Raw genomic sequence first — 144179 nt, 5'->3', positions numbered from 1 at the left:
CATAGGAATGCATTGGCCAGCCTTCGGCCAATCAGCGCTGGCTCTGCCGGAGGAGGCGGAGTCTAAGGTCGGACCTGAATGGAGACTGGTGTGGAGCGATCTTAGACTCCGCCTCCTTCAGCAGAGCCAGCGCTGATTGGCCGAATTCCGTACTCTGGCCAATCAGCACTGGCTAATGCATTGTATTGGCTTGATGAAGCAGTGCTGAATGTGTGTGCTTAGCACACACATTCAGCTCTACTTCATCGGGCTAATAGAATGCATTGGCCAATCAGCGCTGGCCAATGCATTCTATTAGCGTGAACTGAGTTTGCACAGGGGTTCTAGTGCACCCTCGGCTCTGCTACATCAGATTGCTACATCTGATGTAGCAGTGCCGAGTGTGCATCAGATGTGTAGTTGAGCAAAACTGACTCAGCACTGCTAAGTCTGCATTCGCATAGGAATGCATTGGCCAGCCTTCGGCCAATCAGCGCTGGCTCTGCTGGAGGAGGCGGAGTCTAAGGTCGGACCTGAATGGAGACTGGTGTGGAGCGATCTTAGACTCCGCCTCCTTCAGCAGAGCCAGCGCTGATTGGCCGAATTCCGTACTCTGGCCAATCAGCACTGGCTAATGCATTGTATTGGCTTGATGAAGCAGTGCTGAATGTGTGTGCTTAGCACACACATTCAGCTCTACTTCATCGGGCTAATAGAATGCATTGGCCAGCGCTGATTGGCCGAATTCCGTACTCTGGCCAATCAGCACTGGCTAATGCATTGTATTGGCTTGATGAAGCAGTGCTGAATGTGTGTGCTTAGCACACACATTCAGCTCTACTTCATCGGGCTAATAGAATGCATTGGCCAATCAGCGCTGGCCAATGCATTCTATTAGCGTGAACTGAGTTTGCACAGGGGTTCTAGTGCACCCTCGGCTCTGCTACATCAGATTGCTACATCTGATGTAGCAGTGCCGAGTGTGCATCAGATGTGTAGTTGAGCAAAACTGACTCAGCACTGCTAAGTCTGCATTCGCATAGGAATGCATTGGCCAGCCTTCGGCCAATCAGCGCTGGCTCTGCCGGAGGAGGCGGAGTCTAAGGTCGGACCTGAATGGAGACTGGTGTGGAGCTATCTTAGACTCCGCCTCCTCCAGCAGAGCCAGCACTGATTGGTCGAGTTCCGTACTCTGGCCAATCAGCACTGGCCAATGCATTTCTATGGGGAAAAGTTAGCTTGCGAAAATCGCAAACTGACAGGGATTTCCATGAAATAAAGTGACTTTTATGCCCCCAGACATGCTTCCCCTGCTGTCCCAGTGTCATTCCAGGGTGTTGGTATCATTTCCTGGGGTGTCATAGTGGACTTGGTGACCCTCCAGACACGAATTTGGGTTTCCCCCTTAACGAGTTTATGTTCCCCATAGACTATAATGGGGTTCGAAACCCATTCGAACACTCGAACAGTGAGCGGCTGTTCGAATCGAATTTCGAACCTCGAACATTTTAGTGTTCGCTCATCTCTAGTCAGTAACAAAATTTCATCTCAATACTTTGTTATACACTCACCGGCCACTTTATTAGGTACACCTGTCCAACTGCTCGTTAACACTTAATTTCTAATCAGCCAATCACATGGCGGCAATTCAGTGCATTTAGGCATGTAGACATGGTCAAGACAATCTCCTGCAGTTCAAACCGAGCATCAGTATGGGGAAGAAAGGTGATTTGAGTCCCTTTGAACGTGGCATGGTTGTTGGTGCCAGAAGGGCTGGTCTGAGTATTTCAGAAACTGCTGATCTACTGGGATTTTCACGCACAACCATCTCTAGGGTTTACAGAGAATGGTCCGAAAAAGAAAAAACATCCAGTGAGCGGCAGTTCTGTGGGCGGAAATGCGTTGTTGATGCCAGAGGTCAGAGGAGAATGGCCAGACTGGTTTGAGCTGATAGAAAGGCAACAGTGACTCAAATAGCCACCCGTTACAACCAAGGTAGCCAGAAGAGCATCTCTGAACGCACAGTACGTCGAACTTTGAGGCAGATGGGCTACAGCAGCAGAAGACCACACCGGGTGCCACTCCTTTCAGCTAAGAACAGGAAACTGAGGCTACAATTTGCACAAGCTCATCGAAATTGGACAATTGAAGATTGGAAAAACGTTGCCTGGTCTGATGAGTCTCGATTTCTGCTGCGACATTCGGATGGTAGGGTCAGAATTTGGGGTCAACAACATGAAAGCATGGATCCATCCTGCCTTGTATCAACGGTTCAGGCTGGTGGTGGTGGTGTCATGGTGTGGGGAATATTTTCTTGGCACTCTTTGGGCCCCTTGGTACCAATTGAGCATCGTTGCAACGCCAAAGCCTACCTGAGTATTGTTGCTGACCATGTCCATCCCTTTATGACCACAATGTACCCAACATCTGATGGCTACTTTCAGCAGGATAATGCGCCATGTCATAAAGCTGGAATCATCTCAGACTGGTTTCTTGAACATGACAATGAGTTCACTGTACTCCAATGGCCTCCACAGTCACCAGATCTCAATCCAATAGAGCATCTTTGGGATGTGGTGGAACGGGAGATTCGCATCATGGATGTGCAGCCGACAAATCTGCGGCAACTGTGTGATGCCATCATGTCAATATGGACCAAAATCTCTGAGGAATGCTTCCAGCACCTTGTTGAATCTATGCCACGAAGAATTGAGGCAGTTCTGAAGGCAAAAGGGGGTCCAACCCGTTACTAACATGGTGTACCTAATAAAGTGGCCGGTGAGTGTATATCCTTTGTTGGCAATGACAGAGGTCAAACGTTTTCTGTAAGTCTTCACAAGGTTGGCACACACTGTTGTTGGTATGTTGGCCCATTCCTCCATGCAGATCTCCTCTAGAGCAGTGATGTTTTGGGGCTGTCGCTTGGCAACACGGACTTTCAACTCCCTCCAAAGGTTTTCTATAGGGTTGAGATCTGGAGACTGGCTAGGCCACTCCAGGACCTTGAAATGCTTCTTACAAAGCCACTCCTTTGTTGCCCTGGTGGTGTGCTTTGGATCATTGTCATGTTGAAAGACCCAGCCACGTTTCATCTTCAATGCCCTTGCTGATGGAAGGAGGTTTGCACTCAAAATCTCACGATACATGGCCCCATTCATTCTTTCATGTACCCGGATCAGTCGTCCTGGTCCCTTTGCAGAGAAACAGCCCCAAAGCATGATGTTTCCACCCCCATGCTTTACAGTAGGTATGGTGTTTGATGGATGCAACTCAGTATTCTTTTTCCTCCAAACACGAAAAGTTTTGTTTCTACCAAACAGTTCCAGTTTGGTTTCATCAGACCATAGGACATTCTCCCAATACTCTTCTGGATCATCCAAATGCTCTCTAGCAAACTTCAGACGGGCCCGGACATGTACTGGCTTAAGCAGTGGGACACGTCTGGCACTGCAGGATCTGAGTCCCTGGCGGCGTAGTGTGTTACTGATGGTAAGCTTTGTTACATTGGTCCCAGCTCTCTGCAGTTCATTCACTAGGTCCCCCCGCGTGGTTCTGGGATTTTTGCTCACCGTTCTTTTGATCATTTTGACCCCACGGGGTGAGATTTTGCGTGGAGCCCCAGATCGAGGGAGATTATCAGTGGTCTTGTATGTCTTCCATTTTCTAATTATTGCTCCCACAGTTGATTTCTTCAATCCAAGCTGGTTGCCTATTGCAGATTCAGTCTTCCCAGCCTGGTGCAGGGCTACAATTTTGTTTCTGATGTCCTTTGACAGCTCTTTGGTCTTCATCATAGTGGAGTTTGGAGTCTGACTGTTTGAGGGTGTGCACAGGTGTCTTTTTATACTGATAACAAGTTTAAACAGGTGCCATTACTACAGGTAATGAGTGGAGGAAAGAGGAGACTCTTAAAGAAGAAGTTACAGGTCTGTGAGAGCCAGAAATCTTGATTGTTTGTAGGTGACCAAATACTTATTTTCCACCATAATTTGCAAATAAATTCTTACAAAAACAGACAATGTGATTTTCTGGATTTGTTTTCTCATTTTGTCTCTCATAGTTGAGGTCTACCTATGATGTAAATTACAGACACCTCATCTTTTTAAGTGGTGGAACTTGCACTATTGGTGACTGACTAAATACTTTTTTGCCCCACTGTATATCCACATCCATCAGTGTCAAACTATTAGCGCTGCTTTTTTTTCTCTTCTCGGCCCAAGCATCTTTAAGAGTCACATTAACATGGCAAAAACTGGTCTTCAGAAAAATTCCCCAAGGAGTCAGCAGTCCTTAGCTTGCAGTAGTCTTTTTACATAGCCTGACTACTGTAGAAAGAAGAACGTTGTAATACCAGTGGTCTCTTAGCAGGCATGTATGTCAAGGTTCTTTCTTCACAAGCTGTCCATTCCCTATCCCATACCTCCCAACTTTTGAAGAACCGAAAGAGGGACAAAATGTGTGGCGTGCGTAGCGCACCGGGGCAAATTTAGCCCCGCCCACTTTTGTGTTGACTCCGCCCACTCGTTAATTTTTCATGTGCCCGCACACAGTATAATCCTCCTACAGTCACCCGTAAATTATATGTCCCCCCTCTATCTCTCCCCCAGTTTCATATACACCCTTCATCTGCCCCCAGTTTCATGTCCCTCCATCTCTGCCCCCAGATTCATGTCCTCTCCATCTCTGCCCCCAGATTCATGTCCCCACATCTCTGCCCCCAGATTCATGTCCCCCCCATCTCTGACCCCAGATTCATGTCCCCCCCATCTCTGCCCCCAGATTCATATCCCCATCTCTGCCCCAGATTCATGTCCCTCCATCTCTGACCCCAGATTCATGTCCCCCCCATCTCTGCCCCCAGATTCATATCCCCATCTCTGCCCCCAGATTCATGTCCCCCCATCTCTGCCCCCAGATTCATGTCCCTCCATCTCTGCCCCCAGATTCATGTCCCTCCATCTCTGCCCCCAGATTCATGTCCCCCCATCTCTGCCCCCAGATTCATGTCCCCCCCATCTTTGACCCCAGATTCATGTCCCTCCATCTCTGCCCCCAGATTCATGTCCCTCATCTCTGCTCCCAGATTCATGTCCCCACATCTCTGCCCCCAGATTCATGTCCCTCCATCTCTGCCCCAGATTCATGTCCCCACATCTCTGCCCCCAGTGTCATGCCGTCCTCTCCTTCATCTGCCCCCAGTGTCATGCCGTCCTCTCCTTCATCTGCCCCCAGTGTCATGCCGTCCTCTCCTTCATCTGCCCCCAGTGTCATGCCGTCCTCTCCTTCATCTGCCCCCAGTGTCATGCCGTCCTCTCCTTCATCTGCCCCCAGTGTCATGCCGTCCTCTCCTTCATCTGCCCCCAGTGTCATGCCGTCCTCTCCTTCATCTGCCCCCAGATTCACGTTCCACCTCCACATTAAACTTACCTTCTCCTCCGCTCCCTCGCCGCTCTCTGCCCACCTCTCTCCCTGACACATGCGGCTGAAGCTGCTCGCGTGCTCGCTTCGCCGCTGCGTCTCTCTCTCGCTGACACATGCGGCTGAAGCGAGGAGCTGACCTGTGTCAGCTCCTCGCTTCGCTGCTGCCGCCGGCTCCTGGCTTGTAGACGCGATGTACAAGCCAGGAGCCGGCGGCAGCGGCGAAGCGAGGAGCTGACACAGGTCAGCTCCTCGCTTCAGCCGCATGTGTCAGCGAGAGAGAGACGCAGCAGCGAAGCGAGCAGCTTCAGCCGCATGTGTCAGGGAGAGAGGCGGGCAGTGGCGAAGCGAGGAGCTGACCTGTGTCAGCTCCTTGCTTCAGCCGCATATGTGTTCAACTCAGATCTGCGTCCTCTGGACGCAGATCTGAGTTGAAATCGGGACATACCTCCCTCCAACCGGGACCGCGGGACATGTCACCCAAATCGTGACTGTCCCGCGGAAATCGGGACAGTTGGGAGGTATGCTATCCTTCCATGCACACCCATGTCAATGCCCTCTCTTCACGACAATTAAAGTGCCAGTGTGTATGACAGTAAACATTCTCCAAACCATCACTGACAGTCTGCAGCTAGAAGTCTGCTTCCCCTGTTAAACCCTGCCTGAGCAATCAGGTTCACAGCTTGCTAGAATCCAGCTAAAGTATTTATGTACTCCTTGATTTACAGAGTTTGACCTCAACAGGTTCACACTTGTGCCTGCTGTCCGCCCTGTGTCATTCCGCCGGGTTTATGTCCTCGGCCCCGAGAATCTGGACAGGGAACGGCTTCCTGGCAGTCAGCTTTAAAACCCATTCATTTGAGTGGGTTTTTAAAGGTGACCACCAGTGTCTGATCGTGGCATCCTGGTGGGGAAACCATTGTTTTCACCCTGCCATAAAGTCCGGCCGGAAAAAAAAAGGTTCCCTGTGGAGGGGCAGCAGGTGGACACTGCCTATAGCTTTAAAACCCATTCATTTGAATGGGTTTTTAAAGGTTGGCCGCTGGGAAGCCGTCCCCTGTCCAGTTTCTTGGGCTGAGGATGGAAACTCAGCAGAGCGACAAAGGGCAGAGACTGGGTGCAAGTGTGAACGCCCCCTAACTTATTCTGTACCTTCTGATTACCTCTTGCAATTTTCAGTCTGTGCTGGCAGTCCCAACCTTCTGTCTTTACTTTCTCACCTGTTTACAATCAGCCCTGACTTTGGCCTCTATTCAATCTCTTGTATTAAGGAGGGGGGAAGGGGGTCAAACAAAAGCAAAAAAAAAAAAAAAAAAAAAAAAAAACCTTCAGCACTGGGACGACTCTTAGAGGGAGTGACCTGGTTGTATCTTAAGCTAACTGAAATTTTTTACCCAATAAATAACTTTAACCATTTGCAACATACAATGACATCTTCCTCCTCAAGGTTTACAGCTGGTTACCTAGGCGCTGACCACCTCTGATCAGAATGAAGACTCCCTGCTCCCCGTGATCTAAACTCTTCTCTCCCTCTCTCTGCATATTGCTTTCAGTTGCTGATCCATGTTAACTGCTAGAACATATTTTTGAGCAGAGCCTCTTATCTCTGTATGTAAATCCAGAGATAAATGTAGGTTACAACAAGCACAAGCAGGCTGCTGGACTGAGCTGGAAACCAAGAATTGGAAGGGAGAGGAGACAAGAGTGTAGCTGAAATTCTGAAATGGTTAAATAAAAAAAAAAAAAAAAGCGCCTATAATTTCACCTAAGATTATCTCCATTATGCATTTTGCATATACAATTGACTCTCCACATCCATCTGCCTATATATACACAGACATATGAAAAGCTTTTCACTTCATGCATTTGGCAGCAGGGAGTAGTACACGGCTACCGAACGTTTTAAGGGCAGGGGCAAAATCCAGTCACCATGGCAACCAGGTTTTGTCCAGTTCAGCCTTGAACACACAAAAACACTCAACTCCTCAAAACATAAGGAAAGGCTCACATCTCTCTAAGGAAAGGCTCACATCTCTCTAAGGAAAGGCTCACATCTCTCTAAGGAAAGGCTCACATCTCTCTAAGGAAAGGCTCACATCTCTCTAAGGAAAGGCTCACATCTCTCTAAGGAAAGGCTCACATCTCTCTAAGGAAAGGCTCACATCTCTCTAAGGAAAGGCTCACATCTCTCTAAGGAAAGGATCAGGCATAGCGAGTGCCTTCTACACTTCCACTTTAGTAATACTTTGGTTGTACTGTATATAGAAAAAAAAACAAAAAAAAAAACACACAAACCAAAGAAAAATCATTCTAAAATCATTCTAATGATTTTTTAATTTGCATATCTGTTGCAACATGGATAGTTTGGAGAAGCGAATCGTGTTAGCCACTGAAACAGACATGTATATTGGCATTGTAAGGTCTTTTAGATTAACTTGTCTGGTATTAATAACAATGCAAAGAGTGCAAGGAAGAAATCGGAGGACTGAAAGCCGTGTCTGAAGTTCACTGTCCCTGTCCATCATTTTGTTTCCATAGCAACTGCTAAGCAGAGAAGAGGGGAAAAAAAATATAGGAACAAGACAAAACACTCCTTGGAGACTTCTCTGAATTTACAAAGAGTACACACAATTATCACGAGTGATAGAGGTAGTCATACAGGTGAATAAACCTATATTTCTAGGAATACGTGTACATTAACTATGAGGAAGAACGTATAATACTAGCAGGTAACAATCAGCTAAACGGATGGCGTTGCAAAGAAAACCAAAAAAAAAAAAAAAGTGGAGGTGATACAACAATACCAAACTCCACTACTAGCCGTTACTGGGTCCACGCTGATCTCAGCTTCCTGGTCTTGCCTCTATACACAAATGGCTGGAGAAGTCACCTCTCTGTAGTCACTGACTGGATATGCAGAATTTCCTGTGGGGCTCAAGATGGAGACACTAGCAGGCACCCGCTAAGCATCGAAACAGAAGCAGCACAGGGATCAGTAAGGTATCACTTTTCTCTATGTACACCAGGTACATATACACATTATCCGAGTGTATCCATATATATATATATATATATATATATATATATATATATATATATATATATATATATATATATACACATATATATATACACACACACACACACACACACACACACACACACTAAAATTGCAACACCAGGGAGGAAAAAGTAAAAGAGATATGGAAATCACACAACTGATAGACATGTTAAGTGATATGCAAAAGGATATTAAATAAATTTATTCAGTATAGAGTATGCATGCCGCATGTAGAAAAACAAGCACTTGCACTGCACACCACCAGTGAGGTTATTAATGGGGGTCTGCAGAAGGTTACACCATTCTGAATTGCACTTCGGCCCACAAATCATCAAGATTGGTAGTGGGCAGTTTCCTTTACAATCGCCGGCCAAAGATGTCCCACAAGTAGGGTTGAGCGATCGTGTTCGGGGGGGGGAAAAAAAAAAAAAAAAAAAAAAAAAAAAAAAAAAAAAAATTTAAAAAAACGGATTCCGATCAGCGATCAAGAAAATTTCACAATCGAAATTCCGAACACAATCTTTTTAGGTGGGATCAAGATCGGTAGTATTTCCCACAATGCCTTCACACTGAGTATATAGTGTATACTCCGTGTGAAGGCTCCACTGCGGTTCCATAAGAATGAATGGAGCAGCCGGCACACAGCCTTAACCCCCTGCATCTCTAGTAGCTACTTACCTCCAGAGATGGCTGCTCCGCTGCTGTTCGCCTCGCTGCCGCTCCAGCTGTAGTCGTCTTCTTCGCCTCGCTGCTCCCTCCCTGCCAGGTTAGGAGAGTGTGGGCGGGTACAGGGCGATCTCCGATTAATAAAAAAAATCCCATTGACTTGCATTGGGATCGAGATCGGGTTCGAATGAAAAATGATCGGAAATCGGATTTTAAAAATCGATCCTGAAAAGTCAAGATCAGCTCAACCCTACCCACAAGTGCTTGATGGGAAACAAGTCCAGAGAGGTTGGAAACACATTTAGGCCATGAAAGTTACTCTCAATAGCACAAGAAACACGGAGCCTGATGTCCCAAGGGCTGCATTTGGTCAGGACACTTTGGAGAAATGGCTGTAACTCCGGCTTCACAACTAAATCAATATAGTGCCGTTCAGTTAGTGCACCTAAAAAGGAGGACTAGAAGGGTCCAGCTACCATACATTATGCCACCCCACAGTCCTGTGCACCATCAGCTTTGAGGAAGATGTGAGGTCAATGGAACACACGTAGCTGGATGTCTAGCTCATAGTCCTATATCATGCAATTTCCTTCTGATGGTTTGTATCAAGACTTGCCTCCTAGGCTAGGAATAAAACATCCAATATCACTTGTACCAAGAATAAATAAGCATCATTTCTTTAATTAGATAAGCTACTCGATTTTAGTGTCACCTGACACTTCCTCGATTTCCATAACCTTACAGCTGATTATGTATTCATGTAAGCAGGACACTTTTAGAAACCAATTAAATTAATGGAAAAAAGTCCTGCATAGGTTTCAGCCCCAGATGTGGGTCCTGAGGCTTATTACTGGGCCATAAATGGTTTCAGAGCCTGCACTTCAGGGCAGATTCAGAAAGTGAGGAGGTGGCTGGGTCTGTCCTGTAACCCTGAGTCCAGTGAGACCAATTTGTGCTGGTTTTGTGTGTGTCTGGTAGTGAGCCACATGTATAGTTAGGTTATTACTTCTGTTTAGTTAGTCACTCGGACAAGCAGGATTTTGTTTTATTTCTGCCTGAAGTTAAGGCTGTATTTTGTTTTGCTCTTTTGTGCCTGAAGTGAAGATTTCTTTATATTCCAGTTTATCTAAATAAACCGGTTTGCTACATATATTGTGTCCCTGTCTTGACTGTACACATATACGGTATATTACATACACACACACACGTCTGATTATAAAGAAATTTCCCAACAGCATGATATCTGCCTTGGGAATAATTCTGCCCACAATACAATTTGCTGAACAGTCCTGCCAATACTATGCTATACACAAACATGTGACATATACGGCTTGTCAGATCCAGCATTTCAATTAAGTGGTGATGTGGGATTTCTTCTCACATATTTGACAAGAACTGAATATCACCACTACATTTCTGCTTGCAATAACAGCTGAACATTGTGCTTCAGAGTTCTCATGGTTACTGGGTGATGCAAATCAGGAAGGGCTAATCTAATGTGTGTATGATAGCCGAGGCCGGTATTTTATCTGTGGCTCTGCCAGGGCTTCACTCCAGTCATCTTTGCAATTTGTGAACTTTCATAAGATAGACTGTCAGGAACATGAAACTTTGTGTGACGTTGTTGCAGAAATTCTGTATTCCAAAACCTCCGCATTTTTGCCAGCCGAGGGAATAGATTCAGCAGGATTAAGCGCAAACTTTAAGCCTTCCTGCACCCCCCCCCCTTCAAAACACCCCAAGAAAACACTTTTTTGGTACAATTTATAATTCCCTCTGCGGACTCTGTTCTCCGCAGCAGCCTCATGGAGGACATAACAGTACTAGACAGTTCAGCTGTGTAACCAGCAGTTAAAGGGAGTTATCCTGTAACTGAAAACATTGTTTCTTTCAAAGAGCTCCACTATCTTAGGCAGTAACATCATGTTCATTGGTCACAGGGCCATGCTACAGCTCAGTCCTATTCAAACGAACACAACAAAGGTACACCACAGCCATGACACCAGATGTGATGTCACCAACAGATGTGAGGTCACTGCTTGAGAAAAGGAAGTGGAGCAGCGTCTGAAAGGAAGTAGCCATGTTTTCTAATTTTTTCCCCCTCAAAATAATTACTAGCCTGTATCTGCTTGTGTACACACATATATAATCTCTTTTTCTCACAAATCCTTTACACCCCTTTGCAAAGACTTCTGTGGTCTGCAGCAATAACCTGATCTTTCAGTAAACTACTAAAATCTTTAAAACTGAAAAACAAAAAGTGGGAATACACATGGCAAGGGGTCCAATACTTTTTTTTAATTAATGCACTTAGTCCACTACCAATATCTTCTGACAACCACAAAAACGGTTGGAGCTCAGCTAAAATAAGAAGGTACAGCCCCTACACAAATCTACAGTGCAGTACGTTGGTATACAGTGAAGTAGCTGCAGTGCTCATACACTGCAAACAGCTGATCTTTGGACTTTCCATGTGCACTTCCCCAGTGATCCAAAGTTGATAACTTTATCTTAGTATATATCAATATTCAACCAGTCATCGCGTTTCTGCTGCCCATACTAACAAAGTCCACAGAAGCTTCGAACCACCCTGTTAAAGTTAACAGACAAGTTGATCCCTGTTCGATTTAATAGGCAGATCTCTCCCTATACGCAGTGCTCCCATCAATAACATTTCTATAAATAAGTTCTGTTCGTGTGGCTGGAAGTAAGCCATACGTATAGTTAGGTTCTCCGTTCTGTTTAGCTAGTGGCTCAGACGAGTATGTATTTATTTTGTTTTTGCTGAAATCAAGGACTGATTCACATCTGCGTTTGGCATTTCACTTAGAGACCCCCTATCCTGAATGGAATACCGAACGCATTAAAAAGCGGTGAGCAATGAAAGCACACAAACCCCACAGAATATAATGGGGTCCGTGTGTTTACCACACAGTGTCCACACGAATCATGCAGAGAGAAAAGTAGTGCTTGAAGTACTTTCCTCTCCGCACGAGACTCGTGCAGAAAACACACGGACCCCATTATAGTCTATGGGATTTGTGTGCTTTTATTGCTCATTGCTTGTTAATGCGTGCAGTATTCCATTTGGGGGTCCCCATGCGGACTCCCTGAACGGAATACCAAATGCAGATGAGAACCAGGCCTTAAGCTGTATTTTGCCTTGTTTATTTCATGCCTGAAGTCAAGGTTTTATTTATTTTCCTGGTATATTTTTTTTCCTGAATAAACCAGTTTGCTGCACAGTATGAAAATAAATTTCAAACTGTGGTTCATTCTGGCATCTGACAAATATGAACTGAGATTTAAGATACAGAATTAAATAGTTTAGCTGTCTCTTTCATATGGCACACAGGGCTGCTGCCTCTGTTGCTTTACTGGTTGTCATGACAGGTCAAATGATGGCTGGCCCTTTGTCTTTAATTAGGCTCGGTGCCATTCCAAATGTGACGAATGTCACATTATCAGCAGTCCCAATTACATATATATACATATATACATATACACACACACACACACACACACACACACACAGTATATATGGTAAAAAAGGAACCTGTGAGATGGTTCTTCCACTCTAAACTCGTCCCACTGTGTACAGCATCACATAATGACCTCTTATGGTGCACCTCAGTAATATTTCTGTTGTTGAAAAGCCACCCTATACTGGCCCTGAGGTTCCCCTTTAACATTAAGCCAGCATAAGAAGATACACAATACTACAAGAATATATATGGTCATTAAATTAAAGTGTATTCTCTATTCACAGGATAGAAGATACATTTCTTACCAACCCTAAAAACAGCAGGTGTTATCCTCCCACTGCAGCCCATTCACTTTAATGGTAGCTGAACTAAGGCACTTGGCCATCTATAATGTTCATATTTAAAGAGGACCTTTCACCACTTTTGGGCACAGGCAGTGTTATATACTGCTGGAAAGCTGACAGTGCGCTGAATTCAGCGCACTGTCGGCTTTCCCGATCCGTGCCCGGTGTAAAGAGCTTACGGTGCCGGTACCGTAGTGCTCTATGGTCAGAAGGGCGTTTCTGACCATTAGCCAGGAATGTCCTTCTGCCTCACGGCGCCTATCGCGCTGTGCTGTGGAGCCGGGAGGAACGCCCCCCTCCCTCTGCTCACACAGCTCGTCCATAGACGAGTACTATCAGGAGCGGGAGGGGGCGTTCCTCCCCGCTCCACAGCACAGCGCGATAGGAGCTGCTGTGGAGAAGGATGTTCCTGGCTAATGGTCAGAAACGCCCTTCTGACCATAGAGCACTACGGTACCGGCACCGTAAGCTCTTTACACCGGGCACGGATCAGGAAAGCCGACAGTGCGCTGAATTCAGCGCACTGTCAGCTTTCCAGCAGTATATAACACTGCATGTGCCCAAAAGTGGTGAAAGGTCCTCTTTAAGCGAATGAGCACATAGGTTTATCCATACACCAAAAAAAACGCTTACAGTCAGTCTGGTTGTGGTTCGCCTGAATACACAATGGGGGATTGAAAAGGATTCTGCAGTCATCCACCACTGTTGTCTTGTTGGAGTTCCTGAGCATCCTAGGCTGCTCTTTTATAACCAGAATGTACCAGACTATGGATTTGGCCGCTCCTAACATTTCTGCTCACTCTATGATTGATTTCTTCTTTTTCATCCTTGTTTCACTTCTATTGAGAGCTCCTTTGACTACATGTTGTCAGGTCACAGTAATGGCTTCCAAATGCAAATGCCACTCCTGCAATTAATGCCAGACCTTTAACTGCTTAATTTATGACAAATTAACAACAACATAGCCTATTAGCTTAATTGAGATAGTTGTCCAATTACCTTTGGTCTCCTGAAAAAGAGGCAGACGTATATTACAGAGCTGTAATTCTTAAATTCTCCCTCCAATTAGATGCCAGTATTCTCAAATTAAAGCTGACTGATTATATAAATGTCTCTTGAGTTTTTGTAAACCGCTAAAATGCCAAAATACTAGCCAAATATTTCTGGACCTGTAAGGTTTCATTTATCACAAATGGTTCAATTGAATGAGGCAACACTAAATATAATCTCAATAAACAGATATAGATATCTATATTCTCTCTCTTTTATATATACACACATGCAGACAAGCAAAAGGGTAACAATGTTATCTCACCATCCTCAACTTAGTTTAACTTTTTAGCATTTTATAGACAATCATCTTGGCCATCTCATACACAAATTTGACTGCGCAGGCGGCAGAGCTGACGAAGAAGGAAGACGACAGAGAAGGGGAGGATGCAGCTGAAGTAGAAGGCATCGCTGGAGTGGGTTCTCGGGCAGCAGTGGGGACGCCCCCCATCGCCGTTTGAGCACTGAGGCCCGCCCTTATTGCTGCAGAGAACTCATTAGCAAACTGGTAAAACCGGTATTTCTAAGGAACAGAGCGGCAGAGACCAAGTCTAAAGGTAAGAGACGAATAACCTTTCTAAAGGCTATTCCGACGTCTAAAGCACAAAAACAAACAAAAAAAAAACAAAAAAAAAAACAGCGTTTTCGTGGTAGAATCCCTATAAATGCCATCGCACCTGTACCAGAAAACGATCATTTCAGGCGCCACTATACGAGGTCATTTCTTTCGGTTATCAACTTAGGTAGTGAACCCATTTGTTCAGATGTTTTTTGAGATTGAAAATGGGATAATAAAATCTACAATACCAGAACTGAGCCCAAGGACACATATTACGACATTCCAATTCACCCGTCCTACTAAAAATATTTGAGGTTTGCGGTTAAGATACACTGTCATCCACTACTACCAGTTCTGCTGCCTTCCCTTTGGGATTTAATCGGCTCCCAGAGCCTTTATTAAAAGGTGGTAGTGGAGATCATAGTAGACGTTATGAGGATTCTGGACCGCATGGCCATACAATCAGTCCCCTGGTCTCAGTTCCATTCAAGGATGTTACAAAAACACCTTCTGGCAAACACTGATGGCAGTCAATTCTTAGAACAAAAGAAATCAAACTTCTGGCTGGGTGAAGACATCATCTCTGGTGATTCGACTGGGGGGGGGAGACGCAAAGTACTTTGGATCCAGACACTTCAGATGGTCATTACAGATGCAAGCAGTAGAGATTGGGGGTGCAACAATAGGAGATACATCTTCTCAGATTCAAAATCTCTCCTCAAACTACGGAGATCTAAGCGGTTTTAGAAACTGTGAGAAGAAGGGTGCCTAAACAAAGAAGAGTTTTTCCACTAAATACATAATTTTTCTATTATCATCTTTCAGTACAAACTGGATTAGTTGAACTGAGAAATGGCATATGCTAGCTCAATCACCATATGTTCGATTGGGTTGAGGTCTGGGGACTGTGGGGGATCAATCCAGCACTTCTAATTCATGGTAACTAAAGAATAAATCACATATAGCTCAGTATTGAGACCACCATTGACCGTCAAATATCCCATGCCTTTAGCTGTGTATGAACCCATATCATCAAGCTTCCTCCAAACTTGACAGTTCCTTCAATTTCTGGATCAATTAGCCCTTTTTTTCCCCCCTTGTTTCTTCCAGACACATTTGGAGACATTAGAGCCTAGTCCATTGATTTTAATCTCATCGGTCGAAGTCACCCGTTTCCAATCTTCACTGTCCACTTTTTGTATTTTATTTTTTTGCAAATTCAGGTCGATGCCTCTTAGGACTATATGGAAGTCGAGGCTTCTTCACTTTTTCAGGCTACCATTCCAGACTTGTGTAACATGTATCAAATGGTGCTTGCATGGACTTCTCTGATTTCACTATTATGAAGCATATGAGCCACCTCCACTCCAATGTTTGTCACACTGGAACAGATAGACCTTGTAATGAGCCATCTTGTAGACTGATATTTTGCCTGGACATCCACCTCTTGGCTTTTGAATGGAAAGAGACTTCATTTTGTCTTCTTCCAACTGCCATGGCAGTCACAGGATGTAGTTTGGCAAATTTCTTGGCTGAGACACCACTATCAATGAACTGGATGATGCCATTTCTCTTTTCTCGGGATATCTTCATGGCTGAGCCTAAATTTGGACCAGTGAAGCGAGCTAGGGAAATCAATCCAATAAACATACTGAGCCATTAGGGGATGGAAAACAGGTTGTGATTTGTAGTATACAAGAATAAAACAATTTTCCCACCACCAGGAGCAAAACAGTAACAATGTAGTTACATAATAAGAATCTGCACAACTAATAATATGCTAAATAGTCAAAAGTGAGATATATGTATGAGATAGCCAAGATTATAGTCTAGAAAACGATGGTAGCCTCACGTTCAGAGTGGATGGTGAGATATGTAGCCTAAAAGTCAATACACTTACCTTTTTGAAATTTCCCCACTGTGGGACTATTAAAGGATTATTTTAGGATTATCTTTTGCTCGATACACACACATACATACATAATACACACTAAAGAGGAAAAGTAAACCCTCAAATAGAGATGACAGACCCATTATAAACAGGGAATATATTTAAGATTAAGTTGTGATTGACTCTTCAATCTTGACATCAGGGAGAAGGGACTGAGGTATGGGTCAGCAGTTTGCTGTGCTTTGTTCACTATACAGGTGTTCTCTCTGCACTTTTTTGGGAGGAGGGAGATTTACAGATGTGGTCACATTCAGTAATCTAACTACAAATTAAATAGTCAGTACCTTTCAAGCATTCTTTTCATAAATCAGTATAAAAACAAAATATAACAGATCTGGTCTTCCTCCTCAATACTCCTAAAAAACTGATTTCCACTCTGAAATGTGTCGAATTCTATCTTGCTAGAGCAGAAGATCACAAAACACAGTTACAAAAAAAAACATCTAGAAAGAGTAGAAGGGGAAGTGAGGAGGAACCGAATAAGACTAGAGAAGCATAAGAGATTGCAAGCAAGTAAATATGAAGCTTATCTTATCCCAAGTCTTTAACCCCTTCCCGCCAATGCCACTTTCTGACTTCCTGACCAAGCAGCTCAAGTTTTCAAAACTTACGTGTCACTTTATGTGGCAATAACTTTGGAATGCTTTAACTTACCAAAGTGATTTTGAGATTGTTTTTTCGTAACACATTGTACTTCATGTTAGTAGTAAATTTTGGTTGATATGTTGTGTGTTTAATTATGAAAAAATATGCATTTTATAAAGTTTGAAATGATGTGCATTGCATGCAGATAGTCAGACCGCCAAAACTATATCATAAATCTAATGTACCAGATCTCTGCTTTATGTCAGCATCAAACTTTAGTCACCCTTTTATTTATTTTTTTTCGGACATTAGAAGGTTTACAAGTGAAACAACAATATTCAAAATTTTCAAGAATTTCCAAAACCCATTTTTTAAAGGGACTAATCTAGTTATGAAGGGGTTTAGAAAGACCCCTGTATTAAAACCCACCATAAATCACCCCATTTTCAAAACTGCACCCCTTAAATAAGCCAAAACAACATATCCCTAGTATTTCAACCCTATAAGTGTTTAACAGGAATTAAGACAAAATGGAGGTGAAATTTTCAAGTTTGATTTTATTTTACTAATACTTTCGTTTCGCCCTAGAATTTGCACATTCACAAGGGGTTAAAGGAGAAAACGCATTCCTCAATTTATTATACAAGTTCTCCCGACTACCATAGTACCCCACTTGTGGGTGTGAACTAATATATGGACGCACAGCGAGACACAGGAGGGAAGGCGCGCCAAAGAGCTTTTAGAGGGCAGATCTGGCTGTGAGCAGTTTCAGGAACCATGTCGCATTTACAAAGCCCTTGAGGAGTCAAAACAGTGGAAACCTCTAGAAAGTGACCCCATTTTGAAACCCGCACCCCTCAAAGAATTTATCAAGTGATGTAGTGAGCATTAGTAACCCAGAAGTGAATATGTAAGCTGTGCGGAGTAAATTGGGTACACCAAATCCCTTTCTATTTTCCCACTAGCTCCTATGAGGGGCATTTTGGGGCATTCTGGGGGGAGGGGGGGGAATCAGCGCTGGTGTACTCATAAGCTCCAAATATGGGGTGTCCCCTGAAACCGCTCGCACAGCTTATACATTTCCTTCTAGTCGCAGCCACTTATGTCCTAATGATTTGGCGACTTTTAGGGTTTTTGTCTTCACTTTGTAAAAGCTATATTTTTTTTTTTCTGGCAATGTGGCCATATGAGGGCTTGGTGTTTGCGGTATGAAATGTACCTTTCAATGCCACCATTTTGGGGCCTGTAACTTATTGACTAAATTTTATTAACTCTTTTGGGTGGGATGTAAAAGAAAAAAATCAATGCTGGCATTACTTTTTAGCATTTTTTTTCTTTTCCCGTGCAGTGTACAGCATAAGTAACATGTTACCTTTGTTCTGCAGGTCGGTACGGTTACGGCAATACCTCATTTATATTATTTTAATTAATGTGTTGCTATTTGTGCAGCATAAAATTCAATTCAGGGGGAAAAAAAAAAATCAATTATTTTTGCATCGCCATCTTCTGAAAGGCATAACATTTTTATTTGTCGGTAGACAGAGCTGGTTGAGGGCTTATTTTTTGCAGGATGACCTCTGCTTTTTATTGGTACCATTTTGGTTTTCATCTGACCATTTGATTACTTTTTATTGAACATTTTGTAAGGTAAAGGTGGTGAATAATCATTATTTTGGGTGGTTTTCTGCGGTTTTTTGGGTTTTTTTTAATGTCGTTCGCCGTTTGGGTTAAAGAATGTTTTAATTTTATTGTTCAGGTTTTTACAGACACGGTGATACCAAATATGTATTTTTTTTCTATTTTTCTTTATTTTACATAAAACATTTTATATGGGATTTTTGGGGCTTTATTTCAAATTTATTTTAAAACTTAAACTTTTTTTTCTTTACTTTTTTTTTTTTATAAAAAAAATTTTCTGTCCCCATGGGGTATTGAAGCAGTGATCTGCTGATCGCTGCTTAACTAGATGTACGCTGCAATACACGTGTTACACGTGTATTGCAGTGTACAGGAAGCTGTCAGCCTGTAGACGCACGGGCTGACAGCTTCCATTTTGGCAGGATCAACCAGGTACGTGGAGGGGGAAGTGATGGGGCAGATCCAGGGTCACTGATCAAACCCCGGGCTGCCCATTAGCAACACCGGCACCCCCCTAAACTGTCGTGGGGGGTGCCGATCGAGGCCACAAACATACCGAAACCGGTTCCGACCATGGGTGTTACAGGGCAGAGTCAGCCGTAGGTGACGGCTGGCATCCGCAGTGCATGGTGCGCACACAGGTTCTGTGTGCGCACCATGCAGCCGCCGTAGTACTACAGCGGTTTGCAGGAAGCCCTTCCCGGCAGCGTCGTACTATTACGGCGGATGTCGGAAAGGGGTTAAACTAAAGCACCACATTACAGAAAAGCAGTATTAAATTTTATTTTATTTATTTAGCCAAAGCCAGAAAGGAGAAGTGCATAAGTGCATTCCCAACATCCAAAAGAAAAAAAAAAATTAGTTTTATACCACACACACACATATTATATATATATATATATATATATATATATATATATATATATATATATATATATAAAATATATAAATAGGCTAAACTTTTTTTTACTGTAGCAGGAAGAGATATACATTATACATATAAAATATATATATATATATTTTTATTTTTTTTTAATTATATTTATATGTATAATATATATCTCTTCCTGCTAAAGTAAAAAAAAGGTTTAGCCTTTTCAACCAGCAAGACGGCCAAGAGGTATTAAAATTTTGGAAACCATTTCATAAGAAAAATTCAAGATTGTATGAATGCCTGAAACTAGATCCAGTCTTGCATAATAGGAGCTTTTCCAAATACCCAGTTATTTTTCTGCAGCGTGGAACCTTATCCTAAAATGTTTTCAGCAAGTTTGTTTGATTTTCAGCAGCAAATAGGAGCAGTGCTTCTTCTGGCTCTGTACACTATATAGCTTGGAGCTGCACATTCTCCACAGTTCTGAAATTGGGGACTTAGAATAAATCCAAAAGTACAGGGCTGTGCATCCAGTTGCATAGAAGGGTGATTACTGAGCTGCCACTGAATATCATTTTTTTTTTCTTTAAAGCCTCATGTGGTTTTCATGCTCAAAGGGATCCTCTAGATGAAAATAAGGATATAAAAAAAAAAAAAAAAAAAAAAAAAATTTTCTAAAACCCCCCTTTTAAAATCCTACTAATATTATAAAAAGTATGTGTGTTTGGATGTTTGTTCCTCAATCACGCAAAAACCGCTCCACCGATTTGGCTCAAGTTTTCCACAAACATAGTTCCTAGGCAGGATTGACCGATAGGCTACTTTTCGTCACAATCGCAGACATACGTTTTTGCCAGGACCCCCACAAAACCACAACTCATACCACCAGCACTGCAATCCCACACACTTTTTAGCATAGCAAGCCACAAACTCCCTATTGCCCTCTGGAGCCTAGCTCCTAACCCCAGGCAGGGGAGGAGGCCGAGGCTAGGGTTGCGGGGGTGGGTGCAAATGGGTCAGAGGGGAAGGGGGGTTGGAAAGGGGACGCAATGACACCTAGACGGGCGAAAGGATTTAGCTGAAATTGCGCACACACATACCTTGGGTCCCGGATTGAACGATAGGCTACATGGAATTCCCGTACACCACCGCAATTCACTCCCGTGACCGGTGCTTATCACTTTTGAATTCGCTGCAGGACCTGGGACGCTGTAGGACCTGGGATGACGTCATTCCAGCCCCATCAGCAGATCACCTGGATGGGTGCCGCTTTTCTATGTGGGCGGAGCTATCGGCCGGCCGGCATCCACAAGAACATGGCGGCTCTCAGAGGTCCAGAGCGTCCGGAACTAGCGCCCGTACTCTGGGGCAGCGAGAAGTGCGTACGCTGCCCCGCCTGTGTGGGCTTACCACAGAACCGCAGTGCTCTGCCGCAGCCGGACAGGGGGTTGCCTGCACCGCGGTCTGGAACGCCACTTCCGCCTGCTGTCCCGTGGCGGCTGTGGCCTCTGGACTCTGCATGTCCATCGGGGTTGTCGCCGATGTCTGCTCAGGGCTATCTACAGTGTCATTCGGCCGCAGGAGAAGGGTTGTGACGACAGGCAAGTTAGGGGACTTTGAGAAGGGAGAGGGGTGGGGTGTTGGGAGTGAAAAGGTTGCCAGTCCAGTGAGGGACACAGGAATTGGGGGGCCTGGGCAGGTAAACCCGGGGGCCCCTGGAAGGGGGACGGGGACAGGGCTGCCACAGCGGGGGGGGGGGGGGGAGGGGTCACGGGGTAGGTAACACAGGAGAAGGGGGATAGGAGAAAGAAGCGAGCACATGAGGGAGTGGGTAGGAAAAAAAGTGGGTTGGCGGGTGCCAGGGGGGAGATGAGGAAAAGGGAGCCGCTGTGGACACAAGGCAAAGGAAGAAGCCTGCACGGCGCTACAAGTGGGTCGCGCAGGGGGTCAGGGTTCCGCGGACGAAGTCGCGGGTACTGCTAGTCTTTTATAAGTCCCACTAGGAGACTTATACAAGAGATCGCAGGTGCAATACCCTGCAATATTTCTGGGGATGGGGTGGTCTCAAGACATAAATTACAAAAGCAGCTTAAATTAACCAGTCACCCAAAAGTCTGTTCCAATGATTAAATAAGGATACAACTCGTAACTTTGTAGCCAAATCACTGGCGATCGCACTGTTGTGTTGACAGGAGAATCCTGGAGAATGAAGGATAGCGACTGCGGTAGAGCAACAGGGAAGTGATAAGGCAAGTTTTAGGGTGCATTCACACTACTGATACGCTGCCTGATTCTGAATGTTAAAACACGTTCAGAATCAGCGCGTATAAAGCAGTTCCCATTCATTTCAATGGGAACCAGCATACGAGCGCTCCCCATTGAAATGAATGGGCTGCTTTTTTCACTACGAGCGCTCCCATTGAAGTGAATGGGAAGTGCTCGCGTGTACGGCTCGGAATGAGCTGAGCTAGCCGTACACACGAGAACTTCCCATTCACTTCAATGGGAGCGCTCGTAGTGAAAAAAGCAGCCCATTCATTTCAATGGGTAGCGCTCGTATGCCGGCTCCCATTGAAATGAATGGGATCTGCTTTATATGAGCTGATTCTGAACGTGTTTTAACGTTCAGAATCAGGCAGCGTATCAGTAGTGTGAATGCACCCTTAGTGTGCTCTTGACCTAGGGGGGGGGGAGAAAAAAAAAAAAAAAATCACAGGCATAGTAGAAAGCTATTTAGGCTCGTGATTTGGTACGTAGACGCCGCGGGAGCTTTTGCGTATACGCTCCCATTGTTTTCAATAGGAGCCGGTACCGTATACGCGGCGCCATTTTGCGGCCGTGATTTTGCGTATACGGTATCGGCTCCCATTGAAAACAATGGGAGCGTATACGGCCCGCAAAAGCTCCCGCGGAGTCTATGTACCAAATCACGAGCCTAAATACTCCGTGTGAACCCGGCCTTACTTTGGCATTTTCAACTCACAAAATGCACTGACAGAAAGACAACGTCAGACGTAATCGCTGTTTGAAATATATGAATATTGTTAATGTTCAGTTTCCATCATGGCAAAAATGCTAAACCAGATACAACTCAAATCTGTATAGTGCATGTGCAGCCTTGCAAAAGTGAAAATCTCCAAAAACGGAAATCCAAATACCACCACAAAAAAGGTTACAACTTTAAGAGGTGGGGAAGTTAGGAAGCAACAGAGCTAGGAGACAATACTATAAGGTAGAGTGGGGGGACACCAAACACTGTCAACACATTAAACAGCCAAGAGTCTATGACAAAATGATCAACTATCAAAAGAATTCATACATATATAAGAATGCAGCCCACCATGTGTCATATCACTTTGTGTCCTTAGTTTTTTTTTTTTAAGATTCTATCCATGTTGCTAGAAAGGTTAAGTCAAGACAATATGCAATATAATTGCAATACAGTGGGACGCCGCAGTCCTTACATTACACAGGTTTGGAAAAAAGAAGAGACAAAATAAACCAAACACACACAAATTCTGCCAGGAATGACAACAGACTTGCAGTAAACCCAATGTTATCTTTGTAGTTTGCTGATAAAGGCTCAGACAGTGTGTTTATCTCTCTATGTAAAAAAACAAATGGTTGTCCTAATCGCCTGGATAGAAGAGGAAGAGATAACAGCTTTGAAAGCAAGCATAACCTAGAGAACGCCAAAGAACAGCGAATCACATCATCCCTCTTAAGGCTTGTTCACACAGGGCCAGTTGGGCGGAATTTGGACGTGGAAACCATCTCCAAATATGCCTCCATACAATAGTGGTCTATGTAGACCACCAGGGTTTGTTTTTCCGTTCGCGGTTTTTTGGCAAAAACCGTCTCAAAAAACCTCCAGGCGTTTTATCAAGGTCCAGTCCCTGTGCAGGAGGGAAAAACTGCCTGGTGTTTGAGGCGTTTTTAAAAAAAAAAAAAAAAAAAAAAAAAAAGCCTCTCACTTCTACCAAGTCAGTTCTGTCCAACCAGACCGAAACAGCCATCCGTAGCTGAGAAACGGTCTTGGTATAAAACCGACATTATGCAGTAAAGGCTTCTGGGAAAGTCGGGCATGATGTTGAGGGTGCTTCCTATAGAGGACAGCATAACAGAGGCACTGTCTCACTATTTACATCTTGGGAGACAGATTCGCATATTCCTCCCATAACCCCTTGCAGTGGAGCAACTATGGCTGTATAAGTCTCCACACACCTAATAGGTGGTCTCTCCATAAGGATGGACATTATTCCCACAATCTAGACTTTCTATGGTCAAATACAGGACAAATTTTCAGCCTTCCTTAATAATTGAACTAACCCTGCCTGAAAACACTATTAAAATAAACTGATGGTTATTGACAATACACAAATCAATGGACACAGGCCAACTCAGGCTTGTAACAAATTAGCCACACAGTCATGACATCGTTTGGGGTGTCTGAAGAGTACTTTGCCCAGCGTATGCCGATAATAGGAACCAGCAGATTCACAACCACCGACTAAAAAAGGTGCTAGACTGAAGGTCACTGTGATACTCAGCACTGAAATTCTGTATTGAAACTTTATAGAAAGGTCACATATATATATATATATATATATATATATATATATATATATATATATATATATATATATATATATATATGTGTGTGTGCGCGCGTGTGAATAGATTACACACGCAAAACACAGTACAGAGTTAAATATGTACCAACACAAAAAAAATTTGCCAGTTAATTTCGTTTTCTTGTGCTGATATAATGACTGCTCTGCATGACCCACCCTCACTAGCGCTTTGTTTCTAGAAGATATTACTGTAAACATGGCAACGGCTTGAGGCATACAAGGAAAACCCGAGTAACCAACAATCTCATTCACTTAGCGCTTAAAACTGACCACACCTTTCAATGGTCCGAGGGCGGTTTGTGTGCAGAGCCAGAGCTATATTACAATGTGCTCATATAAAAAAAAAACAAAAAAAAAAACACTGGATATCTCTGGACTACTTGCTAGTGGTGTAGTATTGTTCACATCTACATTTAGGATTTTACTTGGAAATATAAAAAGTTTAAATTTCTGCTTTCAATCCGCAGAACGCACAAATTACAATTTTTTACTAATTCTTTCGTTACAATAGGAGACGTTATGAGATATGGACTGTAAATCTCTACTGTTATAGTAACATTTCAACAATTTATAAAGCCATATAATATGGGACTTCATTATGGATTTACAGAGAATGTCAGCTTACCAATCCATCGCAGTTGCTTATAGCAACTGAGGCATTAGGTATATCTGTTATATCCCCAATATATAAGCAATCTCTGTGTAGTGGTTCTATTTCAGTCACATTGGAATCTTCCTCCCATTCTACTGTTGCTCCCGGTGCAATAAGTCTTGAGTTCGCCTTTAACCTCAGATGAAATTCTGTGCCAAAAATAGTAACATTATAATAAATTTTATGCTCCGCAGATTCCTTATTGACCTCCGTAGTATCTCTCTGAAACCGCGCCTTTTGTCTCTTTGACACTGCATGTGATAGAAAATTCCCTTCTGCATCTGTACTGATCGGAGTTACAAGGCTGTATTCTTCAATCTTCTGCAAGAGAGAATCTAAAAATTAAAAGAAATGGTTTATTTTATTTTTTTTAAAGTAGCCAATTTTCACAGAAATGACAAAAACTGTATAATAGACAAGACAGTTTAGTGTTACGAGAACGTTCTCAGTAACACAGACCGGTGACGGCCCATTTTCATGTTGCTGTAATGTTTATGCATACTTATCATATTACAGCACTAATTGCCAACATCTGTTTTATTCCTTTCTTTCCTACAGTTGCATAACATATTAAGCTTAATCCTTGCATTGACCAGTCCATTTTCCATATGTATTCCTATTAGACGGATGCCTATGTTGTGAACACATGCACACTTGCATAACTCCTTTACTAAATTTTGAAAAACACCCATTTTTTTTAAATATAGTGCGAGTGGCCTCATGCACATGGCTGAAAATTTCCTGACTAGCAGTCAAAGGCACTGATAGACTCTTCTGTAGGCCTGTAATATAATACCAGGGATGCTCAATAAGGGTCCATTCACACAGAGAAAAATGGCACTTTATTTAGCATTGAATTTTTCACGCTGGAAAAAAAAAAAAAAAAAAAAAGCTAGCGGCACCCATTGAAGTCAATGGGAGGCTTTTTTTTTTTCAGTGTGGAAAATTCAGCGCCATTTCCCTCTGTGTGAATGGACCCTAAGGTCTGGTTCACATCTGCGTTCGGTATTCCGTTCAGGAAATCAACTTGGGGAACCCCCAAACAGAATACCAAACACAATAAAAAGCAGTGAGCAATGAATGTACATGGACCCCATAGACTATAAAGGAGTCCGTGTGGTTTCCGCATGAATCATGCAGAGAGAAAAAGTCCTGCTTGAAGTACCTCTCTGCATGATTCATGCGGACACCACACGAACTCCATTATAGTCTATGGGGTCTGTGTGGTTTCATTGCACACCGCTTTTTAATGCGTTTGGCATTCCGTTCTGCAGGGGGATCCTCAAGCGGACTCCCTGAACGCAGATGTGAACGAGGCCTCAGTTATTTACCTCAGTGGGTTCTTTCAGTGTTACAAGGCTGCGTCTGTCTGTGCAGGATGAAATATGTCTGTCTAGAAATACAACACACAGTAGCAGCTCAGTCTGATGAAAGTACTAGAAGGGACAGGATGGCAAGTACAGTACAGTGCGGCTCTACAAAAATGAAGGGATCTGAACAGTTGTTCCTTGATTAAATTCCTTACAAAAGGAAGAAAAGAAGCCTAAATAATATTGTTGTAAATTGGGAATGATGCACCTTCTACTACCAAATAAAGTTTTGGGCCAAGAGATTAAATGGGGTAGGGAATCAAATGAAGATGACCCCTGTTCAGGGCGACCTATCAAAGTATCTTTGGAGGAAATGTGGAACCGTGCCATAAATTGGAGGAATCGTTGGGTAAAAGTCAGTGTTATAGCTTGTGAATTAGGCATTTCTGTTTGCATGGTTACCAGTACAATTCATGATGTCCAAGGTCAGGTCCTGGTGGGTGCCATGAATTTTGATGCATGAAAACACACACGCATACACACACACGCATACACACACACACACACACACACACACACACACACGTGTGGAGACACCTAGGCTTCAACAATGAAGGCATTACATGAGGCAATCTAAGAAAAACAGTGGGGGAAGTTGGCAGATTTGTTGCTTCTTAACAATGCATCAGCTCAGAATGTCTTGCATATCACAGCTGCTATCAGGGAATGCAACTTCATGGAGCTTAAAGGGGTTGTCTGGGATAAAATGATGCTTATACATTAAACTAAACACCCTCCCCCTGCCTAACTACTCATTTTTTATTTTTTTTGTAAAAATACGTATATTACAGAGATCACCAGGGAGATTTTCCGTTGACGTTCTGATTCTGGAAATGGAACGTCACCAATACTAACCCCCAACTCCATCATACTTCCCTGTCTTCCTGCCAGAACCTTCTGGCATGGGAGATCATTTCCTTCTGTGGGTCTTCTGCTGACAGAAAACAGAAATCTGCATAATGGAGATCGGGCGCTGGTGTGAACCCACCCTTAAGTATTCTAGGGAAAGGAGAGATTTAGAATTTTTTTTTTTTTTAAGTTTTTTTCCCCCATTATTTTATTAGTTCCCCCCCCCCCCCCAGGGAACTTGAACCTGCAATCATTTAATTGCAAGTCCCGTAACTCTTACAGCATTAGCTCCGGCCAGGAACACAGATACACCCCGGGTGCGGGCCTGAGCTTACGTGACCACGTCACCCAGCTTGTGATGGAGCGGTGGTGGTGGTGGGGGGTCTGGAGAGCAAGGGAGCAGAGGCTGCATTCTAGGCCTGCTAGCAGAAGTACCATAAGTACTTCTGCAGTTTGAAATTCCTGATGATAGTTATCAGATTAATTCACTATCACTGTAGTAAGAAGGTGGGATATAAAGTGTAACACCTTGAATCGAGTATAAGCCGATGCGGACTTTTCAGCACAAAAACTGTGCTGAAAAACTCAGCTTTTACTTGAGTATATACGGTACTTAGAAATTCCAATCATTACAAAAAAACCTATTAAATATAAATAAATATTTCTCTATACAGGTCTATATGAAGATACATGACTACATGAAGACTGTGCTGTCATCAAATTGTATGGTTTTACATATCAGGACATAAGAAACATAGGTAGTCTTAAAATTAGGTAAAATATGTCAGATGAGTCACAACAGATTCCACCATTTTATAGAGTGTAATAAATTTTCTGCAGCAGCACAAATACAGATCCAAAAGACAGAGCCCATCCCCTTAGACAATAATAGGGGTCTGCCCAGTGTCCATTGGGTTTCTGTCTGTTTTATACTGAAACCTGCAGAGAGAAAAAAGTCCTCCTTGAATGACTTTTCTGTACTCCGATTTTAGACAGAATCTGTAGCGGAGACTCCAACACAGATGTGAACCTAGCCTTAGAAACAAAGCCAATGTACATAAAATAAGAACTGGAAAACTAAAACAGATCATACTTCCATGTTGAAGGTCTTTCTCAGTGAATATGAAGCCCTGGTTGATAGCTTCAGTGCATTTTGCAAAACTGAGAATGATTTGGAAGGCAGAGTTTATGAGATTGAGAAGAGCACCAAAACCCAAACAAAATGTAGTAATTTTAGTCGAATGCAATTTACTGTCGCATGTGTGAGTAAAGTCGCATGCAATGTAAAGATGAACATGATTGGATCTTGTGTGACCGTTGCATCGCAATAGGTCACGTGTGTGTGTGTGGGGGGGGGGGGGGAAACCCTGACATTGAATAAGTTTAGGACAATTCTCCTACTGCTCCAAACTTATTCTCATTGCAAAATGGCAAGTCACAGTGGCTCATCAATGAGGCTCACTGGAAGGGACTTCCAGCCTCTGAAATTTATAACAAATCATATGCAAAGAAATAGTCTTAGCAACGCAAGTATTCTATCCATCACCCCTGCACTCATACGGAACACCAGTGACTGTCTTTCTGCTGACTCTAATATCATGTCCTCGCTCTATCTGAAACTATATCTCTCTAAGACTGAACTACTACTGTTTCCACCATCTAACAGATCTGTCGCTGATATATCCATTGCAGTCTCAGGCCTTACTATAACTCCTCATGTTTGACTCAGACCTCTCCTTCACCCCTCATATTGAATCACTTGTATGTTCATGTCACTTCCACCTCAAAAACATCTCCAGAATACGCCCTTTCCTTACCAGAGATACACTTATTGTCTCTCTGACTCATTCTCGCGTTGACTATTGTAACTCCTTACTAATTGGTCTTCCCCTCACTAAACTCTCCCCTCTACAATCTATTCTGAATGCAGCGGCCAGGCTCATCTATCAGGCTAGACGCTACAGCGATGCCTCTGGTCTGTGCCAGTCACTACACTGGCTGCCCATTCATTATAGAATAAAATATAAAGTTATCACTCTCATCCACAAGGCTCTCCATAATGCCGCACCTCCCTACATTTCCTCCCTCATCTCTGTCTACCGCCCAACCCATGCTCTCCGCTCACTCAATGACCTAACACTTACATCCTCTATTATCAGAACCTCCCACGCTCGTATACAAGACTTCTCCCGAGCTGCACCACTTCTCTGGAATGCTCTACCCCGGACAATCAGATTAACTCCCAATTTATACAGTTTCAAACGCAAACTAAAGACACATCTTTTCAGACAGACCTATCACAATTTCTAACGTAACTATAATTAGAATCCCCAAAATTTAACCCTCCTCTGTCCGCTCTCCCACATTTCCCCACATGATATGATGCCATTTCAGACTAACTTTATAGGTTCAAGCTCCAGCCACATTAAAGGACACCACTAGTGACGACTCAAAGTTTTAGGTTTGTGTAATGGCAGTCACCTCTATTACAAAAGTGTCTGACCTCTGTATAAGCAATGCCGCCCCTGCTACCTCGTGTCACCCCCTCTACCTCATAGATTGTAAGCGCTTGCGAGCAGGGCCCTCAGTCCCATTGTGTGAAATGACTTTCTTTGTAATGCATCTTTCTGTCTGTATTTAAACCCTACAAATTGTACAGCGCTGCAGAATATGTTGGCGCTATATAAATAAAAAATTATTATTATATTATCCATACATTTAAAAAGTAAAGTGAATATTTTTGTTTTCAGTGTTGAAATTTGAGGCTTTCCAAAAGTAGATAACTTTCACTTCTTCAGGTCAGATAATCTGCAGATTCTTGTAAAGTGTTATCTGTGTGTTTATATAGAGATAACAGACTTAGATTTATCAGATAACTGCAATTATCTGAACAGATTGCCCTGCCTGCAAGAGCAGTGAGGGAGTGACATCACTTGTCCTGTAGATCCATGGTTATAGAAACAATGGGAGGAATAAATTCACATAAAAGGCAAACAAAGAATTTCTAAAGCAATAAATTTAAGAAAAGGCTTCAATTTACATAAGCTACCAGTACAGATAGGATCCTTGAGATGAGACAACCCCTTTAATTCAATCCTAACTACATCTATGCACAAAAGTCCTTTGCAATATACTTGCCCTGTGGGCTGATTGCAGCTAAAGCTTCCTGAGGATGTGAATTTCTATTGCAATACTTAATTTTAAGCTGAAGAAGTAAAAAATTAGGCGCTTAATAACACTAAGCTCATAGAGCTGGCTAGCCATTCCCTTTCATTTGCCAAGGTTTTTTTTTTCTTCTTTTTCATAGGAATCCAAAACTATCTGGACACTACTTTTATTTGATAGTGTTCGGTCCTATTCACATCTGCATTCGGGTTTCCGTTTGGAAATCTACATGCAAAAAAAAAACCAAAAAAAAAAAACCAAAAAAAAAAACTCAATTACCTGGAGTACCCATAGACTAATGGGGCCCATGTGGTTTCCGCAGCACTTTTCTCCCCCCCCATGTTTCGTGGAGAAACGGAGCCGAAACTACATGGACCCCAATGTAGTCTATGGGTTCCACAAGTTTCCTTAGGCAACTGCTTTCTTTTTTTAAGCGTATAGGTTTGCAGTTGGGGGGGGGGTCCCCAAGCAGACTCCCAAGGCGGATGTAAATAGGGTCCAAGTTTTCAACATCAAGTTAGCCCCAAATTGGTGGCTATAAACACTTGCTCTTTAGGGGATGTGCCATACCATTATCCTCTAGAAAAAAAACAAAAAACCCACACACATTCTGGAGTGTTCTCCATTCACTTACCAAACCCATCACACTTCCATATTATGAAACGTAGCCAAAGCCCACTTTACATCACTTGATGCCTGACACTGAACATTGTGATCTTCGGCTTGTGTGTGGCTACTTGCCGATTAAAACCAATTTCAAGAAGGTCCCAATGCTGTTCTTGTGCTGATGGCTCTTGGAAAGGCCATTTGGAACCCTTGAGGGAGGTTACATAGGAAGTCCTCCAGCACCTTGCAATCCCACTCCGTGAGATTGCATGGTCTCCTGCCTAATGGTTGGGCCGTTAGTCTTATATGCTTCTACCAGTTGGTCAGGATAGATCTAGTAGATCAGAAATTTCACAAAATGACTAAGGAGGTAACATCCCATCACTGAGCTCTTCATTATCACTCATACTCCTACTACTACCACCAGTATTTGTTAGCCAGCCTCGACTTCTGCTGTGAAGAATGCATTCTGCCTGCCATGATCTTGCAGTCTTCGGACCAGCCTGGGTCAGTAATCACCTACAATGAGATTACGCCTTGCAGTAGCAACCTGATGGCTCCCTGCAATGAAGACTCAGATCCCTGTATAAGGATGAAGAGAGTGAATGCCAGACACCACCCTCAGGACTAGCCCAAAGATAAACTAGTAGGTCTACACCTGCTGCATGTTCCACAAAGCCTTTTTCTGAGCCTGTATCATGCTGGAAACACATCACAAGTTAAAAAGCATCTCACATGGTGACACGCCATACACTTGCTAGATTTTTCTCCTTGGTCAACCCATTGTGAAAAACAGCTACTACTGAGAAAACCCCAGACACACATTACTATATCATTCTATCATTACTATATCCATCTTCTGGAACGAGGTATTCACTGCGTCTTCTTGACGCGGTGTAGACCTCGTTCCAGAAGAAGATGGAGGCGGCGCTGGAGAGGTCTCTGACCGCATTGGGGATGCCCCCAGTGTTGTTTGAGCGCTGATGCTCGCCCCCAGTGCTGCAAGAGAACTCATTTACATATTGGAGAAGACAATGAAAGGTAGGAGAAGAATAGCCTTTCTTAAGGCTGTTCCGACGTGTGTGTTAGTGTTAGAGGGATCCTATCTTTCAAACCCCCTTTTTTTTTTTTCTAACAAGGCCATCTACACACCGTCACCTCCATACATCTGTGACCTTCTCCTGCTACTTCCCCAGTCTCTGGTCCTCACAAGATCTCAGGGCTATGGAGTCAGCAGGCCTACCCACTGACTCAACTTTTCCCTCAAACTGACTGCTGCTCCAATTCCTTCACAAACGTCTGACAGGAATGGTCAGTCAGAAGCAGCAAAGAGCTGTAAATACAACAACAAGCTATGAATTAAATGGTTATATCATATATTAGAGATATACATGATATCTTATACAATTTTTAATTTCTGTTTTCTGAAGTCTATTGTCAGTTCTTTAGGCATAGCCAAACGACTGGATCAATCTGAACCAAAAATTTGGCACTTCGATAAAACATGGGCTTGCAAAGATTTTAGACCAGGCTTCAGTTTTTAAGACATAACATTCTCCACATATGCACAAGGGCAAATATAGCAACACTGCCTTCGATATGAAGGATCTTCCTCCATATCGCATGTATTAGCCAATAGAAGCTCACAGATCTTTTACTTTTAATAGCCTCGCTGATATACTGCATTATCAGAGGACTGCACCACTCACTCACTATTGTTCTCAGCTATTATCAGAGGACAGCACTCACATAACCCATATACACTTGCCCACTTTTATCAGTCAGAGGATTATAGCCAGAGGAGATATATGGATAGGGATACTTCAATCATTACACCAAATTATTTGTAGCCATAATACTGCCACAAACATGGCCTGAGTTATAACAGTCGAAAATCAGCCTGTCTGCCAGTTGTAATAAGGCACCCCCTGAAAATAAGACAGGTCCTATATTTAGAGTGACAATTTAATATTATTTTCGGGGAAACACGGTATGTCCCTCACCTCTGCAAAAACATTTCTGCCTGTTATATCTACATGCTGTGACCCCCTCCTCATGTCCTCCAACCACATTCGGCTGTATTATTAACATCACTCCGCACAGAGAACTAAATGATCCTGCAGTGTGTCTGTTTCTCTTTAGTTGCTATGATTCCTAGGATTTCTCTATCTGCCATGAGCTTCTATGTGTTTCTCTCTTGTTATATACTACTGTACCATCTATGAAACTGTATCACTGAAATTTCTCCATTTGTGGGACTATTAAAGGATTATCTTATCTTATATCCTCCACATAGATGCCTCCAAGATTTCTCCAGTGCATCCTCTATAAAAGACCTGGGCAAAGCCCAGCCCTCTGACTGATTCAGACCAGCCCGCACAGCTTGACTAGGGAGGTGTGTCTAGGGGGCGTGTCTTAGTGCCGGCAGAAGATGGAGACATGTGGAGTGTGTCATAAGATGCTGAGAGATGTAAGGTGAGATGCAGGGTGGAGAGTGTGTGTGTCTGTGTGTGTGCCTCAGTAACCTAGGGGCAGAGATGGAAGGGGGAATGTTATACTAGGGCAGAGATGGCAGACGGAGGGGGGGGGGGACCATGAAACTGGGAGTGTTATGTCAGTCCAGGTAGCTGCAATGGGGCTAAGGAATAGCAGTAGGAAATCTCGCCCTGCACTACTCCCACTAGCTATCCCGGTCCCTGCCTCACGGGTGTGGGTCGGCTGTTCTCAGGCTAAGCCTGACCCCGACAGCTCCTCTCTCACTGATACCGTAGGCCTAGAGGGAAGTGGGAGAAGGAATGCCCTATAAGAACTCTAGGGACTGGAGACTAAAGGGGTCACCCCTAACAAGTGAAGTTGCTACTGACAGGGACTGACAAGGGTGTGCGCTGACTAACACCACAAGCAGCACACAGGAAAAATGTGGGAAAGGATTCCCCCAAACCAATATGGGAAGGAACCTTACACTAGGAAACAAACACAGGGAAACTGAGTAGAAATCAAAGGATAAGGCAATTCACTCACACAGTCAATAACACACAGAGGTAGGATTGGTGAACACAGAAGGGAAAACACACAAACCAACTTGTTCACCCAAACCTCCCAAAAACCAACCACGGAACTTCCTCTATCCCAGATAACCACCTACTCCTCCTGCTAAGGCCTAGCTCTGTAAAAGCGACACTCAGCACAGAACCATGGGAGGCCTGGGTTTAAATACAGAGTAGAGACCACTCCTCCCAGGTGCAAATGGGAGGACAGACTAATCAACCAGGAAATAAAGCTGCCTACCATCAGTGCGCGCGTGCAAGTCAGAAGGTGTGCACCAATACCCACGACAGGACAACCCCGCAGCGCCAGGATGCCACCCCAGACACTGCGCAGCCAAAAACTCCCCAGGTAAAAAAAATAGAAAGCAATGAACCTAAATACTCCTAACAGGGAGAGAGATGGAGGGGGGACTTGAAATGGGGAAAATAAAGGGGGATAAGAAACTGAGGGAGAAATGGAGGGGGGGGGGGGGGACATGAAACTTGGTGTAGATGAAGAGGACACTTAAACCAGGGGGACATTAAACTGGGGACAACTGGAGGGGGCATTAAACTGTGGAGGAAGCTGTAGGGGGACCTGTCTGCCTCTAGTTGCCCCCAGTTTAATGTCACCCTCCAGCTACCCCTACGGTTTAATGTCTACTTCCAGCTTCCCGATTTTAATGTCCCCCTCTAGTTGCCCCCAGTTTCATGTCCCGCTCCAGCTGTCAATTTATTGCCCCCCTCCAACTACCCCCACTGTTTAATGTCCCCCTCCAGCTGCTCCAGTTTCATGTCCCCTCTAGTTTCCACCAGTTTATACTGGGGCACCAGGAGAGGGACGTAATACTGTTGGGCAGTTGGAAGGGAACATTATAATGTGGGGGCATATAATGTACGGGTGACTGTAGGAGGATTATACTTTGTGGGGGGACATGGAAAGATGATTGGGAATGGGCGGAGTCAACATAGAAGTGGGTGGAGCTAAGTTTGCTGTGGCGCGGCCCTCTAGCTTAGTTTCAATTTCTTATGCGGCCCCATGGGAAAATTAATTGCCTACCCCTGCTCTATACTGTGGTACTCGCCACCATGTTAAACAACATGTTAATCCAAAAGTCACAATCTTAAAAACTAATCTGAAACCTCCAATGCCCTGCCACCACCACATGTACGGTAAACAGCTTGTTCCTTCCACGTTCCCTTGTAGGATTTAAGCCCTCATGGGCAGGGACATCTCCCATTGTGCCAGATGGTCACTAAATTAATTGTTAATGTGTTAGATTACAGAGGTTGACACTACTATAAACACCAAAAAAGCTTTCTTCTCTATGCCGCTAACCTCTCCTGATGTTGATATTTTTTTTTGTTAGCCATTAAAAAAATAAATAAAGTGACAGATTACAAGATTTCGGGACTGCTAGGTCCCTTCATCAGGCATGGTATATCAATACAATATCTTAAGGCAAGCGCATTTATACAAGTGTTTGGTGCACAATTGATGGAAAGCAGTACAAGCAAAGAGATAATTTTTTTAATTTAATTTATATCAGTTCACAGGAAGGCTGAGTTTTTATGGTCCCTTTGATTAGTGATCAAGGGGGGGGGGGGCTAAACCTGTCACATGGTTTTATGTCCTTTTACAACAACTAGACACCACGTTATAATCAAAGTAACCATAAAAACTCAAACTTAGTCTGCAGGTTGTTGGAGTGGTTGATCCGCCAATATTCAGCAAATTGCTGCAGTCAATGGTTTGGCTGCTCTGGGGTTTTGGCAGCTTTCAAGCTGGCCTGTTGCTGAATTCGTTCCTCGTGCTGTACTTGTGATTGTTCCAGCAGCTCGCTGGGAAGCCATATAATGAGCATGTTGTTGGCGATGATGATCTGCCTGCTCCGGGGTTACGGCAGCTCACAAGCTGGACTGGCACTGAAGTTGTTCTTCGTACCATGCCTGTAATTGTTCCGGCATCTCAGCAGCTCGCTGTAACGACATATAATGCATGTGTTGTTGGCATCGATGATCCCCTCAGCTCGGCTTGAGGAGAACTCTGTTGACGTCTGGCTTCCTTCATAGCTCACGTTCTTTGCAGCAAATTAGATTTTCTTGTTCCAGGCATGAAAATTGGCAAACTGCCAATTTGGATTGAAGGAGTTTGCCCATGTCAGATTATCTGCAGTGCCTGGACCAGATCATATAATATGCAAATGTGTGAACACTGGGGGTCAGTGTGTGTTTACACAGAGAGATAACAGCCCTGGATTTCTCAGAAGCTGAGATAAGAGCAGTGTAATATAGTATCTGAACATAAATTCATAACATTCACAAAGCCATGTCATTTACCGGGATAAAAAAGTAGCCTATATGTTAATTGAGGTTACAATCCATGTGCAGAGTTTCATTCAAGTCCGTTCAGCCGTTTTTGCTTGATTGAGTAACAAACATCCAAAGTTTGGGGCCACACGGTGGCTCAGTGGTCAGCACTGCAGCCTTGCAGCGCTGGAGTCCTGGTGTTCAAATCCCGCCAACGGCAAAAAAAAAAAAAAAACCCATCTGCAAGGAGTTTGTATGTTCTCCCCAATGCTTGTGTGGATTTCCATCCCATATTCCAAAGACATACTGGTAGGGAAAATGTACATTGTGAGCTCTATGTGGGGCTCACAATCTACATAAAAAAAAAAAAAAAAAATCCAAAAGTTTAATATTAGTAGGAATATATATATATATATATATATATATATATATATATATATATATATATATATTTTACACATATAATATATATGTGGGGTGTGCCCTTAACTTCAGGGAACAATAAAACAAAACCTGCTCACTTGAGCTACTAACTAAACACAGGAACGCTGACTATACATGTAGCTTGCTCCAGCCACACGAAACACCCCCCCCCCCTGCAGAAAAAACAAAACAGGCTGTGTTCACACAGGACTCTCACCAGAGGTCAGGTTGTTGTGACAGGACCCGACACCTCCTCTCTCACCCAGGAACTGCCCATGACTGAGGTTTTGACAGGGTTTTATAGGGCCTTGATGGGCCCCACATCCCACCTGTGCATGAGAGCTCCTTCCTGCAGTAGGACAAGAAGTGGTTAAGCACACAGTTGAGGTTTTGCTACAGCCCTGTGTAAGGGAGCCTGCACATGGAGTTTACGCTCCCTCATTCTGAACGTAAGAGTGAGTGGCGTAAAAAACAGATCCCATTGACTTGAATGGGTGCCGACATATGTGCGCTCTCCATTGAAATCAATGGGAGGCTTTTTCACCTATTGCTTTCAATGTGATATGCGTGTGTGTGTGTGTGTGTGTGTGTGTGTGTGTGTGTGTGTGTGTGTATGTATATATATATTTTAACTTTTCCTCACCATCTTCCTCTGTGTGAATGGACCCTAAAGGTCCATCCACATGGAGTTTTTTGGCGAGGATTTTGGCGCTGAAAATTCACGTGGAAAAAAAAAAGCCTCCGATTGACTTCAATGAATTCCTTTTTCCGCAAGCAGAAAAAGGAACCCATTGAAGTCAATGGGAGCCTTTTTTTCCAGTGCTGAATTTGATGCAGGTTCCACACCAAATTTAGTGCTATTTTCCTTCGTGTGAATGCACCCTTATGCCTGGTTCACATATGCTGATGTGTTCCGTCCGTAAGAGTCCGCATGAGGACCCCTTACAGACGGAACACAAGCGCAACTGCAAGCGCTGTGCAGTTCAAGCGCACGGGCCCCATAATAGGGTCTGTGCACTTGCCACACACGAATCATTATAGTCTATAGGGCCCGTGTGCTTGAACTGCACAGCGCTTGCAGTTGATCTTGTGTTCCATCCGTAGGGGTCCTCGTGCAAACTCTTACGGATGGAACACATCAGAATATGTGAACCAAGCCTTAGATAGCAGCTGCTGAGTCCCAAGAAAGTTTACAAGCAACCATTAGCATATGCAGCCGATGATGGGGTCCTCTGGATATTTATTCCTCAGAAGAGGGAAAGCATGCCACTGGCAGGGGGCTCCTTTGTGTTTTGGCATTTTTTTGGCTTGCAGCACTGGGGTCCTGGGTTTAAATCTGACAAAACACAGCATGTGCATGGAATATATGTTCTCCTCGTGTTTCCTTTGTGTATTTTAATTTCTTCCCATTGTCCAAAGACATACTGATTGAGTAACTGCAATGTCTATAAAGCATTGCAGAAAGTTAGCTCCAGATAAGAAATAAATAGTCAACATTTACAAATCCTTAAAATAAACAAACTGAGCTTTAATGGACTTCTTTCTGCCTGGGGCCCCCTACTTTACAGAACTGGTCTTCTGATGTCCCTGAATACCCCCTGATGGCCCATGTGAGTGGATCTGGTCATTTTGTAGCAGAGTTTCCCAGAGACAACCTTTCATGCTTTCAGCCCTTTATTTGCTTGAGATGAGAGGGGTTCATGGGTTCTTCCTGCTATTTCCAGAACAAAGCAGAGTAGACAGCGAAGCGGCTGGAGAGACTTCCTGGAGTTGACTGACAGACTTCCCAAAATTGAGCTCAGTGATAACACAGATTTTAAAGGAGTTGTCAGATTTAAACATTACATGCAGTCAGGTATGCACTTATACTTGCCTACAGTCTACTCTCTGTTACTGTACTAGGCTGGTCATCACCTCTGCTACTCTGTTTGTATACAGAATGCATATAGTGAGATATCATGTCGAGGGAAGCCTTTCAGCTAAGCACTGCTCTCAGCTGTATATTGCTGAGAAAGGCGAATGGCTGCAGAATTACCATTCAAAGTGATGTTACTGTTCCAGCCAGAATAGCAGTGGTGATGGCCAACACAACACGAGAGCAGAGAGGAGAATGAACGTCAGTTACCTGTAGTCAATTAATATATATTTTTTTTTTTTTTTTTTTAATTCCAGACAGTCCCTTAAAGTAATTCTCCCATTTTAAAAACTTATCCCTTATTCATAAGATCGCTGGTAGTCTGACTGCTGGGATTCCAGAGGATCAGGAGAGAAATGGTCTGCAACTGCTGTCAAATGTCCCATGTGGTCTCACTTCAATGAGATCTCCAGCAATTTCATACAACGTAAATGGAGTGGTGGCCACAAATTTGCACCTGTGAGATAAACCCAAGGAGAACTTTGCTAAAGGTGTCCAGCAAAGATCTAGAAGCCAAATACTTAACTCCAAGGGACGGCCACTAAGGTTGCACTTTTGAAAGTATTAAAGGGGTATTCCCATGTCACATACTCAACAGTCTTCACTGCTGTAAAATCTTCTTTCTTCCTGGTTTCTTGCATCATTTGGTGGGCGGGGTTTCACATTGAATATGACGTTTAGCTCCACCCCAAATTACTGTGTAGCTCCGCCCACCCATAATGGACTATGAAGTACAGGCAACAGCAACTCCATTCTGTGTTACATACAGAGACTGCCGGTCTCAGCCATAATGAACACAAATGAATTAGCTAGCCTGATAACTGGGAGAACAGAAGAAATGAAAGCAGCTCCTCTCCCTTATCTGAAAGCAGGATCTAGGTCACTTGGTGTAGACACAGGAATAGCTAGATACACAGGCTCGCTCCCTGCACTTAGCCCCTCCTCCCTCCCCCGAGAGCAGCAGATACATCACTTGACTCATGAGCAGATAAGTCAGGGCTGTGGCCACAATGAATTGAATAAAGTAAGATAGTGGACAAACAAAGCAGCTTTGCTGAAGCAGTGTATTTAGGAAAAGTCTTACACCCACATTAACAAGCAGTATAGATAGGATCCTTGTGATGGGACAACCCCTTTAAAGACTTAATTCCTAGACAAAGTCTAGGAAACAGTCCATGTGTCAGCCATATTTACTGGCTTGAACTTGAACTTCGTGCTGGTAGCAGGAATCCTAGCAGTATAGTTAACTATGATGCTAGGAGTCCCTACCTGCCAGTGACATACGGTCCCGTACTGTAATTGATAGGGGACAGTATGTTGATAGGAGTCCCACTCCCAGCATGAAGTTCAAGCTGGTAAATCTGGCTGACATGGACAGAGTTTCAAACAAAATGATTTCCAAAGCAGATGCAAATGTGACAGTCGCTGACTAAACAGCTACGAGTTTCAGGCAGTCAGATGGAATATACAAATAAATTCCCCTTGATGGAAAAAGTAAAACTATCTAGAGTGAGCACGGTCTACAAGGTGACATCTCCCTATTGAGACATACAAGTCCATCTCAAATTATCAAAGTGTTCATTTCTGTTAAAGTTATGATTATGGCTTACAGCCAAGGAAAACCCCAAAGTCATTGTCTCAGAAAATTAGAATATTATACAAGATCAACTGTAAAAATATATTTAACAGAAATGTTGGCCAAATGAAGTCTGGCCAGTAAATGTCCTCAATACTTGGTTGGGGCTCCTTTTACATGAATGACTGCGGCAATGTGGCATGGAAGGATCCGCCTGTGGCACTGCAGAGGAGTTATGGAAGCCCAGGTTGTATGATAGCAGCCTTCAGCTCATCTGCATTGTTGCGTCTGGGGTCTCATCTTCCTCTGTCTCAATACCCATAGATTCTCTATGGGGTTAAGGTCAGGCGAGTTTGCTGGCCAATCAAGCACAGGTATACTGTGGTTATTAAACCAGGTCTTGGTACTTTTGGCAGCGCCAAGTCCCGTTGGAAAATGAAAATTCCATCTCCAAAAAAAAAACAAAACAAAACAAAAAAAAAAAAAAACACACAACATTTCAGAGTGCAGCTAGGTGAACCAGGCTTTTTTGGACCAGAAAAGAAGGCAAGACGTGTATAACCAGCATCTGGAGATGAGCGAACAGTGTTCTATCGAACTCATGTTCGATCGGATATTAGGCTGTTCGGCATGTTCGAATCGAATCGAACACCGCGTGGTAAAGTGCGCCATTACTCGATTCCCCTCCCACCTTCCCTGGCGCCTTTTTTGCTCCAATAACAGCGCAGGGTAGGTGGGACAGGAACTACGACACCGGTGACGTTGAAAAAAGTAGGCAAAACCCATTGGCTGCCGAAAACATGTGACCTCTAATTTAAAAGAACAGCGCCGCCCAGGTTCGCGTCATTCTGAGCTTGCAATTCACCGAGGACGGAGGTTTCCGTCCAGCTAGCTAGGGCTTAGATTCTGGGTAGGCAGGGACAGGCTAGGATAGGAAGGAGAAGACAACCAACAGCTCTTGTAAGAGCTAAATTCCAGGGAGAAGCTTGTCAGTGTAACGTGGCACTGACGGGCTCAATCGCCGCAACCCAGCTTTCCCAGGATCCTGAATGGAATACACTGTCAGTGTATTCCCGTATACCCGATATATACCCCGATACCCGTTCCAACGGTGTGCCCCCCCACCTTCACCCCAGAAATACCCTGCAAGTCCCCTAGCAATAGAATTGGGGCTATATACACCCACAATTTTTACTACTGGTATACAGTGCCATTGTCTGACTGGGAATTCAAAGAATATATTGGGAATACAAATACCCTCATTTCTTGCTACTGCCATATAGTGCCAGTGTCTGACTGGGAATTCAAAGAATATATTGGGGTTACGTGCACCCACAATTTTTACTACTGGTATACAGTGCCATTGTCTGACTGGGAATTCAAAGAATATATTGGGAATACAAATACCCTCATTTCTTGCTACTGCCATATAGTGCCAGTGTCTGACTGGTAATTCAAAGAATATATTGGGGTTACGTGCACCCACAATTTTTACTACTGGTATACAGTGCCATTGTCTGACTGGGAATTCAAAGAATATATTGGGAATACAAATACCCTCATTTCTTGCTACTGCCATATAGTGCCAGTGTCTGACTGGGAATTCAAAGAATATATTGGGGTTACGTGCACCCACAATTTTTACTACTGGTATACAGTGCCATTGTCTGACTGGGAATTCAAAGAATATATTGGGGTTATAAATACCCTCATTTCTTGCTACTGCCATATAGTGCCAGTTTCTGACTGGTAATTCAAAGAATATATTGGGGTTACGTGCACCCACAATTTTTACTACTGGTATACAGTGCCATTGTCTGACTGGGAATTCAAAGAGTATATTGGGAATACAAATACCCTCATTTCTTGCTACTGCCATATAGTGCCAGTTTCTGACTGGTAATTCAAAGAATATATTGGGGTTACGTGCACCCACAATTTTTACTACTGGTATACAGTTCCATTGTCTGACTGGGAATTCAAAGAATATATTGGGGTTATAAATACCCTCATTTCTTGCTACTGCCATATAGTGCCAGTTTCTGACTGGTAATTCAAAGAATATATTGGGGTTACGTGCACCCACAATTTTTACTACTGGTATACAGTGCCATTGTCTGACTGGGAATTCAAAGAATATATTGGGGTTATAAATACCCTCATTTCTTGCTACTGCCATATAGTGCCAGTTTCTGACTGGTAATTCAAAGAATATATTGGGGTTACGTGCACCCACAATTTTTACTACTGGTATACAGTGCCATTGTCTGACTGGGAATTCAAAGAGTATATTGGGAATACAAATACCCTCATTTCTTGCTACTGCCATATAGTGCCAGTTTCTGACTGGTAATTCAAAGAATATATTGGGGTTACGTGCACCCACAATTTTTACTACTGGTATACAGTGCCATTGTTTGACTGGGAATTCAAAGAGTATATTGGGAATACAAATACCCTCATTTCTTGCTACTGCCATATAGTGCCAGTTTCTGACTGGGAATTCAAAGAATATATTGGGGTTACGTGCACCCACAATTTTTACTACTGGTATACAGTGCCATTGTCTGACTGGGAATTCAAAGAATATATTGGGGTTATAAATACCCTCATTTCTTGCTACTGCCATATAGTGCCAGTTTCTGACTGGTAATTCAAAGAATATATTGGGGTTACGTGCACCCACAATTTTTACTACTGGTATACAGTGCCATTGTCTGACTGGGAATTCAAAGAGTATATTGGGAATACAAATACCCTCATTTCTTGCTACTGCCATATAGTGCCAGTTTCTGACTGGGAATTCAAAGAATATATTGGGGTTACGTGCACCCACAATTTTTACTACTGGTATACAGTGCCATTGTCTGACTGGGAATTCAAAGAATATATTGGGGTTATAAATACCCTCATTTCTTGCTACTGCCATATAGTGCCAGTTTCTGACTGGTAATTCAAAGAATATATTGGGGTTACGTGCACCCACAATTTTTACTACTGGTATACAGTGCCATTGTCTGACTGGGAATTCAAAGAGTATATTGGGAATACAAATACCCTCATTTCTTGCTACTGCCATATAGTGCCAGTTTCTGACTGGGAATTCAAAGAATATATTGGGGTTACGTGCACCCACAATTTTTACTACTGGTATACAGTGCCATTGTCTGACTGGGAATTCAAAGAATATATTGGGGTTATAAATACCCTCATTTCTTGCTACTGCCATATAGTGCCAGTTTCTGACTGGTAATTCAAAGAATATATTGGGGTTACGTGCACCCACAATTTTTACTACTGGTATACAGTGCCATTGTCTGACTGGGAATTCAAAGAGTATATTGGGAATACAAATACCCTCATTTCTTGCTACTGCCATATAGTGCCAGTTTCTGACTGGGAATTCAAAGAATATATTGGGGTTACGTGCACCCACAATTTTTACTACTGGTATACAGTGCCATTGTCTGACTGGGAATTCAAAGAATATATTGGGGTTATAAATACCCTCATTTCTTGCTACTGCCATATAGTGCCAGTTTCTGACTGGTAATTCAAAGAATATATTGGGGTTACGTGCACCCACAATTTTTACTACTGGTATACAGTGCCATTGTCTGACTGGGAATTCAAAGAGTATATTGGGAATACAAATACCCTCATTTCTTGCTACTGCCATATAGTGCCAGTGTCTGACTGGGAATTCAAAGAATATATTGGGGTTACGTGCACCCACAATTTTTACTACTGGTATACAGTGCCAATTTCTAACTAGGAATTCAAAATGCGCAAGGCTCCCGGAAAGGGACGTGGACGAGGCCGTGGGCGAGGTCGGGGGAATGGTTCTGGGGAGCAAGGTAGCAGTGAAGCCACAGGGCGTCCCGTGCCTACTCCTGTGGGGCAGCAAGCATTGCGCCACTCCACAGTGCCAGGGTTGCTTGCCACATTAACTAAACTGCAGGGTACAAACCTTAGTAGGCCCGAGAACCAGGAACAGGTCTTGCAATGGCTGTCAGAGAACGCTTACAGCACATTGTCCAGCAGCCAGTCAGACTCTGCCTCCTCTCCTCCTATTACCCAACAGTCTTGTCTTCCTTCCTCCCAAAATTCCGAAGCTTTACAGAACAATAACCCAAACTGTCCCTGCTCCCCAGAGCTGTTCTCCGCTCCTTTCATTGTCCCTCAACCTGCCTCTCCACGTCACGATTCCACGAACCTAACAGAGGAGCATCTGTGTCCAGATGCTCAAACACTAGAGTCTCCTCCATCTCCGTTCGATTTGGTGGTGGATGACCAGCAACCCACCCTCATCGACGATGATGTGACGCAGTTGCCGTCAGGGCATCCAGTTGACCGGCGCATTGTGCGGGAGGAGGAGATGAGACAGGAGTTGGAAGAGGAAGTGGTGGATGATGAGGACACTGACCCGACCTGGACAGGGGGGATGTCAAGCGGGGAAAGTAGTGTGGATGTTGAGGCAGGTGCAGCACCAAAAAGGGTAGCTAGAGGCAGAGGCAGAGGTCAGCAGCTTAGGCGAAGCCAGGCCACACCCGGAATCTCCCAAGATGTTCCAGTTCGTACCCAGCCCCGAAAAACTCCCACCTCGAGGGCACGTTTCTCGAAGGTGTGGAGTTTTTTCAAGGAATGCGCCGAGGACAGATATAGTGTTGTCTGCACAATTTGCCTCTCGAAATTGATTAGGGGCTCTGAGAAGAGCAACCTGTCCACCACTTCAATGCGCCGTCATTTGGAATCCAAGCACTGGAATCAGTGGCAGGCAGCAACGGCAGGACAAAGGCCGCCTGCCGTTCACGCCACTGCCACTGCCTCTGCCACTGCCTCTGCCTCTGCCACTGCCACTGCTGACTGTGCTGGCGATGCACTCCAGAGGACGAGCCAGGACACCACTTCATCTGCCTCCGCCACTTTGTTGACTTCTACCTCATCCTCCCCTGGTCCTGTCTTATCTCCTTCTCCTGCACCATCAAAGGCACCATCAGGCGTTTCTTTACAACAACCCACCATCTCTCAGACATTGGAGCGGCGGCAGAAATACACTGCTAACCACCCACACGCGCAAGCCTTGAACGCCAACATCGCTAAACTGCTGGCCCAGGAGATGTTGGCGTTCCGGCTTGTTGAAACTCCCGCCTTCCTGGACCTGATGGCAACTGCGGCACCTCGCTATGCCGTCCCTAGCCGTCACTACTTCTCCCGGTGTGCCGTCCCCGCCTTGCACCAGCACGTGTCACTCAACATCAGGCGGGCCCTTAGTTCCGCGCTTTGCACAAAGGTCCACTTGACCACCGACGCGTGGACAAGTGCATGCGGACAGGGACGCTACATTTCACTGACGGCACACTGGGTGAATGTAGTTGAGGCTGGGACTGCTTCCCAAACTGGCCCGGTGTACCTCGTCTCCCCGCCTAACATTCCTGGCAGGGACACGAGAAGAACACCCCCCTCCTCCTCCTCCTCTACCGCCTCCTCCTCCGCCACCGCCTCCTCCTCCTCCGCCACCGCCTCCTCCTCCGCTGTTAGATTGACCCCAGCTACGAGTTGGAAACGTTGCAGCACTGGCGTTGGTAGACGTCAGCAGGCTGTGCTGAAGCTGATCAGCTTGGGGGACAGACAGCACACTGCCTCCGAGGTGAGGGATGCCCTCCTCGATGAGACGGCAATATGGTTTGAGCCGCTGCACCTGGGCCCAGGCATGGTCGTTTGTGATAACGGCCGGAACCTGGTAGCAGCTCTGGAGCTTGCCGGACTCCAACATGTTCCATGCCTGGCCCACGTCTTCAACCTAGTGGTGCAACGTTTCCTAAAGAGCTACCCCAATGTTCCAGAGCTACTGGTGAAAGTGCGGCGCATGTGCGCCCACTTTCGCAAGTCGACAGTAGCCGCTGCTAGCTTAAAATCTCTCCAGCAACGCCTGCATGTGCCACAACACCGGCTTTTGTGCGACGTCCCCACACGCTGGAACTCAACGTTTCAGATGTTGAATAGAGTGGTTGAGCAGCAGAGACCTTTGATGGAATACCAGCTACAAAACCCTAGGGTGCCACAAAGTCAGCTGCCTCAGTTTCACATCCATGAGTGGCCATGGATGAGAGACCTTTGTGACATCCTACGGGTCTTTGAGGAGTCCACAAGGAGGGTGAGCTCTGAGGATGCGATGGTGAGCCTTACAATCCCGCTCTTGTGTGTTCTGAGAGAATCCCTGATTGACATCAGGGATAACTCAGATCACACAGAGGAGTTAGGGATAGCATCCGATCCGTCACAGCTGGAGAGTAGGTCCACACATCTGTCCGCTTCACTGCGTTTAATGGAGGAGGAGGAGGAGGAGGAGGAGGAGGAAGAAGAGTTGTCCGATGATGTGATGGTGATACAGGAGGCTTCCGGGCAACTTCGAATCGTCCCATTGTTGCAGCGCGGATGGGTAGACATGGAGGATGAGGAGGAAATGGAGATTGAACTTTCCGGTGGGGCCAGAGGAGTCATGCCAACTAACACTGTGGCAGACATGGCTGAGTTCATGTTGGGGTGCTTTACAACCGACAAGCGTATTGTCAAAATCATGGAGGACAACCAGTACTGGATCTTTGCTATCCTTGACCCCCGGTATAAAAACAACATCTCGTCTTTTATTCCGGTAGAGGGGAGGGCCAATCGCATCAATGCTTGCCACAGGCAATTGGTGCAGAATATGATGGAGATGTTTCCAGCATGTGACGTTGGCGGCAGGGAGGGCAGTTCCTCCAGTAGGCAACCAAGTTCTCACCGGTCCACACAAACGAGGGGCACACTGTCTAAGGTCTGGGACACCTTGATGGCACCCCCTCGCCAAAGTGCCGCCACGGAGGGTCCTAGTGTCACCAGGCGTGAGAAGTATAGGCGCATGTTGCGGGAATACCTTTCCGACCACAGCCCTGTCCTCTCCGACCCCTCTGCGCCCTACACGTATTGGGTGTCGAAGTTGGACCTGTGGCTTGAACTTGCCCTATATGCCTTGGAGGTGCTGTCCTGTCCTGTCGCCAGCGTCCTATCTGAGAGGGTGTTCAGTGCAGCCGGTGGCATCATCACTGACAAGCGCACCCGTCTGTCAGCTGAGAGTGCCGACCGGCTCACTTTGATAAAAATGAACCACCACTGGATAGAGCCTTCATTTTTGTGCCCACCTGTGTAAAGCACCCCAACATGAAACTCCATGTCTGTACTCAACCTCTCCAATTCCTCCGCATCCTCATACTCATCCACCATAAGCGTTGCACAATTCTGCTAATACTAGGCTCCCTCCAACATGATTTCCCCCAACTCTGCTGGTTAGAGGCTCCCTCCACCCTGATTTCCACCAACTCTGCTGGTTAGAGGCTCCCTCCACCCTGCTTTCCCACAACTCTGCTGGTTAGAGGCTCCTTCCACCATGAATTTGCCCAAACTGGGCTGGTTAGAGGCTCCCTCCACCATGAATTTGCCCAAACTGGGCTGTTTAGAGGCTCCCTCCACCATGAATTGGTCCAAACTGGGTTTTTTAGAGGCTCCCTCCACCATGAATTGGTCCAAACTGGGCTGGTTAGAGGCTCCCTCCACCATGAATTGGTCCAAACTGGGGTGGTTAGAGGCTCCCTCCACCATTAATTGGTCCAAACTGGGCTGGTTAGAGGCTCCCTCCACCATTAATTGGTCCAAACTGGGCTGGTTAGAGGCTCCCTCCACCATGAATTTGCCCAAACTGGGCTGTTTAGAGGCTCCCTCCACCATGAATTGGTCCAAACTGGGTTTTTTAGAGGCTCCCTCCACCATGAATTGGTCCAAACTGGGCTGGTTAGAGGCTCCCTCCACCATGAATTGGTCCAAACTGGGGTGGTTAGAGGCTCCCTCCACCATGAATTGGTCCAAACTGGGGTGGTTAGAGGCTCCCTCCACCATGAATTGGTCCAAACTGGGCTGGTTAGAGGCTCCCTCCACCATTAATTGGTCCAAACTGGGCTGGTTAGAGGCTCCCTCCACCATTAATTGGTCCAAACTGGGCTGGTTAGAGGCTCCCTCCACCATTAATTGGTCCAAACTGGGCTGGTTAGAGGCTCCCTCCACCATGAATTTGCCCAAACTGGGCTGTTTAGAGGCTCCCTCCACCATGAATTTGCCCAAACTGGGCTGGTTAGAGGCTCCCTCCACCATGAATTGGTCCAAACTGGGGTTTTTAGAGGCTCCCTCCACCATGAATTTGCCCAAACTGGGCTGTTTAGAGGCTCCCTCCACCATGAATTGGTCCAAACTGGGGTGGTTAGAGGCTCCCTCCACCATTAATTGGTCCAAACTGGGCTGGTTAGAGGCTCCCTCCACCATGAATTTGCCCAAACTGGGCTGGTTAGAGGCTCCCTCCACCATGAATTTGCCCAAACTGGGCTGGTTAGAGGCTCCCTCCACCATGAATTGGTCCAAACTGGGTTTTTTAGAGGCTCCCTCCACCATGAATTTGCCCAAACTGGGCTGGTTAGAGGCTCCCTCCACCATGAATTGGTCCAAACTGGGGTTTTTAGAGGCTCCCTCCACCATGAATTTGCCCAAACTCTGCTGGTTAGAGGCTCAATCCACCCTGATTTTCAAAACAAATGTTGGTGCCAACCTCAACTTACTACAAGGGCCAAATTCACTGCTGGTGACAAGCTCTCCTCACTGCAAGTGCCAAATACACATGTTTCAAGGTGTTTTCCTACTGTCAGAGAGGTGGTATTGAGTGTGTAAAGTGTGTAGTTGTTAGGCTGTGATGTTGGGGTAATAGAGGGTCTTTGGTGTGTTAGATGCCCCCAGACATGCTTCCCCTGCTGTCCCAGTGTCATTCCAGAGGTGTTGGCATCATTTCCTGGGGTGTCATAGTGGACTTGGTGACCCTCCAGACACGGATTTGGGTTTCCCCCTTAACGAGTATCTGTTCCCCATAGACTATAATGGGGTTCGAAACCCGTTCGAACACACGAACATTGAGCGGCTGTTCGAATCGAATTTCGAACCTCGAACATTTTAGTGTTCGCTCATCTCTACCAGCATCTATTATACACATTTATTCCAATGCAGTGTTGAAGGATTACATTAGTGTACACTGACGCACGCGTACATTACTTGCAGAAATGCAATACAATCTTCCAAAAGCCGATTTGCTGCGAAACTGCTGAAATGAGCAGATTTTGTGGAAGAAGGGATAGGGTCTTAAACGCCAGACATTTGCAACACCACAGTATCACTAAGACCCAAAAGACTTTGGGGAAGATAAACTAAATGGGACAACATCATGGGATAAGATGTACAATGTTGGCCAAAAGTATTGGCACTCCTGCAATTCTGAATGACTGCAATCACAAATTCTTTGGTATTATTATCTTCATTTAATTTGTCTTCAATGGAAAACCACAAAAAGAATTGTCAAAAAGCCAAATTGGATATAATTCCACAACAAATATAAAAAAGGGGGTGGACAAAAGTATTGGCACTGTTTGAAAAATCATGTGATGCTTTTCTAATTTGTGTAATTAACAGCACCTGTTACTTACCTGAGGCACCTAACAGGTGGTGGCAATAACTAAAATACACTTGCAGCCAGTTAAAATGGATTAAAGTTGACTCAACCTCTGTCCTGTGTCCTTGTGTGTACCACATTGAGCATGGAGAAAAGAAATAAGACCAAAGAACTGTCTGAAAACTTAAGCAGCAAAATTGCGAGGAAGGCTGCAAGTCCATCTCCAAAGACCTGAATGCTCCTGTGTCTACCGTGCACAGTGTCATCAAGAAGTTTAAAGCCCATGGCACTGTGACTAACCTCCCTAGATGTGGACGGAAAAGAAAAATTGACGAGAGATTACAATGCAAGATTGTGCGGATGGTGGATAAAGAACCTCGACTAACATCCAAACAAGTTCAAGCTGCCCTAAAGTCCGAGGGTACAACAGTGTCAACCTGTACTATCCATCGGCATCTGAATGAAAAGGGACTGTATGGTAGGATACCCAGGAAGACCCCAATTCTTACCCAGAGACATAAAAAAAGCCAGGCTGGAGTTTGCCAAAACTTACCTGAGAAAGCCAAAAAACGTTTTGGAAGAATGTTCTCTGGTCAGATGAGACACAAGTAGAGCTTTTTGGGAAAAGGCATCAACAGAGTTTACAGGAAAAAAAAGAGGCCTTCAAAGAAAAGAACACGGTCCCTACAGTCAAACATGGCGGAGGTTCCCTGATGTTTTGGGGTTGCTTTGCTGCCTCTGGCATTGGACTGCTTGACCGTGTACATGGCATTATGAAGTCTGAAGACTACCAACACATTGTGCAGCATAATGTAGGGCCCAGTGTGAGAAAGCTGGGTCTCCCTCAGAGGTCATGGGTCTTCCAGCAGGACAATGAACCAAAACACACTTCAGGTCAGCACTAGAAAATGGTTTGCGAGAAAGCACTGGAGACTTGTAAAGTGGCCAGCAATGAGTCCAGACCTGAATCCCATAGAACACCTGTGGAGAGATCTCAAAATGGCAGTTTGAAGAAGGCACCCTTCACATCTCAGGGACCTGGAGCAGTTTGCTAAAGAAGAATGGTCTAAAATTCCAGCAGAGCCTTGTAAGAAACTCATTGATGGTTACCGGAAGCGGTTGTTCGCAGTTATTTTGTCTAATGGTTGTGCTACCACGTATTAGGCTGAGGGTGCCAATACTTTTGTCCGGCCCATTTTTGGAGTTTTGTGTAAAATGATCAATGATTTGACTTTTTTTTTTTCATTCTCTTTTGTGTTTTTTTTCATTGCAAGCAAAATAAATGAAGATATTAATGCCAAAGAGTTTGTGCTTGCAATCATTTTCTGGAAGAACATGAGTATTATCTGACAGAATTGCAGGGGTGCCAATACTTTTGGCCAACACTGTATTTGGTGAAGAGAGTTTGTTTCCTCTCTCTCATCTACAAGGCAGAGTCTGTGGTCTCTGCGCAGCTCCCTTCACCTTTGCAAAAAGAGCACAAAACAATGTGGCACAATGACACCCATCTAACCAAGAAAACTGTCATACATGGTTTAATAAATTCTCCGATTGTGTCCATATACTTCCCTGGATCCAGAAGTTTTTTTCTCAAATACATTCAAATTTAAACATTTGGGGAGGAAATTTGTGCCACTATTTTGGAGAAGTCAGAATCTTTACTTAGCACATTTGCACTATATGTTTGAGATCTCTCTCTCTTCAAATACAGTTTTGAGAAAAGTGGGCAAAGTTTCTAACAGAAATACCATTATTAAAGGGAACTTGTCATCAAGTACAAAAAATGCCAAGTATACGTAATTTATTGCTGGCATGCCCCTGATCAACTTGGGGTTTTATTTTTTAAATTCAGCCACTGTTTGGCCTCCATTACATTTTCTCTGTGGGTGTAGCCATTATATGCTCTGCAAAAATAAAAGCTTACCACCCCCTTAGGTGAATAAGAGACAATTCACACTGGAAGGCCATATTTTTTGAATGCATGGATGGTTCAAGATCCTGCACAAAGTAAGTCATTCAGCATTTAGTACTTGGCGACAGGACCTCAGACAGAAAGTGAAGATTTCATCTCGTCTCAAGATCGTCGTAGATGTTAAAATCTGGTTACGGTCAGGACTCCACATGCCATAAACACAAGGGGAAAAAAAAACAATGTGTTTCACAGTCCCTGCAAAGTGGATAGGATTCTAGCGAATCCCATCCAGACTGCCAAAAATAAAAAAATTAACTCAGTAGATACGTTGAGACTTCCAAAACCATTGCGGTTTTGCAAATTGCTGCATGTCAATTATACCTAGTGAAATACTTGCAATTTCCCTATAGGTATGATGGAAGCAGAAAGTCCGTAGACTTTCTTTAAAAACCGCTGTGGGAATAACCGTGACACATTGCTGATGTGGTTTTTCCTACAGTGTTTTTTTTCCTGTGGTCCATTACATGGTGTCTTAGCCTAAAAGTGGATAATCCATTAATAAATTTGACACATTTCATAAACTTAAAGACTACTATATTTATATTAAAAACAAACTCCACACAACACAATAGCCAGATATAACAGCATGGTATAGTTTAAATGGAAGTTATTCAGTCAGTATTTTCCCTGCGTATTTGTAAAATAAAACTAGTTGTAGAACATATACAGAAAATAAAAAATTATGGAAGATCCGTCTCTTCCACGTTCTGGACTCAATGACTGATGTAAATTAGATGATCAGATTTATCAAGTGCATGCTCTGTATAGCACTCATTGCATTAGGACCTGTCAGCACTCTTAACACGTCTGTGTTGCGCTAAGTTCGCACTTGCACATCGCAGATTTCAGTATCATTGCACAGACTGCTGGAGGATGAGCCTAACTTATGACAAGACCTGCACCTCCACATACAATAGGTGTATTCACCACCACTGGAAAAACCAGCCTTGATAAATCCCCTCCATTGTTCTACCTGAATACTATTCAATAACAAAACACATTAATAAATCGTAGTCCTTTCTCTAGAGCGAGCAAAGGCAAACTGAAGAGGAAAAAAACAACTAATCTACGTTTTCAAGAGGAATAACAGAGGGATGTCACAGAGGAAATCTAAGAAAAGATGTTGCGGAATAGTTTCCTCTGAACAAGTATTTACTAAATCCTACGTGACTGGAGAGATGACACGAATATAATAAAAATACAATAGTATGACATTTTTTTCCCCAGCTACATAAGCGCCTCTGCAGACCATGCGCAGACCTTTAGGTTTCCATGGTAACAGACTACAAACCCTGCGCTGTCTGATCCCTCAGTCCTATTGCCATCTTTCTCCCAGGTCTTACTAACATCTGACAGCAATATGAGAATGAGATAAGAGTATTTGTAGTGTTACCATGCAGACACAGCTGTGTGCAGGAGTCTTACAAGGCTCTCCCCATCCTAGGTGCAGCTTATGGCAAGGCTCACCTGTTTTACAGAACACATCTCCTCTGCAGCTGTCCTAGGTCACTGTGTAGTGAGTGGGAGCCGCTGCTCATCCCTCTGTCTATGATGTCAGCTCTTTATAATGTCCAGAACTTCACAGTGGGCTTCCTACACAGCACTGGCCCTCAGCCCATTCCTAGTCGCCACAGCTACAACTTATCGCACAACTTGTCACAACTTGCAGGTCTGCCTGGTGAGTGGCAGTGCGCAGCCCGAGTTTCCATTACTGCATTGTGGCAGCAGGACCAGGCGGTGTGTTTTTAATAAAGCCTCCAGCACACACAGTTGTCAGAGCCCCGCATCTGCTCACTGCACCCGGGCCGCCGCCGCCGCTCCCCTCTCGGGACGACCAAGCAAGTTGTGGCGAGACAAACTTTCCAAGGATAAAAGCCGCGGGGCTCCCTCCTGTCAGTGAAGACGCCCGCGCCCTCCCCAGGACCCGGACACCCGGCTGTGCCACTCACCTTTGTCTGGAGAAACGTACAAGCCACTGGCAGGTAGAGAGAGCGCCCAGCAGAAGGCGATACAGGTGAGAATCCCAATGACAGGCTCCATTGCAGCTGGACTGCAGCTTCGCTGGCTGAGCGGAGGAATCCAGCGTTGATGCGAGTGTCAGAGCTCTAGGCTACAGCCGTGTCACTCACACCACAAGCACGGAGCTCTCTGCAGAACAACTCCAGCTGTACACCAGTTCATGGCAAGTTAACTTGTCATCCTGCGCCTGATTGGCTCTCCGGCCCGGGTAGACAATTGGCGGTTGTAAGGCGTCCCCCTATTGGCTGCTGTCATTTCCCCTCCAAGTGTATGTGGCAGTGACTTGGGCTGCGCTCGCTTATTGTCATCCTCTGTACACAGTGAAAGTTATCAGCTGCCACATGGACGAGGCGCTGGTACCCGGCTGCTGCCTCCGCCAATGGCCTCCTGGCTGATGCTCTGACACCTCCACATTACACAGCAGCCTTCTGCAGAACACTCACTCAGGCTTCTTGCACACAAGGAACATATTTGACGCACATTTTCCACACAGAGTTGCATGCAAAATTGTGAGCCCGCAGCAGTATGAGCTACATGTGGACTTCATCAGGACTGTGCCTCAGATTATACTGTATACATCGCAAAAGGTGAATCTGCTGAAGGAATTAGCACTACTTGTAAATGTGTGTGTGGAGTGTGGGAGGAAACCCTCATAAACATGAGGAGACCATACAAACTCCTTGCAGATGTTGTCCTTAGACTCCAGCACTGCACGGCAACAACAGTGCTAACCACTGACCCACCAGACTGTCCCCGGGGAGTCCAATGTACACACAGAAAATGGCGACAACGTTGTGCTGCAGATCCCTGGTTAAGGCTAGGTTCACACCTGTGACCAGTGAGGAGAGAAAAGTCCTGCAAGTCTACGGGGTCTCCAGATTACATACCTCCCAATTTATGAAGAACAGAAAGAGGGACAAAATGTGCGGCGCACATAGCACGCCATGGCAAATTTAGCCCCACCCACTTTTGTGTTGACTCCTCCTATTTTCATTAATTTTTCATGTGCCCTACAGTCACCCGTAAATTATGTCCCCCTTTATCTCTCCCCCAGTTTCATATACACCCTTCATCTGCCCCCAGTTTCATGTCCCCCATCTCTGCCCCCAGTTTCATGTCCCCCCTCCATCTCTGCCCCCAGTTTCATGTCCCCTCCATCTCTGTTCCCAGATTCATGTCCCCTCCATTTCTGCCCAGTTTCATGTCCCCCATCTCTACTCCCAGATTCATGTCCCCCCATCTCTGCCCCCAGATTCATGTCCCCTCCATCTCTGCCCCCAGATTCATGTCCCCACATCTCTGCCCCCAGATTCATGTCCTCTCCATCTCTGCCCCCAGATTCATGTCCCTCCATCTCTGCCCCCAGATTCATGTCCCCACATCTCTGCCCCCAGATTCATGTCCCCTCCATCTCTGCCCCCAGATTCATGTCCCTCCATCTCTGCCCCCAGATTCATGTCCCCTCCATCTCTGCCCCCAGATTCATGTCCCCACATCTCTGCCCCCAGATTCATGTCCTCTCCATCTCTGCCCCCAGATTCATGTCCCCACATCTCTGCCCCCAGATTCATGTCCTCTCCATCTCTGCCCCCAGATTCATGTCCCCACATCTCTGCCCCCAGTGTCATGCCGTCCTCTCCTTCATCTGCCCCCGTTTCACGTTCCACCTCAGTGTACACATTACACTTACCTTCTCCTCGCTCCCCCGCCGCTCTCTCCGCGCCTCTGGACGCAGATCTGAGTTGAAATCGGGACATACCTCCCTCCAACCGGGACCGCGGGACACGTCACCAAAATCGTGAATGTCCCATGGAAATCAGGACAGTTGGGAGGTATGAGATTAGGTTTCCCTTCGGAGGGTCCCCAAGTGGATCAACAAAATGAAATCCCAAATTCCGGTGTGAACCTAGCATAATATAGTACCAGAAAAGTCAAATCTCATGTATAAGGCAATTTTCACACTGCATTTTTAGTCGTTGGTGTGATCCGTCAGGGCTCCATTCACATCTGACACACTATGTCCAAAATTAGTTTCAAGTTAAAGGAACAGACACCCAACAGATTGCGTTCTAATTATTGATCCAGCTCCGTATGTGACTGTATTTTACAGTACAGGCAAAGTGGATGGGATTCTAGAGAATCCCATGCCCACTTTACGGTAAAAACCGCCATGCGGACACGCCACAATTTCCAAAATTGGAGGAAAACTCCACGAACTTACTGTTTAAAGCACTGCGGGAAGAACCGCAATGCATTGCCACCGCAGTTTTTAGCTGCGAGACGTCCCATAGGGCCTTAGCCTTAATAAGAAAAATTCTTTCTGGCCCATTGAGAAAGTTCCTAGAATTTGACATTAGAAGTAGTATATTAACCCCTTAAGACCATAGCAACGCATTGGGGGCTGTTAGCAGGTGGAGTACTACTGCCTATGTGGGAGGGAACGATTATCTGTGGGGCGCACTATTGCAGCAACAGTGCCCCTCACATTATGTGGGAGGGGACTATTACCTGTGAGGTGGGACACTATTACTGTAACAGTGTCCTAATCCTGACTTTCACTTAGAGTCTAGGAGCATGCTCAGTAGTAATCCAGCATGCCAATGTATTGTTCTAGTCCTGAGAATACACTCAGTAGCATTCTAGTATGTCTATGAATTTTTCTACTATTTTAGGCTACTGAGCATGCTCCTAGACTAAAATTCATAGACATACTAGGATGCACAAGTATTGAGTATGTTTCAATATTCATTTGCACTCAGCACTCAAATGGACTGATAGAAATAATAATTTTAAAAAAAGTGTGTAACGTTTCGGTCTTTACAATGCAACCTTCTTGACAATTTTCTGTGGGGAACTGGAAACCCAGAGAAAAAGGAAGCCATAGAAAGGCCAAGCATGTTAGATTACTACTGACGCTGGGTTCACACCTGCGTTCAGGGTCTCCATTCTGTGGTTTCCGTCTTCTGCATGCCAGAAGAAGGAAACCACAGACCGGGTCCGGCCGTGAGCGGCAGTTAGCGTTTTATGCTCTCCGCCGCGAAACCGTTTTTTTTTTATCCGGACACAGAGTACTGCATGTCCGACTCTGTGTCCGGATTATAAAACCCGGTTTCACGGCGGAGAGCATAAAACGCTCACCGCCGGACATCTTTCTCACCCATTCAAATGAATGGGTGAGAAAGAATCCTGCAGGTTTCCGTCTCCTGCTTCTGTTTTATGCAGGAAACGGAAACCTGCAGTACGGAGAGGAGAACGCAGATGTGAACGAGCCCTTAGTATGCTTCCCAGACTTAGGGCTCGTTCACACGTGAACAAAGGGGCGGATTTTGACAGCAGATTTCGCTTCAAAATCCTCCCCTTTACAATGGTGGTCTATGCAGACCGCCGGGCTTCTTTTTTCCACTAGCGGCGGGCTGCTGCTACCGGGGAAAAGAAGCGACATGTTGTTTCTTCAGGCGGAAGCCACGGCGTGCTGGACCGCGGCTTCCGCCTAGCGGCAGCACCCTCCTATGTCGGCTCATTCATTTGAGCCGACATAGGAGGGGAAAGCTGTGACCGTGATGGTCGTGGCAGGCGGGTTTTGACCAGAGAGAGACGCGGCTCGCCATGTCTCTCTCTGTGTCAAAACCCGCGCGGGCGCCCCACATGTGAACTAGCCCTTAGTGTGCTCCTAGACCTAGGGAAAAAAAATTTTTTTTAAATCACAGGCATAGTAGAATGCTACTACAGTTTCAGTCCCTGCTGCCAAAATGTAGGTGAAATTTACACATTTCAATTACTTTTATTAATATGTTCATTTAGCTCTACAATTTACACATTCACAAGCGGTTAAAAGGAGAAAATGCTTTACACAAATTGTTATGCAAGTTCTCCTGACTACCAAAACACCCATGTGGATATAAATTGGTATATGGACACACAGCAGGATGAAAAACCGAAGGAACACCTATGAGCTTTTGGAGGGGAAATTTTGATGTGATTGGTTTCAAGTGCTGTCCCACATTTGTCAAACCCTTGAGGTGGCAAAATAGTGGAAACGTAGAAATTGTCCCCATTTTGGAAAATAGACCTCTCGGGGGAATGTATCAAGGGTATATAGTGAGTATTTTGACCCTACAGATTCTTCACAGAATTTATTACTATTGGGAAATGGAAAAAAAAAAAAAAAAGGAAGTATGATGTTTTTTCTCCTTTTCTCATTGTATTCATTGGAGGACACAGCACCATGGCCATAGTCCTGGCCACTAGCAAGTATCAAAAGATGTCAGCTCCGTCTCCAGGCTACACCCTCTCCACAGACACTGTGCTAGTCAGTTTGTACCGCAGCAGTAGGAAAGACACGCAAAAGTAAAAAGGATCACAGAACCACCAACATATCCTGAACCTGAAAACAAGGGTACGATCTATGTCTCCCAATGAATACCACAAAAAAATAATTTTACAGTGACCACCAAAAACCATTTTTCTCACTTATTTCATTGGAGGGCCCAGCACCATGGGATGCCCTAGAGCAGTCCAACAGGGCAGGAATTACACAGCCAATTGATCATCCTAGCACAACAGCCACTTGCAGAATCTTACGACTCAAGATGTAATCGGCAGAGGCCACAGAATGGATCTGATAGAACTTGGTGTTAAGTGTGGACAGAGGCCCAGCCCAGGTGACAACCTTGCAGACCTGGGCGGTGGAAGCCTGATTCCGAACAGCCCAGGAAGCGCCAACAGCTCTTGTGGAATGAGTTGCCACACAGAGAGGAGACATCCTACCCCTCAGCCAATAATCCTCCTTGATAGCATACTGAAACCACCTGGAGATGAAAAGCCTTGGAAGGCCCAGGCCCTTGCAAATACCCTCAGGAAGAAAACAAGGTGTCTGAACAACAGAAAGGATCCATGAGGGGCAAATAGACCGAGAATCGCCCGGACAACATTCAGGCAGTGAAGGGAACGCTCACATTGGTGCTTGGGGTCCAATGAGAGGACAGTAAGGAGTAGTACATTGCGCCACACTCTGTAGGAAAGTGTTCATCTAAGGCCAGGGTATTCTGAAAAAGAATGCCAAGGGCAGACACCTGCCCTTTAAGAGAAGAAAGGCCAAGTCCCTGGTCTAGATCTGGATTGGAGAAAAAGAGTAGATGGAAGTCTTTACTCTCACACCATCACACATAGGCCTTCCACGAGTGATGATGGGTCTTAGCAGACAGGGGTTTTGGGCCTTGAGAATGGTCTTTTTAACAGGAAAAAACCACAATGTCTCAGGAGCTCGGCTTCAAAAGCTACGCTTTTATATGCAACAGAGATAAGACAGGGTAGAACAGCGGTCCCTGAGAAAGGACAGACATCGACAGAATCGACAGGCATGAGAAAGGAACATGAGATCCTTATTCCAGGCCCTGAGGGGCCACAAAGATGGATGGAATCCCTTCGGTCTAGAGTTTCATCAGAACCTGAGGGAGAAAAGGAAGAGTAGGAATCAGATACAAAAGGCAGAAGTCTGTCCAGGGGATCACAAGAGTGTTGGTGGCGATAGAGACTTGTCTCAGAGGGCCAGAATTACTGAGGATACGACTGAAATTGAAAATAGGAGAAAGCCTCGAATGTTAAGACCATCATGGCTAGTGGTGTTAAGTACAGGGGTAGCAACGGTAGTGGCTGCCACAGGGCCTGGGACCTTAGGAAGCCCCTCATGTTTTTTTTTTAAAAATAATCCATTACCTGCTGGAGTAACCCTAGCAGGTAACAGACCCTACTTACTCACTGATCCTATGAGCAGGAATTGGCAAGTGAGGCCGCAGGCCTGCAAATACTATTATACTCTGGGGTCTTTACTGAACAGGTTGCAATAAAAGCCCTAGAAACACTCCAAAGTGGGGATCAAGATAATGACTCCCAGCCATTGTAGAGTGGAGACTGAAAAGTGGACGTAAAAAATTCTTCCAAAAAGGCTGGAAAAACAGATCTGCAGGCGTTTGTAGTTTGCTGAGTAAGGCTAATGGCACAAATCCAGGCAAGGCAAAAAAAGAACAGGAAAAAAAAAAAAATGAGTTGCTGAGTTGACCTCCCAATTGGACAGACTACAAAGGACTCACACGACTTTCATCCCCGACTCGTACCTAGACTCCCTATCCCCTATTACATTCGTAATCTCTCTCATTCATGTGTCTGTGTTGTATGACCTATTGTGTTTGTTCTTTTATCATGCATTTCCTTTTCTAATGTTCCTAATAGATTTGTTTACTGTTTGCTCTCATATTTCTATTCTGTGAATCACATGCCATGTTCTATGGTTTATTGTACTGTAGTATGATATTCACATGTCTAGGCACTCCCTTAAGTGACATTTGTGTCTTCTACAGCTCTGCTTAACAAGAATGTTATGTACTACTGCTTATTTCTATTCAAGGTTTATATTTAAAAAAAAAAAAATTGTATACACATTATACTGTGTGCAGGGGCCGCTATAGGACATAGTGTGTGGAGGGGAAGCTATAGAACATTATACTGTGTGTAGGGGCCACTATAGAACATTATACTGTGTGTAGGGGCCACTATAGAACATTATACTGTGTGCAGGGGCCGCTATAGGACATACTGTGTGGAGGGGAAGCTATAGAATATTATACTGTATGGAGGGGGCAGCTATGGAACATTATACTGTGTGCAGGGACTGTTATATGACATACTGTGTGGAAGGGCCGCTATGGGACATTATACTGTGTGCAAGGGCTGTTATTAGAGATGAGCGAACACTAAAATGTTCGAGGTTCGAAATTCGATTCGAACAGCCGCTCACTGTTCGAGTGTTCGAATGGGTTTCGAACCCCATTATAGTCTATGGGGAACATAAACTCGTTAAGGGGGAAACCCAAATTCGTGTCTGGAGGGTCACCAAGTCCACTATGACACCCCAGGAAATGATACCAACACCCTGGAATGACACTGGGACAGCAGGGGAAGCATGTCTGGGGGCATAAAAGTCACTTTATTTCATGGAAATCCCTGTCAGTTTGCGATTTTCGCAAGCTAACTTTTCCCCATAGAAATGCATTGGCCAGTGCTGATTGGCCAGAGTACGGAACTCGACCAATCAGCGCTGGCTCTGCTGGAGGAGGCGGAGTCTAAGATCGCTCCACACCAGTCTCCATTCAGGTCCGACCTTAGACTCCGCCTCCTCCAGCAGAGCCAGCGCTGATTGGCCGAAGGCTGGCCAATGCATTCCTAGTCAGTTTTGCTCAACTACACATCTGATGCACACTCGGCACTGCTACATCAGATGTAGCAATCTTTTGTAGCAGAGCCGAGGGTGCACTAGAACCCCTGTGCAAACTCAGTTCACGCTAATAGAATGCATTGGCCAGCGCTGATTGGCCAATGCATTCTATTAGCCCGATGAAGTAGAGCTGAATGTGTGTGCTAAGCACACACATTCAGCACTGCTTCATCACGCCAATACAATGCATTAGCCAGTGCTGATTGGCCAGAGTACGGAATTCGGCCAATCAGCGCTGGCTCTGCTGGAGGAGGCGGAGTCTAAGGTCGGACCTGAATGGAGACTGGTGTGGAGCGATCTTAGACTCCGCCTCCTCCAGCAGAGCCAGCGCTGATTGGCCGAATTCCGTACTCTGGCCAATCAGCGCTGGCCAATGCATTCTATTAGCCCGATGAAGTAGAGCTGAATGTGTGTGCTTAGCACACACATTCAGCTCTACTTCATCGGGCTAATAGAATGCATTGGCCAATCAGCGCTGGCCAATGCATTCTATTAGCTTGATGAAGCAGAGTGTGCACAAGGGTTCAAGCGCACCCTCGGCTCTGATGTAGGAGAGCCGAGGGTGCGCTTGAACCCTTGTGCAGCCTCGGCTCTGCTACATCAGAGCCGAGGGTGCACTTGAACCCTTGTGCACACTCTGCTTCATCAAGCTAATAGAATGCATTGGCCAGCGCTGATTGGCCAATGTATTCTATTAGCCTGATGAAGTAGAGCTGAATGTGTGTGCTAAGCACACACATTCAGCACTGCTTCATCACGCCAATACAATGCATTAGCCAGTGCTGATTGGCCAGAGTACGGAATTCGGCCAATCAGCGCTGGCTCTGCTGGAGGAGGCGGAGTCTAAGGTCGGACCTGAATGGAGACTGGTGTGGAGCGATCTTAGACTCCGCCTCCTCCAGCAGAGCCAGCGCTGATTGGTCGAGTTCCGTACTCTGGCCAATCAGCGCTGGCCAATGCATCCCTATGGGAAAAAGTTTATCTCACAAAAATCACAATTACACACCCGATAGAGCCCCAAAAAGTTATTTTTAATAACATTCCCCCCTAAATAAAGGTTATCCCTAGCTATCCCTGCCTGTACAGCTATCCCTGTCTCAGTCACAAAGTTCACATTCTCATATGACCCGGATTTGAAATCCACTATTCGTCTAAAATGGAGGTCACCTGATTTCGGCAGCCAATGACTTTTTCCAATTTTTTTCAATGCCCCCGGTGTCGTAGTTCCTGTCCCACCTCCCCTGCGCTGTTATTGGTGCAAAAAAGGCGCCAGGGAAGGTGGGAGGGGAATCGAATTTTGGCGCACTTTACCACGCGGTGTTCGATTCGATTCGAACATGGCGAACACCCTGATATCCGATCGAACATGTGTTCGATAGAACACTGTTCGCTCATCTCTAGCTGTTATATAACATTATACTGTGTGGAGGAGCCGCTACGGCATATTATACGGTGTGGAGAGGCAGCTATGGGATATTATACTGTGTGGAGGAGCCGGTATGAGATATTATACTGTGTGGAGGGGCAGCTATGGAACATTATAGTGTTTGCAGGTGTCACTATAGGACATTATACTGTGTGGAAGGGCCGCTATGAGACATACTCTGTGGAGCGGCCGCTACGGGATATTATATTCTGTGGAGGGGCAGCTATGGAACATTATACTGTGTGGAGGAGCGCAGCGCCTATAGGGGGCTGCAATTAGTGTGGTGTACACATTGAAGTTCCCCCTGCACTTGAAACCAAAATAAAAACGATGCATGACAGAATACCTGGCTGGCATAGAGTCTATGCAGAGGGTATAGGCTCAGTAACCCAATGAGAATTTAAATTATTTTATTTTTTTTTTTGATAAAATGTCACTTTAGTCCAAAATTATCATCTTCACAAAGTGTTCAAGGGAAAAAATGTTTTTTTTTGTTTTTTTTTCCTGAAAAACAGCTTTTGGAGAGCAGATGAATGGAATTGTTTTCGTTTTCAGGTACCATTTCCCATGAGTCCCTGAGGTGCCAAAACAGTGGAAACCCCCCCAAAAGTGACGCCTTTTCAGAAAATTTCTACTATATTTTTTCTACTATGGAATTGCCCGACATGTGGTTATGAATTTCTATATTTGCACAAAGCAAGGAAGGAGAACCATTGCGTTTTTTGGAGGGCACATTTTGCTGGAATTGGTGTCGGGAACCATGTCGCCTTTGCAGAGCTCCTGAGTTACCAGCACAGCAGAAAACCCCAATTTTACTGTTGGCACTACACACGCTGGCAGATGACGTTCACCGGGCATTCGCCATACCCACACCCTGCCATCGGATCGCCACATTGTGTACCGCGATTCGTCACTCCACACAAGTTTTTCCACTGTTCAATCGTCCAATGTTTACGCTCCTTACACCAAGCGAGGTGTGGCACCCAATCACCTGACCACGTTCGAAGTCTGCGAGTTCCGCGGAGCACCCCATTCTGCTCTCTCACGATGTCTAAAGTCTACTGAGGTCGCTGATATGGAGAACCTGGCAGTAGGTGGCAGCACAATGCACCTAATATGAAAAACGCATGTTTTTGGGGGTGTCTGGATACTTTTGATCACATAGCGTATGTATATGAGGGTATAAACTGCCGTACATAGTAGGGCTCAGAAAGGAATGGGCACACTGTGCTTTTAAAATAATCTAGCAAAGATTTAGGATTGGGTTTTGCACGCCATGTCACTTTTACAGAGCCCCAGAGGTACCAGCAAAGTGGAATTCCCTAAGAAAATACACCATTTTTGTAAGAAAAGCCCCTCAAGCAATTTATCAAGGGACATATTGAGCATTTTTACCTTTTAAGTATTGCGTTATTTAAAATTTCCAGAAATCTGCACAAAGTTAAAACAGCAATTTTTCCCAAACACTCCATTTCCGTGCCACACATGTTGCACTTTGCTTTGTATCGGACACAAGCTGGGCACACATGTTGCACACTGACATTACATATTGCTGGAAAAATTGCCAGTTTCACTTTGCGTAGTTGATTGTGCATTCACCTCTGAAAAATAAATAAATGCAATACTTGCTAACATTGGTTTGAGGTTCATCTGGCTTTGTTGCATACTTTGTGCACAAGATGTAAAGTAAAAAAAAAAAAAATATGCAGGAATTTTTTTTATTTTTTTTTGACACTCACTGTCGGGATTAAATAAGGTTTTAATTTGATTGTATGTGATTTTTATGGATACAACATTTTTGGTTTTTCACATAAAATTTTATAATGGAAAGAGGCTTTTTTTTTTTTTTTTAACACTTGTTTTGTCCCAATAGGGAACTTGAGAAAGCAATCTTCTGATCACACAGACTCACATGCAGACAGCCTTTATTATGGGCAGGAGCAACCTGGCATATGGCATGGTCAGCCACGGGATCACTGATTAGACACTAAACTGCTAAATAGCAAAAATTGGCACAAAACAAGAGCACGCTGTATGTAAAATAATGTAAACTTTTATATATATATATATATATATATATATATATATATATATATATATATATATATATATATATATATATATATATCCCTAAAATATAAAGTTAAGAATTCAGCAACTCAAATTTTTTTTTGTAGTTTAAAAAAAGAGTGTTTTTTAAGTGGATACAATTCAACACTATATCATTTGGTATCCCTGGACTCCTACCACCCCATAGAGTATAGGTGACAAGTAATTTTAGCATTGCAGAGAATATTAAATGGTGCCATTACAAAGTACAATTTGTCCTGCAAACATTAAGCCCTCATATGAGCTGTGAACTGGGCAGAAAGTTTGGAAGGCAGGGAGTCAAAAAGGAAAATTGAAAAAAGCCTGCAGCAGGAAGGTGTTAATATATTTCTTTATGCACTTCACCATTTTACAATATTTGTTAGTCCCTTAGGTCTATAGAATGTACAGTAATACTCATGTAGTGTATTAGCTGCCTGTCCGTATTAGAGATGAGGGAGTACTATTCGAAACGGTAGTTTCGAATAGCATGCTCCCATAGGAATGAATGTACGCAGCCGGCACGGGCGTCCTGCCGCTTAACCCCTGCGCGCCGGCCGCTCCCATTCATTCCTATGGGAGCGTGCTACTCGAAACTACCGTCTCGAATAGTACTCGCTCGTCTACTGACAAGCAACCCATTAGACCCTTGGCTGTATTAGATCTGGCAGATGTAGCAAAGTAACCATTACACAACACAAAATATGAAGAAACATTTTATTAAATATTTGGGACGAATGGTCATTTTAAGAGGTACATAAAGTAACAAGAATGTAAATTCCACTGTAATTCCTTATAGCCTGCATATGTAAAAATGGTAGGTATACAGTTGATATTTAATTCATCCAATACAGGATCGTATGAGGTGATGATTCCAACCAGAAAGAGAGCAAGGACGAAATGTGCTTTTAGTATCACTAGGTATGTAACTTCCCAACAGAAGTGGAACTTCAAGAAAAAAAAAATAAAATAAAATAACAGTAGCTAAGAAAACATCAAATTCTTCTGGACAGCTCAAGTGTTCCGTATTCTCTAGTTCAATTAACATACTTCAGATGTGCAGTTCCAAATGGCGATGTCCACGTTCCTGGCAAAACCTAAAAGCATAAAGGAGAGGGGGGATATGTTTAATAATACATATATATAGAATTATATATATTAGAATTAGGGTATATAGAATTAGACATCTTGGTTTTGCAATTATCCAGATAAAAAAATTAACATTTTTTAAATTCTTTTCTTTTTAATGCACAAGAACTATTTAAAAGTTGTTTTCATGCCTCAGATGGATTTTTCATTTTGATGACCCCTCTGTGGATAGGTCAACATTATGTGATCTGTAGGGGTCCCACAGTCAGACTCTGCACAGATCAGCTGCTTCATATTCAAGTAATAGTAGTGTTGCTGCAGCCCCATCCACTAGCGATGGTTCTGGGAAGATGCACTGACCCTCCTAGTACTTGGAGAAGATCAACCATCCACTACAGCAGCTTCTGATGGCTGCAGGTTGCTGGATCAGCTTTTCTATGTGGGATTCGGGTGCTGGACCCCCCACAGATCACAAACCGATGACCTATCATAGATAGATCATCAGTATGAAAAATCCATTAGGGTCCAGAAAACTTCAAACCTTACGATGGTAAAGCAGGGACACAGGTTTACAGATAGTGTCAGATATTGCCGCTATTTTAAGTAAGTAGGGCAGAACTGAAAGTAGAGACATCCCATCGACAAGCACAGCCCAGTCTCAGGGGCAAGGCTGGAACCAAAGTAGTTTTCAGCAAAGAAAAAAATGGTTGGTCTGCAAATGGATATTTTAGAAAAAGAAGCCAACTACTCCAAATTTGTAGATTTCTAGAGATGAGCGAGTACTATTTGAAACGGCCGTTTCGAATAGCACGCACCCATAGGAATGAATGGACACAGCAGGCATGCAGGGGGGGGTTAAGTGGCCGGCCCCCGGCAAAGTCTGTGTGCTGGCCGCTTCCGTTCATTCCTATGGGTGCGTGCTATTCGAAATGGCCATTTCGAATAGTACTTGCTCATCTCCATAGATTTCCCATTTCTGTTCTTTATTCATGACTAGCCCTCTATATCCACAAGTATATTAGTCTCTCTTAAAGAGGATCTTTTTAAAATGAAACCATAATTTTGGAAACTCACCTTCACCTACTACTGTATTCTAGTGTACTCTAGTGTGTACTCTAGTGGAATAGACTAACACCATAGATGTAATTACTATATGCAAAATCCTTCCCCATCCCCCCAAATTGTCTTTAGTCTGCCTTGTAAACCACTGGATGTCTCCGCTCAGAGAAATAGCAGAGCAGACTTTAGAGTATCATTAGCATGCCGAGTACTGCCAGGAAACAAGAACCAGTTCAGACAAGACATACATCTTCCCAATCCATGCTTCTTTAGCCATCATTGCATTATAGTATTTCAATTACTTAACTTACAATCGCATCAACGTTACCATAAGCACTCAGATGACTTCGCTTCCAGAATGAGCAGCTCCTTAAAAGTGCTAATTCCATTTCATTGATGTATCAACCTGTGATCATTTAGACGCTGGCCATGAAAAATTTCAAAACTTTACATCCCCGTTTCGCTCTCATCTGACTGCTCATATTCTAGGGTCTAGCTAAAGGCTGAGGGGTCCCGGTTACAAATGTACACTTAGGAACAGGAGAACAGCCTTGCACTATCTCAACAAATTCATGGGGGGGAAAGGAAATCCAAAATCTGATACAAAAATCGGGTGTGCACTTTATCCAAATGGCATTGTCCAACTCACTTGTCACCTATAGGAATCTCTTCAAAGATATATGTGGCTGTTGAACCAATCATGAAAATAAATTGGGCCACTGAAATTCTGTACATGGAATTGAAACATCTGTCATATAAAAGGACGCATTTGTGAAAAGAAAAAAAAAAAATTCCTTCAGAAAAAATGTGCAGACAATTAGGTGATGGTTGCAGGGATGGAAAGAAGAAAAGTTTTTGTTGGAGTGCTTCTTTAACGTGTACCTGCCAGTATATTCAAGTTATAAGTTGTTTTATAAGCAGCTTTTACAAGAAATGGATTTCTTTTTCTATTTATGGAATCAATTCACTTTTTACATATTAGGCCTGGTTCACACCTTGCTTCATAACAAATAACTTCTCTACTTTTTTTTTTTTTTTTTAGAAAGCAGGAAACACAAAAAACCCACTTACTTTGGAAAAGTCAATAACAGTGCTTGAAGTTGGTCGATGGAACCCGTTGGAAGGATGTAACACACCATATTCATCTCTTTCCATGTACTGATGTTGTGAAAACACAGTGTTGTCTGGTTGAGGTTGATGGAAAACATGAGTATTCATGACAGGCTGAGACCACCCAGAAAACCCATCTGCTTAAAAATAAATAAAAAATAATTATAAAACCTTAAAAAAATAAAATCAATTTCTATTTCACAATTCAAAAGAAATGGCATCACTGTGTTTTGCATGGGTGAGCCTAAGCTACAACCAGAAGTGGAGACTATACAGAAATAATGGATCGGATTTATTAAAACTGCCTAAAAGTGCAACATTACACCAGACTGCCCCGTATTGATTATTAGTGTCTGATGCTGAATGATAAATTGTCGCATTATTAGGACTATCTAGTCTAACTTTACATCTATTAGTTGGCTTAGTTTAGTGGCTTCTGTGCACAGGTCTCAATTGTTCAGGTCCAAAATTTTGTTTACCAATGGACCTCATTATTGTCATAGTATTAAACCAGCGGAGAGAACGTCCTCCATGCAAGACTTTTGTCTCCGAAGATTTTGGGTGGTTTCTATGGCAGAGTCCAATGGAGCAGACGTGATCCCCGCCTTAGCCAACATACCTTTTTTGTGTACAGGGCAATCATGCTGAAAAAACCCCAATAATTTTTAATCCGTATGTATATTAGTTTTTTGGTGCACCAAGGACATGACACTGCTTGCCAGAGTACCCATTTTTGTCGGGAAATGGCCACAACACACTTGCACCAATCGGTGAATTTACATACAGATTAAAAGTGGATTTGCTTGGCAGCTAGACTGCACATTGAGACAAAATGTGTCAGCACATAGAGTTTAGAAGAGATTTTGGTGGTGATAGACTCCCTTTAAAGAAAATGTCTCACCAGAAATTGACCAAATTTTTACCAAAGTTATTTTAAACCAAGTTTTGATTTCAAACGTAAGTTTTTCTTCATTTTTCATGCCACCAACTACATAAAAGGCCTCTGAACCTACTAACTGAATTGAGACAAATTCTGCAGTTTTCTTTGCAGCAGTTGCCTCATTTACATTATATCCCCTCAACCCTGTCTAAGCCTCTCACCTCTGCCAGGTCAGTCTTCTCTGCACCAAGCTGATGAGATGCAAGAACATCGAAACAGCTGTCCTTGGCTGAGAGACTACCTGGTAAAATCCCAACATCATTGCAAACAAAGGCCTCTGAGAAGGTCAGCATGATGTTAAAGGGAGCGCCCTCTATTGGTTTGCTTGCCTGAAACGGTCTTCCTAATTACATCATGGAAGATAGACTTGCACGTTCTCAGTCAGCGCCCTCTATTGGTGTGCATTCTTGAGGCACTGGCTTCCCAATTACATCATGGAAGTCAAATTTGCATATTCTTCCCATGTTCCTTTGCACAGTGGAGCGCTCATGGCTTAATAAGACTCCACGCACCTAAATGGTGGTCTCTCCCTATGGAGTGATGATATCCCCTCATTTACATCAGTGAGACAGGATTTCAAGAGTAAATATAGCCATATAAGGGACTTTATGTGAGAACCATTTTTGGGGTCCATAACATGGTCAGTATATTTAAAGAAAATTTAATTAAATAAATAATAAATAAAAAAAAAAGATTCATGTAACAAAGGGTTTCATAGTGTAAAATTAAGTGTAAGGGAATAGAGTGGCAAGAGCGTAGCAGAGAGAAAGATTGTGGGGTACTTTTGTAGGGCATACATAAAATTTTCTGCATTCCTACCTGGTCCGCTGTTGACTCCAAATGACCATATGCCATTTTGTCCAACAGAAGGAGAGTAAGTGTTCCCATAGGCACAAGAGCCACTCTGTCGAATTCTTGCTAGCCTCTCCGTTCCAATAGGAGGTGGGATTTTTCGGTCATTTGTAAAGTTTACTGGCTGCATGGGGCTTGATAGCTGAGAATCAGTTGCTGGTGGCAGTGGCGAAGTAGAATCAGATAAAGCTGAGGGACCAAAAGACTGACCTGTAATAGAAACTATATTTTATTATGCAATACATAAGCACGTCTACTAATTGCATTGAAAAAAAAAATACTACATGAAAAATGGATAGTTACAGTTACATACCTGGATTTGAAGAACTAGTCCAAGGATGTGGAGAGAAGTGTTGTCTATTAAAATTAGTAGAGCAGACATTAGGTCCTTGAAAAAACATCTGATTTGGGTAGAGACCGGTTTCAAAGCCGCTCATCGGTGGAGCGGATATGGGCAACGTACAGTTGTCAGGATCCTCAAAGGATGCTGCTATAAAAAGAAAAAAAAAAGACAATAACCTCAAACATCATATATACATATACAATACAGTCACAAAAAAAGCTCATTTTCTTCTATGTAGTGTGGGGTCTTCTGTTGTTCTGGGTCACTTTAGTTCTCAAGATTGTGTTATGGGTTGTGAAAAACCTGTTAGGGTGCATTCACACTAAGTATATGCTGAGCTGATCCTGAACGTAAAAACACGTTCAGAATCAGCGCGTACAAAGCAGATCCGCAGATCCCATTCATTTCAATGGGAGCTGGCATACGAGCGCTCCCCGTTGAAATGAATGGGCTGCTTTTTTCCCTACTGGTTTCAATGGGATATCCGTGTATCACATTGAAACCAATAGGGAAAAAAGCAGCCCATTCATTTCAACGGGGAGCGCTCGTATGCCAGCTCCCATTGAAATGAATGGGATCTGCTTTGTACGCGCTGATTCTGAATGTGTTTTACGTTCAGAATCAGCTCAGCGTATACTTCGTGTGAATGCACCCTTAGAGTTGCAGTGAGTCAATAAACCTCATACACAAAGTATAGATATATCACCAATAGAAGTAATTTGACAGTTATGGAGTTGAAAAAATTACTAAAATCAGCTGAAAATACAAGTTAAAGGGGTTATGTGGAGATGACACCCCTAACAGTGCCCTCACTATATTCTATAAACTTACTTACTGTATAGTAGATGATCCCCCAGTGACCCAATGATTAGTTTTGCAGAGTGCAGCAGGGGGAGGGAGACTCCGTACTCAGACTCCATGACTGCCAGTCCAGCTATCTGTGAGGTCACAGCTTTACATCCTCACATAACCCCTTTAATATTGCAATAGAGGCCTCATACTAATTAGTTCTGGTCAAAAGAGTGTGTGTCACTTTAAACTATGAGATGTTTAGTATTAAAAAAATAAAATAAAAACAAAAACAACCCAAAGCATCAAATATAAACTTTCCATGAGTTTCCCCATCATACAAATCGCAGTGCTACATGTCAGGATTTGGTGGTCACTGAGCTGCTGCACCACAAGACTACAGGTCTATACATATGACAAGTTCTGGAGAATTATTCAGATAAATACGCTGAATGGATCCAGAATGCAATTTCCTATTCAGTCACACCAACAAAAAAAATACACTGTGAGGTACACACCCAGATGTATACACAGTATTAAACTTCAGTAAGCCACAAATCGGATATGACTTCTAAGCAAAAGACAAACTACATAAAGGTTTTATCCCACATAAAATGGCTTTATCACACCTATTCTAAAGCCTTACCCACTGATCCAGGTGAACAGCCACATGATGATGATCTGAATCCAGGTGGATTAGATGCAATTAACGAATGAAAATTTTCTAGGTGTCCAAGCATGGCGTTATTTGGACCAGTGGTTTGGTCCGTTAGAAACTGGTTGGTTGTTTCTGCAGATGAATGACCTCCTCCCCAACCTTGACCGCATGGCACCTGGCTAAGATGACTAGAAAAGTGATTGAGAAGTGTGGGCCCGTAGGCTGGCGGCAACGGTTTGCTTGCCAGATTCAAATGGACTTGAGAATTGCTCATAGGTGGTGCTGGAAGGATGGGCTGTAGATTCGCTTCCTGGAGTGACTCTTGAATATTACTGGATTGTGAATTTGTAACAAAGAGAGAATGTTCTTCTTGCTTCATTTGTTTTTTAGGCATCATGGAGTTTAATGGGTTTCTGTACTGCATCCGATGCAATGCGTATTGGTTAACATGAGCCATCTGTGGAATTCTGTAATGATCCTCGGGTTCTGCAGCAGCTTCATTCATATACACAGCAATCTTTGGTTCCTTTTTGTCAGATGTGCTACCTGAAAACGTCTCCTCCTTTACACTTTTATGTGCCGACTGACTTGCTGAAGTACAAAATGGTATTTGGTCACTGGTAAATGAGGCAGTGTCAGGCCAACTTCTCCCAGAGAACATTTCTGGCGGCTGATCTAATGGCCGCCCTGTTCTTTGTATTGTAGAGGAGTAGTGTTCTGCTGGCCCCTCATTACAAACTGCACTAGAGTTTAGCACATTTGCAGCTGACATAGAAGAAGCGGTCGTACACTTGCTAAGAGCATCAGAGGACACGGGCACCCCACTGTTGGTCTTCAAGTTGCAAGAAAGTAACTGTTTTGTAGCGGGTGAAGAGCTGATTGTTAGGCTTGAATCTTGAGAAATATCAGACAACTTTGAGGTAGAGGTTGAACTGACAAATAAGGATGTATCACAGTGTGCAGAATTATCAGTTTCTTGCAATGTATGTTTGGGAGAAATATTTTTGCTACTTGTTCTCACAGGAAAGGGTCCCCAAGTACAAGGAGATGGTCTGAAGGAACCTTGGGTCAATGGCAATGATGTATGCCTGACTGGTTGCATTGGTTGGCCTGTTAAGAGTGCAAACTGCGGATGGCTAGTAGACATAGGAAGTGTTCCATGCAAAGGAGAATGGATGTTTTCCTGGACGGTTTTGGTCTGTTTAGAAGACTGAAACGCTGTCAAAACTCTTGCCATCGATGACGCAGTGCTAGGTACAAAAGATGGAGGTTTGTTTGTGGACACAACACCTCCCCCAGATGATGAATTTATTAGTGTCTTGGGACTACGAATGTGCCCCTTTGGTATTAAGTCTTCAAGTTCTTTTGCAGGATCTTGAATCAAGGCATTAATCAGTTGTACCACATATCTTGTGGACTCTGTACCACCCCTAGCCCAAAAAATAAATAAATAAAAGATTAGATTTAACATTACAAAAAGGATACAAACTGAACACATTCACTAAACCAGTGTCACACAGTCTATGGCTCTTAGCAGCTACTGATTTTACAGTGCACAAACATGGAATATTGAAACTTAGGTCAAGCTTTAGAATTGGTGTACTGGTGTCGGGCCATGGGTACCCAAAGGTTACTAACATGCGGGATCAGCAAAGGCTACAACATCTGGCCCAATGGCAAAAATGCTACTGTAGCATCAATTGGTGAAGCCACTAAGGGCTCGATCACATCTGCGCCTGGGGTCTCCGTTATGCAAGTTTCCGTTTTCTGCACAAAACTGGGCAAGAGACTGAAACCTGCAGTCATGTTTCAAACCCATTCATTTAAGGGGTTACCTGGGGACATTGCATGTACAACATCTTGGCCAGAATCTATTCTGTCCAACTCTGGGGTTTCTTGATCAGAACCAGCCCCTGACACCAAAGTCGCTCATTCTCCTCCCTTTGCTACTTGTTCAGCATGTATTAGCTATACTGTGGGGGCGGCTGGCATTACTATGCAGTGTGCCAGAACAGAGCAGCTTGGGTGCCAGGTACTGGTTCTGATCAAGAAACCCCAGGGTTGGACAGAATAAATCCTGGCCAGGAGGTTAGTACATGCAAGAGACTTCATAGACTAGGGGATTAATGTCCCAAAGCATCCTGTTATAAAGCCATCTGTGCCTGCAATAAGAAATCTGGGACACTAAACCTCCGGTCTATAAAGACCTGTGTGACCTGACAGGTTGCCTTTAACTCAGAGGTCAGCAGTATCCAGACAGACAACATACAGTACACAAAGCATGGATAAAGAATAAAGCAAACATTTTAGAATGGCCAAGACAAAATCCTGAACTTAATCGACTGATCTGTTGTGAGCTGCTCATGTGAGGAAACGTAACAGAGCTCAAGTTGTTTCGTACAGAGGAATGATCTATAATTCCCCCAAGCTGATGTGCAGTAATAATAAACTACTAAAACTGACTACTGAAGGGTGTAACTGAAGCTGAAGGCAAGGGTTCACATACTTTTTATACTCTCAGATCTAATATTTCTGATTCATTTGATTTAGTTTTGGGATTTGAGTGAAGATCTTATTAGTTTGTTTTTTTTTTTGCAGAAAAATAGAAGGGTTCATTGCAGTTAATCGGATTTTTTTCCCCCACCCGATTCCAAGAGAGGTTCCAAAACAAAGATCAGGAACAGAATGGAAATCCGTATACAATATGGACACTATAGTTTGAATTTAGGAACTCCGCATCACACTGCATTAAATGTAAGAAAATATAAACACAGGGCAGGTAATGTTCCTCTACAAATACCTTATGGTGATCATTCTTTCTCCATTTTTATCTTTTTGTTTATCAACATCGATATGGGCTCCAGTAACATCTTGAATCGCAGTGATATTACATCCACCTCTTCCCATTATTCGAGATACTACAGCCGCAGGAACAGACATCTTCTTTGACCTACAACAAAAAGTCATGGAGCAGATTTACTATTGTGGTTACAATACAACTGTGGTGGAAAATGCACCAAACCATTCTGGCGTCCTGAGTTTCAGATTAAAATTTTCAGACTTGTTCCACAACTGGGCGTGGCTTCACAGCAAAACTTGTACGTATTAGGGCTCGTTCACATCTGCGGCCCGGTCTCCGTACTTAGGTTTCCGTTTCCTGCCTAAAACACAGGCAGGATACGGAAACCTGCAGGAGACTTTCTCACCCATTCATTTGAATGGGTGAGAAAGCTGTCCGGCCGTGCGCGGCGGTGAGCGTTTTGCGCTCTCCGCCGCGAAACCGGGTTTTATAATCCGGACACAGAGTCAGACATGCAGTACTCTGTGTCCGGATAAAAAAATCCGGTTTCGCGGCGGAGAGCATAAAACGCTCACCGCCGCGCACGGCCGGACCCGGTCTATGGTTTCCGTCTTCTGGCATGCAGAAGACGGAAACCATAGAACGGAGACCCCAGACGCAGGTGTGAACCCAGCGTTATAGGGAATGTGCTGTTAAGGAACAGAAAGTCCACATAAAGCCTCCTTGTGAATGAAGTGGCAGTGCGCTTGCTGTGGTCTCTAGCAGTGCCCCCGGCCCATAAAAGTGAATGCTAGTCAGACAAGAGCAATGGCGCTCCATTCACAAGGAAGCTTTAGGTGGACTTTTGCTCCCCCAGCGATCAGACACTTATGCCCTAACTTGTTGAGTGTCCTTAATGCCACAACCCCTTTAAAGGCGATAATCTATGCAAAAATCCTGGTCCAAACAACAGGTTCTTTTTGGAAGACCAAAGAGGCAGAAATGATCGGAATGACTGTTCCTGACTATTATTTGTTCAACTACAATTACATGCAGCATTACTGCTGTATGGAGGATGAACAACGCATCCTTAATCCCCAAACTGTTTACCTTTGTCATCAGTACATTGCCGGAATTGCATGAAGCAATGTGCCATCGATATTGTAACAGATTTTTCATCTTACAAAAACATCTTATCTTACACCCAACAAGCAAGTTTTCTGTTTGTCTAAATATTGTCATGAGTAATGCATGTTTCTAGACCAATCATAGCAGTGTATACAGGGGCCTAACACAGATTAATCAGCTACTGTGATGTATATGGGTGGATTGTCAGACTGCCTGTCAAGTCACCCACACAAATATCTGTCTATGGTGCTCATACACAGCCCATGCTAATAACAAAGGCGGCCTCCGCTAATGGTCTGCACATAAATACTTCATGTGAATGACCAGCCTAAACTTACACTGTTGAACTATTCATAAATGTGAACGAAGATCTACAAAAACACTACAAAACTGCCTTTTTTAATTTGACAAACTACTAACCTCCTGACAACTTCTTTCCACCCCTCTTCTCGCTTTTGTCCTCTTTTGGGGCTGCTTGTATTAAGCTTCAGATTCGGCAATGCAAGTGGCAGTGCTTTATAACTGGATAACGGCTGCCGGTTATTCACATCATTTTCAATTCTATATGTGCAAGTGAAGAAAAAATAAAAAAAATGAGGAAGTTAAAGGCACATCATTTTGACGTTACACCTTATAAATTATGCATTTCTGAGCATCCATACAATGCAGAACAATACCCAGTTGTAAAGTGATTTGCAGAAAGCAGATAAAATATGGCCATGTTTTGACCCGTTTGTAAATATTACATCACATTTTAGAAAAAGTTTAGAGAAAAATTGCTGCCTTTGCACAAACTAGCAAATGATTGCCCAAGTTACACAAGCAGTCATGGGTTATTCAGCTACAATAATAAAGTCTAATGTATAAGACCATCTTTAGATTTTAGAGTAGCAGCACATTTCTATGGATCCTTCTGTACCACTGCAATCCTCTGATTTCTTGTAGACATACACACTCTTTGCATATAATGTTGTAAAAAAAAAAAAAAAAAATGCATGCTTTATAAAGGTGAAGAAGGAAGCTCCTCCAGCGCAGTGTCCCCAGCGGCTTTGTATTATGGAGATACAGTTGACTTCATCTACCAATTGTAAAGTCTCGTATACTAGAGTTCTAAATAAATATTCTACACTACATCCTTGTGTCTAATCTTTCCCACTCCACGCCCAATGTGAACAGCTCATGTCAATCACATTTCAAGTTTTACAAACACAAACCTGGAGGAACTCTTAGACGCCCCCATTTTGGACTTCTCTTCCCAGCTGTTGAGCAGTAGCGAGCACTTTTTAACCTCCGAGGTGTTATCTTCACAGTTGTTAAGTTCTTGCCTCTTATTGTGAACATGAATTTCACTATTGCAATCGTTGTGATCCAGAATGACATAATCACTGATGACACTCGCAGCACTTAGCCTCGGCTCATCTGTAGTTGGATCTTTATCAGATTTTTGCTGCACCTTAGACATATGCTGCTCAGGGACAATTAGTTGTAGGTCTGAAGGGGAGTCTTTGGTTTTGCTTTTTTTATTTTTCAGATTGGTGTTCGGAGTTATGATTATACTACTCCTTTTGCCAAACACATTTGTAAAAGTAGTAGAAGTGGCAGAGATACCGATTGTAGTCATGGTCGTTGCACTTGGTGGCTCTAGGGGGACATCATCTTCCTCTATACAAAGAAAAACAAGCAACAATTAATATGAAAGTGTTAACACAATTCTCCATTTTCTAAGGATCATATAATTGCTATACATTGCAACATCACAGCATACGTGCATTAGCCCAATGGGGATCAGGACGCTAAGCAACTTCATCATCAAACTATATTACTCCCTAGGAAGTTGGCAGGCAGGATATCAGACAGTGAGGGGCATGTCAATCATGCCAAAAAGGTTGTGTTCTAGTGCAATGACTGGAGGACTAGATGAAACTGTTCTCTGCACCCACGGCTAGTTAAGGTAAATTTGTATATGTTAACCTAAAGTTTTAAAGCTTAAAACTTGACTTTCAGAAAAAAAAAACAAAAAAAAACAACACAAACACACTTTAGGGGTGCGATGGCAAAAGTCATTACTAGATGATGGTGGAAAACCACTTGACAGGTTCACTTTAAGTGAAGGCAAGTGAAAGAATTAAAACTATGAACTGTATTCCATCCATTATAAATCTCCAGCAAATAATTTGGAAACTCCAGAACAAAAAAAAAAAAAAAAAAAAAAAAAAAATGCAGCTGGTCAACAAAAATAGTCTTACCATCCCCGCTGTGGGTATCTTCAGCACCAAGATCACCTGTTGCAGAAAGTTTCCCGTCATCATCTTCAAGTTTCTTTTTCTGCTCTTCCTTCTTTTTTTTCCTTTTCTCTTTTCGTTTCTCTCTTTTAGCTGCGAGCGCTTGTTTGCGACTTTCTTCTCGTGACTATTGTTTTGCAATAACAAAAAATACAAACGTTCAATCTATTGTTGGCCAAAATAGAATAAATCTAAATAACTAATGCAAATCGCTAATGAACTATTCTGTGTGTGTCTATGAAGATCAATCATTTTCCCCATCCTTCACACAAACTGAGCGGTCTCTGACTGTACAAGAAGCCATCCTGCACTGCTCTCACTACTATAGCAACATATTTATATATACATTGTCCATTAAAAGGGATGTTACAGTAATATGAAAAATAAACAGTTGTAACAGTGCATTGCTCTGGATAAGCAGCTTTCCTCCTACATTGGGGTACAGAATAGATGTGCAGAGTGAAGTAGGGTGCCAGAAATCTCTGCATTCTGCCTCTCCTGCCAGAGCTCCAGGTCTATATTATATCACTGGCTCTGCTCTACTCATGTTACATGTACAGATTAGAGAAGGGTCAATCATGTGACAGAGTTGTGTATTCAGCAGAGGCAGGCGAGTGCAGAGATTTCTGGCACCATGCTGCGCTCTGCAACCCTGATCGGGGCGCCGGTATGGTCACATCTATACAAGTAATATTGCTTATCCAGTGCAGTGAATGCATGGTTACTACTATTTATTTCCCCTTGCATAACCCCTTTATGTTATTCCCACTACAGAGGATAAGAGATCACTCTAAATGGTGAGTGTCCAACCATTTGGATCCCTTAGAGCCCCTGTTCTGTTTCCTATTCTGAATGAAGCAGCCTGTGAGTGCATGTGTTGCTGCTCCATCCATTCTCTATGGAATTCACAGAGACAGCCAAGCAATGCACTCTATCATCTTTAGCGACCCCATAGAACAGAATGTAATGGTCAAGTGCAGCCCCTCCACAAATTTCACAGACATACCTTTTCAAGGTCAAGCTCCTTCAGCAGAATACTGGCATTTTTGTTTGCTTCTGCAGCCTGCTGGTCTTTTGCCTTCACAATGGTTTCCATACACTGATGGCATTTCTTCAAGAGATCCTGAATATACAATAAACTGATTTAATAATTCTGAACTGATACATATATAAAAATAATAAACCACCGAAATGAAAATAGGTTAAAAGGGTACACACAGGATACTGCTGTACATGTATGATAGATGCAGGTACTATGCACAAGCTGCCCTCTAAAAACTCTCAGTGAGTGTTTAACCTTTGAAGCTTCTTTCACACATTTCTGACAATTTGGGTGCACACCAAATAAACACAATGTGTATTAGAAGATTGCTTTTGACACACAACCCCCCCCCCCTCCCAAAACCCCCACACATGATGCCACTTAAGACTTCTTTACCTTGGTACATTAAATGATCCATGAGGGAAAAGATTATCTGCCACGTTATTTACTATAATGTACACTAGCTCTCCTTATGTATATACTGTATTATAGTTACAGTGCACTGCAGTATACAGTACTGAACCAGGAACCAGTAGGACTCAAAAAGCCAGAAATAATGTAGAGTTCTATTAGGAGGGTTTTTTTTAGGTCAATTTTGAGGCGGATTCTGCGTCAAAATCAGTGCCAAAAAATGGTGTGCACTGACCCTTGGATTTCCCAATATGGTCCCCGATTCTTCAGATACGGGTGCCATTAATTTTGCCACCAATATCCCTCCACTGTCAGAAAAGTGGGTCTTACAGCTCAGAGTCATCGTTTGGCTGTAATGACGGCCCTTCTGACCGTGGGGAGATACTGGTGCTAAAATTAATGGCACAGATACCTCCTGCAACAGGATCCAGTGCATTGTCTGCTTTCTATTGGTATATTATAAACCAAGATAATATACTATGCATCATTTCCGCGCAGACTAAATTGTCTCTCTACTCACCTTATCAGCGATTGTTGCAATGTATCTCATACATTCAATATCAGAAGGAAACTGATTCACTTCCTTTACCAGGAACTGTACAACTTTTAAATGACCCTTTAAAAAGAGAAAAACTTATTTTGGAATGAAATCCTCAGCATGTTCCCAACAAGACTGAAAATGTTAAGGAACTACAGCCCCAACACTCCCGCCCCCTCCCAAAAAAGAAAAAAAAAAAAAAAGTGGGATTTTACCTTCCGAAATGCTGACATTAAAGGAGTTATTTTACGATTATCAGCAGCGTCAACATCAGCACCAGCAAGAACAAGCAGTTGTACTATGTCAAAATGACCTCCATTAGCTGCCAGCCACATAGGCGTGTTCCCTTTCTTATTTCTCACATCAATATGTGCACCTCTGAAACAAATGAAGCAAACATTAGACACACAAAGAAATAAAATGCAAGTATAAGACAGTCTGATAGAGCACAAACTTATGCACTGACCAGATCCTACATAATTAACAACCATAATTAGACCAAAGCTAGCAGTGTCTTCAAGGAGCTGTACAGTCTTAGAAGACCAGGGATGCCTTCTTCCAGTAGCAGCCCCACTCTTATACACAGGTTGCATATGACTTGTTGTTCTAGTGTGGTTGTTATTATTATTATTATTATTAATATTATAGGTGTTATTAAGGTACTGCGATGTGCAATTATGTTAGGGGCACATTTGTAATATATTATGAAATTAGGGTAGCCATTTGTCTCCAGCTTTAAAGGGGTTGTCCCACGTCGCATACTCACCAGTCTTCGTTGCTGTAAATTCTTCTTTCTTCCGGCTTTGTTGTGTCATTGGTGGTCGGGGTTTACATATGCAAAGCCAGCGGCGAGAAGTTGTCGCTTCTATGCCGCTGGCCCTGCGTGCACGCTCATAGCTAGTGAGACCAGTGTATCCTTCACAGTGCGACTACAGACCTGGCACCGGCTGTAATAGAGAGGCAGATGCCGGGGAGTGCAGACGCCGGCACAGATGCCTGCAACATCGCTATGTGCCTGCCCTGCATGAAGCCAGCAGCGGCAGAAGCGATGCTGTTATTCCGCTCCTCCGCCCCCCTCCCCCCCTCCCCTCTGGAAGGGACCGCCGGCACAGTCTGTATTGGCGGTCCCTTCCCACCAAAGGGGTAAACTACCTCCCCCCTCCAGGCTCGCTCCCGTGCACTTAGCCCCTCCTCCCTCCCCCCTCAGAGCAGCAGATACATCACTTGACTTATGACCAGATAAGTCAAAGGATGTGTCAAAAAAAAAAAAAAAAAAAAAAAAATGAATAAAGTAAGATATGGACAAAAAGTAGTTCTGCTGAAGCAATGTATTTAGGAAAAGTCTTACATCCACATTATCAAGCAGTATAGATAGGATCCTTGTGATGGGACAACCCCTTTAAGCTAAACCTGGTACAATGGCCTGGCATTAGCAATTTGTCATTTGATGACTTTCCAGATCGTCAAAGAGAAACCCCCAAACTGTCCATTATTCTTCATTAACTTGAACGCAGAATAACAATGCATAATCTTTTTATTGATTTATTTTATATATTACTGGAGATGGAGCTTTCTGGCACCAACACAAATCTCAGTAGAGCTCTAAGTAGCAGACGGTTTCTTATTCTTAAGTTTTATTTTTTGCAACTCTAAAAGCAATAAAAGCAGCATCTTAGAGTCAGTGTCACAAGGACATATACTTTGTTTTTCTAGGTATGCACTCAAAGTGTAACAAAAGGAAGGATATGGCACACGCACACATCACAGAAGTCAAACACCATTCATACCACTCCGCACCTCGGTTTTCTACATTTTTATTCAGAAACACTCACCTATTTATAAGCAGCTCACAGAATTTGTAATGTCCTTTATCTGCAGCAATAGTTAATGCAGTATCCCTCGATGAAGGCACTGGCGGGGAGTTCACATCAGCTCCTTTGTCCAACAGTACTCTCCCCACCTCCGCATAACCTCCAGAAGCAGCCTCCATCAAAGGAGTTAAGCCAGTCTATTAAAAATAAATCAGATGAGAAATATTACCAACTTGTCCATTGTTAGTTTGGGTAGCTATTGTTCATCTTTCCAGTTGTACTTTATGGTACTAAAGGCTGAATTACACAGCCAGATCTTGGACTGCAGGAGTGCCGATCGTTGAGAAACATGTTACTCTACTTCTAATATTTGATTATCTGATTAATTAGGTATGACACAGGTTTAGCACCATATTGGTACATTTAGTTATAACTTAGCATCTATAGTATTAAATGCCTTAACAGATTCCAGTAGGATTTTCATTTAAACAAACATTTTTTTTTTGTCCAGCTCTGATAAAACGCACGCACCAAAGAGGACGTAAAACATACCTTAGCCCTGTGTTCCACATTAGCTTTTCTGTCCAGGAGAAGACTTACAACTTCGGCTCTACCCTGGAAACATGCTAACGTGAGAGCTGTATTGCGGTTTGTCTCGATCTGAGCATTAATGTCAGATCCCATATCAAGAAGTAGTTTAACAGCAGGAACATGTCCATTCATGGCAGCTAACATTAGGGGAGAGATGCCCAGTTTACTGCCAGTCCTGCAAAGAGATAAATTCCAGATATGACAATTGTTCAACATTAAAATAACAACGAACACTTGTAAGACGGCAAAGAGCAGCTTTGCTGCGGGGCCTCGACAGTCATTACCTAGAATTAATTTCTGCCCCTGCATTTAGGAGAATCTTGATGATATTCACGTATCCACCAGACGCGGCCAGACTAAGAGGAGTATAGTCTGAAACATTTCGATGCTCTTTGTTTGCTCCACGAGACAAAAGCAGCTCAACAACCTGTCATTTGCAATAGAACAAACATGTTAAAAGGCAACATCAAGCCAATGAAAAAAACATTCCCAGTTATTAAAATTCATGAAGATTTACTCTGTTATATAGGGTTATACAGTAAACTACATACACTACTACATCTGTAGTCCTCTAAATGTTTAAAGGGGTTCTCCAGGGAAACTACCAATTCCTTTGTCCGGGTTTTAAATGCAACAAACTCAGCATGTAATCGTAATCAGCACCCGAAATACCCCCACGTCTCTGAAAGTCTGAGTGGCCCAGCCAGACCCCTGACGAACATAATTAAGCGTTTCTGGAGAAACCTGAAAATGACCATCCACTGATTGTCCGCATCCAACCTGACAGAACGTGAGAGGTTCAGCGGAGAAAAATGGCAGAAAATCCCCAAATCCAGGTGTGCAAACCTAGTGATCTGCAATCTCTGCCTACGGGGCATTAACTAAGTATAAGGTCTGAATACTTATGTCATTGCAATATTTTAACTCTTGAATAAAATATCAGATTTCTTACATCTGGTTTTCACTTAGTCAGTGTAGGGTATTGGGGTATTGAGTGCAGAATGATGGAGGAAATTTTAATTTTATTTTGGCACAAGGCAGAAGCATAAGTGAAAAAACAATTGAAAACTTTCTGAATTGTGTATGCGTGTGCATTTTATATACATACATATACAAAAACACACATTATATATTTATAATACATATTTAGTTGCTCACCTCTTGACGTCCCCCAGAACATGCTAGGGACAAGGGAGTATCCTTGGTGCGTTCAGACTGGGCCTCAATATCAGCACCTTTATCTAAAAGGATTTCAACTACTCCGGCATGTCCCGCTGTAGCTGCCAAAATCAAAGGTGTGAAACCTAAAGAAAGAACAATGCAAAGAAATTAAAAATGTCAAATACAGAAATCTGGCAGGAATATTAAGGCCAAGTTCAAAAAATATATAAATGCAATGGCATCCGGATTTTTGAATCTATTATCAGAAATTGTGAGCTACAGTAAATGTAACAAAAAAGCAGCGGATTTAACTGCAAGTTACTGCAATGTTTAAATGTGTTTGGCCTGTCAGATAGTATTTTACAACTAGAGACGTATCTAAAGGATGGCCCACCGAAAACATAAAATTGTTTGCAAATTAGTAAAAATATTCATTTCTATGGAAATTTAGCTGATTAAGCATGTATGGCCGTTTTCATAGAAATGAAAGGAAAGTGTTACACATGCATTTCTACACCCCAAGATACAGACCTCAACCCGACTGAAATACAGTGGTAGTACCTTGTGCATAAAGCAAGTACCCACAAACTCCAAATAACTAAAGCAATGTAAGGAATAGTGGGCCAAAATTCCTCCAGAACAAGGTGAGAGACTGCTAAAGTCATACAGTCAATCCATTACCAAGTTATTGCTGATAAAGGGGTTTCCACAAGCTACTGATTCATAGAGCGCACTTGGCTTCACACATAGCCTTTCCATTCTGGCATAGTTTTTGTTACATAAATCATGAAGTTGGTAATCTTCAACTGAAGGACTATCTTAATTTACCCTTAAGTTGCCACCAAAGATCTTGTTCGTTTTCCATAATTCTGCTGTCTGGCTCCTGAAGAGTTCATTCAGTTCCTTAAGACGATTCTTCAAGTGTTACAGGTGGGGTCTTCACCCAGGATAAAACTATAAACCCTGACCCTTGTCTTTGGATTGAGGAATCCCCACCACGCCAGTTAACTGATTTATGATGGTTAAAGGATGTCCTCTGCAGATTATAATCCAGTAATATGCTTGGAGCAGCAGGTGGTAGGGACAATTCGGAGCATGTGGGCAGGCACTTAAGACTTAAGGGGCCTGGTAAAAAAAGCGGAGTTTGGGCCCCTTGCACAACTTACACCTCACAACACTTAGCTGTATCCCTTCCATACATTGTGGCAGCTTTCTTTTGCCATCTGGCGCTGGAATGTCATGAAGACCTTGATAACAGCAAATATTCCCATCTCTTGTTGGTGTACCCCACATAGTAATCATACTCAGTTTTGTGCCACAGCCTGCCTCACAAAATCTCTCCTTGATTATAAGCTGCTGACCAACTGCTGTTCTACCATGAACGAGTAAATTTTTCTCCTTTCAGATAGTGGAGGGTTGTGTATCACTTCAATGCACCAAAAGGTAAAGTCATAAATTTACAATTTATAGACTGATAGAGGAAAGGAGATTAGAAAGGACATCAATAGCAGACTATCCAGCCTAACGCGTTGAGGGCGACCTGTGGGCACTTTTGGTTTCTGTTTTGAATCTGTGACTACCAGTGCTTGTAAGGTCTATTGGTAAGGCATTTAAAAGCCAATGGATCTAACTGCCAAATCCCATTGACGTCTCAGCAGGAGGCGAAGTGATCACCTCACGTTCCTTTACGGAGTAACCTATCCATAGGTTGGGGGTCATAATTCTGGAGAACACAAAGGCAGATAAATCTGCACCAGAATTCTGGCATAATTCATGCCAAAAAAAACTGGTGTACATGCTTTACACTTGATTTTAGGTGGTTTAAATAAATAATTTTCCTCCATGTCTTATTGGCTGTTACACTGGTTATACACTTTATTTGACAACCCTCTGGGGAATTCTCCTTTGCAATAAAGACTGCTTGATCTCTATTTATACATTTGGTTGGGCACTTTACCTTGTGTAAATCATGCAGACAATACTGATTGTTTTGTCCATAAAAATTATTGTATGTACTCAGTGTGACCGAATCCAATATATAGGATAAGATACTATATGTTGCTGCCATGCTGTATATAAAATCTTTTGCTACGGTTTTACTAGTGTGCTTGCCAAATACATTCACATTTGAAAGATAAAATCTATAAAATAAAATTCTCCAGCTCCATGTGAGCTCAGCCTTGATAAACCATTTCTTGCACTCACCTTTTTTGTCTCTGTGTTCAATATTAGCACAGCGAGTTATTAGCACAGACACGAGCTCTTCATGGCCACCCGCACAGCCCAGCGTTAATGCCGTATCGTGATTGCTTTCCGTCTACAGAAAAACAAATTGAAAGCGGTTACATTTAATCCAAATGACAGCGACATAATAGATTTTATTAAAGTACTTACATGTGCATCAATGTCAACGGAGGTAAAGGCTGGTAGCAAAGGGTCTTGATTTCCATTAGCCAGAACTGGCTGAAGCATTGATGAAGAAACTGTTGTAGCCGGGTCACTGCCAGGCAGAAACGGGATTTTATCAGATACACCTAAATATTGGGAATAAAAAAAACACAACATAAATGCAGGAAAACCACTGTGATTCTTGTCAGAAGCCCAGATTACCAGAGAAGGTTCGGTCCGTGCCAAGCACTTCATCATTATTTAGGATTAAAAACAATTTTTAGCTGAGCTTTTTATTATTTTACCAAAATTTACAGTTAACCAAATTAACCAGATGAACTGTGAAAAATATACTGCAAGTTAAAGGCAGAATATAAAAAGAAAAATATTAGTCTGTAAAACCTTTAAAATGACAGTTTTATCATAGCCGGTTTTCCATCCACAGCTCTTCTGCACACCCATGTGTCTCTATAGTAACAGACAACAAATCCAGTGTAGTCTGAAAGCTTTAGTCATACTTCCTTCTATGTGTCTACTACTTCTTGCTAAATGGAAATGCGGTTTAGGAAACGTGAAGTGGGGCGGGGGATGGAGTACGAATGCAGAATCAGATTACAATGAATTTATACTCAGTTAGGGCGGGTCCACACCTGCGCACGGTCTCCGCTTTGTGGGTTTCCGTCTTCTGCCCGAGAAACTGGAAAATAAGGCATGCCTGGCAGTGGTGGGCGGGGCTTAGCTATCCCCAGTCGTGCTCTGTGTGCACAGCAAAGCCGGCTGCTGCCTTTGCTGTCCGTGCTGCTGTAGGATGAGCTCTCCCAGCTCATCCCAGAGGCAGCAGCCGGCATACAGAGGAGGCAGTGTCAGTGAAGTGGGGATCAATAAGCCCCGCCCACCACTGCCAGGACGAACAGCAGCACCAGCGCTGCTAGGAAGATGGGAAAGGTAAGTATGATACCTTCTCCCCCTCCCCTACACTACCTACAACCGGCAGTCATGCTGACACTCCACTAAGGAAGTGCCGGCATGACTGCCGGTTGTAATAAGACGTCCCCCGAAAATAAGACAGGTCCTATATTTAGGGCGACAATTTAATAGAAGACACTGTCTTATTTTCGAGGAAACACGGTAGCACACTGACCCATTCATTTCTATGGGCCGTGACTGTGAATTACATGGTCCCGTGTGCAGCTTCTATTCATCAAAAGGCCCATGCCTTTCAGTCACAGCTGGCGGTAAGCACCAGGTCATGTGCAACTGGAGTAACACCCCCCCACCACCCCCCTCCAATCCTTAAATGACAGCTTTCTTCATGTGCACAGTAATAGGGAAAAATCTGTCAATCGGGATTGGAGTGTGAGGTTTAGGCTGCAACTCCTGAACACCAAGGAAGGTGGGTGCTAGAATGGAGCGGGTAAGATCAGGCGGCGCCTGGTATGTTGTGGATCCAGTATATGGTTATAAGGCGCAGCTCCACGGATCCCAGTGCAGTTGGATTTTCTCTCTATTCTCACCATTCCCAAGCAATAAGCCTTGTTTTCGTGCTTGCTATGCTATTTAATCTCTGTAATGTCAGAAAAGGATTAAGTTCAGAGAACAAAGTCTAGAAAACTAATACAAGTCACGAGCAGGTGATAAAATCTTAATTCACACAGAGAATGTTCAGGATACTTTATAAAGCATGTAAAGTGATCTGCTAAGGTATAGGAGGAAGTATAATAGAAATGAATTTGCGTCACAATTTTCCCCCCATAGAATATGATCAGAAATGACATACATAAAAAACAAAACAAATGCTTTGGTCTTGTGTGTTGTTTTTTATCCCCCCCACAGTACATACCTGCCATGATGTCATCGAGAGTATCATTTAGCGTCTGAGCTGGAGAGGCAATCATTAAATTATCTGCAACTTGAGATGACAGAAGATTACTTGTAACTAGCGGCTGATCCAGTGCTACATTGCTGCAAGATATGACGGGTTCGCTGGAATCCATTCCTGAAAGTCCTAAGTCATTAAGTATTTTTGGCACCAAGTCCATGGATGGCAATTCCCTCTCTACATCACATGACTGTGGCAGCACCTTGGGACAAACTGTAATACATTGATCTAAGGCTTGACACTTCTCATCCGAAAAAATCTTCTCATCAACTATTAATGACGATTTACTAGGCTGGAAAACGTCAATTTCTGTATTAGGAGCTTCCTCAGAATTCTCCTTTGTAACCTGTTGCTGCGTTTTCATCTGAAGTTGCCTTTCAACTTTTTGAAGTTCTTTTAAGATTTTCTTTTTCTTTTGAACCTGTTCTTCTCTGTTCTTTTTCAATTCTTCAATTTTATCTTTATTTAGCGGTTCTCCCTGAATCAGTTCTAGGGATTTCAGTTGTGCCCTTTCAATAGCACTAATTCGTTGACCAAGTTCATTGAGTTTTCCTTCGGTTTCCTCCACTATGCATTCCAGGGGCTGATACGGATGGAGAGGAGATCTTTGTTCTTTAACTAAAGCGTGGAGGTTGCAAGGTGTTTTTTTCGATGCACCTGTATGAAGATACAGTAATTCTTTATACAGTTTTGATAGCACACATTTATGATATAGTTCACAGTCTCCACTTCATTGGGTTTAATAGAGAATAACAAAAATACTACATAAACGTGCCAGGTGCTTCCAATCATTTTTATGGGAGCGTGCTGTTCGGATCATTGGCTGATCAGCATTGGCTGATCCGAACAGTGTTTGCTCATCTCTATACATAATCTATTGAGTGCTACAACCCTTTGTAACAAGCGGCCACCACCGTACCTGTGAAAACAGAAGAGGAGGGAGGAGGTGGGTAACCTGGGGGCTTGTACTGATCATGTGAGGAAGCAAGTTAAATTAAACAAGGTGTTAAGAGTTGCCCAACCATTCAGTGTAAGCTACAGCAGGCTAGCTATTCTGTGTGTGACAAGCAGGGCACATCGTACTGCCCTTACTTCTGCGTAAAGCTTCACACATGGGCATTCTGTGCGACAACGCAGCAAACTGTGTGCATAACTTTGCTGAACTGTCTCACAGTCCTCATACATGTAATGCTACGGACAGTATTAATAGCAATGTCAGCACAATGTGCAGTCACGCGAATATCCGGGATATATTGAACTGGCTGTAGCGAGTGTGTAGAGCTAATAACACTTTGCTTGTGAAATACACAATGGGAAGTCAAGGACAGGACGTCCCGGCACCTACACTGATCTCACACTGTTGACATCACTAGAAACAGTGTGGATAGCTAGAAGTACAACAAATCTAGGGCTCTTTGGGAAGGAAGGAAGACAAAAAAAAAAAAAAAAAAAAGCTGATATGAGCAAAAACGTGATTATGAATGCAATGAGCATGTAACCAAACACATGCACTTTCGGATAAAGTATGCTTTATGTTAAAGCTGAGTACAAGTTCAGAATCTAGATATATTTTAAACTCGTCAGCAGATAAAAAAAAAAAAAGAGCTCACCTTTTCCTAAATCCATCTGGTCCGGAGGCTTATCTGGCTCTTGAGGTGGAACGACCATGGACAGAGTGTGCATCGGTACACAAGAAACCTAGGGTATAGCAACCATTATATTTAAGGCTTAGTTAAAATCTGTTTTTATGACAAATACAAAAATGGTAAAAAGCTAGTTTTACTATGCGCTTGTAAACTAAAGACTGTACTTACAGGATTGGGATATTTATAATGCATCTGCTACTAATCCCAAGTGTGTGCAAATGATCATATCTATAGAAATCTGATATCTCTAGTGTCATATGAAAAACAAAATCTTTCGTATGACACCAGAAACACATTTTTACATTTGCTTGAAATAAGCGTTTGAAGTGTCCCCCTACCCTTATTTTCTCCACATTACACACCAAACCTGTACAACATACACAGCAAGAAGCAGGGTATAGCTCTCAAGAGAGAAGAGAAAGAATAGAGATGCAGGATTTCACAGAAAAAAAAAACAAATTTTGTTAAAGTATAAACACAAAAAAATATGACACAAATACCGCCAGAAAATCAAAAGTTGGCAAAAAGCCTTGTTAAACTTTACATGTGGGGGATTAACAATTACAGGTCAGCGTTACAGTATGTATAGGGAGAGTAAAGTTCTATTTCTATTTTTTTGTAATTCCGAATTTAAAATTTCCACTGAAAAATTGGTTGGTCCATGCCTGTGGTTTTGGCATTTATTCAAAGCACACATCTGTAACTGTAGACGTGTGGCATATATGAAGTCCTCAAATCTTACTTTTTTTGGAGGGTACATTTTGTCTGCATAAACAGGTCTATTGGGTTACAAACTTGAGTCATAAGTTTGTTATAAGCAAAAATTAGGCAATTCAGTTTGCTGAAAATTTAGAAAAAAAAAAATATATAATAATATATATATATATATATATATATATATATATTTTTTTTTTACTTATTTTCACTTTCTACAGCTTAGTTTAAAAAAAAAAAAATAAAAATTTTTTTTTGGTAGCATAGGATAAAATGGCCAAATATTGCATGGCTTCTGTTTCAGTGAGTACAAATTCTTATTAATGTTGATGATGTGGAATATATATAAACTCTAGTTCCTATAATTTATAGTTTGTTTTCCTAATTTTTTTTTTTTTTTTTAAATTGGACTTTTTAGCCTTTTAGCCCTAGTGATTTTATAAAGAGAAGTGCAATTAGAAATGAGATGTAAGAACCCACTTTATGTTAAAACTTTTATTCTTAGGTGATGCACATAAAACTTTCTGCTTGGGTCACAATTTTTTTTTTTTTTTTTTTTACTAAAAATTGTACTTAAAATTATATGAGGGTGCCAGCTGACAAAGTGAAAGGTGTCTATTTATAATATCAGGAATGGAATGGGATAATTTTTTAAATTTTCTTTGTACAAAAGTGTGCAAAATGTCTATAACCCTCAGCAAAAAGAGTTAAACATTATTGTATTTCTATTGGTCTTACAAGGGGACTAGAAGAAGCATGCATCGCAAAAGCTCAATGGGCTGACAGGTTGGGCATCCATATTACATATAGTGCCGGTACCAACACCAGACCTTGACATTAGTCATCACAAACTAAGGGGAAAAAATAAAAAATAAAAACTAAGCAAAATAAACAAGAAACTTAACTTACAGCAAACTGATCAGTGTGATTGAGTACAGGCGTCTTCTGACTGATATCAGTACAAGGGACAGATATTACATTTTTCGGGTAATCCAATAAATATGAAACAACATTGGTATGTCCTCCTTTTGCAGCTTCTATCAGCATTGTTGATCCATCCTGGAAAAAATAATATATAATAAAAAGCTCTGTACAGATAGGTCACTTAACAGCCTTAGATCGTGAAGGTAGAGAAGCCACAGTGTTGAAGCGATTATTTGAAAGCATTTGATCTATAGATGTAGTAAATACTTTAATTTTTCTATTTTTTTTTCAATCTTTAATGGTCACACATGCCTGACAGAGAATGGAAACTGGTGTCAGTGTTTGTTATTTGCATCACTGGTGACAATCTAATACTATAATCCAACTGGAAAAAGAACTCTAAGGGCACGTTCATACAGTTTTTTGGCAGCGGATTTTGATGTGGAATCCGCCTCAAAATCTGCTGTCCAAAACAGCTCCCATTAACTTCCAAGGGAGCTGCTCGCTTCTTTTTTTGCGCTAGCTAATGGTAGGAAAAAGGAGCAACATGCTCTTTCTTGCGGCGGATTCCGCGGCTGAATCAGCCGTGGCGTCTACGGCTCGAGAAACGCTCCAGTGTAGGCTCACTCATTTGGTCCTACACAAGAGCGGGATGTCGATGCTGCATTGGCACTCCGTTGGGGCAAGTTGTGCGGAAGGTTGAAATAGTGGAAAAGGTTTCCGCAACCTTTTCCTCCGTGTGAACATACCCTAATACTCCCCCTTCTAGAGAGTGATCTAAAATCTCCACTTATCTGATCTCTGTATTTTTTAAGGCTAGGTTCTGCCATTCAGATAACAAGAAATCCTTTTTCGTCCACCAATTTCAGTGAAAATGAAAGCACACCTGAATTCATAGCAACAGAGTCTGAGGGACACCATTAACTACAACGCAGGTATTTTAGTCAATGGAGTCCTCCAACTCAGATGGGGTCTGCTATTTTAGTGCTACAATTGTCTGTTCTTATGGTCCTCCGGCACACCAGAAAAGCAGATACCCGCCTCTAATGTGAGCTTAGCACAATAAAGGAGCCTAAAAGGTAATGCATGCATCCACATACACAAGTCCATATGCCAATACAGTGGCACATTTGGGAGACGTAAACTGCTCTTGCACCCCATCAGCACTTGTAACAGTGATGCTGCATCAGCCAAACAACTTGCAGATGAAATAAACAGCTTTTATTTTACGGTGTCGACAAGGAGTTGGCTTTTGTGATGTGTGCAAAAATGTATTTTTCATATAGTAATAGCGTGTAAAACCATTTGCTTTACATGCTATTGCTATTTGTTGATTGATTGAGAATGATTGATAAAGCTAGATTAAAAAAAACCTTCTCACAATATTATACCGTGGACCAATTAAGAATTTTATTTATTATGAAAATATTTTTTTCGTTCTAATGTGCCATTTTGTTGAATGTAGATTTAGCTGTGCCCTCAGCTCACTGCATACAACACCATAGTACGAATACACAAAACTCATTTCCTTGGTTGCAATGCAGAGAAGTTTCACTTATTCTACTACAAAATAGGAAGCCTACTTTAAGCCTGTGTGTGGGATCTGCTCCTTTTGCCAACAGCAGCTCCACGACAGTAAGATGTCCTCCAGCACATGCAAGGGACACAACAGTGTGATCATTATTGGCTGTAGACTTGTTAATGTTGGCTCCTAGAAAGGAAAAAACAAAAACAAATTTAAAGTGTTGTCCTGGATTAACCTGTTTTAAAGCCTTAAGTACACAGCCTAAAAAGTACCTTAAAGGGGTTGGCCACTTTCAGACAAATATTGACAAACAAATGTACAATAAAAAGATATACCATTTTCCAATATACTTTCTGTATCAATTCCTCACGGTTTTCTAGATTTCGGCTTTCTGTCATTCATTGTTACTTCTAGAGCAGGGGTAGGGAACGTGCGGCTCTCCAGCTGTTGCAAAACTACAACTCCCAGCATGCACACTTGCTCTGCTGTTCTTGTAACTCCCATGGAAGTGAATAGAGCATGCTGGGAGTTGTAGTTTCACAGCAGCTGGAGAGACGAAGGTTCCCTATCCCTGTTCTAGAGGATAAAACTCTGACCATGGTGATGTGATTTACGGTCCATGGTCATGTGATGAGTACACAGGTGCCGCTCCTTACAGTGACAACACAATATTCAGACAGCTGCCTGGTAATCAGCTGTCTATATAGTGAGCATATTGACCCCACACACAATTTCTCCTGAACACGGGGATAACCACCTATGTGGTCCTAAACTGCTGGTCTCAGAATGGAATGAGAACCATTTGGTTTTTGGAGGGCAGATTTTGCTAGAATAACTTTCAGGTGCCATGTCCCATTTGTAGAGCCCCTAAAGTACCAGTACAATGGAGACCCCTCAAAAGTGACCTTATTTTAGAAACTGCACCCCAAAAATGAATGGGGGACAGTAACATGGCAGAACCCTTTAGATGCCGTGGTCATGTTTGCCCACAACAGCTAAGGGATTAAAGTCACCAATCAGAGCTCAGCTCTGACTGGCGGTTAATGGATCAGGTTCACTGTATTGCGCATGCGTGGGCAGCGGACACTCTTCACAAAGAAGAGGTGCTGTCCGGCGATGACGTAATACGTAAAGAAGCCAACGTAAGTGTAATGGGGCTGAGGGTCAGGTCAAAGAGGAGGTACCATCAGGGTACAATGGGTGACAGGGAATCCTTCCGGATGTAATGCCATATAATACAGACTGTGCTATCGTTGGTGAAGATTCCAGGTGTCATTCCTGGTGCAAATAATAATAAATCTATCATATCATGCCCAATTTTAAGAAAAAGTGACAAGAGGCACAAAAAAAAGTGTCACAAATATTTGCGCAAAAAAAATTTGCAATTTTTATGCGCTGTAGGACAGAAAATTTAGGCTATTCACATGTCTTGTATGGTGCGTTTTAAACAGATTATTACAGACAGGACATATTCCTTTTTTTGTTCTCCATCTCCACAAATATCTTAGACTCAAGTCTATGATGGATCCATGAAAATAGGTGCAAGACCGATTCAAAAAAATACTGTTGAACTCCACAGTCCTCTGAATATAGCCTTAAACTGTGGTAGCCGTTAACTTGCCAGGCGTGAATACATATTCATGGTATACTCAGCTAAAAATTGCTGTATTAAAGCTTGGGGGGGGGGGGACCCAAAACCACACACACACACACACACACACACACACACACACACACACACACACACACACACACAGCAGCATTATCTGCTCAGTTCATGGTATGTTTTTGTGTTTCTATTGCTATAAACATATTGTTCACTAGGCGAGGGGTCTGGGGGAGAGGTGCGCCTGTGTGTGTCCGAAACGTATTGGTGATAGGATATTTGCCTAAGGGGACAACAGCAGAAGTGTTGAATGGTTGATTTCTCTTGACCTTTAAGATTGATAAATTTAATGTGGAGGAATGTCTGTTACCATCCTGTATTCTACTGCACCCATCTTATGTACAGTAAATTCTAACATACATTATGCTTGCTGTCAATTAATGCAATTAGTTTAAAAAAATTTGTAAAAAATACGAAAAACACACAGTGTTCACTAGAACAGACTATTCTGTCAAAGTTAAGGGGATATTGTCACTCCTTAGGGAGAGAGCACCATATAGGTGTTTGGAGACTTATCAAGCCATTTGCGCTCCACTGTGAGGGATCATGGGAAAAATATGCAAATCTGCCTCCCATGATGTTAATATAGGGAGACAGTGCCTCAGTCATGCAGCCCACTAGGGGGCGCTCCCAAAGGTCTCTTGGAAGGTCGGGCATGATGTTAAAGGGAGCGCCCCCTAGTGGGCTGCATGACTGAGGCACTGTCTCCCTATATTAACATCATGGGAGACAGATTTGCATATTCTTCCCATATTCTGTCAAAGATGACTTAACACACCCAACACAGACCTGTACACCTTAGTAAATCACATTCCCTATGAAACAATTCAATTCGTGCCTTTTCTTAGAACTGTGTTTTGACGTAATTCTTTATTCCTCCAACAAATTTTGGAATAAATTAACAACTGGGTGTAACACACTATGTATCTAATTATACTGCACCAATAATTTTATTATATGATTAAAAATAAGGATTCGTCTAATTTGCATTTGGAAGCGGTAAATTTTTTCCCGACTGCACAGCCCTGCTTTTATATACCCTATTAAGGACACTCTGCTCCTGCTTGCCAGATTTGTGAAAAATTACAAATAGTCCCCCAATCTGAGGAACTTGTGCTGTTCTGCATTAAACAGGTCAACCATAGATTTGAAAGAATACCGTGTACTGCTACGGCTGGAGCTTCAAAGCAAATTTGTGACTTCTGATATGTGAACAAAGACTGCCATGTCACCCTGCGACTCCTTCATTGATTTAAGTGAATGGAGTCACTGCAGCCCTGAGGATGCTGCAACTTCTAAATACAACTTGCAAAATACACACATCTCGCAAAACTAGAAACAGTTAAAAATGCAACAAATCTGAAGGGGGAAAAAAAAGGTGTGTGTGTGTGTGTGGGGGGGGGGGATGTTCTCAGTGAAGAAATACTTGAACAGGATGCCCAAGAGATTTACCACTGACTTGTATAGTCCAACTTCATACAACCCTGCTGATCAGTTGTTGGAATAGTGTAAGAAATATACAGCTCCATACACTGTGTAGTAGCTGTTGGAGATCCTGCAAGCTCAGTTCCATTCAAGTGAATAGTCACACAGTAAAGTTTGGGACAATTGTAACCAAGCACAATATTCTAATTTACATGTCTTTTAATTGATCAAACACCAACAATTTTTTTTTGTTCATCTTTATTCAAAAGCTGTGGCCCCTGGAAGATTATATGTAAAATGGATCACGTTATCCAAGTGGGAAGTAAACTACCGTAATTTTAGTTTATTTCTCTCCATTTTGACTCAAAAGTTTTGCAGATTTAAAAGATTCGGCATAGGATGATAATTTGGTTAGAAGACATACCGTATTTTTCGGACTATAAGACGCACTTTTTTTCCCCAAAATTTTTGGGGAAAAGAAGGGTGCGTCTTATAGTCTGAAGGTGGCGCCTGACATCCGCTGTAATAGAGAGGCGGAAGCCGGCAAGTGATAGACGCCGGGGCCTGAGACATCGCTGCGCTCCACTGTCCTGCCTGAAGCCAGCGGCGGGGGGACGGAGGAGCGGAATAGCATCACTCCCCCCGCCGCTGGCTTCAGGCAGGGCAGAGGATCGTAGCGATGTCTCAGGCCCCGGCGTCTATCCCTCCCGGCATCCGCCTCTCTAGTACAGCGGATGCCGGGTCAGTATTGGCGGCCCCCTCTCCCCCGGGGCCGGTCCCCACCGGCCCCGTACCTGTGAAGTTGCAGGCCGGCTCCTGCGCGGCGATATCGCAGGAGCCGACCTGTTCGGGTGACAGCCGGGAGCCTAATGAGGCTCCCCGGCCTGTCACTGCTGTATTAGTATTGCAGCTGGTCTCTATGACCAGCCGCCGTAATACTAATATACAGAATGTCCCATAGACGGCAATACAGTTGTATTGCCGTCTATGGGACTTGCGATCAAGTGACCGCAGGTTCAAGCCCCCGGGGGGGAATAAAATAGTAAAAAAAAAAAAAAAAAAAAAAAAAAAAAAGCTTTAAAAATATGAAATAAATAAAAGTTCTAAATCACATCCTGTTTTTTTTTTCAATACAAGGTGATCTAAGCAATAGATATCCCCCAAAATGGTATAACTAAAAAGTACAGCTGGCCCCGCAAAAAAAACGCCCTATACATCCCCGTACAGCTGCAGGGTCACCTGTCAATGTGGCCTTGCAGCTGTTGCAAAACTACAACTCCCATATATTAAATATTTTACCAGTTTTTGCTTCAAAATTTTTTTTCCCTATTTTCCTCCTCTAAAACCTAGGTGCGTCTTATAGTCCGAAAAATACGGTAGTTAGACATACCTTTGGTTAGAAGGAACTGAACAGTGCAGAGGTGGCCAGCACGTGCGGCTTTCATTAGAGGCGTTCTGCCGCCTTCAGATTCATGTTCCTGCCAGATCACAAAATAAACACAGTTAATAGTACTATACCCAGAAGCCCCAAATGTGATATATCCTCATATGATAAAACTAGTCAGAGTTATTTCTACTGTAGTTTAAATGTTGTTTTGAATTATTTGAGGGGTGCAGTTTTGAAAATGGGGTGATTTATGGGGGCTTCTATTATATAGGCCTTTATAATTCCTTTCAGAACTGAAGTCGTCCCTAAAAAATTATTTTGGGGAATTTTCTTGTAAATCTGGAAAATCGCTGTTACACTTGTAAGCCTTGTCCAAAATAAATAAAAAAAAAGACAATCAAAAGATGATGCCAATATAAAGCAGAGATATGGTAGATGATATTTATTCATGTATTTGGGTGGTATAACTATTTGCCTGAAAAGCAGAGAATTTCACATTTTGAAAATTGCAATTTTTTCCAGATTTCCATCAAATTTACTATTTTTTTTTAATAAATAAATACTAAAATATTGATTAGTGTTTACCACTTACATGAAGTATAATGTGTTACAAAAAAAATCAATCTCAAAATCACTTGTGTAAGTTAGAGCGTCTCAAAGTTATTGCAATTTAAAGTGACACGTCAGTTTTGAAAAAAAGAGGCCTGGTCCTTAACGCACTTTTGGCCGGTGTCTCGAAGGGGTTAAAAAAAGCTCACTAGAGCTGAAACGTCGCATACACATGGAATACATTTCATTATTTTCTTGAAAACTATGGAGTACTGCCTTTTTCCTTCGATAAAAAATTGGGTTGGGAAAAAAAAAAAAAAGATTTGGGTAAAGTGTCTCAAAGTTATTGACATATAAAAGTGACATATCAATTTTGACAAAATGGGTCAGTGTCCTTAACGTTCATGTCCCCAGGGGGTTAAATCGGGCCTGACAGAAGCATATAACAGAGAAAGAAGCGGAGTTCACTGATGTCTAGAATATGACACGACTTCTCTACAGAAACAATGCATGAAAAGGCAATGGTGACAGGAAAAGCTATAACGCAGCCTGTATGGGTGGGGTTGGCAGATTCACGGTCTTTTCTAAGAGTCCTGTCAGGATTTACAGATATAATGGAACAAGCCATATAAAAATCATGGCGCTCAGCTTTTATCCATATCAAAGAATAGATCACCAGACACACGTTACACATTTAAGTGTACATATAAACCTACAGAGAATATTTCAATGTGTTACAGACTAAATATAATCTAATTATATTTATATCTATATACACAGGAACGTAACACTTTATAATACAGCACCAAGCACAGATGTTATCCATTGTACTTGGTTTTCTGTTTAAAGATACTCTTACCAGATCAGCTCCAGCTTGAAGCAATGCTTCTGCCACATCCGTGTGCCCATTTTCACAAGCATATGTTAAAGCTGTGTCTCCTGTGGCCGTGGAGGCATGGACATTTGCACCTTAAAAAGGTTAAAAGGAAAGTAAATATTAAATTTGAAAAAAAAAATAGATTTTTTTTTTTTTTTTTTTAAGGTTTTACAATTTTCAAATATACTTTCTGTATCAATTTATCAGGTTTTCTAGGTCTCTGCTTCCTGTCATTCATTAATGGATAAAAATCAGTCCATGGTCGTGTGATTATATATTTATAATTTTATATATAATTATAATATAATATTATATAGATCTCCATCCATCTTAAAGCGGTTGTCCAGGCTAAAACAGAATTTTCCAATTGGGCCAGGGAAGGTGAGAACCCCCTCCACCCCCCCCCCCCCCCACAACATACTCACCTGTCCCCGATGCTCCGGTGTCCTTCCAGCGTGGTCCAGTCCTGCAACTCAGCAGTCTTCTTGCTGTGGAACTTCTCACTAGCTGTCATGTCCCTGGTTCCCTTCGGCTTTGGCCATTAATTGACTGACCACACTTTACTGCAGTCGCAGGAAGGGAACCAGGGACGTCACTACCTGTAACATTCCCAGTTCCCTGCATGAGGCTGCTGACTGGCCTCAGCAGTTAAGTGCAGCAAATACTTCCGAGTGGTTTTATTTATTAATAAAATTTAAATCTAAGGTTACAATAAAACATCAAGGACAATACTGCAAATAAAAGCAAACAGGGGCAAAGTTAGCGCACTGCCCCCTTGACCAACATGTGTATTATATGCTCTATCATAACATCTATGTCTTGGTCAGCCATATGTAGTAATTGGTGGATTGTTCCAGAGCTGACACAGAAGGTTGAATAGTGCAAATATCTCAAATCTCAAGGCACACAGTAAACCTAGACAAGTGATAAACCATTGCAACAAATGCAATAACCAACATGTCCACACCACTTGATCTGATTTTTGAAGTTTCACATGGCTATATAAACCTCTGCATTCTTACTTTTATGCCCCTCCCACATATCACAGATTGGAGGTAGGTGCTTGAAAATTTGATCATTTGTAGTTCATGGTGTCACCGGCTACTTTTTTGATATGTATAACCTCAAGATTTGTTCTTCATGGTGTTTATATATATATATATATATATATATATATAACCTACATACTGTATATGGTGATCAGGTGGGGGGAGTTAGTTCATTGAGCTCATGCACAACAGATTTATATACTGTGACTTTTTATGAACATGACAAAGAAAGTGGATTAACAACAGTGACATCTTTAAATATGATATTATGCAACATTTCATATATGTAACCAAATTATTGCAACAGAATTCAGCAAAATGGTTTGCCCAGGCAGTGTCCTAGAAACACTTCTCCCATTATTTTTTTCGAACAGTGCTACAACCCACAGTACTACTGCAAACAAGGCATGTAAAAAGCGAGTTATTACTAAGGGCTCGTTCACATCAGCGTTGTGAACTCCGTTCTGCAGGTTTCCGTTTCCTGCCTAAAACAGAGGCAGGAGACGGAAACCTGCAGGAGTCTCTCTCACCCATTCATTTGAATTTGATGCTCTCCGCCGCGAAACCGGGTTTTATAATCCGGACACAGAGTCGGACATGCAGTACTTTGTGTCCGGATAAAAAAATCCGATTTCGCGGCGGAGAGCATAAAACGCTCACTGCCGCTCACAGCCGGACCCGGTCTGTGCTTTCCGTCTTCTGGCATGCAGAAGACGGAAAGAAGAACGCAGGTGTGAACCTAGCGTAACTTGTATACCAACTTCTAAGTCTCAGGAAGGTGTTGCATTTTGACGGTTCAATCCTGGAGCTAAGCAAAAGCTATCCTCAGCAGTGTCCTTTCATGCATTTATACTACATTTTAATAAATCAGTATGTCGCCAAATCTTATGTAATAATATTTGCTTTTTAAGTGTCAAGCTTTATAATGTTAGGAAATTCATACCTGCTGACAAAAGATATTTTACAAGTTCAAGATGTCCTTCCTGAGCTGCTTCCATGAGAGGAGTAGAACAACCGAGTTCTACATCTGCGCCCGATTTCACAAGAAAATCTGTGACTTCTGCAAACCCTCCACAGCATGCGAGTGTAAGAGCAGTTTCCTGGGTCTCTTCAGTCTGAGCATTTATGTTTGCACCTACAAATATTAAGAAAAGTTTCAAAAACAATCAAAGAGAAAGTACAAGTAATAAAGAATTCACATGGAAACATAGAAGGGGGTTTTCAGGGATTAAAATAGGATGACCTATCCTTAGCTAATCTGTTGGTGTCCCAGGTTTTCTGACTGGCAGGGATCAAACACTGGGACCCCTATAGTTACACTTTCCCTCCACAAATCGTGATTTTATTTTCAGTCATACGGAAATAAAAAAAAAAAACTTGGAGATGAATTTGGAAACTCAAATTTTTATTCAACATTCCGCAATTTTTTTTTTTTTATAGGCTGGATACTGGACTTGCACCAATCCAATACATGATTGCCCTAAAAGACAGATCATGAGAATCAAATGCTCAGAAAAACCCCATAAAGGGGTATTCCCATGTACATAACTATTTCTAAATTTGTAGATAATTAAAAGTTAAACATTTTTGCAAATTTAAGTAATTAAAAATTCTGCAATTTTAAAGATTTTTTCTAAATATCTTGAGGTCGCAGTCTGTTGTCTTGATCGGTTGCCAGTGGATACGACCACGAATGCAGGAACTTTCTAAGGTCAGAAAATCAGCCATGATGTCCTTATTGTGGCTGGGATATCTTCTGATACATGTAGTGTCCCTGCATGTATTATTATTACAAGAAAATAATAGCTGGGTTCCTGACAAGTCCCAGACCATAGAAAGTTTCTGCAATAGTGGTCATAACCATTGGCAACTGATCAAGATAACAGACTGTCAGTACTAAGATAGTAGAGAAAATCTTTAAAACTTTGCAGAATTTTTAATTATTTATATTTGCAAAAATGTTTAACTTTTAATTGTCTACAAACACGGATATGATTATGTACATGGGAATACCCCTTTAAGGCTGACGCCCCACATTGCGGACACACAGCTTTTTTTGGTTGCAGATTTTGTTGCGGTTTTTTGAACCAAAGCCAAGAATGGCTACAAGAGGAATAGGAGATATATATAAAGCTCTTATACTTCTACCTTCTGCTCAATCCAGTCCTGGCTTTGGCTCAACCCCCCCCCAAAAAAAATCTGCAACAAAAAAGCAGCATTTTTGCAACATGGGCCTTAGCCTAAAAGGAAGTCACTAGACACGGCCACCCTGCAGTCAGCTCCTCCCACTGAGGATCAACTGACACTGGGAGGATCAAATTACACTGTCCAGGGGAGGAGCTGATTGCAGGATGGGCGTGTTCAGTGATTATGCAGCAGTGCTCAGTTCTCCAAGATCCCCATTTGAATAAAAAACAAAAGTGCTTTTTCGTTGCATCTCTAGGGGTTTCGTTTTTGTTCTGCTAACTGCACCTACAGCACTATGGTAGCGGCATCAGCTATAAACAAAACATGAAAATATCTGAGAAATTTTTACTTTAAGATTTACAAATAAGAGTGAAGTGAACTCACCTTGTGCTAAAAGAAGGGCCACTATTTCCTCATGTCCTTCACGCGCTGCTTCCATTAAAGGTGTGTAACCCTCATCATTAACCTCTTCAAGATTGGCGCCCCTTTCAATCAGAAGCGCTGCAAGTTCTACATGTCCACCACAAGCAGCTAACGTAAGAGGGGATTCAAAAGAGTCTGCAGGCATGTTGACCTGAGCTCCGCTATCAAGTAGTAAACGTGCTACCCCAACATGTCCGTCCTAAAAAGGCAAGACCCAAACACAAGGTTATAGCTCATGTCTTACAGTTCTACGAGGCTTTAACATTTATGTCTAAACTATTAAAACAAAGGAGTAAAAAACATCCCTCTAAAATATTACACTGGCATTACCAAAGATAATCTAGGGGAAAGGATTAAAAATACTGCTACAGGTGCACAACTTTAATGCTGCACTTGGATTTTATCCCATCCTTATGCAACCTCATGGTTCATAATCTTTACACCAGGCATCACAGACCTTCTGTGCCCTGTGCACCACACGAACTCTTTAAAGACATGGCCTATTTAATGAGTCTACCACTCCCTCAAGCAGATTTGACTGCCAACACTGTATTACATAGCACACTACATCTTTGTTATGCGTGTCGCTTTTGTAGATTTGGAGAAAAACAAGTATTATGAAGTATTATGCAAACTAAGCAGTCCGTGCACTGGGCGCAGACCTTTCAGCTCTTGCTGCTTACGTAGAATGGTTGATGCCATAGCAGCTGGAGGACCAACTTCCACATCAAGTGGCGACACAGGCCAGACGTATTAGGTTCATGGAGCTGAAGGCCTGCTCCTCATTACAAAAGCTGCCTTGTTGGCAATAAGACTTATGTTGGTTTTCTCCAAATCTACAAAAGTGACCTATATAACAAAAGTATGCTTAGCAATGTAATGTTCTCTGTAATGTAGTGGTGGCATCATATGCTTGAGGGGAGGAGATAGTCTTCCTTTAAGGACCAGGCCATATTCTTTCTTCCCTCAGTATCCCTTTCCAAGATTCAAGAGACTTTCTTCATTTCCCATTGACATACCATTTTCTTCTCACATACTGTATGTCAGCACTTTAGGGTACAAATCGCTTATTAACAAATTTTGGTTCTTTACAATTACAGCAATGTAAAGGATTTTTTTTTTTATTGTTTTCATGTTTTTTTTTTTTACTAATTTAAGTCTTCCACTGTGTGGGTTTAATATTACAATCATTTCATAGTTCAGTTCACCATTGATTACGTGTTTTGGGGAGAAGAAAGTTCTCTTTAAAATTCTTTTAAAGAGGTTTTTTTTTTTTTTTTTTTTTTTCAAAAAAAATTTCTTCATTCACTACCACGATCAAATTCAGTTCATTCAGTGAGCTCTTTAGGGTGGTGACAAACTGTGGATATAACCACTGCACCCTTTGGGTGGTCCTGCACATAGTTCCAAATGTGCCTAACGTTGCATTCAGAGCCGAGGCAGCCAGGTGCTTTCACTTCTAAGTCAGTGAAACACAGAATAGTCACTGCAATAGCTCTAAATATGTCTATAGCTACAATCTGTTCCCAGAGTGGCGCTCAAAGAATCACTTAACTTAAATATGAGGTGTGTCCCAATACGTTTGCCCATATAGTGTAGTTTTAAGTAACATGTAAAGCTCATGGCATGTCATAACAAAACCTATAGTAAACAAGTTGTACAAGTCTGGTCTTAAGGATTACCATGCAGGCCTCCATTAAGGCAGTGTGCATTTCATCAGTTTTATGCTCTTGATCAGCCCCAGCTTCCAGCAAAAATCGAACCATCTCTAAATGTCCTGGGTGGGAAAGAGAAAAAAAAAAAAAAACAAAACCTAAACATAATTCAGTAAATGAGGTTTTGAAGACGTCTTATACACTGTGGTACAGCTCACTTCAGCAGTGTAACGCTAGACAGAATTAATAATTTAAGCATTTCCAAGGGAATCCATCACCTGCTGTATATAGTCCTCTCTGAGCAACTGCACCAATAAGTAGTTTGACAGAGAGAGGTGACTGGTCCCTCTGCCACCCCAAATAGATCCTGGATTAGCTACAGGACAGCTAATAGAAATAGCTTTGTGCAGGGAAGAAACCCATTTTTATTTTCTCATCCACGGTAAACAAAGGCTCACTATGCAGAGACTTGGCTGTGGGAAGACAGAACAAGACTCTCCAGACTGCAGCAATCGTTCTTTTTTCCCCTAATACAAACCTTTATAACACGCCAACGTGAGTGCACTTTCTTTAAATTCATTTGAGTGTGTATTAATGCCCGCTCCATTTTCGAGCAAAATCCTTGCAACCTCCACATGACCAGCACTGGCAGCTTCCATTAATGCTGTGTGTCCATTTTCATTATGCTCCTCTATACTGGCACCTTCTTCCAACAAAACTTTAACCACATCAACAAATCCTCCAGCACAAGCGTAGGTTAAAGCAGTATTCCCTAAAAGAGAATGGTTATGTATTATATAGATGTATGAGATTATTAGGAGACAAGGAGGGAGAGGGAATGAGTTTACCCACCAGTTAAAGAGCGAGCATTGACATCTGCAGAATGCATGAGGAGAACCTTTACAATATCCACAAATCCTCCACTAGCTGCCGCCATTAAAGGTGTGATGTCACCTTTGTTTCCTCGATCTTCAACATTTGCATGCATAGCGAGTAACACCTGCAAAATTATCCAAGAGATATGAAAAATTACACGTTAAACATAAGCTCATTAGATGTGAGATTTTAATAGTCTGTCAAATGGAATACCATATATAAGCAAAAAGGACAAATGAGTGCAAAAACCCCGCAATCAATGAGCATTGCAAGAATCCAGAAATCTGTAGCGCCATGCAAACGGAAGGGCCAGAATTTGGAGCAAGCTGCACGAATTGATAAACCCTTTCTCTCAGGTGTAAGCTGCTGAATGTTAGGTAATGGCACATGCCAGGTTCTCTGGTCCTTGTGGGTGATACCAGTGTATGCCCCAACAAACTGATATAGTACTGAAGGTCAAAGAGACCAAAACACTACAAAAAATGGGCGTCTCGGATAAAATTAACATTTTGCATATTTGTCTATTCCCTGACTCCAATATTACCATTATATTAGGCAAACTTCAACCGAACCAAATGAAACAACCCTCTGTTCTATGGCAAGGCAGAAGTTTGCCCTGTATATTTACATACAACAAGACATGTAAAGTTAACTACTGCTCAGGTTGTTATTTTATTCCATCCTGATTGTGGACTATATTTTACTTAAAACTGAAGAGCCTTGAGTCCCCTAAAATGCTGCCATCAGAAGACCCCTGGATGTCTGCAGTGAATGCCCTTAAACCTCTCCCTTTTACCATGAGTGATGGCTCTTGTGAATGGATGCTACAGAATGCTTTCCAGTGCATTTGCACCCCCAGCACCAGAAGCATAAGGGGTTGGGCCAGTATTGAATATTCCATAAACGTCTCATTCCGTAAATGTAATATATATACTATAAATGTCAGAAATGGTGGATACCCAACCCTACAAGTGACCGCTCCAGTCTCTTACTATTCAGATGCCGTAATCTCACAAATTATGGAAACAGCAAAACTCATGTGCTCCACCATTTCAGTAACTCCCATTCACTTCTATGGGAGAGTTACGGAACAGAGTAGCTAAAAGTGCTCTAAATCTAAGCTACCCCTGGCAGAGCTGAGGCGCACATGTATCAGACATTTATGGCATATTCCGCCATAAGAGATCACAGATCAAAATAAAATATAACAAGCAAACGTTATAGATTCTTTCACAAAGTTAAAGGAGTTGTCCAGTATACGGTAAATAGGGGATTGAGTTGGTAAGAGCTAGTGAAACAAGGAAAAAGTCTGATTGAGAAAAGGAGGTGGTGAGAGTCAGCTCTGAGTGAAGGCTAAGGCATCATGGTAGTTGTAGGAAGATACAAAACAGGAAAATATCCGTGTAAACAAATGCAGAAGATGGCAGGAGCTCCAAGAGAAACCCAGAAATCACTCAAAACACTGCTAAAAGGTATTTGGGAGCACTTATGAACCTATTAATGTCACTAAGACGACCTTTTTGGAAAAAATTGTTTTGCCTGGAAAACTCTTTAAAAGATAGCATAATTCCACTGGCAGGATACAATAGAACAGAGGCATAGTTGTATTGTGCTGGCCAGTGTTGGAGAATGGCAGCTGTTCATTCAATATTCCTTCATGTAAGCTCAGAGATTTCAATAAATAATATTATAGTTTAAATTTATATCTAAAATATAGTTTTCAAGGGAGCCTGTCACCAGATGAGTTATGATCTGTTTTGCCCTCATGGATCGCTGCCTCTGCTGCTGGGTGGCATATTGGGTGCTCCAAACAACTAATTTGCATACAGACAAAAAACCATCAATACCTTGGCAAAGGAATACTTGAGTCAGGTGACCCTAACCTATATCTTCTATCTACCTACCTATGGGTTGATATACTGTTTCTGGTGACAGATTTCCTATTCTGAGAAGGGGCCACACGGTGGCTCAGTGGTTAGCACTGCAGCCTTGCAGCGCTGGAGTTAGGGTGTTCAAATCCCGCCAAGGGCAAAAAACTATCTGCAAGGAGTTTGTATGTTCTCCCCGTGTTTGCATGGATTTCCATCCCATATTCCAAAGACATACTGATAGGGGAAAATGTACATTGTGAGCTCTATGTGGGGCTCACAATCTATATAAAAAATTTAAAAAAAATAAAAGATTTCCTGTTCTGCATACTTAAAGGGAGTCTAACTATCAAAATACAACCTGTCAGCTACCAAATAAGCAGTGTGCAATGATACTAAATGTAGGAAATGTAATCCCCACATTATGGTGAATTTCATTCTCATATTCCTTATGCGATTCAGCAGTCTTGGGCGCCATTAAACACTTTTTCGCCAAGTCAGGCGAGGACTTGATTGGGATTTTACAAAGGCAACGACAAGGGGGAAAAAAAAAAAAAAAAAACATACATCAAGCAAGTATGAGTGAGCCGGCCTGGGCGAAGTTAAGGAGTAGTCAGTCCATAAAATGAAATACATCACAGTATGGAGGGTAAAAGAAACATTATAGATGAACACTCATTATGATCTTTGTCTTTTTACTTACTTGTACAAGCTCATAGTATCCCGCTGAACAAGCCAAGCAAAGAAGACTTTCGCCTTCCTTAGTGTGCTCATTTACACTACGACCCTCATTAAGGAGCTTACGGACGGCATTTACATCTCCATCTGAACAAGCTTCTGCCAAACTTCGACTGAAAAGATAATGCAAAATGGTTTTGTATAATGACGGACAGACTATATGGTAACAAACTACAGTCATGTGGCCTAAAATAAAATGGACAACAAAAATGGCTTTCAATAGCAAATTTCAAAGTGATTTATGAAGTGTGGCAAATAGGCTTAATACATACTTGTCTACCTGTCCCGTATGAAAATTGTCTGCCCTCATACGAGTCAGGGCAGCGGCAGCTTCATCCAGAGCACAGCTAACAGAGGAGGTTAACCTCTGAAGAACTTCAGGATCTGCAAAGGCTTTTCCATCAGCAGTGGACAGTTTACCAATTCCTTTAATACATGATAAAATCAGGTGAATATGAATCATGAAGACTTAGTAACATTTAATACACAATCAATTGTTTGTAATATTAGAGTATTCCTAACACTGTAAGTATACTAAGAAAAATCCTCCACCAAAATATTGTTCTACCCAAACTGCGCATGCTCATATACGTCCACTAGTTGGGTGATGCTGGCACTGGTGGAGTCCCATGTATTCGATGCACCTTCCTTGTCCTACCAGCCAATAGCGCAAGCAATGCAACCCCTCAAGTTATGGCACCTACTCTCCCCCTATTAGCTGCAGACATGTTTAAAGGCCTGCATCCGATATACAAAAAAACATTCGTGAACATACCTGCAGCTTCTAGAACAGCTTCTAAGCGTGCTTGGGTCGCGGGGTCTACTGTCCGTAAGTCTGCTACTTCTGCAGCAGTTGATAAGAAGAGTTCTGAAACTGTTTTTAGCACTGAATTATCCTCTTGGTCCAGAATAAATGACTCTACCTATTAAGGAGAAGGGGGGAAAAAAAGGTCATCTCATTTTTTCAGTAAGTTTTATGAATTATTCTCAGAATCTCTCCAAAACCTGAGCAAACTGAAAACATCATTGCATTTAAAGTATTAAAGAACCTAAAGGAGCTAGATGGGGAATAATAAAGCTTACCAGTGCATTCCCCGCCCCTGGAGCCCCATTTATTACATTTGCAGAGGGCTCCAGTTTCTCAACACGCCAACTCTTTGTCACATGACCAACAACTCTGCACGATGGATCTGTGGCCCGAGTAGTGGGGGGGTCAGTGTCTCAGAGGGTATATATTCGCAATAAAGTTTAACTATACAGGGACTGGTAAGCGGAATTATTCCTTGTATAGACCACTTTAAAACAAAAAAAAGTCACGTCTTGAACTCCCCAACAGTCACACTAAAACTGCAAAAATTCCCCCAAAAATGTCTTTTTTAATGCAGATTTTGAATTTATGGCTCAAGTATATCTGATAGATAAGGCACCAGAGTGATGGACATTTTATCCCTCTCTGCAATGCCGCCATCATAGCGTTTTACATTTTTTGCCAATGTAGCTTTACGAGACCTTGTATTTTATGGGTGCATGGACTTTTTGATATGTTTTCATTACTTTTTGTTTTTGAGAAGAGAGTTGATAAGAAAATATTAATACTGGCACCTGAAGGTTTATGGCGTTTATTACGTAGAATAAATTACGTACCAATTTTAGTTGCTACAGATGTCATGATACCAATTGTGGGTTTAATTTTTTCTTTTTTTTCCAAAAAAATAAAGTCTACTTTTAAGGAAACCTTCACACGGAGTAAACGCACGTGTATTTTTGCAAAATACACATGTAAAAATACACGTGTATGGGCAAGTTCACACTGAGTATACGCCAGCTTATTTTGAACGTAAAACACATTCAGAATCAGCGACGTATAAAGCAGTTCCCATTCATTTCTATGGGAGCCGGCAACGAGTGCTCCCCATAGAAATGAATGGGCTGCTTTTTTCACTACGAGCACTCCCATTGAAGTGAATGGGGAGTGCCGGCGTGTATGGCTCTGAAGGAGCAGAGCTAGCCGTACACGCAAGCACTTTCCATTCACTTCAATGGGAGCGCTCGTAGTGAAAAAAGCAGCCCATTCATTTCTATGGGGAGCACTCGTATGCCGGCTCCCATAGAAATGAATGGGAACTGCTTTATACGCCGCCGATTCGGAACATGTTTTACGTTCAGAATAAGCTGGCGTATACTCAGTGTGAACTCACCCTAAAAATAAGACTCCCCTTGACTTCAATGACATTTTACAGGTGTATTTTTACAGGCGTATTTTTACACGTGTAAAAAATATCATTGAAGTCAATGGGAGTCTAATTTCTACACATGTATTTTACAAAAATACACACGCGTTTACTCCGTGTGAAGGCTCCCTAACATTGTATTCCTGTAAAACGATTTACAGTAGGTGGTACAGTCTACATGAACCACAATATATAAGGGGTTAAATCGCAACTATGAGTTCTGATAATGGGTGCGAAATCATGAACTGAAGTCCATGGTACCCCATCCCCTGGGGTTATCGGCAGTCATAGGGGCAGTATAGTAATACAATCATTTTCTCCTCTCCTTGTACAGTTGCATGTGTTCTCCTTCTCACTGGTTGACATGAAGCTGCCAGTATATAAAATAAGACCAAGATCGCGGCCCTGGATTTAGAGGTGTGTAAGATGACTGCCATCTCTGCCGTCTCCCTCTAAGCATTCTGCGCGTAGTAAACTGTAATGTACTTTGATCAAACCCTGAACAGGGCTCTTTCAGAATTGTAGGGGGGGGGGGGGGGGGTTAAAGTAACACACTAAAATAGCACACGAAAAAGGCATGTGACCGACTGACTTCAGCAATCTCGTGCAGTTTATGTATTAGTCACTGCTGGGGCCAGTGACTAGCTGGAGGCATCACCTACAGAAAGGTAAACGGGGGTAATCCATTCTGCCGCTGGAACCAGAGAGCCTGGAATAGCCAAGTTTTGTGGGTTTTTGTTTTTTAATACAAAGACAACCCACATCATTTCTATCATGTGGCCTAATTTATAAAGGACAATAGTTACGTGTCACTGAGCTCAGCACAGAAAGTGCAATGTAATAAGACTCCAGCCTCACTTTTCTGGAGGCATCATGGGATATGTAGGCTGCAGGGCTGCACACGAGACGAGAACCACATCAGAGGAGAAGATGGAGCCAAGATGGCAAATAGCTCAGAGTTTATGGCAAATAGAAATGTAAGCGGCTACATTATAACAACAACAGCTAAGGGAAAGTGCTGCAATGCTTCTTTAGACTGAAGCCCCACGTTGAGAAAACAGCATTTAACAGCACCTGCAGAGTGGCAGAAACTCTGACTAATCCCATTCACACATTGCTGAAAAATCTGCACAGGAAATGCTGCGATTTAAAAGACGTATGGTATTTTTGGCAATCTTTATGTCGACTCCGGATGAATGGGCCTAAGCAGGAGGGAGTCTCAAGCCACGGACTGCAAGTGACTCCCACTGAAATGAATGGAATGCGGTTTTTTTGTAGGCGGATTTCGCGCCCAAATTCACCTGCAAAAAACAGTGTGTGAACATACCCTAAGGGTTCAAACTGAGTTTTTTTTTGTTTTTTTTGTAGGGGCCACACGGTGGCTCAGTGGTTAGCACTGCAGCCTTGCAGCGCTGGAGTCCTGGTGTTCAAATCCCACCAAGGGCATAAAACCCATCTGCAAGGAGTTTGTATGTTCTCCCCGTGTTTGCATGGATTTCCATCCCATATTCCAAAAAAGACATAATGATAGGGAAAAATGTACATTGTGAGCTCTATGTGGGGCTCACAATCTACATAAAAAAAAAAAAAAAAAAAAAAAAAAACTGAGTTTTTTGCAGGCTGGAAAAATCTGCCTCAGGAATTCTCACTTTTTTTTTTCTCCAGCTCAGAGTATGGATATGGAAACTTATCTTTAAAAAACGCTAGCTAGCTGCACCAAAAAAACCCGTGTCACGTTTTTTCCACATCCCATTGACTTCATTGGGACTTTCAAGGCAGAATCCACCTGAAGATAGGTCATGTTGCATTTTTTTTTTCTTTTACCCCACTAGCTGAAAAAGTCCGCTAGAGGAAAAAACTCTGTGCGAATATACCCTGACCTAGTGACTGTCTGGGCTACAGCTTTGGCCACAGAACATGGATGCGATTTGTGTTAATCTCATCTATTGTATTATGCTACTACTATTTGTGTAGCCGTTGCCGATACATAGTGAAAAATGAATACCGTATATACTCGAGTATAAGCCGACCTGAATATAAGCCGACCCCCCTAATTTTACCACAGAAACTGGGAAAACTTATTGACTTGAGTATAAGTCGAGGGGGGGGGGATCCACCATTGCAGACAAAAAGTCTGGTCATGTGCATTACAGCTTAGTAACTCCATGGGGATCATAGCAATAGCAGTTAACCCCATCATGTCCCTCACATTAACCCCCTGTGTGCCTCACATAAGAATTACTGATATGTGGGACATATGGAGGTAATAATTAGGTATCTTCCTAATTAAGGACCTTCATTAGTACCCTCATGTGTCTCACATATTAGTAACCCTTATTTGGGGCACACAGGAGTTAATATGAGGGACATGATGGGGTTAACTGTTAGTAATGTGAGGCACATGGAGTTACTGAAACTAAATTAACAACCCCCAAATGCCTGACATTACTAGGCAGAGTAACTAAAGGAAGGTCCCTGTGTGTCACATTACTGGAGCTTCCTCTCCTCCATACAACAGACATCTTCCATAAGACACAATGAATCCTGGCCACTCATCTGCAGGGTAGATGCTAAATCCTAGTGGGCTAAAGGACCTCTGATGATGTCATGACCATGTGATCGGACTGGTTTGGGCGAAGCTACTAGGATTTAGACTCAACCTTATCTGCAGATGTTACATATCAGTGGCTACAGGACCTTTGATGACATCACAGTCACGTGACCTCATGACAAGCCAATCGCAGAGCAGTAGCACTAAAGGACCTCCCCCTTCCAGTTTTCTGTGCTCCGTGGACCCTGACTCATGTATAAGCCGAGGAGAGCTTTTTCAGCATGAAAAATATGCTGAAAAAGTCGGCTTATACTCGAGTATATACGGTACTAATAAATGGGCCGGCACTCAATTTGCTTTAGGATGCTAAACCACCGACCAATGCCATGTGTCCTAAATATGCCTATACTAAACCTAACTTTAATACTTACTGTGCATGTTCTGAAATTGTACCACGTGATGTGTGAAGTGAGGTGTACTGAGTTGTGGTGAAATTTACATCTGCAAGGGGCGGCACAGACTCTATGCAAGTAGCGATAAACGCTTTTATAATGAATCGTGCGGTGGACAGACTGAGCATAGAAAGGTTTGAGACATTAAACCACCGTGCATGACGACACGCTGGTAGTTATAGGCTACACATGGTTTGTATTCCAATAATTCGTATGGTCTTTATTGCATCCGTACTCACAGATGCCATATACTAGCAGCTGGATTAGCTAGACAGGCCAAAAGAGTGGCCAGAATACTGTAAAAATATATAAGTCCAATATAAAACGGTGAACTGAATTTGTGACAACAAAAGGTCTGTCAACTTTCCTAGCACAGATCAAAACAATGGACCAAGCACAACCAATGTGAACACAGCCATACCAGTTGGGTGTGTATTCTTTCTGACCAATGATTGTGTCAGCATCATAATAGAGGTTTTCTAACCAGACTGCATTTCAGTCTCGACTCTGACCTTTGATCTGAACCAAGGTAACATGAACAGAAGAGTGCAGAGCTTATAGTAGCACAACAATCTTGTAACCTTGACTTTGGATTGTCCCACCTCTGTTTAAAAGTAATGTCACCCGTGAGGCAGCGTAGTTGTTTCTTCATACTAGTACACTGTAGTGTAGGCCATGTGTCTACATCACCAGCAATGTGTTCAGTTCTCAGATACGTTACCATCTAAGAAAGCATAAAGCAACAACAACATGGTACAAATTGGAACTAGGAAAAAACCTCAAAGACAACTGACATCCCATAAGGGTAAAGGCTCCATTATCAAGGTGTGCTTCAAAAACCAAAAACAGACAAAAAGAATAGGTAGAAGCACTCAACGTAAGCAAACCAGGTATAAAAAGTAACAACATTTATTAGTAATACAAAAAGGGACACATACAAGGTAGATAAAACGCCAAGGACAAAGACATGGACAAAATACAAATACCGGTATGCTCTCCATATAGCTATGAGTCAATCCATATATGAACACATATACATGTACAAAATACATTGGAGCAGATGCCTGTTAATATGCTGATAAGATGTATGCAAAAGCAAATCTTATATAGGGAAGAAGTACAAGACCCCTAAAGAAGTTATATACCCCATTGTGTTCAATAACAAACGTGAAAGACATTGCCATTAAGCACCGCATCAACCACAAAAGCCAACAAGGACTTCTAATATACAATGTAGGCCCCCGTAAGAAGGCACACAGAGCCGTGGACTCTCTTATGGGCATAGATGTTCCCTTCTCTTACCTACAAGTTTTTCCTGTGGTATGGTATGCGAGTTATCGGTTGTGCTACTACATCGTATGCTACTACTATGTACCCTCATCAATCAGCTGCCAAAAACCAGCAGCAGCATTAAAGGGGTTGTCCCATCACAAGGATCCTATCTATACTGCTTGTTAATGTGGATGTAAGACTTTTCCTAAATACACTGCTTCAGCAAAACTGCTTTGTTTGTCCACTATCTTACTTTATTCAATTCTTTGTGGCCACAGCCCTGACTTAGCTGCTCATGAGTCCAGTGATGTATCTGCTGCTCTCAGGGGGGAGGGAGGAGGGGCTAAGTGCAGGGAGCGAGCCTGTGTATCTAGCTATTCCTGTGTCTGCACCACGTTACCTAGCTCCCTGCTATCAGATAGAGGAGAGGAGCTGCTTTCATTTCTTCTGTTCTCCCAGTTATCAGGTTAGCTAATTCAATTGTGTTCATTATGGCAGAGACAGGCAGTCTCTGTATGTAACACAGAATGGAGTTGCTGCTGCCTGTACTTCATAGTCCAATATGGGTGGGCGGAGCTACATGTGAATTTGGGGGCGGAGCTAAAAGGCATGTTGCATGTGAAACCCCACCCACCAAATGATGCAAGAAACCAGGAAGAAAGAAGATTTTACAGCAGTAAAGACTGCTGAGTATGTGAGGTGGGAATACCTCTTTAAGGAGAGCCTACTTCCATTGATGTGATGCTGCATTCATTGGTCACATGGTCCATTTGCAGCACAACCCATTCAGAAAGAGGTTAAGCTGCAATGACAACCACAACCATTATACAATGTACAATGCTGTGCTTGGTAAGCAGTAAAGAGGCTGCAGTTCTTCAAATGGTGTGGCCTCTTCAAACATCCTTCAGGTCTTTGTATCAGATTGGTGGAGGTCAGATACTCAGACATAGTACAATAAGCTGTTATAAACCAAGTCAGTCCCAGTACTTCAATCTAATTTGCATAATCTACACCAAATGACCCCATGTCATGCCGAAATACTTCAATACCGAGAATCAAAAGGACATCTAATGGGCAGCTCAATGACCAGCACTGTCATCTAACAGTGCTGGGGTCAAACATGGACAAGAACAATATACACATGACAATTTTATCCTCCACCAGGTTTGCAAAGGTTTCTGTCTAAAAAAATAAATATTGTAATATATATATATATATATATATATATATATATATATATATATATATATATATATATATATAAAATATATATCTCTAAAGTTCCTGCCACTAGGGAATTCCCTTCTAGCTTACTTGCCGTTCACTCCCTATTACTAGAGAAGGTCCGACTATAGATTCCATCAGAAGTAAGATGAGTTCACAGTGAGAGAAGGAGAGAGGAGCTGGACTTTTCTTATATAGTGAATGGAAGAGGGAGGATTCCACACTGCACAGAAATTTATTACTGACAGGAAATTAGTCAACTTTTTATTTAATGCGTAGATCTGACTTTTCCTGTGTCAATCTTTTTAGCTGCATCATACCCTGTATTTGCAGTCCAGTGTCCATGCATCTTTACATGTAAATAAACCAGGTGGTGGCGGTGGCAGTAGCAGTAGTAGTAGGGGCAGACTGCTCTTTATTGTACCAGCTCCCAACCTCAGGGAAAGACTTAAAATGTGCTGGAACCTCAAAGGGGATATTAGCAGAAGAAAAAAAAAAAAAGAAAAAAGATAGGATACCATGAATGAAACCCTAAACAACCAGATAATAGATTGTTCAATAAATAAAGTGATAAATAAAACAACATGTGCCCAAGGACATGAAAGGTCCTCTTTAAGGAGACAGTAACCATTTGTGATCCTAATCCAGGACCTCTCACTGAGACAAGCCAGTATCGGGCAACTCATTGATGACATCCGAAAGTCAATCACCTCTAGTAATGGTAGAAGGGAAACTAATAGTTCAGCGATATGTGAAGGACATCCTGCAGCCACTTAGGTTTTATCTCATCAGAGCTTCCAAATGGAATTTTCAGTAGGATAATGCTCACCACACACACAGCACGGGTCAGCCAGGAATTTCTCTACCAGACTGCAATACTAGCTTGACCTGCAGGGTCATCATATTTGGTATTTCTTTTATTTATTAAGCTGCCAAAGAATGAGCATGCAGGATACGGGCTCAGATGCAACATCTATGGGCATCACAGGATAACATGCCATCATGCTCAACCATATTTCTTTTCGTATCCAGGATAGAGGTAGCTCTAACAGGCTAGTAGAGCCTCTCTCCAATTGTACAGTTCTCCAATAAACTTATCCATTGGCTTTTAAAGAGTAATAAGTATTGGAACCACTGTTCCCCCAGTGGATAAAAATCAGTCATGTGACGTACACTCCATGGTCATGTGATGAACACACAGCTGCACAGCTCGTTACAGTAATCAGACATCGGTCTTGTGCCCTGTACAGCTTGTTACAAGACCATGGACTGATTTTTATCCACTGGAAGTCAGCAGAGATCTAGAAAACCTTGAGGAATCGGTACAGAAAGTATATTGGAAAATTGTACAACTTTTCATGATCAAAAGAATAACATTTGTCTTTTAGAATTGGTCTTAATCTAGACAACCCCTTTAATGTGCATGCAGAACTTCCATTGCAAAAGCAAACAAAAATTACGGAGGCAAAAGTCTTGGAGACGGGAGTGGGATGTTCCAACATCAGAGGATACAAGTCTAAGGTCATTGGCAGTGCAGAGAGGACGGGTAAGTTGGTAGACCGTGATGAAGGAAGAGCGCTGAACGCTATGGATGGATTTGTGGGTAATTGTGATAATATTAGATTGTATTCTGCGATGGTTGAGCAACTAGTTAAGTGACTGATACAAGGTAGATGTGTCTGTGTATCGGTTTGACAGAAAGATCAGTCTGACAGCTGCATTGAGGACAGATTGTAGATGGAAGAGTTTAGTAAGAGGAAGTCCCATTAGAAGAGATGAGAGAATCAGAGCGACAATGAGGCTTTTTGAGGTTTCCACAGTGAGGGAAGACTGAATTTTAAAGATGATTTTGAGGTACAAGAGACAAGAGTATGCAAGTGTCTGAATATGTAGTGTGAAGATGAGAGAGTCATATACAACCCCGAGACATGGAGTAGGCTGCCTCAGTGTCATAGTAAGACCACAGACCGAAATGGAGATATCAGGATTAGGTCGGTTAGTAGATGGAGGAAACACAAGTAGCGCAGTTTTTGAAAGATTCTGTTTCACAAAGAGAAAACATGATGTCAGAGACAGCACAGAGAGAGAGTCACTGATGTCATGTAGTACTGCAGGGGTGATACTCGGAGGTATAATAATAGTGCTTGGGAGGCCCTCCACATCACTTACTGATCCCAGCACCTGTCAGGATCGGTAAGTAAATAAGGCCCATTACCAACTGGAGTAACTCCAGCCGGTAATGGCCTATTAAGGAAAAAAAACAAAACAAAAAAAAAACGCAGCAGTAGCGGCTGTTGCCGGGCCTTCTAATGTCCCGGGCCCTGAGGCAGCCACTACCCTGGAACCCCAATAGTTACGCCCCTGGATGAGGTATATAGCTGCATAAAGAGAGTACTGAAAGCCAGATATGCTGATAGTTTCTGCAATAAGGCTGGGGGAGGGAGCCTAGGATCAACCCCTGAGTAACTCCAACAGCAAGGGGAAGCGGAGAATAAATAGCACCGTCAAATGATACACTAAACGAGCAGTCACAAAGACAGTAAGACAACAAAGAGAGCGAGCCTATAGAGCAGAACATAGTGAGGAGGAGTTGGTGGTCTGCAGTGTCAAACGTTGCTGAGAGATCCAGAAGAAACAGTAAAAACAGTCACCTTTAAGTTTTGTAATATGAACATCCCCTTACTTACTATGTCAATAAAAACATTCCATGACCTTGTGGGCGATCACAGCAGAGCCCTATAGATTATTACTGGTACAATCACAAGTGAGAAGTCAGTTCCTGGAGATAAAGCAAGACTGCCTTTCATCTTACTACCCTGCCCACCTCTGTATGCATGTGTCCTCTATGAGGAGAGACGAGTAAGCACTTGAAAATATAAGGATCAGGCATTTTGGGGCTTAAGCAAGGGTAGCCTCAATTAATTAAAAAGCAGTGAGCAATGACACCATAGACTATAATAGGGTCTGTATGCATCATGCAGAGAGAAAAGTGCTGCTTGCATTTTTCTTGCAGAAAACACACGGATCCAATTATAGTCTATGAGGCCGCTTTTTAATGCATCAGTATTCCGTTTGGGGGTTCCCCAAGCAGACTTCCCGAACAGAATACCAAACGCAGATGTGAACCAGGCCTAAGATTAGACAAATCTCCGATGTTTACGATCAGCTTAAGGCCAGAGCCCCACGCAGCGTTTTTACAGTCCCTGCATAGAGGTTGGGGAAAATGGAAACACTATGATAAAATACGTGCAGCAGACAGACTGCGATTTTCCAAACCTTTGTGGTTTTGGAAATCGCGGCATGACAATTATACCTACAGAAACACAGGTGGTATCTCTATAGGTAAAATGGAAGCTGAAAGTACTCTGAGGAAACCTCTGTTGACTTTCTGTGAAAAGTGATGCAGGAAAAATTGCGATGCGTTGTAACCGTGTCCCTCTATGCCAGTCTGGAAACTGTAGCAAGGTACTACAATTAGATTTATAACCAATTTACTGCTGACACTCCCTTTAAGTTAGATTTCAAATAATTGTATTACCCGGATCATGAAGAGAAAAAAAAAACACCTTTGGCATTTTGCAAGAAATGAAGTACCGTATATACTCGAGTATATACGGTAATCCTACGACTATATCATTCCATGTCTTTATCAGAAAACAAAAAGGTGCCCATTTCATTTTAAGGCAGTGATCCTGCAGCCTTTCATGTGCAGGTACAAATGTCTACACATGTTTTACGTCCCTTTCATCTGCCCCTTCTACTTTCTTTGTTACATACAGTCTGAATATTATGATGAAGCAGTACAGGAACATGACTGCATGTTTTTCGAGATACTTCATACTGCCAGGACAATGTTAAAAGTGGGTAGCCAGAGCCACAGTCTGGATCAATGCGGGCACTCACAACACCCCCTGTCCCCGCCCTCCTTACTTGCACAGATCAGTCCATACATGAGCACCATTAGTTGCTGTGGAGACTAATTCAAGTTATAGATTGAATCCTCTCTACACAATGCAAGAAGGCTGAGTAGTTAGCACTATAGACTTGTAACCCTCGGGTTCTGGGTCCCAGTTTGTATGGCCTCCCCATGTTTGCGAGCATTACCTCCCACACTCCAAAGACCTATTGACAGATCAGATGTTCAGATTGGGGACAGTGAATGAGGACAAGATCTGTCAATTACTGTGGAATATGGTGGCGATACATAAGTAAATAAAGTATATTGGTGGAAAGGAAATCTAAAAATATATGTAATATAAATAATGCTAGCCTCATTTCTTTGAAATTCATTCTTTGATTTAATGAGGACAATTCACCACCTCCACCAAATCCAGTTCTTGGCATCTGTTAATACCCACCACTACAGTTTCTGGTACTGTTGGAATTTTCTCACTAGCTCTCACCATTCCTGAACAATCAGTGCAGTTAGTTTTGGTGCACGATGTCACTTAGATCCTGTACTGTCAGAAAGGCAATGTCAGCCAAGAACAAGAAAGGAGCGCGATTCTGAGCTCCAAATCAGAGGTAGGCAGCGCTCAAAAAAAAAAAAAAAAAAAAAAAAAAAAAAAAAAATCACACCTGAGCCAAAGTTTACTGAAAAAAAAAATAAAAATTGCACACAAGTCACATTGCGATTAAAATTTAACATGCCGGAATTTTCTGCAACTATCGACATTAAGTCACTAGTTAGTTCTAGACAAAACATCAATAATCGTTGCATCTAAAGAGGACGAAAGGGTCACAGCAGCTCGTTCCTCTCCCATTCACCTTGCATCAGCCTGTGTAAATAGACCAATGCAAACTAGCACAAACTGATGTCCTGGCCAGATTCGGCAACTGTAAATGGGTTTTAAAAGGGATTTTCCTATTTTTCATACTAATGACCTAGTAGTGGGGCCATTTCCCGCTATGCAGTGTTCCTACTACTTGAATAGAAGCAGCACCGCACACTCTCCAACCGCTAGAAGCTTTCAGCACACAAACTGCTGCAATAGATTATATAGTTTAGGGCTGGAATATCCCTTTAAGGTTTTCCTGGCTAGCACACTGACCCATTATATTGTAATGGCCCCATACACTCACTCATGTACCCAGAGCAAAGCTCAGGACAGGCCCTATACCAATCTGTTTTGTGGCCCGGGCTCACTGAAGGATAATAATGGATCTGTGAAGGGAAAGGTAGCACACAGATGATATCCATGTGCCGTTTAACCACAGACCTGGCACACGCTGACAGTATTGTACATATACTTTTTCTGCAGTCTTCATTATTTGTCAAATATTGTTAAGGGACTGGCTCATGAACAACACGGGTCACATATCCAGAGTTATGGTGATAAACATATGCGTGCTGGGGGTCCGCACAAGAACAGAGGCTTTCCTAGTCTGCTGTGTGAATTGACCAAGATAGCTGAATACAGCAGTCCGTCAATCCCATAGAAGTAAAATAAGAGCTGGTAATGCATATCCACTACCGCTCCATACACATAATGGAGAATCACCATCTTGTCACAGATCAAAGTCTAAACCTTTGGACCCTGAACAACCCTACATTTATCAGAGAGCCTGTATGTCCATTTCATGCTAGTTTCACATCAATTTCTAACGCCCATTTTTCTGATACATCAGAGGATTAGAACAGATATTAAAATAGTAAGATATTAACAGACCATTTATTATTTGCATCCATCATCACAGACCACTGTGACAAAATAAAAATAGAAGGCCCCGTCCGTCAGCTTTCCTTTTATTATATTTACAGAGAACAACAACATAAAAAATCCTAAGTAAATCCTCTGGTAAGGAATACAGATGTTTCACACTAGCGTTGCAATTCAACTCAGGGAGGCTCACACCAGCATTATTCAATGTCCATTGCTCTGATCCGTCGCAAAATGAAATCAACAGGCATTAACTGACAGATACAGATGGGAGAGTCTGTATTCACGCCAACAGAAAAATGATAATTTCTTCAGTTTCCCCCCCCCCCCCCACTTTTCTGAAGGAAGAAAAAGTCCTGCATGCAGGAAGAAAGGAAGGCAACGTCCGTCATGTTATTTACATTGGAGTCCAGGGGAATGAGCACAGAAGCAGAGAGCTCTGTGTATCCATTACTGTCATCCTATGACGGATAACAATAACAGACATTAAAAGGCGCTCTATCATTGAGAATATGCATTTTAAACTAAGGACTCGTAGTAATTGCCTTTAGAAAGGCTAATCTACTCCTACCCTTGGTTCAGTCCTCAACGTCACTTTTTTTTTTTTTTTTTAAATAAAGCTTTTTTTAATCTATGCAAATGAGGCTCAAAGCATGGGGCGTTCCCCCAGTGCTCCGAGCACAGCTTCGTCATGTCTTGAATGCTGCCTCCTGGGCCGTCGCATCACACTTTTTCCAATGTCCTTGTCCTCCTCTTCACTGTTTGAGCAGATACGCTATCTTCAGTGAGATAGATATCCTACGGATGCGTTGTACACAAGCGCACTACAGTCATATAGGAATAGTATAAAGATGGCTGCCAAGCATGCGCTGGCAGCCATCTTTATTCAATTCCTACACAAGCTAGAAGGACCAGGAAATAGCAGGGTGCATGATGCAACAGCACAGGAGGCGGCATTCAAGTCATGACGAAGCTGTGCTCGGAGCACCAGGGGAATGCCCCCTGTGCTTTCTAACGCTAGGTTCACACCTACGTTCAGGGTCTCCGTTCTGTGGTTTCCATCTTCTGCATGCCAGAAGACGGAAAGCACAGACCTGGTCCGGCCGTGAGCGGCGGTGACAGTTTTATGCCCTCCGCCGCGAAACCGTTTTTTAAAAATCCGGACACAGAGTACTGCATGTCCGGATACGCGGTGGAGAGCATAAAACGCTCACCACCGCTCACGGCCGGACAGCTTTCTCACCCATTCAAATGAATGGGTGAGAAAGACTCCTGCAGGTTTCCGTCTCCTGCTCTGTTTTATGCAGGAAACGGAAACCTGCAGAACGGAGACCTGGGCGCAGGTGTGAACGAGCCCTAAGCCTTATTTGCATAGACTGAAAAAGCGATTTATTTCAAAACCAGTAGCGTTGTTGAGGACTGAACCAAAGGTAAGAGTACAATAGCCTTTCTATAGAATATTCTGATGAGTCCTTAGTTTAAGATGAATATCCCCAATAATAGAGCCACTTTAAAGACATTAATAAATGACTGTAATCCTCGTAATAACTATGCAGCATCTTCACATTAATTAATTAAAGGGGTTGTCCCATCACAAGGATCCTATCTATACTGCTTGTTAATGTGGATGTAAGACTTTTCCTAAATACACTGCTTCAGCAAAACTGCTTTGTTTGTCCACTATCTTACTTTATTCAATTCATTTTTAACACAGCCCTTGACTTAACTGCTCAAAAGTCAAGTGATGTATCTGCTGCTCTCAGGGGGGAGGGAGGAGGGGCTAAGTGCATGGGAGCGAGCCTGTGTTTCTAGATATTCCTGTGTCTACACCATGTGACCTAGCTTCCTGCTATCAGATAGGGGAGAGGAGCTGCTTTCATTTCTGAACTCGTCTTCTGTTCTCCCAGTTATCAGGCTAGCTAATTCAATTGTGTTCATTATGGCAGAGACAGGCAGTCTCTGTATGTAACACAGAATGGAGTTGCTCCTGCCTGTACTTCATAGTCTAATATTGTGCATATAGTGTTGTTTGAGGACCTTTGATGACATCACAGGCCCTTCAGCCGCCCCATAGGATCACGCTATGCGGTGGGCGGAGCTACATTGTAATTCGGGGCGGAGCTAAACAGCAGGTTGCACGAAACTCCACCCACCAAATAACACAAGAAACCAGGAAGAAAGACGATTTTACAGCAGTGAAGACTGGTGAGTATGCGACGTGGGAATACCCCTTTAAGCTCACTTTTGATTTTAGTCATTTTTCAATTAATTGCCCAGCCCTAGCAGGGAGCATTGGACTGTCAAGAGCAAAGCTGTAGAGTCAGGCCAGGTTCATATCTGCGTCAGCACCATGGCTGATTCCAGTATAAAAACGTGATAGACACCCAATGGATCCCAATATAGTCAGACTGTGGGAAAAAAATTAGTCAATCTGGTTTGGCCTACTGACTGCACTGCGCTGATCCAGAGAAACAATGGTAGGAATGGTAACATCTAGTTGTCATTATTTTTCTCAGAAACTTACAAATATAACTTAGGAATGACAACTGGTTATTTAACTGTAAATGGCATTATAGCCAGTACAAATAATTACGACAATATATTCTACAGTGCTGTAGAGAAATTGCCCACATTTTAAGCACTCAGAATAGTGAAAATTTTAAGGGGTTGTCCAGGATCTGTTGATACTTATGACCTACTGATGCAGCCACTGGAAGCCATATACCAAGTAAATTTCCAGAAGCAGGCCTGCCGCAGTGTAAGGAGCTCTGTACAGTGTAGCAATGGTACCTGGAACTGAAGTCCTGCATCTATTGCCTTGAAAAGGAGCATATGCTTAGTATATGGCTGCAGAACTGCTAGTCCATGCCCTCATAATCTCCCGCTTAGATTACTGTAACACCCTTCTCCATGGCCTCCCAGCAAATACTCTCGCCCCCCCTCAGGCCATCTTAAGCTGTGTTGCTCGCTTAATACGCCTCGCCCCCCGTTCTTCATCGGCTGCTCCCCTTTGCCAAATCCTTCACTGGTTACCCGTTGCCCAGCAAATTGAGTTCAAGTTATTAACGCTAACATTCAAAGCGATCCACAACCTGTCCCCTCCATATATCTCTGACCTAAACTCCCGCTACCTGCCCACACGTAACCTCAGATCCTCCAAAGACCTCCTACTCTGCTCTTCACACAGCCGTATCCAAGATTTCTCCCGTGTATCCCCCATACTCTGGAACGCCTTACCAAGACACATAAGATTGACCCCCACAATCACAGGCTTCAAGAAGGCCCTGAAGACTCACCTTCTGTCTCTATCCCTCTCCCCTCATAGACTGTGCTAGTCGGTCATTGTTAGTATTATATTTGTTTATATATTTTGTGTACTGTATGTAAACCCTCAAATGTAAAGCACCATGGAATTAATGGTGTTTTATAAATGAATTAATAATAATAAATAATAAACTGACGTGCCTCGCTGATAGCAGAACGCCTCCGGAAGAAAAGCCACTCCCAGGAGGACTTCCACAGTTACAAAGAGGGTTAAGGGAATATCGTCACTCCTTAGGGAGAGACCACCATGTAGGTGTGTGGAGTCTTATTAAGCCATATGCACTCCACTGTGAGGGCTCATGGGAAGAATATGCAAAACTGTCTTCCATGATGTAATAAGGACCGTCTTCCTATTTACATCATGGAAGACAGATTTGCATATTCAGTTACAAAGAGGCAGTTTTCGTATTGAAGAACGCACTCACCTCTGCTAGGCAGGTCTATTTCACCACACTCATATCTGCCCTATCCCGCAACCCCAAACAGCTATTCACTACAGTCAACTCCCTTCTCCATCCTCCTGTGCCCCCTCCGACGTCACTTATCTCAGCTGGCGACTTTGCCTCTTATTTCAAAAGTAAAATGGACACCATCAGAGACAGTCTCACCCTAAACCCCCAGAGAGAAAAAGAGAAAACGCTGAGCAACCCGAAATAGTGTAGATCAGTTGTGTCTTTAGGATCAAAGATTAATTAAAATAAACAAAGACCAATTGGCCTCTCACCTGGAGGGGTTGTGATACGTCACAACCACATCAGAAGCATATAGCAATGGTACAGGTGGAGGAGGCTGCATACCCCACTGAGGACACAGAGACCTCCACGTGGACGGGAAATGCAATGGGTATATACCAGAAAATCAGGGGAGCGCACTCTGGTCAAGGAAGTCGGACCCACGTAGAAAATTGCGTACACTTTATTGGAAGGCACAACACCCCTCTACCCAACTGCTCGGCGCTCCTCATCCTTAACCTGCTTCTCCACCATCACTGACGAAAAACTCCCTAATCTCTAAATCCCATCTCACCTACTGCGCGCTTGACCCGATCCAGTCACATCTCATCCCCAAACTCACCTAAGTCATTACTCCAGCCCTAACTCATCTCTTCAACATATCTCAAACCAATGGATCCTTCCCGTCCACTTTTAAACATGCCACTCCTATACTTAAGAAACCATCCCTCGACCCATCCTCTCCAGCCAACTATCGTCCCATCTCACTGCTCCCGTACGCCTCAAAACTGCTTGAGCAACACGTCCACTCCGAACTCTCCTCCTATCTCTCATCCAACCTACTCTTTGACAGACTTCAGTCAGGCTTCAGACCCCGGCACTCCACAGAAACTGCCCTAACAAAAGTCACCAACGACCTTCTAACTGCCAAAGCCAAGCGCCATTACTCTGTCCTCCTCCTCGACCTCTCCTCTGCCTTTGACACAGTCGACCACTTGCTCTTACTAGAAATTCTCTCATCGCTTGGTATCTCAGACCTGGCCGATTCCTGGATCTCCACATAACTCACTGACCACACATTCAGCGTCTCCCACTCGCATCCCACCTCCTCACCTCGCCCTCTCTCCGTAGGTGTCCCCTAAGGCTCCGTACTAGGACCCCTCCTGTTCTCCATCTACACCCTCGGCCAACTCATAGAATCTCATGGTTTTCAATACCATTGCTATGCCAATGACATCCAAATATACATCTCTGGACCAGACATTACCTCTCTGGCCAGAGTTCCAGATTGATTAACGGCTGTAGCCTCCTTCTTCTCTCAAACTCAACATGGAGAAAACGGAGTTCATCATCTTCGCCCCACCCCATACGGCTCCTCTACCTGACCCACTTTTTCAAAGTTAATGGAACCGCACTCACCCCTGCCCCACAGGCCTGATGCTTCGGGATAACCTTAGACCCCAACCTATCCTTCAAACCCTCAACACTTCCTGCCGCTTCCAACTCAAGAACATCCATCGAATCTGCTCCTTCCTCACCCCTGAAACGACTAAGACGCTCATCCATAACCTCATAATCTCCCACTTAGATTACTGCAACTCTTCTCCATGGACTCCCAGCAAAAACCCTCGCCCCCCTCCAGTGCACCTTAAACTGCGCTGCTCGCTTATTTCACCTTGCCCCCCGATCTTCATCGGCTGCTCCTTTCTGCCAATCCCTCCACTGGCTACCTATAGCCCAGTGAATTGAGTTCAAGCTACTAACGTTAACATACAAAGCCATCCACAACCTGTCCTCTCCATATATCTCCAACCTAATCTCCCACTACCTGCCTACACGCAATCTCATCTCAGATCCTCCAACGACCTCCTACTCCGCTCTACTCTCATCCGCTCCTCACACAATAGTCTCCAATATTTCTCCTGTGCATCCCTCATACTCTGGAACTCCTTACCAAGACACATAAGACTGATCCCCACAATTACAGGCTTCAAGAAGGCCCTGAAGACTCACCTATTCAAGAAGGCCTACAATCCCCAATAACACTACTGCCACCACACCACCATCTGAACAGTCTCACCCCTCACCTTCTGTCTCTACCCCCTTTCCTCATAGACTGTAAGCCCTCGCAGGCAGGGCCACCTATCCCACTTGGTCATTGTTAGTATCATATCTGTTTGTATATTTGGAGTACTGTATGTGAACATGGAATTAATAGTGCTATATAAATAATAATATGGCTACTGGCAGCCACATCAGCTTATCGGTTTAAGGTTTGGGTGTCGGACCCTTACCGACCTGATGCTAATGATGTATCCTGTAAATACGTCAATAGTATCAACTGCCTTTAGATCTGTGACAACCCCTTTAATACTATATACACATGCTTGTATGCTATCCATGTTTTAATAAGGGTTTTCCAACCCCTTATGCATTGTTTATACTGGACCCCACACAGATCAGCTGTTACAGCAGCCTCCATTGTATAGTCATAGCATCAGTAGAATAGGAGTAGGCAGTATACACTCCCCATCCACTGCAGCAGCTTCTGGAGCCAGAGCAGCTGTCCCTCAAAGATCAGACACTGATGACCTATCCTATGGATATATCATTAGCATGAAAATGTGCTCAGGGCTGGAAAACCCCTTTAATGGACAGCACATCGATCCATTCTTTTCTTATGGCTCCATGCACAAGATGGCGGGCCACGAGCCAGAAGGCAAAACTCAAGACAGGTCCTATTTCTGCCCATTATATGAAATGTATGGGTCCGTGGTCATGATTTACACAAAACTTTTCTAAAGCACTGAACAGCAACTCTGCTCATTTAACAGACAGACATACCTCTCTCTCATTTCCCTATATGAATTGGCTCTAAGATGTTAAATAAAGCTGGGTGACAACGTGTGCAGTTTTAGTGACGGCGATTAGTTGGAAAATGGGGAAAAAAAAACTACTTAAAGTGGTTGAGCAAAGAGCAAAGCTTTTTTGTTTGTTTTTATAACAAAAGGATTGAAGAAAAATAAGAAAAAGCAGTGTTACTAATTTATCTGATTGGTCCCTGTTTTATTACTTGGTCCCTGTTAACAGGCACAAAATACTGCTCAGCCAATCATTGGCTGAATTGTCATTTCCTTTAAATTGAAAAGGGACAGGAAGTAGAGAGCCAGGGGGGGAGACCTAGGAAACCTAGAACCAGCAGGGGATCAGCAATGCAGCTCTCATTTAACCCATTCAGTGCCTTTGCAGCTATATGGCCCTCTCTCTTACTGGTCAAACCCTTTAAGAAAAAAAAAAAAAACACAAATCAAAATATTAGAAGCCATAATAAACAAACACGAGCCTTTACATAAGCAGAATACATTAATATGTGATAAAGGAGGTCGGCTCAAGGACTTCTACTTGCTGACGCTTTCCCTTTTTGGAGGAAATGTGCAGTACAACAATGTTGCGACAGTGAAAGGTTTCGTTAGCATTCGGGTTACACCTCTGAAACAAGTATGGAGATAGGACAAGTGAGCAACCAGACAGGCAGCAGTACTGCAATAAAACTTAGGCCTAAGTACTGGGAGCAAGCCAGGTCCCAGTAGGAGAAACTATACTGGGGCCAGAGCAGCACCGAGAGCCACCCTCGCCACAAGGAATGGGAGTTCCCAAAATAGGACTGATATGTACAGGCCAAGAGGAAGCGGCAGCGACCGAGGACACTGGCCATAGGCGATCCCCCCGAGGCTCGGGCACCAGCCCGCACTTACTTCAGACACCTCGTCCTCGTCACTGCCGGAGCCCGCACCGGAGGACAGCACGGCAGCCGCCGCCAACTTGAAGTCAAGCGTGTCACTTCCAGCCGGCAGGTCGGCGATAAAATGCACCTTCTTCCCCGGTAGAAAAACTTCAGCCTCTATGCCAAGGGGCGAGAGAGGAGTCACCGAGTCAATCTCATGCTCGTAGCCGCCGGTGAGCATTCCCGAGCCGACTTCAGCATTCTGCATAGTTCCGTCTGTCTGGTGATTGTCCGCCGAGGATTAGTGTACGGGGCTCACTACAACCGGCCCCAATAAGAACACATTGGAAGTTCAGGAAAAAAATCCCTAAAACGTCTCCCCATGAACTTCTGCCACACTATCTTGCTGCTCCGTCAGGACCGGCCCTTGGAAGCATAGCGTGCACTGATTGGTCGTGATGAGAGGCATCCGAACGCTGATTGGCTTAGATACTTGTCGCTCTGTAGAACGTCAGCCTCACTTTCAGGCTGGGTTTACTGCGCTCACTGCTTTCGGGTACCGCCCCTCTTCCTGAAAGACATGCGGATAAGCTACGCCAATCATGTGACGTCATATCTCACAGCATTTCTGAAATCCTTTCAGGTAACGCTTGCGTGACAGCCCAGAGGCGTGGCCAATCGGCGCGAGTTATTATTAGTCACGCAGGGATGTGTACTGCTGCAAGGATTGTCGCCGAGGCCATGTGTGATCTGCGCATGCGTCCTTTCTGATGGCGTGGAAGCTGCTGTGCTGTTTGCACATGGACGTGTTCCAGTATCTTCTATCCTGGTAGCTTTGTGGCCTATTATTCCGTCCACAGCCATAGCTAGGGGTCCAGCACAGGGGGTGAGGGGCAAATACAGCGGAGTGGGTATAGTAATATTACCACCATATAGTGGTAGATGCCTGACATTACAGGGCTCTGCAGACTGCATATGGTGCAGGAAACATGTAGTGACCTACAGGTGACATCCCTTTAATATTTCATATCTCCTCTCTCTTCCATCTGGACTACCAGGACTGTTTCTGCAAAGTTTGCATCATAGGCCCGATTCACATCTGCGTTCGGGCCATGAAAAATGCAGAGTGTAAAGTCCTGCAAGCAGCGCTCTTCTCTCTGCATTTTTCATTCGGAAACCACATGAACCCCATTGTATTCTATAGGGTCCGCCGGTTTCCTAATAAGGATTGGTTCACACTAGCGCTTGTATTCCGTCTGGAAGGAGTCTGCATGGACACCCCCCGGATGGAATACAATCGCAATTGCAAGCGATGTGCTGGCAAAGTGCACGGACCCCATAGACTATAATGATCTCCGTGTGCTTGCCACGCACGTATGATTCATGCGGGCTGTGCGCGGCAAGCACACAGAGGCCATTATAGTCTATGGGGTCCGTGCGCTTTGCCAGCACATCTCTTGCAATTGTGATAGTAATACGTCCAGGGGGTGTCCATGCGGACTCCTTCCAGACGGAATACAAGCGCTAGTGTGAACCAACCCTAAGGTAACTTTTTTATGTGGAATAGGTTTCCGTTCGGGGGATCCCCAAGTGGACTTCCCAAACGAGAACCCATGTGCCAGTGGTGTAACTAGGAATGGCGGGGCCCATAGAGAACTTTTGACATGGCCCCCCCTCCCCGTGCGCTGACCGATGCTGAAGACCTTGACCGACCCCCGCATTCTTCCTGCGCGCTCTATTATGCCCCGTTGTGGCCCCTGCACACACTATTACACCCCATAGCGACCCCTGCACTCACTATTATGCTCCATAGAGGCCTCTGCACACACTATTATGCTCCATAGAGGCCTCTGCACACACTATTATGCCCAATACAGGCCTCTGCACACACTATTACGCCCAATAGCGGCCCCTGCACACACTATTACGCCCAATAGCAGCCCCTGCACACACTATTACGCCCAATAGCGGCCCCTGCACACACTATTATGCCCAATAGCGGCCCCTGCGCACACTATTACGCCCTATAGCGGCCCCTGCACACACTATTGCGCCCAATAGTGGCCCCTGAACACACTATTACGCCCCATAGTGGCCCCTGCACACACTATTACGCCCCATAGTGGCTCCTGCACATACTATTATGCCCCACAGTGGCCCCTGCACACACTATTATGCCCCATAGTGGCTCCTGCACACACTATTATGCCCCATAGTGGCCCCTGCACATACTATTACTCCACATAGTGGCCCACAACTAGGCCCGAAGCCTGCCCAGAGAGGTAAGTAACACTATTTTTATGTTCCCTTACCTCTCCCGAGCCTCCGATCATTATACTTGGGGGTCTGAAAAGACCCCCCAGTATAATAATAGTGTTCGTGGGGCCCATGGCGTCACTTACTGATTCTGGCCCCTGCCTGTCCTGGGCCCTGTGGCAGATCCCCTGGTAAGTAAATAGGGCCCGTTACCGGCTGGAGTAACTCCAGTCGGTAACGGCCTATTAGGAAAAAAAAAAGCAGCGGTAGTGGCTGTCGCCAGGCCCCTAATGTCCTGGGCCCTGTGGCAGCCGCTACCCCTGCTACCCTGGTAGTTACGCCCCTTCCATGCGCAGATGTGAATCAGGCATTAAGTTCCTCCACAGACTCACATTTTCCTCCCCTACACTAAATCCCCATGCAGCTGCTACCCAGTCATAAAGATCCCCTGGAGAGGAATATCCCCTGTGTTCATCTTGAAATTAATAATGTGCCTGTATGCCCTCCTAATATTAGTAGAATATTGCCCCTGCAGTGTATAATGACCCCAATTAGTAATGCTGCCTAAACCCCAGAGATTAAAGGGATCCTATCATTCAATCACTTTTTTTTCTAACTAACACGTCGGAATAGCCTTAAAGGGGTTGTCCCACGTCGCATACTCGCTAGTCTTTGCTGCAGTAAATTCTTCTGTCTTCCGGCTTTGTTGTGTCATTGGTGGGCGGGGTTACATATGCAAAGCCAGTGGCGAGAAGTCGTCGCTTCTATGCCGCTGGCCCTGCGTGTGCGCTGCCGATGCACTAGGCATCGGACGTACAGCCTTCACAATGTAATACAGACCCAGCATCCGCTGTAATAGAGAGGCGGATGCCGGGGAGTGTAGACGCCGGCACAGGTGAAGCCAGCAGCGGCAGGACCGATGCTGCTATTCCGCTCCTCCGCTTGTTATTGCCCCATATATCCATCTAATACTCTAATTTCCAGTATAATATAAATTATATACCCCAAAGCATGCAAAAGAAATAGTTAAAATGCAAAATTGTTTTCTTACCTCTGATTACTAGATGTACCGACAATGGCTCACCTCTTCTTTCGTGTAATGATCATGGTAGCAGGGAATGCGACCATGACCGGGCCGGTGGGGTACAGGGCCTGCGACCAACAGGAGATGTTGCTAGGCCCCTTTTCAAAAGATGCTAGCCCAGGGGAAGTGACTTAAAATAATAAATACTTCTACTCACCTCTCCTGGGCTCAGCGTCCTCTCCGGCGCTCTTCCGTCCCGCAACTGAGGCCTTTGATTAGGCCCCAATGGTCACATGGGGTGTAGTGGCGTAATGACGTCAGTGTGCCCCCATGTGACCGCTGAGGACCAATTACAGGTCTCAGCAGGGATGTCTGAAGACAGCTGGAGCAAGGATGCGGAAAAGTGAGGCCAAGGTGAGTATTAATGTTTGTTATTTTTATTCACCTTCCTTGGGACTCCAATTATACTCTGAGGTCTGAGTATACCCCAGAGTATAATAATAGCACCGGAGCGAAGGGGGGCTGTTAGGAGCATATAATACTGTAGGGGAATACACTGCTGGGCATATAATACTGGTGGGGGGACCACTGGGCATATAATACTGTGTGGGGGGCACCACTGGGCATATAGTACTGGGGGGGGGGGACACGGCTGGGCATATAATACTGTGTGTGGGTGCTGACAAAAGCACCAGAGTAACTTCAAAGAATTGATCAGCAGGGGCTCCAGGTGTTGGACTCACACTGATCTTTATATCTCTTAGACTGTTAGGACCCTGCAAATCCGCTTTTTCCCAAAGCACGCAGCTCCCAGTATTCTTTCTATGCAAGGTACTGCTCATTCATCATGTTCTTGATAATTGCAGTTTTGGGTACTACAGCTGTATCTGAGGTACCACTGCAGCACCTCTACCCATCACTGCCAAAAATTTGCTGTAGGGAGGGGTTAGGGGCCCCGGACAAAAGTTTGCAGCTGGGCCAAAATACTTTTGTTACACCATAGGTGGCACAATGCAATGACATCATTGCACCTACCTGTAAAGACACAGACTTCCTAGTTGTGGTCAGATAGACCCCACTCCCCGCTAGTTACACCTTTGGTTTCATAATTTTTATTTTTTTTATCAAGTTAGATTTGTGACCTACTGTTAAATCATCTTCTATTGTAGCTTTGTTACCTAGTTCTCACAGAGGTTTGCATGCAGGTACACAATGGATTCGGCAGGTTAGAGTTTGTAAACAACAGTCTCGGCTTCAGAATTGCAGCATAGGAACTGATAGTAATGGAGACTGGCCTCTCGCCCAGTGTGATTACAAGGCATCAAGTTGTAGCGTGTGAAGACTACACATCGAGTTGCGGAAAAAGAACAACACCTGTTGCACAGCCAGGTTTTACCTGCTTGGAGAGCCATTGTGTAGCCCTCTTTCCTGAAAACATCAGACCGAAATGGATGTGGTGATTTAATGCAAGTGCACAAAGTGACAATATGGACATCATACAGCGCAATAATATGTGCAATGCAGACGGGAATACACAAATTAGTTGTACAGGGCCATCTTAGATAAGGACTTAAAGTGGTCCCCCAAAGTAAAGTGAGCTCCACGTACAACCTGACAGCAGCCAGGCTGAATGTAGGTGGGATTGGTGACAGAGATAGCTGAACAACAGCACTTTGCTATCTCCGCTGCTCCCACTGTAGTGATCCCCGATGCTTCCATTGAAGTAAACAGGAGCGCCAATTGTCACCAGTACTGCCCATATTCATGCCGTCTGTGGTCAGGTTCAACATGGAGCACAAAAATGGTCTTTTCCCTTTACTTCATGGGAGAACCCCTTTAAGCAAGTCAACCATCTAAAGTCATTTTCTGGAAAGTGGCGGCTCCTACCGCCTTGCTCTGTTAGGGGTGATAATGCATGAGTGTAAGCCGATGCTGTTATCTGCGCTTTATCACAAGAAAGGTCATCTGTATCTGATTGATCCAACATCCATACGTCCGATATACAGCTAAAAGAATAGGAAGCCATAGGCAGGGATGATATTTATTGGAGGCAAGTGGGTGAGAAGTGACTGTATTCCCAACAAATATCAGCCAGATGAAGGTTTTTTGGGCCTCCACTGTGACAGTGGGGGTCTATGGGTTCTTGTAAATTTGCACTTAGAGCTTTTTCTGCACTTAAAATAAATTAACAAATTAAATACAATGTGAAAGCAGCTTTACTAAAATATTCTATAAAGTGACCAGGGCTCAGTACTACCTTCACAGGGCCGACTAGTTGCTGGAGGGCATTTAGTCTATAAAGTCCATGGTGGGGATCTTGTCGCAATTCTGCAGCAAAATCTGATGAGCTATATGGGGATTTTGCTACAGATTCACTATGTACTTCTAAAACTTATTGAGCATATTTCCATTGAGGATTTCTCTACTAAATGTGTTTTCATGTGTACTTTTAAGAAAAAAATACAAATATATTGTACTGTAATTTTGAATCATTTTCTTTCAGGATGTAAGTACGTCTTCAGATCTCCAAATCCTTTTATGTCTTCCTGTTTTCAAAGCCATAGCAATACCTTTCTATTACTGCATCACCATTGTCCTCCTATGTTCTACCTACCTCTAGAGAGGACAGGTGCAGAGGGACACCATCTAGGTCTTTTTTATGGTTTAGGGAAAGATCATAGAGTTTCTGCCTTTTCTTTTTTTCCCTTCTACAGCCAAGTCAGAACCTTTCAGGAAGGAGGTCCCTTGACTTGCCTGGAGTTCCTCTTACCTTGATTTGTGTAAATTCAGTGTCTCCATCAGTCTGTTTGGTGATACACTGCCCAAAGTTCTGGTTACTTGCTGTGTATACAGAGTTGATGTCCATGCTGACTTCCAGCATTGGCATCATCTTGGTTGAGATGTGCCGACAGCAGCAGGGACCAGTATGGAGAGGACATGTGACAGTATCATACTATTGATACAGGGTAAGTGGTGTGTCTCTGGATGTTCTCCTGCAGAGCCATCGTACGCTGGTTCCAAACCACTGCCCCTTCCCAAGGGCTCTATAGGTTAAATAGCAAAGGTTTAAGATTGAATCTATCTTTTCCTTCACTTCTCTGATAAATCAAATTGCTGTAATGTACACAATAAATCTCATCGATGCATATTACTAGATGTCAGTTCATTACAAAAATCAAAGATATCTAAGATTTGCCATCCAGTTCGGTCTTTCCATTATTCACTTCCAATTCCCTTCAGCATTTCATCAGTCCCCAAGGTCTTTACAAAGATCAATGTGGAAGTGATGGCCTTCCTGAGGAAACAAAACATAATTATCCCATATTTAGATGACTTCCTGCTTGTGACAAACATTCTAGTCTGAAACATCACTAGGGTCTGTCCCTTGTGAGAGAGTGAAGGGTCTGGGAAGACAGGCACCTAAAGGGTGTATGGTAAAGGTTCACACCAGGGAGGTCAGCTGACTAATCAGGCCCTAATAACAGTCTGTGTGAAGACTAGCAGGGTGGCACCACACAGACAGAGCTGAACTGTCCAGACTGGACCGCCAAAGCAGGTACTGTGCCACCCATTGTTATTGTCGAGGTGGGAGACTGGTAGCCAGTCTCCTGTATAGTCAGGGAAAAGTTTCCTTACGTTTAAGTTAGTTTTCTCAGCCGAGAAGGATTTTGTTTATGCTGTGCCTCTGCAAAGGCAGTGTATGCGTTACAAGTGAATAAAGCCTGAACTTGTGTGCAATCCAGTGTCTGTTTCCTGCACTGCTACAAGCATCTACCTGAGCAATTCCCCACACCCTCTAAGGTGACTTGGGATGGGTTGTAAACTTTGAAAAATCAAACCTAATACCTCAAAAACAAATAATCTCCTTTGCGGTTCTGCTGGACTCTTCCATTCAATTTTCCTTCCTTCCAAACCTGTGATACAAAATAGAAAAATTTCATGCAAAAGAAAAGTTGGTCCTCAGGAGGAGCAAAGATGGTCCTAGATCTAATGACCTTAATGCATGTAGTTGGTCCCTTAGGTCAGCTCCTCTCTCAAACCCTAGAAAAATTAATTCTAGTGTCTTGAGACTAAAGACAGGAGTCTTTGAATTTAAAAATACAGATCCCATATGAAACAGATTTGTCTGTTATGGTGGTTAAACCCAAACAACCTAAACAAGAGGTCCTCTGAAGTCCTGCTCCCTCTGTGATAATAAACACACGTGAACAGTCTCAGATGAGGGGTTGTTTTTAGAGATGAGCGAGTAGTATTTGATCGAATACCTCCCCTGCATAGTTATTGGTGTAAAAAAGTGCCAGAGAAGGTGGGAGGGGAATCGAAGTTTTACTGTGTTTACCGCGTGGTATTCGACCAATTAACTATGCAGGGGAGGTATTCGATCGAATACTACTCGCTCATCTCTAGTTGTTATCCATTGAAAATACTTTCTAGCTCCATTACATAAAAAGGTTGTCTTTCAATTAGGGTTAGTTCACACGTAAATAACATGTGGCTTATTTTAGCACTGGAAAAAAATGCTTCCTAATTAGGAAGCTTTTTTTTGGATCTTGGCAAGCTTTTTTTGGAGCTTTTTTTTTTTTTTTTGTAAAAACAGCCTTAAAAAAAAAAGCCAGGCTGTTTTCCCCTCCTGTAAAGTGAATGAGCTGAAAAAACCGTGTTGTGTTTTTTTCCGTGTGTTTTTTTGCAAAAAAAAAAAGCGTCGCTTATTTTTGCAAATAAACGTGCGGTTTCGCCTCCCATTCACTTCTATTGCTTTCTTCAGGCGTTCTATTGGTCATGTCGCTTATTTTTTTTCTGCTAGCAGAAAAATCTGCTAGCAGAAAAAAAAAAGCTAGCAGTCCACATACATAGACCACTATTGCAAAGGGGCTGATTTTGAAGCGAAATCCGCTGTCAAAATAAGCCTCTTTGCCCCCGAGTGAACTAGCCCTTAGGGTAAGTTCATAGTGAGTAAACGCTAGCTTATTTTGTAGAGTAAAATTACAATAGTAAATTTTGCTATCCCATTGACTTCAATGATATTTTTTACAAGTGTAAAAATACGCCTGTAAAATGTCATTGAAGTCAATGGGAGTCTTATTTTTACACGTGTATTTTGCAAAAATACACGCGCGTTTACTCAGTGTGAATGCCCCCTTAGGGGGCATTCACACTACGTATACTGAAGCTTATTCTGAACGTAAAACACGTTCAGAATAAGCGGCGTATAAAGCAGCTCCATTCATTTCTATGGGAGCTGGCATACGAGCGCTCCCCATAGAAATGAATGGGCTGCTTCTTTCACTACGAGCAGTCCCATTGAAGTGAATGGAAAGTGTGCACGTATACGGCTAGTTCTGCTCATGCCGAGCCGTACACGCAGCGCTTCCCATTCACTTCCATGGGACTGCTCGTAGTGAAAAAAGCAGCCTGAAATTTTGCAGCTGCTGAAATGGGGTGAAATGTGTACTCAGCGCTCAATGACCGATGTATAGATAATTATGGGCACCGCGGCTCCCCTCTGAATCTTGAGGGCGGATGATCCGCTGGGATCAGAGTCTGTTACAGCTGCTGGGTCCTGCAGGACCCAGATCAGCTCTATAGTAACATGCAGGAGGTTGTATTCCTCCTGCAATTGTGGCTATATGTATCAGCCCCAGTTACAGGGAAAATCAGTTTCCACCAGAAAAAAGGGGATGAGATGTCCCCAAAAGTCTGTTATGACCTTATGGGGACACAATGTAAAAAAAAAAAATTAATAGAAAAGTAAAAAGAAAAAAAAAAAGAAAAATTTTTTCAAAAATACATAAAATAATATGCCAATAAAAAGCCCTTATTACAGATTCTAATCCCACTCCTGACAACTAGTTATTTGTTTTGAATAGCCCCTCAATATTCGACTATTCGAACAAATATCGAACCCCATTATAGTCTATGGGGAAAAAATGTTTGTTTCAGGGGAAACCACTATTCGACTCAGGAGGGTCACCAAGTCCACTATATAGAAGAAGACCGATGGAAGAGAAGCATACTGCACTACTCCACGAAAGTTGACATCACACGCACTTTATTTCGATTTCTTAAAACACACACAGTCTTCTTCTATATTCACTATTCCCTAAGGGGTATCAGATGAAATCGCTGCTGCTGTGAAACTCCTATTGCTCATGTAAATGAAGCGGTTTTTATAGATTGCTCGGTGCTTATATTTTGTTTTTGCACCAAGTCCACTATGACACCTCAGCAAATAATGCCAACACCCTGGAATATAACTGGGACAGCAGGGGAAGCATGTCTGGGGGCATCTAACAAGTCACAGTTTTACCCCACCATCACAGCCTATCAACTACACACTTTCCACACTCAAAAAAACTTCTATGAAAGTGGGAAAATACCTGGAAATTTCTATCCTCCCCAATTGTATGGACAGAAACCCAAATTTGACGCTAAAGAAACATTACCAAGCACCCCTTTAAATCACGTTGCCCATGACAACCACAGATGGAATAGGCAATGGGAAATCCAACAGTACCAACCCTGAACTGTCATTGTGGATGTGTGTGTGTGTGTGTGTGTGTGTATGTGATGTGGTAAGACCTTCCAAAATGCACTTTTCTGGCCCTTAATGTGAGTCCTTCCAAATTAAGTTATGGGCCCTTAAGCTGGGCTACCAGCAGAGATTGAGGCCCTTGAGGTGACTTCAGCCTTTTACCAGCAGAGTTTTAGGCCCTTTAACTTAGTTCAGCCTTGCACCAGCAGAGTGTTTTGCCCTTTGGGTGAGTTGAGCCTTGCACCAGCAGAGTGTTAGCCCCTTTAAAATTGTTAGCCCCTAAAACGGTGGTTCCAGAACCATCACTCTCATTGTGTGAGATTGATGCAGTGGATTGGAGTGAGGACCCAGACATTGACCTTGATTTTGATTGAGAAATTTATAACATTTTGGCATCAAGTCCTGGGTGTAACTTTTATTATTATTACTAGCTGGTACCCGCGACTTTGTCTGCGGTGATTGTAGAAGTGGTAAATACAGGTGCGGGTAAGGTTTTCATACTGTGTATAAGGTATGGGATATGAAATGTAACTTTGTATCTTGTTTTTGCTGTAATTCTGAGAATACGTGAGACTTTTGTGTTGAACGTAATTTGTATTTCAGCTGCTATACGGTGTTCTGAGAAACTGTACATAGTGTCTTTGGGACAGAAGTATTTCAGGTTAATATACTTGGATATACGACATTGTATGATTTGTTATTTTCCGCCAGTACATGTAAGTTTTGGGCACAGGATACTCTTGAGCAAGCCACATAAAGTCTGGCCCTGTGCATGACAGTTTAGTAACTCCATGCGCCTCTTATTAATAGCAATTAACCCCATAATGTGCCTCACATTAACCCCTGTGTAAGAGTTACTGATAGAGATGAGCGAGTACTGTTCGGATCAGCCGATCCGAAGAGCACGCTGGCATAGAAATGAATGGTACTTCCAAGCGGAAGTACCAGGTGCATCCATTCATTTCTATGGAGCGTGCTGTTCGGATCGGCTGATCTGAACAGTACTCGCTCATCTCTAGTTACTGATATGTGAGAGACTTGGAGGTAATAATTAAGTATCTTCATTATTGAGGTCTTTTATTAGTACCACCATATGTCTCACATATTAGTAACCTTTATATGGGGCACACGGGTTAATATGAGGGACATGATGGGGTTTATTCCTATAAATGTGAGGCATTTGGGGTTATTAGTTTAGTGTTAGTAACTCCATGTGCCTGACATTAATGAGAACAGGAACTAAAGGAAGGTAGCTGTGTGTTTCTTACTTTCACTTTGCTAGCAGCTTCCTGTCCTCCTCCGGGAACTTTTGCAGGGTGCAGATGGCAGGAGCTATCACTATAGCAGGCAGAGACCTCAGCGATTAAGCTCCACCCCCTGGGTTTCCTGCACCCCTCTCAAAGGGGAGTGTCCTTATGCCTCAGCTCTAGCAGAGCACTGAAGGGACACTCGGACTTCATTTAACTCTTGCAGGTCCTGTGCTGCTGGCATGCCAGCGAAATATGGCAGGAGTGCCACTCTTGGCACGTGTGCCAGGGGTTGCTGACCTCTGCTGTAGAGGGTAATATGAATTTTGTGGCTTGCTATGGTCCAAAGTGTGTGAGATTGCAGAGATAGTGATGTGAGTTTGGGATTTGTGGGGGTCCTGGGAAAAACGTATGTGCGCTATTGTGACGAAAAGTAGCCTATTGCGCAATCCAGTGTAGTAACTATGTTTATGGAAAATTTCAGCCAAATCGGTGGAGCGGTTTTTGCGTGATTGACCGCCAAACATCCGAACATCCAAAGTCACAAACTCACAAACATTTCACATTTATAATATTAATAGGATTATTATTTATTTATATAGCACCATTAATTCCATGGTGCTTTACATTTGGGGGTTACATACAATACACAGAATATACAGGTAGATGTAATACTAACAGTGACCGACTGGCACAGTGGGGTAGAGGGCCCTGCCCGCGAGGGCTTACAATCTATGAGGACCGCAAAGGTGGAGAATTGGCTGCAACCACTACTAGCGGTAATGGTCCTCTAATATCGGACTCTACATTACCTCTACAGGGTTCTGCTCAGGTGTTAATAGTCCAAACAACCTGCTCCAGTACTTTAGATGTAGATCAGAAACCACTTTCCCTTCCGACACCAGATTTAACCAAGCTTCATCATCATTCTGCTGAGATGGAGCCACTAAAGGAAACCTTGCCTTCCAAGGCATGTTCTGGAGATGTGACTGAGCCAAATCTAAACACAGTCCTTTGGAACTGAACAAAATTCACCAGCAGTGCTTCTGGCCCTTGGGGTGAGTTGAGCCTTGCACCAGCAGTTTTTTTTTTTGGCCCTTTGGGTTAGTTGAGCCTTGCACCAGCAGTGTGTTTGGCTCTTGAGGTGAGTTGAGCCTTGCACCAGCACTTGTCCCGTAACATCAGGCAGGCTCTAAGTTCTGCGCTTTGCACAAAGTTCCACTTGACCACCGACGCGTGGACAAGTGCATGCGGCCAGGAACGCTACATCTCAATCACGGCACACTGGCTGAATGTAGTTGAGGCTGCGACCAGGTCGCAAACTGTGGTGGCCTGCCTTGGTGGTGGCCTGCCTTGTCTCCCCGCCCAATACTCCTGGCAGGAGTGCTGAAACACCACCCTCCTCCTCCTCCTCCGCCATTAAATCGACCCCAGCTATGAGCGGGAAACGCTGCAACACTGGCATGGGGAGACGTCAGCAGGCCGTGCTGAAGCTTATCAGCTTGGGGGACAGACAGAACATTGCCTCCGAGGTGAGGGATGCAATCCTGGATGAGATGGCAGTGTGGTTTTCGCCGCTACACCTGGGCCCAGGCATTTTTTCGTATGAGATAATGGCTGGAACCTGGTAGCGGCTCTGGAGCTTGCCAGCCTCCAACACGGTCCATGCCTGACCCACGTTTATCAACTTATTAGTGCAACGGTTTTTAAAAACGTACACCAATTTACACAAGCTACTGGTGAAAGTGCGGCACTTGTGCGCCCACTTTGGCAAATCTACAGTAGCTGTTTCTAGCCTCAATACACTCCAGCAACGCCTACATCTGCCTGAAGCAGCGGCTGTTATGCGAGGTCACCACACGCTGAAACCCTAGATACCATATGCTGAGCAGGGTGTGTGAGCAGCAGAGACCTTTGATGGAGTTCCATCTCCAAAACCCAAGGGTTCATCAAAGTCAACTCCCTCAGTTTCTCAACCATTAGTGCCCATGGGTGGCAGACTTATGTCAAATCCTATCCCATCCTTTCCACTGGACACTTTACAAACTCACTAGAACCTCTATGAAAGTGGATAAATAATTGGAAACCTTCTTTCCTCTACATTAATATGGACAGAAACATAACTTTAAACCGAAAGAAACATTAGCATGCGCTCATCACAATTGCTGATATGACAGCTGTGTTAAGCAGGGTGCAGGGTACAACGCAGACTAGGCCGAGCACCAGGTATCCCACTTAGGTTTTGGGCAGTACACCATTAAAAACTGGATTGAGCGTATATAGCCTGACAATTGCTGTGTATGCCACTTAGGTTTTGGGGTGTACACGCCGTTAAAAACTGGATTGAGCGTATATAGCCTGACTGAATTGCTCTGTATCCCTGTTAGGTTTTGGGGGAACACCCCATGGAAAGCTGGGTTGAGCATATATAGCCGGACCTAATTACTCTGTATCCCTGTTAGTTTTTGGGGACACCCCATGGAAAGTTGGGTTGAGCGTATATAGCCTGACTGAATTGCTCTGTATCCCTTTTAGTTTTTGGGGAGACACCCTGTGGAAACCTGGGTTGAGCATATATAGCCTGACAAGTGCTGTGTATCCCACTTTGGCGTTTGGGGGGACACACCGTGCAAAGCTGGATTGAGCGTCTATCGACTCCTCTCTCTGCAGTATAGCTCTGAAAAGAGCTGTTGTTGTTCTTCAGTGTTTCCCTGCCTAGCAGAAGCTAATCCCTATCTAGCCCTCAGCAGATCTCTCTCCCTATCTCTCATCGCAAATGTGACAAAGATGGCGGCCACTATTCTTATAAATCCGAGGTCACATGTTTTCGGCAGCCAATGGGTTTTTTCTATTTTTTTTTCAATGCCTATGTTGTCGTAGTTCCGGTTCCACCACCCCTGCACAGTTATTGGTTCAAAAAACGTGCCAGGGAAGGTGAGAAGGGATACGAATTTTTACTACGTTTGCCACGTGATATTCCATTGGAATCGAATACCCCGAGAAGCCTGATATTCGATCGAATACCAATTTGATCGAACGGCGTTCGCTCATCTCTACTGACAACACCATAAAAATAAAAATTACTGTAACGGAGAGGAAAAACTATTTTAAAAAGTTTTTTAGTAGCACTGTGCTACTAAATAAAAAATTAAAAGTGAAAAACAGACACGTTTTCCCTCCTCTTTTTTAAAATATTTTCCTGCATATAAAAAAAAAATGTAAAACCATGCACAAATTAAAAACAACATAAAACTAAAGCCTTATGTGTCACTCAAAAAAACAGAAATTAGTTGAATAGCGCAAATGATAAAAATGTTATAGTCCTCAAAACTGGCGTTCGATCGAATTGATATTCGATAGAATATCAGGCTGTTCGAGGTATTCGATTCCAATCGAATACCAAAAGGCAAACACACTAAAAATATCCCCTCCCACAATCCCTGGAGCTTTTTTTTGCACCAATAACTGTGCAGGGGAGGTGGGACAGGAACTACCACAATGGAGGCATTGGAAAAAAAATCGGAAAAAGGAATTGGCTGGCTAAATCAGGTGACCTCCAATGTATATGAATGGTGGATTTAAGATCCGGGTCATATGAGACCGTGAACTATGTGACTGTGAGACAGGGATAGATGTACTGGCAGGGTTAGCTAGGGATTACCTTTATTTAGGTGGGAATGTTACTCACCCAGCTCTTTGGGACTCTATCTCGTCAGGATCCCTGTCAGCTTGCGATATGTGGGAGCTGACTTTTTCCCATAGGAATGCATTGACCAGCGTCGAAGTGTGGCTTCCCCTGAAACTAAGCATTTTTTCCCATAGACTATAACGGGGTTTGATATTCATTCGAATAGTCGAATATTGAGGGGCTATTCGAAACGAATCTCGAATATTTCACTGTTTACTCATCTCTACTCAAAACCACACATACAAAATACCCAAAAATATGTCTGATCCTAGACCGGTACAGAAGTGGTTAAGAGTTCCATCTGCTGGCACAGGGTATATTGACATAGGCATAAAATATTCCCCTTTCCCTAATGTGTTCACTATATATTCTAGTTTATTCTACAGTTCCTAGGATAGCAAATATCTATGTCTATGATATTTACTGTTTTGTCATATTTAATTAAGAAAGTGTATCATAAAGTGTGAGTATTGAAAGTATCGCAGCAATGGAGGCACCGATCAGAAAGCACAAATAGGTGCTTTATTTATCTCCAATACTCTTCTAGTGCCAAACTTCCTTTCAGTGGCGGGTTTAGATATATTCTATTTCAGCATTGTATATGTACTTGTAGTCCTTTGTACTTGTAGCAAATAGTACTGAGACATGGTGACCATCAGTAGTGTCTGCTGCTAGTGTCCATTGCAAGATTTTAACAATGAACACCATCAGATCCATCATAAATCCGTTAAAAATCCAATTTCGGTTTTATGATGGACGTCAAGCGTCTGTTATTTCTTAGCGTTAATCTCTATGGGTAACAGACAGTCATTAGTAACTGTCTGTTATTTTGTGTCTGTTTTATTTCTGAGCATGCTCAGAAAAGACAAGACAACGCCGAGGATACACGTCAAAATTTGTTTAAAAATGTTTATGTAAAAAAATTATGGTTTATGCACAAAAAAAAGATATACAATAAAAAAGGTAATTACAGGTTATTTTATTAAAAAAAAAAAAATCTGCGCATTTTTTATCAAACAAACGAGAAGCAGAGTCAAAGGTGATTATAATGGTTTCTTTAAGATAGTGTTAAAGAGGATCTTTCATGTCCTCGGGCACATGAGGTTTTATATACTGCTAGAAAGCCGACAGTGCACTGAATTCAGCGCACTGTTTGCTTTCCTGTTGTGTGCCCCGGGGGAAGAGATATCGGTGCAATTACTGTTAGCTCTTCACTGTCAGATGGGCGTTCCTGACAGTCTAGCTGGGAATGCCCCTCCTGACAGTACTGTCTGTAGCGCTATACTGTCAGAGTTTCGGCATTCCTTACCGCCAGCCATCGGGAGGGGTGTTACCAGCTAGGCTGTCAGGAATGTCCTTCTGACGGTGAAGAACTATCAGTAATTGAACCGATATCTCTTTTCCTGGGGCACATAACGAGAAAGCCGAAAATGCGCTGAATTCAGTGCACTGTCAACTTTCTAGTGGTATATAAAACCGCATGTGCCCAAGGACATGAAAGGTCCTCTTTAACCCTTTCACTGCCAAGCACGTAGCTCTACGTCCTCCCAAGGTGGCACATCAGTAGCCGAGGACGTAGCTACTACGTCCTCCCTACTAATGCCGATATCTCTGGACTGCATCAACATATTTTGATGCTGTAAAATGAATTTTAAAATCTCATCTTTAAAATGATACCAAGAACTTGATGATGCAACTTAAAATTTGTAGCGATTCACTGTTGAAAAACGCTATTTGGCATTGAGATCCAAC

At 43.2% G+C, this 144179-nt stretch overlaps 2 protein-coding genes across 4 annotated transcripts in view; both read right to left on the bottom strand.

Annotated features, from left to right (window-relative positions):
* LOC142203773 (A disintegrin and metalloproteinase with thrombospondin motifs 2-like) overlaps positions 1–53771 on the bottom strand; it is a 283879-nt gene extending 230108 nt beyond the window's left edge. The window contains exons 1-2 of the mRNA XM_075274794.1: positions 53578–53771; positions 24870–25231 (exon numbers count right to left, since the gene is read on the bottom strand). Coding sequence (XP_075130895.1) covers positions 24870–25231; positions 53578–53668 — 453 coding nt within the window. The 5' untranslated portion in view covers positions 53669–53771. The remainder of the gene's footprint in view (positions 1–24869; positions 25232–53577) is intronic.
* Positions 53772–65166: 11395 nt separating this feature from the next.
* On the bottom strand, positions 65167–128100 carry ANKHD1 (ankyrin repeat and KH domain containing 1). Of its 3 annotated transcripts, none has more exons than XM_075274791.1 (33): positions 127712–128100; positions 107566–107713; positions 107063–107216; positions 106756–106903; positions 104161–104308; positions 103847–104080; positions 103336–103430; positions 101615–101852; positions 99987–100178; positions 97977–98086; positions 96572–96659; positions 92149–92276; positions 90551–90700; positions 88892–88979; positions 87243–87938; positions 85409–85548; positions 85220–85331; positions 83012–83157; positions 82138–82280; positions 81815–82028; positions 81284–81459; positions 79667–79829; positions 79434–79529; positions 78467–78583; positions 77425–77587; positions 76393–76840; positions 75599–75739; positions 74072–74221; positions 71260–72701; positions 69795–69971; positions 69449–69691; positions 67651–67829; positions 65167–65528 (listed from the first exon to the last, which is right to left on the bottom strand). In XM_075274791.1, exons 1-33 carry the CDS (start codon positions 127946–127948, stop codon positions 65469–65471), a joined length of 7164 nt encoding a protein of 2387 aa, XP_075130892.1. In that variant the 5' UTR covers positions 127949–128100; the 3' UTR covers positions 65167–65468. The 3 variants fall into 3 exon arrangements, with proteins under 3 accessions (XP_075130892.1, XP_075130893.1, XP_075130894.1); XM_075274792.1 differs by having other exon boundaries at positions 67651–67826; XM_075274793.1 differs by having other exon boundaries at positions 67651–67826; positions 69795–69968.
* Positions 128101–144179: the final 16079 nt, after the last annotated feature.

The sequence above is a fragment of the Leptodactylus fuscus genome, chromosome 5 (genome assembly GCF_031893055.1).
Source record: "Leptodactylus fuscus isolate aLepFus1 chromosome 5, aLepFus1.hap2, whole genome shotgun sequence".
NCBI lineage: Eukaryota > Metazoa > Chordata > Amphibia > Anura > Leptodactylidae > Leptodactylus > Leptodactylus fuscus.
Note: the sequence above shows the minus strand (reverse complement) of the source record. Positions and strands in the feature narration are given on the sequence as shown.

What these genes read in the sequence shown, in the direction of transcription:
- ANKHD1 (XM_075274791.1), bottom strand. Translation starts at nt 127,948, where the DNA reads ATGCAGAATGCTGAAGTCGGCTCGGGAATGCTCACCGGCGGCTACGAG. An exon ending in GCGTCTAAGAGTTCCTCCAG is followed by an intron (nt 75,740 to 76,392) that starts GTTTGTGTTTGT and finishes TTGCACATATAG; the next exon opens with AATTGAAAATGATGTGAATA. An exon ending in GAAAGAATGATCACCATAAG is followed by an intron (nt 72,702 to 74,071) that starts GTATTTGTAGAG and finishes TTTTTGGGCTAG; the next exon opens with GGGTGGTACAGAGTCCACAA.